Below are 136,983 nucleotides of genomic sequence, written 5' to 3'. Positions count from 1 at the left end.
AGATCAAAGAGGAAGAGAAGACAGAAAGAGGTGGGCAAACCTTCTTATTAGATATCATCACTTGGTTTCTTGGAAGATACATTTCTAATGGGTGAGTGAGTGTGTCCATGAAATTCTCCGTCTGTGTGCGTTTATGAGTGAATGTGTGTTTCAGGCTGCTGCTGCTGCTGTGGAAAGTAACTACAGACATTTATAAAGCGACCACTGGTTTAATACATACAGATTAGTCTATTCATCTCCAGGAGAGGCATGCACAGTGGCTTGGTGGTTCGCACTTTTGCCTTGCAGCTCGAGGATCTCTGGTTTCCATCCCGTCCTGGGCCTTGGATCTTTCTGCATGGAGTTCTCCCTGTACATGTGTGGCTTTTCTCCAGGTACTCCGGCTTCCTCCCACAGTCCAAAAACATGCTGAGGTTAACTGGTGACTCTAAATTGTCCATAAGTGTGAATGTGAGTGTGATTGTTGGTCTGTATATATAGCCCTGTGACCCTGTGTGTCCAGGCCTTCATCCTAAGTCAGCTGGGATAGACTCCAGCCCCCCCCCCCCCCCCCCCCCCCCCCCGTTACCCCAGTCAAGATTAAGTGGTGTATAGATAATGGATAGATTAATGTCCATGAGGATAGCTTCAACTGGTAGAGGGGTCCTTCATGTATGAATGTGGTGGAGCTCAGTCTGAGAGAATAACCCCTGACGATGTCACAAAGAAGTTATCAGGAGTATAATGACTTCCTAATGTAAAGTCTGCACTACAGATTGAGGAAATGAAAGGCATGAAAGAAGATCTAATGATAGAAATCACTGAACTGCATTATGGAACATGAAAGATTGAATGTTTTTGGAGTCTTTCCACTGCTAAGAATTCTGGACGGACAGTCTATCCCTGCTTCTGCTGCACTGCTTTTGACAGCTTTTTTTAAGCCACTTCCGTTGACAAATTTTAACTTCTTGGACTGTGACAAACTCCATATGTCAGATACTGCCATCTAACAGCTGACAGTTTATTGTTACTGGTACAGTTAAGCACGCTGACTGATGTGCCAGAAAAACACGTGCTTAAGTGTTGATTTTCTTTCGAGACTCTCTGAAGATATTCTGTCATCCACACCTTTCTAATTCATCATTTAAAGAGTTGTGATTGAATTTGTCACTGTGTGACTTTGGAGGTGCTTTGACTTGTACATGCTTTCCATCAGTGTGGTTCAAGCACAGTTGGAAGTTTTAATTTCTCAAGAAAGCCTGCACTGTTTCTGGACACACCTCAGAAATAACTACATTGACACAGTGCTGCAAAGTCACAGCTAGCTTGCTGCAAACATCCACAGTAGCCACGTGTGTCTGTCTGTGGGGCAATTAGACAAAGTGCATAGCAGACCAAGGTCTAACTATTGTAGTATAGGTGGAACAACATGTGCATCTGCTCTCTGCTTTTGAAGTCCCCACTGGTCCGAACCAAGGAATCTGCCTTCTTCAGCATATTCACTAGTCTAGTATGGTATCTCAATTCATGAACCTTTTATTTGTGTAACTATTGATTAGTTAATGTTAAATTCCATTAAACTGATACACCGGGAAATCAGTAGTGTTACCTAACAGTTTCGTTTGTATTGATCAGCCACAATATTAGCACCAGCAGGTTTTCAGATTGGATTATATTGGCTTCTGCTGCACCAAGTGACCCTTTTTTTTCCACTGACAAGCCTCAACTGTTTTTGTGCTGCCTTTCCTTTTCTGCCATTTGCTAACTGTGTGTCACCTGCTGGACAAGTGAATAGCATTGAATATATTGTTACAGTGACACCTGCCAAGGGGCAGGATATTTAAGGCAGCAGCTCTTAAATTTGATGTATTTTGCTGACCTCTGCGCAAACTGGGGGGAAGATGAAAGTTAATGATCATATTTCTAATAGAGTCTATCTGTTTCATCTACACTACCATTCAAAAGTTTGGGGTCTCACCCAGACAATTTCATGTTTTCCACGAAAACTCACACTGTTATTCATGTTCTAACACAACTGCACAAAGGTTTCTAATCATCAATGAGTCTTTCAACAAAATTAATTAACACAATGTAGCATTACAACACAGGAGTGATGGTTGCTGGAAATGTTCCTCTGTACCTCTATGTAGATATTCCATTAAAAATCAGCCATTTCCAGTTAAAATAGTCATTTACCACATCAACAGTGTCTGGACTGCATTTCTGATTAATTTAATGTTATCTTCATTAAAAAACACAGATTTCCTTTCAATGATAAGGACATTTCTAAGTGACCCCAAACTTTTGAATAGTAGTGTATCTGTCCTCACAATCAGCAGCTGTTAATTAATTAATAATGAAAATTAAACAATCCGAGAATTAAACAATTCCCAGTTTGTTTAATTTTATCTCCTTACCTCCACAGGTTGATGGTGGATTGATTGCTGCTTTGTGTGAACAAGAGGACAGTTTCAACAAAATCAGAAAACTCTGGCTTTACAGGAGACTGCCGGGCAACAGAAGACAAGAGTATAAATCCTGCATAAATGCAGCTGTGGTTGCACAGATGACAGAAACAATTCAGCAGCAGTACTTGAAAGAATCTTCAGGGCCTTCATCTAGATGATTTACAGAATGTGTAACATCACATTTCAATTGCTCCATTGTAGCTTGAGTACCTGCAGTTAGCTGGCATAGTTCCAGCAACACATACATCCTTCTATGTATACACACATGCAGCCCCACTCTCACGATTGGACACTGCATCTTTATACCACAGAGAATGACTTTTAGTTGATTTAATAATGCTTCAAAGTGGAAAAAATCCATCTGGAACTCATAAGAGTGGAAGATAAGCCTCCTTCATAGTAATGCTATGTAAAAGTCACACCTACTACAAGATGCTGTGTGTGCATGTTGGTTAAATGCCAGTTTACTGTGTCAAAATGATTATTCCCGAGGAGTGCTGAGAACAGTGGGCGGACATTGCACAGGTTTTCTGGGGAAGACGCGACTTCCTACTGTGTTTAGGGTGGAAAAAAATGAAAATATGTCCAGATCAAAGCACTTCCAAAGTCCCTCCATGTCTACTTTAATTAAAACTTTTAAAATGATGAATTTAAAAGATGTGGAGGACATGTCCATTTCCTCGTACAATCTGTGCTCAAAACATTTGTTTTAAGCACCATGTTTTTCTCGGTGCACGTTCATTTCGTACACAGAGAGGTCTGCATGGAACCTTGTGAACTTGTGGATGACGCCATGTGTACCCTTGCAGACAAGTGAAGCAAAAAGTATGAGTTGGCCTAGAAAGTAGAGTTAAATCTTGAATATATATTCCATTGCAGACACACACATCCTCAGCTGCAGACCAGCCGAACATGTTGCCTTTATACAACTCTTCTAGTCCAGTGGAATGCACTTGGAGGACTTAGTTTCATACATGCTCAGTCAGTTGTATCTTAATATTCTGTGTGTGCGTACCACTGTCAAGTAGGCACTTATTGGCTTTGTAATGTAGGTGCTATCGAGATACAAATTTTGACATGAATGCGAATGTCTGTATCGGAGTTCGCATGTCGAAATTTATGTCACATTCAGCAGATACAAAGAACCGTTAACGGATAGTTGGTTTCGGTCAACCTCGTGAAATGAAGCTCATAACCTTTTAGCTCAGTTTTTGTCTTCACCTCGTAAGAGGATCTGCTGAATCGGATGACATCTGTCACTGGGTTTGCGCCCCCTTTGTTTTTTAAAGATCTTTTTTTTTGGGGGGGGGGACATGCAGCAAATGGCCGGGGGACTATAGCTCCTGTTTATGGGTCGCACACTCAACCACTTGGATTGCCGTGTGCCCTTTTTCTTATTTTCTTTCACATTTAAACCCATCATGAAAGTAGGAGATATAGTAGATTAGTACTTCTGTGTGTAAAGATATGACCATTTTCATGGGTGTGGGTAATAATATATTAATATATCCACCTGTGAAGCATGTTGCTCTGTCATCCTACACTATTCTCTTGGAAGAACCAGTCAGCTTTTAGTTCCACAGACTTCTATGGTAGCTGTTTGCCTGGAGGGCAACAAATGGGATATATGCTAATGCAGTGCACAGGGGCTCCAAACATGGGAAAACAAAAACAGTTCTATTAGTTTTAGGTTGTCATAGCTGTGTTTTGCCTCAGTATATGCTCCGATGCACAGAGGTTGCCTTCCAGCCTATCCCTATCTCTCAAGTTCTCCCAAGAAGGCCTCTGTAGACTTACATCCCTCCTCTAAGCACATGAAAGTAATGAACAAAGACCCCAACCTATTTTACCGAGCTCAACCCCATTCTGCTATTTCACAGTGGCTTACTGTCAACACATCCACACCTGAGTTTTAGTCTATGATGTGACAATCTGAGGTACTTTCTCATTCTGCAAAAAAAAAAGACTTTGACATGTCGGTGAGTGACATATCTGAATATTCCCTTTAACTTGTTTTCTCGCACAACCGTTGGCCCCTGCTGCGCTGCTGAATTCCTTTATGCATCGAATCCTTTGTGAGAATTGTGATGCGTGCCAAAGACTAAGTCAGGTAAGTGTGAATATTACTGCGCTCTCTAACTCAAAGCTGCATGCAGGCTTCGGAAGGAGCCAATAGCTGCCAATCTGTGTTGCTCTATGTGCTTGACAGTCCTCCCCCATATCTCCCCTCCCTCCCCCACAGCCCCTTCTTTGTTATTTATAGCTTCCTCTAATGATGACGCAACATGGTACAACTGCAAGGGAGCAAAGAATCATGTGATAGGTTTAACGCAACAATTCAGTGGATTATGAGGCCTAAGAGGCTGCCACCGCAGTATGCAACATCAAGACTGGAACACGACAGCCAGCCTGAAGCCAGCCAGCTCTCCTTCAGCGGAGAAAGAACAGGACAGCTGGGGACGGCATGGTGGGCGAAGGACCAGGGAGCGGGGAGGAGAACTGAGAGGATGAAGAGGGAGGGGTGAAGCCAGTAGATTACGCTAGAGCAGCCGTTTGTTATGGCTGTGTTAAGTCCTACACAGCTGCCAAGAACCAGAGTCAACCTCCACTGCTGTCCTGGAAATGATGGTTGATCCGCTGAACGGGAGAATCAGTTCGCCAAGTTTGCTGAGGGATTTTAGTTACCTGGCATAAAAATACTGTTGCATCCTTGCACCTCTTGAAAGCAAAATCTAAATTTACTAAACCCTGCTCTAAATGAGGAAAATCACAGTACTTAGTGGTAATTTTTTAGCAGGTCAGCACAAGTCAAATTTATGCTATTTATGACGACTCAGTGGAAGCTTTGACATGTAGAGGCCTCAAAGTGTCAAAAGGCTCTTTTCATTATTGTGCCTGAAGTAATTAAAATGCATTTTTTTTAAATACAACTTTATACTTATTTACACTACCAGTCAAAAGTTTGGACTGGAGTTATGACATATGGAATTATGTTGTAACCAAAACAATGTTAATCCTCAGTATTAATCTGCAATGTCGAAAATAATACAAATATATACACTCTACAAAAATATAAACGCAACACTTGTTTTTGTTCCCATTTTTTATGAGATGAACTAAAAGATCTAAAACTTTTTCCACGTACACAATATCACCATTTCTCTCAAATATTGTTGACAAATCTGTCTAAATCTGTGATAGTGAGCACTTCTCCTTTGCTGAGATAATCCATCCCAGCTCACAGGTGTTCCATATCAAGATGCTGATTAGACACCATGATTAGTGCACAGGTGTGCCTTAGACTGCCCACAATAAAAGGCCACTCTGAAAGGTGCAGTTTTGTTTTATTGGTTGGGGTCCACTCTTCTTCAATGGTTGTGCAAAGTTGCTGGATATTGGCGGGAACTGGTACACGCTGTCTTATACGCCGATCCAGAGCATCCCAAACATGCTCAATGGGTGACATGTCCGGTGAGTATGCTGGCCATGCAAGAACTGGGACATTTTCAGCTTCCAAGAATTGTGTACAGATCCTTGCAACATGGGGCCGTGCATTATCCTGCTGCAACATGAGGTGATGTTCTTGGATGTATGGCACAACAATGGGCCTCAGGATCTCGTCACGGTATCTCTGTGCATTCAAAATGCCATCAATAAAATGCACCTGTGTTCTTGGTCCATAACAGACGCCTGCCCGTACCATAACCCCAACGCCACCATGGGCCACTCCATCCACAACATTGACATCAGAAAACCGCTCACCCACATGACGCTACACACACTGTCTGCCATCTGCCCTGAACAGTGTAAACCGGGATTCATCCGTGACGAGAACACCTCTCCAACGTGTCAAACGCCATCGAATGTGAGCATTTGCCCACTCGAGTCGGTTACGACGACCGACTGGAGTCAGGCTGAGACCCCGATGAGGATGACGAGCATGCAGATGAGCTTTCCTGAGACGGTTTCTGAGAGTTTGTGCAGAAATTCTTTGGTTATGCAAACCCATTGTTTCAGCAGCTGTCCGAGTGGCTGGTCTCAGACCATCTTGGAGATGAACATGCTGGATGTGGAGGTCCTGGGCTGGTGTGGTTACACGTGGTCTGTGGTAGTGAGGCTGGTTGGATGTACTGCCAAATTCTCTGAAACGCCTTTGGAGACGACTTATGGTAGAGAAATGAACATTCAATATACCAGCAACAGCTCTGGTTGACATTCCTGCTGTCGGCATGCCAATTGCACGCTCCCTCAAATCTTGCCACATCTGTGGCATTGTGCTGTGTGATAAAACTGCACCTTTCAGAGTGGCCTTTTATTGTGGGCAGTCTAAGGCACACCTGTGCACTAATCATGGTGTCTAATCAGCATCTTGATATGGCACACCTGTGAGGTGGGATGGATTATCTCAGCAAAGGAGAAGTGCTCACTATCACAGATTTAGACAAATTTGTCAACAATATTTGAGAGAAATGGTGATATTGTGTATGTGGAAAAAGTTTTAGATCTTTGAGTTCATCTCATAAAAAATGGGAGCAAAAACAGAAGTGTTGCGTTTACATTTTTGTTGAGTGTAAAAAGCACTGCATGAGAAGATGTGTCTAGACTGTTGACTGGTAGAATGAAGTTGTATCGCCATTTTTAAGAATTACTCATTTTAATTTTAGTATTTTCAACTTTTTTTCTTTTTTTCCACTTAGCAAGAGCTCACATGTTCCTCACTGCATTTCCATTTTCCCTCATCCTTCTATGATAATGAGATGGATGTATCCATGTATATCTACACCAGACTGCTCAGGGGATGTTTATCTTCCAAATGCCACATTCTGCTGCAGGTTAAAGTGCAGCTTAAGCATTTCAGCTGTCGTAATGACTTTTAATTCCTTTTGTCAGTTTCATATATAATAAATTTTTATCCATATAGATATGTGTGTGCGTGTGTGTATCACTTAATATAACAATGGTTTATGGTTTTAATTTCTTCACTTAGTGGTGGGGAATGCACTATGGTGGACATTTCTAAGTCCTTGCTGTCTGGGTAAAGTTTCTCATTTTAGGCTCAACATTCTCTCGCTAGGAATTCATAACACCGACTTCACGCCACAGAAAATCAATCTGTCACCAGTTTCATTTGTCTTCACCACATGATCTCTGGGAATCTCAGGCTGCAAATGTGCACTTAGCTTTGAAAGGCTTTAAGCATATGGCCAAATGTGCAGATGTTCGAAAAATGGAGAAGCATTCAGAAGGCTGCTTTGGGTTTTCCTACCAGTGTGACAGGAATCAGATCCCCGCTAATACAAAACGTTGTGAGTCGGAAAGAGCGATGGAAACAGCTAGTACCGTTCACCTATAATAAGAAAACAGACAGTGATGTTAATGCATGATGTAACATAGCTGGTAGTGGTTTCAAGTGTCAACAACACAAACTGAGACATCTGATTGCCATGCCTGTTCTGGTTTCAGGTTCCTGCTCTTTTTCTGCTCTCTATACAGGAATGCCATCTAGTGGTTAAAATTGGTAACGTGATGTGTTAATAGTCACAAGCTGGTGTTCATGACGAGGCTTTATGTATCTGTGAGCTGGAGAGAGAGGTCATTTGGCAGGTTAATGCATTAGCTGGATTCTTCTTTGTGTTTGAGAAGGTTTTCTACATAATTACTGGAAGAGGGACTTATTATAAACCAATAATCAAACAGGAGGGAAAAAATGGTTGGGGTCAAGGCATTAATTTAAATTTCCACATGTATTAAAGTGTAATTCCACCACTGTCCAGCTCGGCACATAATACTGCCTGAGCAGAGTGCAGCAGGAGGAGTGAGGCATTGATCTGGGCTCTCTAAATCACCCCCTGCTTACACTCAGACAGGCCTGTTTAACAGATTTTTATTAAGTGAAAGATTAGCCAGCTAAAGTAATTAAGTGTTCAGATGGAGGTGAAAAATTGGGGGCCAGGCTGAACGCCAGCCCGCAACCAAATGCAAATGTATGCAGGAATAACTCCTTCCTTTTTCTCTTCCTGTGATGCAATATCATGAGGCGAGTCCATGGGCTGAGGTCATGATTTTGGTGCTGCTGTAACATATCAAGTCGCGCTGCAGCTATTTAACCTGCGCTCATTGCAGAGATTGTGCAAGGACGCTGTTTTGTCTGCGAGGCCTGATGAATATGTATTTTTTTTACCTCCCCGATTTGAATGCCTGAGTGCTTCCTCACCCCCATGCACACACACAAACAGACGCACAGAGACTCATTGCGCACAAGCCCAAATCCACATGCATACAACACTGTTTACACACAGATAAGTTTGCTAAATATTTATTGCAGCTCCATGTTGGACCTGTAAAGTATTCAGTAATCCACTTTATTGGAGATATGCTTTTCATTGCTAGACATTTCTTGTTATGCATTGCTATATTATTGTGGCGGATCTTCTAATTAATTTTGCTCCTTAAGAAATGTTTCTATGATTATGTAAGAGTTTTCTAGATGATGAAAAAACTGCAATTATGACTGTAATATCGCACCCTGTACATCATTAGCATCATGTGTTCAAGCCTGCAGACCAGAAGATGTCATAGATCAACAAGGGAACGCAGAAATGCAGCAATAACAGATTCTCCACAGAAAAGTAGTGATCTGAGGCATAGAGTAGCATGGTAAAGCATGGGGGACATAATGTTACACTAGCAGAAAAGAGGTAGAAAATTAGTCACCATTTTTTGCAGCCTCCCAAAGAAGTATGCTTAACTTTAAAAAAAGATTTCATATTAATATCCGGAACATTAGTTTTTCAGCTCGTTGGGCAGGCTCTGACCAGCGTCAACTCTTACATAATTCAAAAATGAGCAAAGAGAAGGAGCATGAGTGGAGCTGAAGTAAGTCATGTTCTTCCCACCCATCAGTGAAACTATTTTTATTTTGGCCAACGTTAAGCCTAAATACAATTGAAACGGTTCCATTCGTCCATTATCTATACACCACTTAATCCTCATTAGGAGTCTATCCCAGCTGACTTTGGGTGAAGGCAGATGACACCCTTTACAGGTCACCTGCCTATCACAGGGCTACATAACCAGACAAACAATCACACTCGCATTCACTTCTATGGACAATTTAGAGTCACCAATTAACCTCAGCATGTTTATGGACTGTGGGAAGAAGCCAGAGTACCCGGAGAAAACCCATGCATGCACACAGAGAACATGCAAAGTCCATGCAAACTGCTCGTTCAGGCCTTCCCGGCTACCTGCAAGGCGAAAGTGCTAACCACCAATCCACTGTGCAGCTCTACAGTTGAAACAGTTGAATGACGCAAAAATTCACTCCCATCACGACTGTCACGAACAGGGAAATTAGGTAAATAGACCAAAACCTTTTTGTACGATGCTGTAAACATGATTATTGTAGCTGTAAAGTTGGGCATTTAAACTTGAGAGTCCATGGGGATGACTGACCTTTTGTGAAAGCCTCAAGTGGCCATTTGAAGAACTGTAGTGTTTTCCCCCTTTGGCCCCGGAGATTGCTGCTTGGCCTCAAAACACCACAGAACAAAAGACGCAAATCATAAAACACCTCACATGTCATTCACTTTGCCACGTCACATGTGCCACTGTAGGATCCACCAAACATTGACAGTGGTGAAACACAGCAAAAGCAGATCTGTATCCCCCTCCCATAGCTCTGGATTTTTAACACCTTCACAGCCTCAGACTGGAGGGGGGGCTCTGTGTGATTAGTGGAGCAAAAGGACACCAAGACACCATAGCAGATATGGAACACATCTGTCAGGATGGTGTAAAGTTTGAATCAGCAGGAGGAGAGCACGAGAAGGCAAATTTCAAACGATCTGAAGTTTAGCTCACTGAACAACCGCAGTAACTTCATTAGTGGCTGATAATGATAAATTATCCCAATATGAAGGCACTATCTGTCAGGATCCAGCAGCAAGTCACACTGTGTGCTTTCCTTCACATCACACAGGCGATGTGTCACACAGAGTCGCAGTTTATCAGCTGCAGTTAAACCATTTTAACTGCAGCTGCAACCGTCCTCAGGTTGAATACTGAGCTCTAGCACAGGTGTCAGGATATTTTTTATTTTACTGCTAAACCAAAGTAAAATAATATTTCAATTATTGTCACACGCTGAGAGATAATTTGACAAGCTTGTCATTAGTTCAGATTCAGTCTTTTGTTTCTTAGTGCATTATAATGTGTTACAAATCACTTGATGTATTGTCTAATCTCAGCAGTAGCAAAGCCATCAGGAACAAAAACAAAAAAGTGGCCTGCACTTCTACTCAGAGGTGTGGGGTCACTTAGAAGTGTCATTATTAAAAGAAAAGCATTAAATGATTTAAAAATACAGTCTAAAAATCTTTAATGTGGCTAATTTTTAATGGAATATCTACATAAAGGTACAGAGGAACATTTCCAGCAACCATCACTCCTGTGTTCTAATGCTACATTCTGGTAGCTAATGGTGTTGAAAGACTCATTGATGATTAGAAAAACCTTGTCCAATTATCTTAGCACATGAGTAAAATTTTGAGTTGTCATGGAAAACACAAAATTGGCTGGGTGACCCCAAAACTTTTAACAGTAGTGTATACTGGTGAAGCAGCAATGTTACATATCTCATGAATGAAAAGAGCTTCTTCCACCTCTTTCCCTGTGTTTCACTCATCCTTCAGCTCTTCTGTTGTGTTTTGCTTGAACTCTTACACAGTGTTGCTGCATTTGGCCTCATTTTGTGTCTTTAAACTGCATAACGAGTGCTTTTTTAAAAAATCTTTGTGGCTTTCCATGACAGTAAACACAGAAATATACTTGAAGCAAGCGATGATGAGACCTTAAGCCACAAGATCAATCAGACAGTTTAGATCGTGGACGTGGTGATAGTAACAGTGATTTAGTGTTACTGAACCGATTTAGTTTGCATTTGGAAAATAAATTAGTCATTGAGCTGTTACAAAAGTCCATCCATCCATCCATTCTCTATACTCCACTTTATCCTCACTAGGGTCGCGGGGGGTGCTGGAGTCTATCCCAGCTGACTCGGGCAAAGGCAGGGGACACCCTGGACAGGTCGCCAGTCTGTCGCAGGGCTACATATACAGACAATCACACTCACATTCACACCTACGGGCAATTTAGAATAAGCAATTAACCTCAGCATGTTTGTGGACTGTGGGAGGAAGCCGGAGTACCTGGAGAAAACCCACGCATGCACAGGGAGAACATGCAAACTCCATGCAGAAAGATCCCAGGCCCAGGCCGGGATTTGAACCGGGGATCTTCTTGCTGCAAGGCGAAGTGCTAACCACTACTCCACTGTGCAGCCCTACTTCTCTATCAATAAAAGAAATATGTTTTGCAGGGTTTTTTATTGTGAGCACCATGTTATAATGAATTTTTAAGTAATGTTTTAATCTGGAGATCAATCTGTGCTGCTGAGATTACAAGGCTCTAACGATTCAAAGCTATTCTGGCAACAAAAAAACAAACACCCATTCATTTACAGGTTAATACTTAAACTAAGTCACTGTAATCCTGATTTAGTTTTCGCTGAGATAAAATATGTAATTGAGCTGTTGAGTAATTGGACTGCCCTCAGCTCCACCTTCTGTTCCAGCAAGGCGGCAGAAAGAATCTCCTCCACAGGTGTGAGTCTAGCAACTGCAGCAATCAAGATGCTTCCCATTTATTTTCTTCTGATTATGTAATCCTCCTGATATTACTGGAGGTCTACGAGCAGACAGCTTGTCACGCTAAATGAAATTGGAAGAGTTACAAAGTGAGCATAGTTGCTTCGCAGCAAATGTTTGACTGCGTGCTGTTTGGGCTCACAGCGTTTTGTGCGGTTCCCAAACACCGGTCACAGAGGCCACATCTCAACAGATTCCTGAGAAATAAGGTGTCAACTGTTGCTGTTGTTGTTGGGGGGAGGGGCCTTGTGTAGAGAGTCAAGATCACCCAAAGAATTAGGAAAAGTCATGCACTGATGTAAGATTATATACACTACCAGTCAAAGGTTTGGACACACCTTTTCATTCAATGTTTTTTGTTTAATTGCAATTTTTTCTACATTGTAGAATACTGAAGATTAGCATTTTTTTTTGTTTACAACATAATACCATATGCAGTCTTTTATAGTTTGGATGTCTTCAGTATTAACATTATTAAATAAAAACCAGTGAATGAGAAGATGTGTCCAAATGTTTGGCTGGTAGTGTATGTTTTACAGTCCTTTGGAATTGCAAAGTTTTCTGCATCAATCGATGATAAAATGTGATCTGATTGTTTTCTGAGTCATAAGATTAAAATAATATAGTGTCCTTCAGCTAATAACATACAAGCAATTACAATATTTTATATGTTTATTGAATGCACTCATTAAATATTCACTGATCAAACCTTCTTTGGTAGCATTATCAACCAAATATTCATGGGAGCTGCAGACCAGACATACACAATGATCAGGACGACTGTTAGACCATTCTTCCTTGTAGAACTGCTTAAGCTCTGCCATATTCTTGGGATGATGTTGTATGTTATTGCTGTAGTTAACTGTCACATCACAGCAAGAAGGTTCTGAGTTGTAATCTATTTTTTGTGTGGAGTGATGTTCTCCATTTGTCTGCATAGGTTCGTTCTTGGTTTTCCAGCTTCATCCCACAGTCCAAAGACATGCATATTGAGTTCATTGATGATTCTAAATTGGTTCTTGATGAGGGTGTGATCATTATGGTTGTCTGTCTCTTTGTGTTAGTCCTGACGGACTGGAGACCTGTCCAGGATGTACCTTATTTCACCGGAATAGGTTCAAGCTCCTCACAACTCTACAAAATAACGTAGGTAGAGCTAATAAATGGTGGATATTCTTAGGATTCTTCACATGGCCATTCCACAGAATGTTAAGGTCTGGCCTGCTCCCAAAGATGGATTTTACTTGTTTGTCACTGTCCTGCTACATCACCCAACTTCTACTGAGCTTCTGAAAATCAGTCTTGACATTATCATTATCTAATCTTTCTGAAATACATCTTGCAATACCCCAGTGACATATTGTTCATGAACGCTTTGGTCATAAGATGTTTTGGGTCTTTCAATAAATAGGCATCCCAACCCAGGCCATGCAGCTCGTGGGATCAAGACAAATATCAGCTCCAGGTACTGTAGCAATACTGCAAAGGCCCTGGAATTCCTGAGCTGATCAAAACTCAGATAAGCTCTCCCTCTTCAGCACTGACCAACACCCATCTCTATAGGAGGATTGAGACATTTGTATTTCTGTAGGTTTTCATTCACAGAAGGATGGAGCTCCTGTGAACATTTAAACCCCTGGAATAACTTCTTCTTTTTAAAAGACAATGACTTTCAATTATATGCTATGGATGTTTCTTTAATGAATTTTCATGCTAAAATCCCTTTTCAGCTTTAGGAGACCCTCAGCCGGAGACGTCTCTGCCTTCCACAGATCAGATAACAAGTCGTAAAACTTTATGGCTGGAGGCTGGAGTCACCCTCTCACTCTCTTTGACTGAAACAAAGAGACTGGAACTGAACTTACAAAACCTTGCCAAATTAATATTTCTGGAACGTATTTTGTGTTTACAGAATTACCAATGTCAGTGGAAATCATTCATCATTAACATATCCGAAAATCACGATTCTATCTTTCACAGAAGCTGATTTATTAATTTGTGATGTTTAATCTGATTCCTTCTTTATCTCTCTATTTAGGTTGAATGATGACCATTGTATTTACCTGTTACCAAATCTCTGACTTGTTGTTATATTTTCACTGTGATACATATTTTTAATGTCATAAACATAAACATATAGTTATGAATGAAATGATTCACATAATATGAACATATGTATTAATCTACACATTTAGGAACATGCCTGTCTCTTTCACACAACTGAAATATGGTGGAGAGATAGACAGATCGCGTTTAATCGTTTAATATCCCAATGTTTTAATTCCTTCTGGAGTAGTTTTCCATCTCTCCTCTTTGAGACAAAGGAACGGGGTCATGTTACCACCCAGAGATTCACGCCGAAGCTTCCCTCCACCTTGGGGTCCTCCCATGGTCCCTTTGGCCTGATATAAGCCTAAGCAGCCCCCACCTTCACTCTCTTACCCCTCTCTTACTCTCTATTACCTGAGGAATCCATGACAGAGATTCCCATTATTTTCTTACCTAAAGCGCGTTTTCCTATCTTTGAAATTCCCTCACCGTCTACGTTTGTTAACTGTTTATCTCTTAATATTTTTGTAACTTAAGGAGACATTTTGCTCGTTATTCGTTTTAATCTGAAGAACAGATTCAGAACCAGCAGTTATTTTTCTTAATTTTGACCGTTTTTCATCAACACCCGTTTTTCTTGGCTAAAGCCTGAGAACCATCATTTTTAAGCCAAGCAACACTCAGTTGAGAACTCCGGAGACCTGCTAGATCAGGTCCACTTGCATAAGAATCGATCAACCCGCGGCAGGACATCCAAGCGTGGCCATAACGACGACGCACCGCTCCGAACCTGCAAGTCCAGACCGTTGTGTTGCTTCTCTGAAGGCCCGCAAGTCCCAGCCCCATGACGGTTCACTTCAATAACTCCAGCTGAGTTTGCTCTGATTCCATTCTATGGGTGATGCACTAACCGCTTGGTCAATTAATTCATTTAATCAATTTATTCTTTTACAAATCATTAGAATTCTTAATCCAAATTACCAGTTACCTCGTCAGGTTAGCTCTGGCTAATCCTCACCATATTTCCTTTTCTCTCACACCTACTTCCACATCTCTCACACATGCACACACCACACACACACTCCCACATTCCACACATGCACACACACACACACACACACACACATGTAGTCCTGCACGCACACACACACACACACCATATCTACATTGTATATAGTTCACTTGTCATTATTTTCATAGAATAGTTAATAAATATCTCATTTTAGATCAAACTACAGTCTTAAGTGTTTCTTTGTGTAGAATGTGGTCAATTTAACCGAGGATTCAAGACTTTTTGATATGAGATTGATCAAAAAAATTTATGAATATTAATAATTTTATTAATGTTAATTAATAAATGTCCTAGCCATTAGAATGCTAGGTGGTGCCCCAATTACTGATAACGAGAGCTATAAATCATAACGTAGTACCCTTACAGTACTTACCCATAGATTGCCACTCTTGTGTATGGCCAGTCAGACGCCATTCCTACAATGTGGTAACCAACTCCATGGCCCTTTGCTTGCTGTGATGCCTGGCATGTTACAGACCCAAGGAACTGGCCACAAATTCAATCATCTGCATCCCACCTGCCACCTATTGCGACAACATTCCACCGCCAACCAAGCATTCATTGCCCTCTTCTTCTTGTCACTACTGGGATGGTGAGCATCAACAGGATAGCCTACTTTAAGGCATCCTAAAGCAGAGCCACATCTGGCCTCAGCAAGCCTACAGTGTCAGTCTCTTGAAACTTGATTCCCCCATGTTAACACTTTGTTGCCAGGGTTGTTGGATCCTGGAAGCTGGTGTTGGCTTCTCCCAATCCTTGATAAACTTTAGCATATGTTTTCCTCTTGATGATTATGAGCTGCCCAGACCAAAAGTTAGCAAAGCAGCCCAAAATCATTGCACTGCCTCCACTATGCTTCAAGTTTTGGGTGAGGTTATCATGCTGATGCACAATTCTGTCTGCTTGATTCATTGTATATAGTACCTTCATGAACAGAAAAGTTAAACAGTAAGTCTATAGATTAGAATGAAATATTCTTACAATATAACCTGGAATTGTTGGTTTCACTCTCAATTGGGATGAAAACTTACACTAGCAGATTTTATTACCCAATTAAGCTCAGCCTTTAGTTGACTTTTCAAGATTTCCATCTGACTCATTTTCAAATGAGGCTCTTGTAAACTGAGTCCTAAATATGCATAGCTAATAAGATGGCAAAAATGGAGACTGCAACTGTATAAATCAGGAAACAATCACCTCAGCTGATGATCCATGCACTCTTGCAGCGTAGAGCTCCTTAGTTCTAGTATTATAAGTCTGAGCAGTAAAAATTCTAGATTAGAGTCATACTTCATTACATATCAGCAATGTTGTCTTTGGCTTATACACTTTAAATTAAGATTACGCAGTGATTTGTGTGGGAATCCTTCCAAAGGTCTCTTTAACATGGTCCTAATTTTACTACATAACTACATTTTTCACAATTTTCTTGCAATTTGAGTGAACTGACACTTCATGCTCCTAGTTGTGGGGTATCCCAATAGACAACTGTGCATCCGTAATACATATTTTCTCAGCCACTCTTTGGATCTCAGTAGAACCAGTCCAGCTCCAGCTTTTTATGAATTTTCTGCCCCTGACATCTGACATGAAGTAAATAGAAAATCATGGGGATTCAACATTTACATATTCTTTGCTGAAAATCAATATTACATGCTGCTAAGTGTGGTTTCATCTGGTTCCACATATTGCTTTTGCTCATTTAAACACAACGCTTCCCTGCATACCTCAGCACCCTAAAGCCTTTCTGGCTGCTTTGCTCAGTCAGATATTCTCAAAGGAGCCTCCCTACTGAGATACAACCCTGAGCTGCACTTTTAAAAAATCATACTGGTAATGAGGACTCTAGGAACTTTTGACACCTCTGGGGCACATCTGTCAGTATTCACTATTTCCACGAGGGCTGACAACTGTCCACACGCTTGACCCTCCAGCTCCTCAGCTGCTTTTGCTCCGTAACAATGCTGTCCAGACTGCCGGTCAGCCAGCCTAGGGCTCACACAGGATCCCAATTATTATTATTTTTTACCTTCTTTAGTGCATTTTTCATATTTTAGCATTGCAGAGGGAGAACAGCAATTTTACAAGTCAGTTCTTGGTCATTCACAATTGTTTTCATAAGATATTCAAAATGGTTCTTGTAATCTTTTCTGGGAACATGTATTTCATGATTTAGAGTGCAAGCAGGTTTTTGGCCAGTTTTGTTGAATTTAAATCGAAATACTTGGCCAAGTCTCACATAGAATAATAATTTATAATAAGCCAAGCACTCAGGCCACATTTGGTCCAAGTTGTTTTAGCCACAGGAGTGAATTTATCCTTATATCATGCCTCGTTTATACTTTTTTCTTTGACGTGAACAGTGAACTAGCCAGTGTGATGAATAACCAATACCAAGTTTGGCATTCTGTGTGGTCAGAATTTTTTTTATTTTTTTTTTAAAAAGCTGATAGTCTTCTTTTCAAGAAGAAAATTAGACTCAGATGCCCCCTGGACAGTCAGTTAGGTGGTCAGCCTGTTTAAAATCTGGGTCCTGAATGATTTTTTTTTTTTTTTTACATTGTGGACACATTTGTGGTGATCATGTCCATCTTTTAGATTGTCTTATGATCAGTACTTTGATTCCTGACTAATAAGATATAGTAGTATTCTCTAAATGCCAACTAAAGATGCTTCCATGCTTCTTTTATTATCTCAATTAGCCAAGGATACAGTGGAGACAGCGCCATTCCACAACTCCTTGAGGCAGCAACATTTAAAGTGATCCACCATCCATGTCCACATCAGGTACATTTGTTGTCCGGTGATTGTGTACCAGAGTGTAAGTGTAGTCAGATTACCTTAGTACCAAGCTTTCCTGTGTCCTTATGAAATCTCCTTCACGTCTCTCCTTGACCTCATGATGTCTTCCATCAAGTTCAAGGGAAAGGGTGTTGGAAAAGGCAAAAGATGTCATTTCTTTGATTATTCGACCACAGCCTTGGTCCTGTTTGAAGACCTATCCATAAGTTTCTGACTTGCCATGAGAAAATACGTTCTCTGCTTTTAAAAATAGGTAAGAGTGCTCTAAAATTGCAAATGTTACTTTGTATTTGTCAAAAGTCTAAAGTTAAGCAAAGTGATGTGTTCCCTCAGACTCTTTCTTCCTGAATTTCTCTGTCACTTCTCAAGCTGTCAAAAACCTTCCATTCACAATCTTGTGTCACTGTCCTTGTCCAATGATCTTTCTGCCCACATCCCTCTGAGCCAATCAGGGGCTGCCTCCTTCAGGTCTGCTGTTGCTTGACCCTTCTCCTCCCCATCATCTCCTCTTTGTCCATGTCCAGTGAAATTTATATCATCATTTGGGGCCAATTTCTACTAATATCAGCAGCATCAATGTTATTTCTTCTCGTCATTTGTACAGGCTCCCATCACCTGATGTTAGGCTACATACTGAGATTAAAACAAATATTGAGACTTTGGGACTCATCGGGTCATAGCAGGTGAATTTGAGTGAATATGGCTAAAAAGATCATTGTAGTTATTCTTTGTCTCTCATGCAGACAAATACACAAGTAAGGATAGAGGAAGGATGTCTGAAATATAAAAATAGTCACAACTGAGCAGTCATAATACTTTCAGATGACTTCAGATTACAATGTAAAGCTGATTTCTGCCAAGTGCTGCTTCACTGTAAATGATTCAGCTGTTCCCGGCAGCAAGGAGCTCTGCAGCATTTCCACATTAGGAGCTAATCCTTTTGAAGATGAAATACCTTCTGAATGTATCGCTCGCTTGGCAACTGCACAGTGCCAACAAGGATCAAATAGACTGCTTTGTTCTCAAGTAATAAGTCATTAAGGGATATGCCAGAATATGTATGATCACATTAATTGCCTGGCTGCTAAAGTAAAAGTATTCCTCCCCTATTATCTCAACAAGCCAGAGTGCCGAGCAGTCAACAAATCTAATGGTGATTCGCCTGGCCAGAGAGGCCTCTCTATCACTGCTCAGCAGCCACAGGGCACCAGTAGCATAATAGCAATCTCATTCACTGCCACCTTGAGCTCAGCTGGCAGCCAAACAGACTTTCCATCATGACTAGGACACAGCACAAGATGATATTCAAATAGAGTGGGCAATTAAGATGGATCAGTGTGTGTGCAAATAGTACTGAAGCAGAACAAATGTGCAAGAGTGTGACTGCTTTGGTAAGATGAAAGCAGGAAGGGTTGTATGGCTGAGCAGTTTTGAGACGGTTGTGAGGCGATTAACAGAATAGGAAATCAGAGTGAGCACACTGAATTCTATTATTATAGTTTTTCCAAAATCCTTCAACAATCTTTGTTCCTTTGAGTTACAGCATCTTTGTTTTGACAATTTTTTGCTTATTGCTACTATAGAGTATGGGCTGCAAATAAACATTGATCATTTTAAGATTTTCCATGCTTCAGCCATTCTGGTAAAATGGACTAACACCATATGCAGAGCAGTAGCAGCATTGTCCCTTACAGACCAGCTGGTTCTCTCAAAGTAAAGTCTTTATTGCAAAAAAAGTAGGTCACCATGTATCAAAACAGAGGGCTCCACTTGGTCCCTGATAGAAAACAAATGTCATAATGCATCAGTGGCCCTTATTTGTCTCTGTTCTGAGATTTCTACTACAGAACAATGAAGGTTAATGACATTTCATTTGTGTTGGCCGGCAGTTGAGAGCAATTAAAACATCCTTTTAAAAAATCAGTGGTAACATCTCAAATTATACTGGGATACCCACAGAACACTCTGTCAACACTTTTGACAGGGGCTATTTCTCTGCAATTTCTCATGGAGGACTGCAGATTTTGAAAGGCATTCATGCAAATATTGTCTGACAAGCAGAGCAGCAACTAAATCTCCAATTACAAGCTTTTCAGGAGTTTTTAACTCTACCACAGGCTTTCATCGCTGGATGGTGGTTGCTCAGTTGTCAGAAATTGAGCCATTGTGTGAGGCATTGTTTTTAACCCGTAAAGCACTTTGCGTTTCAATTTTCTTGCATGAAAAGTGCTACATAAATATAGTTTGATTTGATTTGATAAAAATAAGTATTTATCTCAAAATATTTTGGAAAGTTGATTCAGACAGACACAATCCCCAAGGAAATGATTCTATTGATCTTGGTACTTCCCTGACTTTTATCTGATGCAACCAGCAGCTCTGTAAATTTCCACTGAGGCACGTCTACATACACGAAATGGGTTGCCACACATCTGTGTACATCCATGGTCCCAAGAGAACAATTCCTATCGACTGAATTGACTCCCAAACCTTTCATGTGGTGCCTTCTATAGGTCACATGTTTCATTTATGTAGTCCTTTTCAAGATGATGGCAGCCTCCCAGCGCCTTGAGTTTGTCTGTATGAGTACAGCTATGCAGGCGATGAGGTAAAAGCCAGCAAAACGTAGAATATTATGAGCATAGTTATGATCAAGTCAAGATTTTTGATAGCAGCATTGTAAGACTGGGCATCCCAGACTACAGGCCCAGAGTTTCCCAGATCTTATAAATAGGAACAATGAAATACAGTAAAGCCCTCCAAAAAGGGATGATACCACTGTTCAAAACGGAAAATCATTTATGTTTTGTGTTTTCATTGTGATACTGAAGCAACAAATCAACTTCACTCTACATGAGTGGCAAGTATTGAGCACAGAAGTTAAGGGGTTTTAATTGCTGGCTTCTACTTTTGTTGTGAACTTTGGTAAGAAGCAGAAACTTTAGCGTTGCCATGGATACACGAGTGTTAAATTCAGTCCATGTTTCCATTATGGGATGCAGTCCAGCAGATGAGTTTGTTTTTACTCACAGCCAGCATTCAGTCTGAGATATTAAGAATAAATAAATGTGCATAATGTGGAAATGAACAGGTTTTATTTTTATTTATTCCTACAGCTGCTGCAGGTAAAGTTTCAGAACGTGGAGGAATTTAGTCTCACAATCACAGACAATAAATATTATGTGAAAGTCGGGTTATTGTTGTTTATCAGCACAATACAAGAAGATTCATGTCAGAAATATTCCAGTTAAGACTCTAGAATATCATGATTTATGTAAATTTATCTCAATAATATGAATGTTCAGGTTAAGATTGTGCAGTGATATTTATTATGTGAGTTTAGCTGATTAAAGTTTATGACTCTGCACTACAATATTATATCTTATTTAAATTGACATAATTATTGTAATATTTAGGGTCAGACTCTACAGTATTGAGATTAACAAATCAAATATTCTCTAAAATGTAAATACACTGAACTAATCTGGATATATTTAAGTGAGACTCTACAATATTATTTGACACAAATCTATCTAAATCCAAATTCTAATCATTCCTACTCCAAACATTTACTGGACTGATTTAAATATTGAATCACTCCTTTCTAACCCTCTTTTGTACGTTCAAACCTGAGGCCTGAAATAGAAACACACAAGTATCTGTTTGAAGGAACTTCTGCAGAGTCCTGGTTCCAGAACATGATGATAGAATTATAGACAAACTTGAACAAAAGCTGCCTGAGAGTTTGCAGGTTTTTATGTTAGATTTCTTCAGCAATTTAATGAGTTATCAGCAAAAATCAAGTGTTCATTTGATGAACTTCATTTCCTCAAACATGCAGAATTGGAGCTCATATCTTTGGCAACTGTAAAGTTTCTGCTCCTTCAAAGTTCACAACACAATGAATGAATTCCTGAAACACTCTCAATGCTGGAGAGCGTTTGTGATGCTGACGCAGTGACCAGTTTTTCTGTTTCTTCTCTGAAGATGCACAATGAGGGACGTCTGCAGCGACTGAGGAAGAGTCTCACCACATCCTGACATGAGGAAAAAGATTTTATTGAAGACTACTATGAGAAAAACTATCAGACAGCAGACGGCATGCATTCAAGATGAGATCTGAACATCTGATCTGGAACAGGAATCAGTAAAAGCAGCATGAGCTTCATTTCAGTCTGTAGCTGCTGAATTCATGGATGAATCATCTGCCACTAGACAGGAAGACCATCAAAGATCCACATCAGCTGATGGAGGTCCAAGAGTCTCACCAAACAATCAACCTACAGAGTGAAGACCTCTAACCTGATTGGATGGCCTCCTATTCAGTCACATGTGTGAACAAATGCCTCTGAGTTGATTTGTTTTCCAAAATAAATCTAGTTTGAGTAGTAATCTATGCCTGTGTGTTTCTTTCCACCGCTGTTAACAGTTGAGGCTGTTAAATTGTTCCAGATAAGACGAGTACAAGATACTTCAGAGCCGTTCTACCATGAGCCTGACAGGAAGAACTCCAGCAGCTGTTGACTGTTCCTTTGGTTCCCTCAAGGCTACAGGAGGAGTCCAGTGAGGACAAGCCGGTTCACCTGATGGCGGCCAGTCGCTGCGGTTCAAAGCCAACACCGACTACGTGGACTTCTACTGGACCACACAGAGGCCTTCAAACCGGACCAGCAAGTTCACTCACTCCCTGATTTGTGGGTCTGTAGCTTGGAAAATCCAAACTGAATCTCCATGTTATCTCCTATCTCCATGTTAGGAGATACAGGAGAATCAGTTTGGCATTGGGCGAATTGAATCGTGTTTTCCTCCAGGGAAAGTTTGGTACGACCAATCATAGCACGGGAGGCGGGAGTTAATGCTGCGTCATCTTCAGCGCCTGGATTACCCATAAAACACCTGCGCACCTCCCGTAACCAAACACAAACATTAACAAAGTTATTCCTAACACCGTTAATCGTTCGGAAGGAGTCTTTTGTTGCGTAGCCTTTTCAAAAATAAGTGAGAGTACCCCATGTATTCGCAGATTTTTGTGACAAAAACGGCAGTAATCATTCACCGCGACGCTTTCTCGGCTGCATGCCATTGTTGTTTGGACTACATGGACTTCAAGGTCGATTTGTTTGTGTGTCACATCCGTGTTACACTGATTGGTTCTTTCTCGTTCAAGCTGCATTCGTTAGCCCCTCCTTTTTGAAATCGTCTCATATCATTGCAATGCCAGACTGCCTTTATTTGTATTTATATTAATACATAAATAAAGTCAGTCTGGATTTTCAAGGCAAGTGGGTCTGAGGACGCCGCCGAGCCTTGACCCAGCCGGCTGCCTGTCTGTGGGTGTTTGAATGCTGAGAGGTTTGTGGATGCATAGGAACATGTCTGTGTTGAAACAGCAGCTTTTTACTCAGCAACGCTGGTAAAAACCAAGAGCTAATATATTTGTGACTTCCATTGAAAAAAACTGATGAAAATAAGTTTGCCAGGGTTCTGACTGATAACAGATTATTAAATAATGAAAATAATCATTTAAATATTCCTTTAAACAATCCTTTTAGGGCTACATTTTCTTTACACTGACTTCTTGGTATATGTACAAGTATGTAGGGTGGAATATACCATTAAGCCCAATGTTCAAGGGTTCTTCTGGGAATATACCATTAAACCAACCTTTTAGGTAAATGTTCCAGGATGTTGGGTAGAATATACCATCAGATACATTTTTTTAGGTCTACATTGTAAGATTTTTAGAGTGGAATATTACAACCATCCTTAAGGTCTACATTTAAGGTGGAATACTCCTTTACACCGAGATTTTTTGGTCTACATTGAAGGATTTTAGGTGAAATACTCCTTTAAACGAACTTTTTAAGTTTATGTTTAAGGATGTTGGGTGGAATATACCATCAGACCAACCTCCAAGGTCTACAGTAGTGAATTTTAGGTGGAATATACCATTAAACTCACCTTTTAGGTGTACATTGGCGGATTTTAGGTGGAAATTTCTTCCAAATCATTTGTAGGTCTACATTTAAAGATGTTTAGGGTGGTATATTCTTCCAAACCAACTTCTCAGGTCTACATTTCAGGTGGTATATTCCTCCATACTAACTTTTTTGGTCTACATTGAAGGGTTTTTTTCTAAACCACCCTTTCGGGTCTATATTTGAGGTTTTAGGTGGAATTTTCCTTTTAACCAGCCCCTCAGGTCTCTTTGAGGATTTTGGATGGAATACTCAGTTATATCAACATTGTAGGTGTATGTCCAAGGAGTTTTGGTGGAATAGTCCTTTAAGGTGGATGTGTGAGGACCTTTTAGGTGGAATACTTCCTGAAATCAACCTTTTAGGTCAACATTCAAAGATTTAAGGTGGAGTATTCCTTTAAACCAAACTAAACTTCATGTTTTGATCATTATCAAGTGAGAAACCTCAATCCAGACTCCTCATAAAGACGTTTGAGATTTATGCTGCTGTTATTTTAGTCCAGACTAAATGACAGAAATCCACAACTGTAATTTTATTACAGGACTCGGTTATTAAATGTCAAAACAATTAATCTGACTCTAAAAACTCAACAGCTTTACAAACTCTAAGATTAAACTCTCCACAAGGATCCAAAAGAAGTTGGACTTCTACATGACAGCTTTAATTATTCTTCATCAACTTCGTGAAAAGTTTGGTCAATAAAAAAGACAAATACTAATATTTTCAGCTGAACTAAAGACAGACTTTGTGATTTTTTTGCTCACATGTTGCGTTGTTGTAAACTTACTCTTTCAAATAAATAGCTGCCTAACCCCCTGGAAACCAGCATTTGTCCTGTTTTTGTGTCACTCCTCGGCGACCATAGACGGCCAGTTGTAATGATTTTGAGCAACACACCATACTATGACATTTTTACGGTGAAGGTTCTACTATGGAACCAGTTTGACATGTTCAGGCGTTCTTTGTGTGAAAACTCAGAGATTTCAGTTATCAGAAGGTGGTTTTCAACTTTCTTTGTTAACTTTCTGCTTCAATTTTAAAGTAAATTTACTTCACTAAGCCAGCCCTCTGGACTTTCAGTAAGCTGTGTTCCTATTGGCTGTCTAGGTGGCTGCTTGGTACGGAGCCCCCTAGGGGACATATTGCATATGTTGGTTTATTTCTCTCTGTTGTATTTTCTCTCCTTCGTGTTGTATTTTCTCTCCTTCGTGTTTGTATTTTCTCTCCTTGGTGTTTGTGTTTTATTCCTCCGTGTTGTATTATTTTCTCTCCTTGGTGTTTGTGTTTTATTTCTCTGTGTTGTATTATTTTCTCTCCTTGGTGTTAGTGTTTTATTCCTCCTCGTTGTATTTTCTCTCCTTGGTGTTTGTGTTTTATTCCTCCACGTTTATTTTTTAAGGAACACTTTTGTCATTTTTGCTGTTGACAAGCTGTTTTTCAAACACGTACTTCGTCTTCAAACACGTACTTCGTGTTTGGCCCGAGCAGTCTTACTCGGTCAGTCTGTTGGGCGTGCAGCAGGGGAGTCAGAGGGCGGATTCCTACGGTACTACTTCCTGTCCAAACTTAGTTTGGAAGTTTGTTTTGCCTGGCAGACCGGCTGACCATCACCCTAGTACATTACACGCCAAACGGTAAATAATTGTTTTAAAGAATACCGTAGTGCTTCATCTATTGCTCTGAACTCTGCTTAGCTCAAGTCACATTAGCCCTTTCTGTATTTATAGCAGTTGGACTGCTTCGGTTTGCACGCTAGCATGAAGCTACCACACATTGCACGGGCTAGCATTACTAAAAGGAGCGCTCGTTTTTGTTCACCGTTTCTACTGACCAAACCGCGACTGTTTCTCTGAATGTATGAAAAGCGCACCACCCCGTGCGCGGTCCCACTGAACAAAAACGAGCGCTCCTTTTAGTACAATTGGCGGCCATCTCTCAATTGTACAAAGTCCTTCAAAAAAATCCTGGATCCAGACAGTGATCCGGATCACCTCCAAAATCTAATCGATTGTTACTTTTGCTCTTCCAGACATCCTGTAAAAATTTGGTGAAAATCAGTCCATGACTTTTTGAGTTATGCTGTTAACAGACAAACAAACAAACAGACAGACAAACAAACTCCGGTGATTACATAACCTCCTGGCGGAGGTAACCAACATCAACAAAACACTCAACAAGATTTTGAACATCATTAAAGGGAAATCCAACTTTTGCATGACAACGTCTAATTAAAGGACATTTATTTCCAACGTAAAAGTGTGATATTCATTGTACTGTTACACCAAGTGTGACTTCTGTCCTATACTGGTATTCACAGCCAGCTAAATTCTCCCCCGTACTGCATCCTCCAAGGAACAGGCCAGTGTGGTAGTTGAATGGATTTTAATACAGAGAAGTGTGAAACTGAAATAAACATACAGAATATGCTGGTCAATAACAGTAAAAATTGCTTAAGACGTCAAACACATCAATATTACAGGTAAGTATGGATTAATTTACATTAGAAAACTGCTGCAGGTGACTGGTAAGCAATAAGGTACGAAAGTTGAATCAAAGCTAAAGTTAAACTACCCTGAAGCTACCCCAAAGCCTGAAATCGTGACTATTATTGTAAACGTAATAACAGACTGACAGTCACAACACTGCAAATACATCATGGCGACTACAAATATACACTCGAACAATATCCTCCTCTCTACTCACTTATTTTGCCACTAGGGTTACGAAAGAACTGGCAGACGGTGAAAAGAGGCTGCAAAAAACGATGCCTAAGACAGTTATGCCCCCTAGAGGCCTGGTGGTTCAAAGAAATAAGTGGCAGTTACAATGCAGTCCCTGCCTGGCAATATTATGAAATGCCACAACAACTTATTCCAGAACACTCTGAGGTGGGTCTGGAGATGGTCTGATTTAATAAATGAATCCTCTTAGGCATCGTTTTTAAATTTTTGTATTTCCACTTTTGATCATGAAAAGAAAAAACGCCTTGTATTTCTATTTTAGTTTTTGTATTTTAAAACGAAAATTGAATAACCACTTGTTTCTTGTTTTTCAATACCTGTTTTAGAACGGAAAATCCAATTACCAAAAATATACACGGACCACTGACCATAATGGCATCATTAGAAAGTTATGTTATAATAACAAACTTGCAGACAACAATGCAATAATTATTCTTTATTCGTGAGGATTAGATATCTGTTAACACTAATTTGCTTGATATTTGATATTGCAAAAAAAAAGGACATTGTGATGTTGTAAAAAAAATAGTGTTCTCAAATTTGTGAAATTGAAGTTGTGATGGAACTGTTTCCTTGCAGAGGACAAAGAGGTGATAGTGTTATTAGAAAGTGCAACACCTTTTATTTTATATTTTAAATTTAATATTTTAATTCTTCTTTTATTTAATTTTTTAAGGTTTGGATATCCTTGAACATTGTTTGTCTGTATATGTAGCCCTGTGACAGACTGGCGACCTGTCCAGGGTGTTTCCTGCCTTCGCCCGAGTCAGCTGGTATAGGCTCCGGCACCCTTCGTGACCCTAGCGAGGATAAAGCGGTGTATAGAGAATGGATGGATGGATGGATATCCTTGAACACTTATTTGAACAGAATATAGATTCTGATATTGTTGTAAAGAATAATGTTGGCGATGTGCACTCATGTTGAAATATATCCTCATTGTGAAGCAACCCTTACTTGTACTGATTTGGAAATATTTTAGAAAAACACACTGAATTACAATACTTTGCAGAACAGTTAAGAATCATAGACTTAACATGCAAGGCTAGAATTATATAATTTTAATAGTAATAGGTTGTGATCTAAAATGGGCTGTCTGAGGCATGAAAGTCCAGGGCTGAAAATGAGTCCCACTCCAGCCCTGCTCACACTTTACAACAATTTTGCACTGCAATATCTTGAAAATGGTGCAATAATCAGGTTAAACTCTGGTTCAAGGTCCCAACAAAGCCTCTAACATTCAGTCTTCCTACTTTAGGTGGATACTGACACTGCAGTGGTCTACTTCTCGTCCCAGGAGTATTAAAGGAATTGTGACCTAAGTTTGTTCAAGGCTCAGCACAGATCCTAATGCAAAATGTCAGCTCTACAGAAGACTATATGGTGGAATAATACAGCTGTAGGCACACAATAGTGGCATGGTGGCAGGAATAAGAGGCTAATAAGTGGTGGATGTGAGTCACTCAGACTGCGCTGTGAACGGAGGCGTGCAGTCAGCTGGAGCTCTGACAGAGAGGGAGGACCAGAGCTGCAGGATCGGCTTCAGCGTGTCGCCTGTGTGGAGGTGTTGTAGTCATGACAGCCTCAGACTCCGGCCAGATCCTCCACTGTCAGTAGCTCCCTGCATACTACGGACCCATCGCCGTTTCGTCAGATTGTTTTTATCCCGCAGCGAGGCTCCGGACCGTGCTCGGTGCGCGGCGCAGGGAGCTCAGGCATGCTCTCTGTCTCGGCTGGATAAGCTGCTGTCTGGGCCGACGATCGCTTCGCTACTTGAGGGAATCAAAGTTGGTGCAATGGAGACTTGTGGGAGCGATGCGACGGTCACATGCTTGGGGAAAGCTGAGGACAGAGACGGATACTATGATCTGGAGCATCTGCCTCCTCTGCTGGAGGATGAGGTGAGCCTGAGGGTTTTAATGGAACAACTTGGAAATGAATTCATCACGATTGTATCACCGATTCCAAATCATATATTAAAGCAGGCAGTCTACATTATCCTTAGACACAAGACATGACACCCCCAACATGCTGCCTTTTTATTCCTTAAAACCTGTCAGTTCCAATTTTACAAACATGCCACTGATGAGGACTTCATAATGCCTCCTCTTCTTAGGATGGAAAGTCAGTTGGAGAGGCTTTCTTAGAGCCTTTTTGGAGTGTTTGATTGTATCTTAGCCAAACCAAAACTTGGAATTGATTTGTTCATTGTGTAAATGTCTGCAAAGATCTCAGATAGCAAAGAAAGCAATGCTGCAGTCTGTGTATACTGCCCAACTGTCAAACAGCTTAGTGATAGAGTTATCACTTAAGTCAAAATGTACTCTAAATAATAAGAAAAAAATCAATTCAATCAAATTACAACTATTCCGTTATGTAGAATAGTCTAGTTGTTGGGCCATTTCACAAGATAGATCTGTGAAGGGGCTGAGATGTTTACTGAGTAAAATATTGTTTGATCTGAGAAGTTTAGAGGATACACTGGACACTCATGACTCCTTGGTCTACAGTCAATTTACAATCACAAATTAATTTACTGTTCATGTCTTTAGACTGCATCTGCAGAAAACCCATACAGACACAGAGAAAACCTGCAAACTCAACACAGAAACCCCCCCAGTTGACCAGAACATTCTTACTGTGAGGAGACAGTACTAACCACTGCAGGACCAGACATCTTTTTTTCCCAGTTAGATAATTCTGTCTGTCTGAAAGGTATTGGAGTGGCACCATAAATTGGAAATACTGTTGTATAGTATTGGGTTGTATTACCCTGTTGGGGTTAAGCTATCCAGCAAGCATAAACCTCTGTGGGTAACTGTTGCTGAATTGTTACTGTATTGTCCCCTTCTGACAAATGCAACTGTTAAATACTAGGACAGATGTTTTCAACAGGAGTTTCTGGATTCAAAGTTGTTCTTAAGGCCGTCATCAAGCCTTGTATGTGCTGTGCATCGAATCAGTTTTTGTTCCATCTATAGGCATTCTACTGGTGATCAGGACATCCCCTCTAACAAGCTTCCAGTGGAAGCGATGGGGGACGAACTCTGCAGTCCTCTTGTTCTATGTAAAACCGTATTCCAAATTTAATCACAAGTTAAGATGCAGCCTCAGCTGTGGATGAGTGTTTCTTTGTTCAACTCATACAATGAAGACATTTGCTAAGAAGACTAAAACTTTGGACAGTATTAACTTCATTTAATGGAATGAGGTTGCCATAGTGTCGTTAAGGGAGCTAAAGATATTTTGCAGGGAACACTGCATGCTGTGGATGTCACAGGATGCACATGAATTTCTAGTATGTAAAGGAGGAAAGATTAGAGCAAGTAAAACCTCTTTTATATGTTCTCATAAGCACCAGACTGTTGTTTAAAGACTTGATTTGATTTGAAAATCACCAACCCATCCTTTAACCTCTGGCCTCTTCGGAGCAGTGATCCTCCCTTTCACTGTTCCCCTCTGTCCCAGAGTGCAAAGACACACAACACACCAGCAGCCTCATCAGAACCTTGGAGCTCTGAGGCAAACTTATATAGGACAGCAGATTTAACTTGAGGGGGGTGAGAGAGACTAGCGTTCCCCTGCACTGTTCTCCAGGGAAACTGTCTATTTATGGGGCTGCTGCTGCTTCTGCTGCTGCTGCTTGAAGTGGTACTTTTCTGCCCTGTAATCGTGCTTCACCCCACTTGATCACATCAGTATGCTTTGTTCACTATCTTCCGCAACCCCCCTGCTCCTACAAGACAGTCATAAATTTAAACAGATAGACACTTCACACCCAGTCGGTGAGAGCACAGCTGTTGAATATCAGAGGATACATGCAATAAAACTTTCACAGTTAGAGTTAAAGCAAGAGAATCTCTGCTGGGGTGTCATACATTTTTCAAAAAGTGTTAAGTTCATGGTAGTTAAAGTGCTGGATATAGTGTTGGACAATCGCTGCTTTGTGCCCCCCACACTGACCTCTTCCACCCCTCCGTCTGAGCTAAGGCCAGCTTCTGTGTTCTCTAACAAACCGGACAGAGGATCCTGTAATTACCAGACCGCAGCATTATGCAGGATGCGGCATGGAATCTCTGAGATCACTGTATCTGCCTGGATAATGGGGGGATTTGGTAATCGTGAATCACAGATGATGTTGTGTTTTTGTGTGGATGTGTAGATTCCCTCCGTGGCATAAAGCATGTGTGTGCTGCATGTATTGCACTTTCTACTGTCAAAAAAAAAAAAAAAGATCTGAATTTTCTACTGCTAGTTTGAAAATGAGGCCATTGTATATGATGAAGGTCAGTATACCTTGGGATGCCCTGAATAATTACTTAAGATAATTCAGATTCTTTTAACAGTGGTCATGGTTGTTTCTACAATGGAGAACATACTTCGACCTCAAATTTGAATTCACTTCAAGAGTCAACCAGTTTCCAAAGCGGAACACAGTTTTGTCGACTTTTAAAGTATTTATTACTTTTAATTACTTTGCAGAGCTTTGTTTCGGTCTGAAGATCAGTTTGTGAAACTTTGGCAATTCATTATAATGAGTTTCAACCTGTCATTATATATTTTGGTCATAGTTGGACACAGTCAGCATGTCTGATATTGGAGTGAGGTCTGGTAGCGATTTCAATCAAACAAGCTGGGCCATAGTGCCTCAGTTTGTATTAAGGTCATTCCACAATTGGAGAACTTTTGGGCTTCAAATTTGAGAAAAATAAACCTTCTCTTTTACATTTTTCTGCTACATATTCATCAATAATAGATCATAAACTATCAAAAGCTTGATTAGCTCAGCTTACACATCAGTGGTACAATTTTTATTCCATATTTAGTTTCTTGTTTGCTAATCCTACTTTAATCACAGTAACAGGGTTGCTAATCCATGCTAATGCTTGCCTTTTCCCCAAGAGGACAAACTTACTGTTGTAAAACAGTAAAGAAAATATGTTTTTCCTGATAATATGCATAACAAGGTTGCATAACGTAGAGTGAGACATTCAATCAAGGCTGACAATGTTATGAAAATATGAAACATAGAAGAGAGGACATGGCTTTGCTCTACCTATTCTTTTGGAAAACTGTTTGATGATGTTCATTCCAGCATATCATGTGACATTGTTTTCTTCTTTTTCTACTAGCTAAAAAGGTTTTGCTAACATGGTTGCCTGCATGTTGTGCAATGCAGAATAATAATTATTTAAAATATTATGTTGATTAAAAAAATGCTCCCACAATTACAAGAGACATCAACGAAAAAAATAATACCAAAAACGAAGATTTAAATTTAATTTTAACAATTTTATCTGAGATTGAGTTTGGTCATCATTGGAGTGGGACAAGAGAAAAATGGCATTTTAGGGGAAATTCCTGACTTATTTGGTATTTTAAAAAATATTTTCAAGCATTCTTTTCTACTAATTTTTTTGAATTTGGTCTCAGGCAGGCATGGACTGGCACACCGGGCACTGTCCCGGTGGACTGGTGTCTAATGGGGGCTGGGCAACAGGTTTCCCAACTATATGGGGGTGAATTTTTAAATAACTTACCCATTTAGATCAGAATCAGAATCAGAATGCGGTTTATTGCCAAGTAGGTTTTTACACTTACAAGGAATTTTCTCTGGTGGTGGTGGTGGTGGTGGTGGGGGGGGGGGGGGGCTGTGTTCCTCCTGAAGTCCACCACCATCTCCACTGTCTTCAGGGCGTTGAGCTCCAGGTAGTTCCTGCTGCACCGGGTCACCAAGTTGTCTACCTCCAGTCTGTAAGCAGACTCATCCCCATCAGAGATGAGTCCGATGAGGGTGGTGTCATCTGCAAACTTCAGGAGTTTGACGGATGATTTAAAGCTTAAAATATTGCATTACTAAGGATGTGTGTGCTTTGAGTGACAGGTTTGTACCGTCATGGTTCATAGCTAGAGACACTGACATTGCCCGCCTTAGCTTCACTTCTGCTCATTTTTAGATTAGCTGGAAGTTAAACCTTGGTTATGCTACCTTGTGGGCATGCACACTGGCAGCTGCGGTCCCAATTTACATGTTATTAGTGTTATTGTACTTGCAGACACACAAAGTACAACACTGGTGATAGGTGGAGTCGGGCATGGCCAAGATAGTGATTGCTGAAGCTATCACACTGGTAAACAGCTCAAAACCACAGTTCAGGAAAGCTATAGGTGATGCCATAGAGGGTTTGCACATCCAGAAAAATGCCCAGTCACATAAGAGAAATCTTGTATCTGGTATTAAACCTTTTAAATGAGCGATGTCAGCATATTTGGTGATTTTGGACTTTATTGAGATACAATAAGCAGATATCAGACTCTAAGTCTTAACATTGTCTGGGTAACAATCTTTAATAGCTCAATACTGATTGTTTGGTTTGTTTTTGTGATTAAACAACCAACACAAAACACCTTACTCCAGATCTGTCTCTTCTCTGCGTCTTTAAATACATTTTTTTGGCACCTGTTTTTAAAAGCTTGTAATAAATATAAAGGAGATCTTCCAAATTTCAGCCTCCACACATTTAGAACATTCAGATCCAAAAGCTTTTTGACTATATCTACTATTGTACTCATTTAAGTCTTCAGACCACTTAAACACTAGTAAGATGTCTGGTGCTTGACCATTTAGATTTCTAAACACCTGATACGCTCCAAATACCAAACCCGCTTAGCTATGCTTATTTATTTTAGTAATTTTGAAGTCCCTGTCTGGTACTGTGATTTAACCCCAAAGCACTCATCTCTGTGAACTGAAGTTTTCTTCCAATTTATATGATCACTTTGTATTTTAAAATGGCTTAGATGTAACTCTACACCGTTCCTTCCTCTAGAATGTGCAGATCTAAGGAGTCCATGTCTCTGTTTCCACTCACCCCTGTCTGCTCACCACGGCTCCAGCACACCAGCTCACCTGTCACTTAGACACTGTAAAACCTATGTCTATTGCATGAATATAAACTATAAAGCAAAATTAAATTTAGACACCAGGATTGTTAATATCATTAAACCTCATGCACCTTCTGCAATGAGCTTCTATTTAGGGGTCTTTCCAGAACTGGAGGACATTTTTTCAAGTAATCCATGTATAAAATACTAAAACATGCAGTTTTTGTGTAAATGTACTTGTCTTGAGACCAAATCTAAAAAGAACAGCTCGGAGAAAAGAATGTTTGAAAATATTTTTTAAGATTCCAGATAAGTCTGGAGTTCCCCCTAAAATGCCATTTTTCTCGTCCCACTCCTCTGATGACCAAATTGAATCTCAAATAAAACAGCTGAAATGAAATTTTAATCTCCTTTTTTCCCATTGATGTCTCTTGTAATTGTGGGAACATTTTTTTGAATCAACATAATATTTTAAATAATTATTATTATGCAATGTTTAGCCCACAACATGCAACCCTATCAGCATAACCTTTTTTTGCTGGTAGAAGAAGAAGAAACCACTGACTCACATGATACACTGGAATTAACATCATCAAACAGTTTCCCAAAAGAATAGGCTGAGCAAAGCTATGTCCTCTGTCCTATTTTTCATGTTTTCATAACATTGTTTGCCTTGATTGAATGTCTCACTCTACCTTACCCTGTTATGCATATTATAAGGAAAAGACCAATTTTTACCTTTTTCTTTACTTTTTTCCATCAGTAAGTTTGTCCTCTTGGTCAGCAGAAACAGCTAGCTAAACATCTAGCTTCTACTCCTGAGAAAAAGCTAACACTAGCATGGATTAGCAACCCTGTTACTGTGATTAGAGTAGGGTTAGCAAACAACTAAAACATGGGGAAAACAATGGTTCCACTGATGTGTAAGCTGAGCCAGTCATGCCTTTGATAGTTTATCTATTATTGATAAATATGTAGCAGAAAATTGTAAAAGAGAAGGTTTATTTTTCAAAAATGTTGAAGCCCAAATGTCCTCCACTTCTGTAATGAGCCCTAAGCTGTCATGCTGCCTCTGCTGCTGTATTGCACATGAATCATCTCTACCTATCACCCACCTGTAAGATCTAGTTTCTCCAGGCTGTCAGCAGAACTTTGTCACTCCGCCATCCCTCCGTGCAGCTTTGGAGTAATGAGGGCAGAGCCTTAACTCCGAACTTTACCTTTGCGAACTCTCTATTTACATTTTAATAAATCCGTTTCGCTTGAGTTGGCTGATTGAAATGCATTTGAAAACAGGAGGTGTTTGCTGGTGTTGTGCCTTCCGCTGTTTCTGTACATTAAATGATATGCTTTCCAAAGAGTCCTGTCCACATTTAAAACTCTGAAGTAGCAGAATCATAAGTTCCAGCTGTATCGAACTTCATTAAAGTTGCCAGTCAGATCTGACTTGGAAGTTTTTGTTTTCTGTCTTCATGCCTGCTTGCGTCCTGTATTCTTTTAAAATAACAAACAGCTCTACTGCTAACTAGCCACAACCTAATGTAGATTTTAACAACAGGCTGGATTGTGCTTAAGGCAGGTAATTATTAAAGAGCGGGGAGCTCCTTGTTAACGTTTGCCCTCAGAGGCGCTGTAATAAACCTGAGCACCGATGCCTCTTAGAAGCTGATGTTGACATTTTTTTTCCTGACCCCAAAGTGACATAATAATTATACACAACGCGTTAACCAGAACATACTTGTATGTGTGTTTTCCACAGGAGAATGTGTCTCTGGCAGACATCCTCTCTCTGCGGGACAGCTGTCTGTCTGAGGAGGAGGTGTGGGCGGTTTGTGCAGAGTGTGTTCTGGCCCTGCAGAGCATCAGACCCTCCCACCTCTTCCACACCCTGTGCATAACACCAGACACTCTGGCCTTCAACGCCCATGGGAATGTTTGCTTCATGGAGCTGCTAAGTGGTGAGTCCACAGCACAGACACACTGCCTGTTATATATTTCTACTGTTATTGTATTACTTTTTGGACATTTTTGCAGCTTGAATATGGACACTGTACTATTTTTTACTGTTTGCATTGGGACAGTGTGGTATTGGAAATAAGGACATTGCATAGTTTGTTTTTCTGTTAAATATATTGTGATATGGCTGCACAGTGCTTTGGTGGTTAACACTTGCGCCTTGCAATTAGAAGATCCCTGGTTCATGTCCGAGCCTTCCTGGGATCTTTCTGCATGGACTTTGCATGTTCTCCCTGTGCATGTGTGGATTTTCTCCGGCTTCCTCCTACACATTCTGAGGTTAATTGATAACTAAATTCTCAATAGGTATGAATGTGATCAAGTCGCCTTCACCGTAAGTCAGCTGGGATAGACTCCAGCCCCCTGCAACCCTAATGAGGAGTAATCGGTCTGTAGATAATGATGGATTGATATATTGTGATATGAAAAAATACAGGATCATTTACCAGATGGATTCTTTCTATTTAGAAACAATTAATCATTCCAGAAATGATTTTATGGAGGATTAGATCTTTATATTAAAAAAAAAAAGATGAAAAAGCTATTTGGTGTACCACTGGAAAAGGCATCCAGTGTGGTTTTTGGATTTGGCTTACATTCACATCTGGATTTGTCGTACAGAGCTTTGTGGTGTTGATTTTAAAAAGTGTAACAGATTAATTGTGTTGCTTCATGTGCTGGCAACATTTGCAAGACACTGACTCTGTTTTTGGTCAACATCATTGTTTGTGTACCTGAAAGATTTCCATGCGACTGACTTTCTTTTTGCAGCCACATCTTCATTTTGAAAAAAATCTCTCCTGTTCCACTCTCATTTCACTGTGCAAAACAAAACTCAGTGCATCTAAGAACCCATAAATCTTAAATCCTAGTAAATTATGTTTTATCTGACATATATTCTTTTAAATTATGAACAGAAAATGGATTTTTTTTGTATAAAACAGCACTAAAAGCTGTAACATTTCGTGTTTAAATTAATTTGCCTCACTTTACACTGCTTTTCCTGTGATATGAATATTTGCAGTGTCGATGCTGAAATCATACATTGTGCGGCCCTGGTTAGCAGGATATTTTGTGTGTTATATTCTGATACTGGATTTAACTTGTACACATAACACAGCCAGTGTCTGGACTGTTAAATCCTACATGCTGCTGATCAGGATGACAGCTGAATCCTCTACAGGCACCCAAGAGAAGTTGGTTTTATAAAATGAAAATATCACTGATTAGATCACAAATGCAGTGCAGAGTTTAAAGGTGAGATCATCTCTTAACTGCAGCTTGAGCTCTGTGTTCGACTCAGAGAGAAGCTCGAGTTTTCTTTTCAGTGATTTGTTGCCCTGATCTGTATCATTTTCAATTTGCAAATTCCTGCCTGAAAATACTGTCAGTGTCTTGCTGCATCTGTGAGGTCTGCCCTGATTTGCACATTTTTCTCCTTCACAGTCCAAGTGACGTTAAATAAAAAGCATCAGTTTAGGAATTATTACCACTTATGCAAGCACTTCAGCATGCGTGGCTGCATGCAATACGACACCTGTTCCATGCTCCGAGGCCAAACATCAGAAACTGATAAGCATTGATTAGATGACCGGCGTTGGAGTTGCCAGGGGGATCGTTGTTGTGGTAACAGCTTAGTTAGCCTATCAGCAGTCGACCTGCACTGCTCACACACTCACACATCACCCAGCTGGCATGTCATCCATTTAAAATGTTGCATTCATTTTTTATCTCCACACAGATCTTCCATAAGGGATACAGACACTTTGAAGCCGTGTTTTGATTACTCTGTCGGCTAAAATTCTTCACAGGCTCATTTGTTGTCATGGTTTATTGCGTTGTGTTCAGTCCGTCTGCTGTGATTCATTCTGTAGAAAGAGAAAGGAAATCGCGGTGCCCTTCGTGTGTTAGTAGCACATGCTGAACAGAGCACATCTATATCATTAATCATAACACTGCAGCTTAGCTTTACTTGCTGCACAGTTTTCTATTGATTCCTTTTTATTGAATTGTTTGTGCAATGAAATTTCAAGCTGACGCACACTTTCATGGTCAGCCCCGCGCTCTCACACAGGCAGGCCTCCCTGTAACGCCGTATTCCACAGTGACCTTGAGGGCTGTGATGATGGATCTTAGTGAGAATAGCAGTTGCCACAGTGACTCATCAATACTGCTCATTTGCGCTGATTAATTACTGCAGTAATACCAGGAAGGTTGCTTGTATGAGACTGTGGGTGTTGTTGCACTGATGGCAGCACTAAAAGCACCCATCCAGAGTGACAAAATGTCCTCTAAATGCTAATTTCCCACGAGGTTCGGCATCACAAGCTGTTCTGTTTGTGATGTACCGGCTGCGCTCTGCAGGAAGTATGATCAGCCTGTTAGAAGAGTGTTTAAATCTCTGATATTGCTCAGCTCATTCTACCTGTTGTACTGAAACGTAGTAGGCATTCATGACTCACCAAGCTCTCACCACCACCCTGAAGACCAACTGTGTCAATAACAACGGCAGCCTTTCTTTCTTTTATTCACTGCCTATTTCACTGGTTCAGTTCTTCCTGACTACAAAGAGTCGAAATGTCCTCTGTTTTTCCTCCTCCTGTCTGTCCTGTTTTCTTTCATATTTGTTTGAACTGTCAACCTCTTTCAGAGGAGATAAACAAAATCCAAAAAGGGAGGAGAGGAAAGAATTCAAAAAGAGGGGAGAGGATGGGAAAGGAATGACAGGATGGGAACGGAAATAGAAGAGGTGAGAAAATGAAAGGATATGAGAGACGGAAGAGCAGGTGTGGAAAGGACAGTAAAGAGGAAAAAAGAGGGAGCTAAAAATGAGGAAAGGAACAGGGGAAAGAGAAATAAAAAGAGAAAGGAGAGCGGAAAAGAGAGAAAAGATGGAGATGAGGAGAGGAAAAGGAAAGGAGATGAGAGGAAAGAAGGAAGGAAAAGAGGAGAAAGAAGGAGATGGAAGTAAGGACAAGACACGAGGAGATAAAATAGCAAAGGTGGAGAGAGAAGAGGAGAAGTGAGGATGAGAAAGAGAAAGTATTAGGAAAGGAAAGGAAAGGAAAAGAAAGTGCAGCATAAAATGAAAGTAGCTAAAGGAAGAGAAGGAGGGGAGTTAGTGAGAAAAAAGTGGTGATGATAGATAAAGAGAAGGTAGTAGGAAAAGAAAGCAAAAAAGGAAAAAATAGGTGAACAACGGAAAAGACAAAAAGACGGATGAGATGGGAATGAAAGGAGGATGGCAGTTTAAGAAAAATTAGGATAAGACAAAAAGTTGAGGAAGAGAGGGAAGAGAAAAGGAAAGACAGGGAACAAAGGAGGAGAGAAAAGAGGTGAGACTCGAAGAAGAGAATCTGAAGACAAGAAAAAATAGAAGAACTAGGTGAAGAACTAAAAGAAAAGAAAGAGGGAAGAAGTGGAGACTGTCCTCTGTACACCCAGGAGGTGAGATCATAACTCCAGTAGACCAACCTAGAACTGTCATGACCCACTTTTCTCTCCTCTGTTCCTCCTTTTCCTCCCTCTTTCTCTTCCCCCTTTCTCTTCCCTCGTGTCCTTGCACAGTGGAGGGAGTGGACAGTGTGTTTGTGGTGGTGTTGTTTTCATGTATCTGCGTGTCCTGCTTGTTGCTGGTCTCAACACTGGCCTATTTCAGGAAGACGAAGAGGAGGAAGCTGCTTCGGCTTCTGATCGGCAGATAGCTCCTGTCTTGTTTGTCAGGGATTATCTCTGACACATGAATTATGGAGATGAAGGGAAGCGGCTGCACTTGCTCACAGGACTGTTTTGGTTTAGCATGCTGGATACATATTCCTTTCATTTGCATCTTGTTTGGATGGATGCTTAGCAAGTAGGTTACAGTGCAGAGGCAGCATGGCCATACATCACAGTGTTCGCATCAGTTCACAAACGCACTGTTTGTTCCTCTTTGATGAAATGATGATGCCGTGTGTGTTTTTCAGTCATGCTAAATGGTGCAGTAAATTGGTATGTTTTTTTGACCTGCAGACGATCCAGAAGGCTCCTTTGTGCCTCCTGAGTTCGACAACACCGGCAGCACTTTTGAGGTGAGCGACGCCGAATTTTCCCTCAGAATCTGTTGCACACGTTCTTTCAGCTCTGGGAGTTTCTCTACACAGCACACAGTCAGGGGCACCTTGGTGGTGTTTGCTGAGGGAGACTGTTTGTCTTTCCTCACCTGAAATTCCCCCACACAAGCCACCAACCAGGCTCATCTGTCACCTCTATCTGATAATGTGAAACAGGGAGGAGGCAATATTCTGACAGCGATCTTGTTTATTAAAAATGTGATTTATTTTCCTAGTTTGGCTATCGGTTCTGTCAACAATAAACTAGATATACGAGCAATCAGACAGGTTGTGTTCTGGGTGTTTTCATTTTTGATTTCACTTCCAAATAAAAGCAGATGAGCTGTACTGATGGCTGTACTTTTTTTGCTCAAATACAACCTGTCCAGGAATAAATTCAAATATTGTAAATGAGAATCAATTATTATTTACTGCTGCATGAGTTGATATTTAATCTTTTATTTTTTTTTACTTTTTTTACACAGTTTCATGAAGGTATACTTTGAGAAAATATGATTCATCTACGTATACACTACCATTTAAAGGTTTGGGGTCACTTTGAAATATCTGTATTGTTGGAAGAAAAGCAACCTTTTTCAATGAAGATAGATATTGTCAATGTGGTAAATGTCTATTCTTGCTGGGAACGGCTGATTTTTAATGGAATATCTACATAGGGGTACAGAGGAACATTTCCAGCAACCATCACTCCTGTGTTCTAATGCTACATTGTGTTAGCTAATGGTGTTGAAAGGCTAATTGATGATTAGAAAACCTTTGTGCAATTATGTTAGCACATGAATAACAGTGTGAGTTTTCATGGAAAACATGAAATTGTCTGGGTGACACCAAACATTCATGCGGTGATGTGTGTGTGTCTTACTTGTAAAGTACCTTCACTGATCATTAAAACTACTTGGATAATAATGTGAATATCCTTGTTAACCCGCCAAACAGCTCTGACCAGTCTTAGTACAGGCTCTGAATGTGTCCAGTACTGAGCACCAAGACATTCTTAAGGATCCTTAAAGTCCTGGGAATTGTGAGGCAAGGATCAGACACAGAATAATTTTGGAGGTAACACCGTAAAGCCTTTGTCATGTTCCTCACACCATTCCTCAACAACCAATGTGGCAGGAATTACTATCTTTCTGAAAGTGGCCACTGTCATCAGGGAATATCTTTGCCAAGTAAGAGTGTACATGGTCTGCAGCAATTTTTCGGGAGGCAGTACATGTCAAGCTAACACCCACATGAATGCCAGAATCCAATGTTTCCCAGCAAAACAGTGCCAAGACCTTCCTCTTGCTTGCGTCCTTCTCACAGTGCATCCTGCTGCCATCTCCTCTCCACGCACCCAGGCATCCACACTGTGTGAAAGGAAACATGATTCATCAGACCAGGCCACCTTCTTGCGTTGCTCCACGATCCAGTTTTGACACTCATATGCCCATTGTAGGCGCCTTTTGGTGGCAGATGGACACTCTCAAGGATCTGCAGCTACACAACTGATGCACTGTGTGTTCTGACACCTTTCTGTCAGAGCTAGCATTCGGATTTTCGATATACAGTAGCGCTTCTGTGGGATCAGACCAAACGGGCCAGCCTTCCTCTCTACGTGCACCAGTGAACCTTGGATTCCCATGAACCTGTTCAGCAATTGTTCTTAAACTACTTTTAGCACTGCATACTAAGAAGGCCCCAGAAGATCAGCTGATTTGAAATTGTTCTGACCTCGCTGTCTAAACACATTCACAGTTCAGTTCTTGTCAAAGTTGCTCAGATCGTAGCCTCGCCCATTTCTCCTGCTTCCAACACATCAACAATAGGAGCTGACTGTTCCCTTACTACCTAATATATCCATAATGTGTGTTATTTACTTTACCTGTCAGTGGTTTTAGTGCTCTTTTAATACCAGCAACTCTGCAACACATAATAGAGGCTCATAATACACTCAACAAAAATATAAACACAGCACTTTTGTTTTTGCTCTCATTTTTTATGAGACGAACTCAAAGATCTAAAACTTTTTCCACATACACAATATCACCATTTCTCTCAAATATTGTTCATAAATCTGTCTAAATCTGTGATAGTGAGCACTTCTCCTTTGCTGAGATAATCCATCCCACCTCACAGGTGTGCCATATCAAGATGCTGATTAGACACCATGATTAGTGCACAGGTGTGCCTTAGACTACTTGTGGTTCTACCTGCTCAGTCCATTGCAGTTCAATCAAACAGCTCTGCCAAACTGACATTATCTTGTTCGAAATGTAATGCAGTTTAGCACAACACCAAGAACTATGGCCTGAATGATGAACACGTATATAAGAATTAACACCTCTATGACAGTGTCAGCCATAACTGAATATTATGCAGAATGTTGCCATATAGGGGCGGCACAGTGGTTAGAAGATCCCCGGTTCGTGTCCCTGCCTTCCCAGGATCTTTCTGCATGGAGTTTGCATGTTCTCCCTGTGCATGCGTGGGTTTTCTCCAGGTACTCCACCTTCTTCCCACAGTCCAAAAATTTGCTCAGGTTAATTGGTAATTCTAAATTGCCCGTAGATGTGAATGCGAGTGTGATTGTTTGTCTGTATATGTGGAACTGCGATAGACTGGGCCGGCAGAATAATAAATGTTGTTTTGCTTCCATTTTCAGCTGTACTCAATCTGAGGTGCGTGACTCAGTCTGATTGTCTCCCTGCTCATGTTTGCTGTATTGTCTGACGTCTTTCAGAAAAGTGGCCTCTTTCCCAGACCTCAGTGATTCACTTGGTCAGTGCTCAGCGGAATTGTAACCAATAGACCACAGCTATGACCACATCTATGAAAATATGATTCCAGTTGAAATCAACCTAAATTACCCTTTAACCATCACAAATTTTATTCTTGTGACAGACTTCCTGTAGTTATTCCTCTGACTGACAAATTTAAACGTGAACCTAGGTATTGGTACTTTCTATACATTGTAAGGTGCTTATAGCTCCAGGTGGGAATTTGTCTGTTTACTCTGTGTAGCACTTTCCTGCTGCAGTTCTTTTGAAACATAACTCTGCATTATTCTCACCGGCTAGTGTGGGTTTAATAAATGTTCACATACATTATTCATGCTCTTTCAGTATGTCTGGGTGGAGCTCTGTAACCGTTCTATTCATCTTTATAGGCTTCTCTATACATCTGCTGTTCAAGAGTTTTTTTTTTTTAAAGTCTTGCTTTGAAATAGAATATCGCCTTTGATGTGACTGGATTCCAAAACTTTTAGCTTCCTCTTTGGAAATCAAGAATCAAAATGTGAAACTCACACGCTGACACTGAGGGGTGTCACAGTTCTCACCACCGCATGAATAAATGTTCCGTGGACTTATGTAACCAAATCTCAAAGCAAACCTTCCTTTTGAATTTTGCTGTGTGTCTAAACAGGCAAACTTCTGACAAAAAAACTACCCTCTTCTACTTTACATTTCTGGTGTTTTCCCCAATCTATGTGCGGCCAAAGTAGTAGCATAAGCAAAACAGGAGTTAAGGCCTTTGGCTCAGTGTTTACTCTTCTATTTTGGTGCCCCACGCTGGGATCCGCCTTGCACATGTGTTTACCACATAAGTATAGGTCCAGTCCACTTCAGTTGTTGGAAGTGATAGTTTTGTGTGGGATGTGAACTCAAAAGCACCTGGTTCAAATCCGCTGCTCCCTTTGAGCTGACCATAATATCCACTATCAGTGCAGTGAAGCAAAACAAAGGTTTTGTCATAAATATGTAGAATGTCTGACAAGTACTGTCCACAATGCCAAGGGGATCCTAGGTTTTTTTTTTAATAAAGCTTTTCGGTAGTCATTCACAGGTTCTGATCGCTGCTGCAAATTCACAGCTGCAACTCCGTCATGATAATGATAGTGTTGTCTCTTTCTCTACCCCTGTCCGCAGGGCCATGTTTATTCACTGGGCTCTACGCTTTCTGCCACACTGAACTTTGTCATCGAGCCAGAGCTGGAAGCAGATATGGGAGAAGAAATCCAGAAGCTGTTGGAGCAGATGCAGGAGGAGAAACCTGAGGACAGGCCGCTCTTGCAGGTACAGAAACCCTGCTGACTATTTGTTATCGCTAGAGTGATTCATTGAAAGCTGTGTGGTTTAAAAGAATGATTAGAGCTCTCACTTTGGAGGTTATGTTGTCCAATAACCCCAGTAAATGCTGTAGTGGTAAATTGTTGACCAGCCATAGCAGAATACATGTAAAGCATCATGAGCCAGAGGCATTATGGCTGAAGGAGATGGATGATGATCGGTCTGCAGCAGTGTGTAAGTAAGTAAGGATAATGTTCCTCCTATACATCGCAGTACTGCACTACATCACCATTGATTTACAGTCATGAGTAGATCATTCAGGAGAATTATATTTACAGTAACTGTGGCTACAGCTGTAATTAATGTCTATTTTTTTCTCTCTTCTGACTGTCAGATGAACTAATGAGCTGCACATATACTGTAGTCAGTCTGTGCTCGTGAGCATCATCAAGTGGAAATGCTGCGTCAGTGCAAATCACAGTGTCACAGTTTGTTGCAGTCAGACAGTCAGAAGCCCTTTCGGTCTTCCAAAAACTAAAGTAAAATATGTTAATAAATGTAATGCTAATAGCATGATTTACATCCATAGCACCGTTTATTCAGACCTTCTACGGTAAACCTTCTGATAGATTGTAATGTGAGGTCAAATTATGTTTGTTTGTTTGTTTGTTTGTTTATTTATGTGACTTGTAAATGTGTGATGATTTTCACAGAACAATCTAACACATCTTTGTTTCATTTTATTTTCTATAAATAAATGTTTAATCATACAGAAATAAAGTGATTTTTGTGCATCGTCACCACACTGATAAATAGAGGAGGAGAAAAACAGGAAATTATGTAGATGTAATCCAGAAATAGAGCATTTTATGTGATTTCTGAATATTGAACATTACAAACCTGGAAGTTTAATACTCCCACAGGATATCCTGTCTCTGGCTGAAGCCCGGCTCTCTCAGACCTCTTCCACAGCTGTGTGCCGGAAACTGTCTTCAATTGGACGACGCGTGCTCTCCATTGAATCGGTTTCAAACTTTCAAGGTTGTCCTTTTTATCATGTCTATTTAAACAGACCGCTGTTTAGTCTCCGCCGTGATTTTCTCCTGCTATTAATTGCTGTCTTTGTACATCCACAGATGGACAGGAAGGCTCCTGGGAAGCAAGATGGCAGCATTCCAAACCCAGATGTCTTCTTAAAAGACTGAGCTCAGATGATAACAGCAAAGACTTGCCTGATAGCTCTGTTAAGACAAACGGTCTCTCCAGGCAGCAGGTATGGGACTGAACTTTGGATGTTGCTGCAAATACTTCTTAAAAGCAGGCACTTTGGAAGAAGACATATTTTAATTGAATTACTCAGCAAGCACGCAATTTCTCTTTGTTAGATCCAGGAAGTTAGCTTTAGCCTTTAGACAACTGAGTGCCTCAGCTGTCACCTTAATACTGTTGGATGCATGCAGAGCACAGGAGTAGTGGGATGTAGAAAATAAACCATGATATCTTGTAAACATACAGCAATTGAAATTAAGTTAGAAAGTTTCTATGTTGCGCTTACCTTTTTTTCTTATCTGTACTCCAGTAAAAGTAATATTAAAAGCAGCTTGTACTGAAGTAACATTGGCATCTGTGAAATTCCTCCTGTTTACCTGAAAAAGTTAACTGCACAGAAGTCCCTCATTTGATAACATTAGTGAAACTAGAAAAGCATTCAGAAAGCACAGTACTCTGCCAAGGGTGTTCATTCCCCGCATGGTATTTTCAGAAATGCAGGTTTTTTCTTTTTTGTTTTAAAGAAATGCAACATTTGTTCATTTATTAGTTACTGATGACCAGAAATCACTGCAACATAAAATGTAGCCATTTAATATAGATGTACCCACACAAAAATGTAACCGTTTACATAGTTTTATTTCAGAATAAATAATGCAAATGGTGCACATATTGTTAAAAGGTGAATCAGTGTCCTCCTTCCGTGTCTTTTACTGATTGGTTGCTAAACAATATATTTGCACCATGTTGTAGTCAGATGGAGTGCCTGCCACGACCTACTGACCTTTTTTGGTATTACTATAGTCTGTAGTCTGAGTTTGTGAAGGCAGATATCTTAATTTCTTATTAGTTAGCTAGATTGTACCCTGACCCCCACCCAAAAGCAAAAAAGTTCACGCTTAGTATTATTTTTCACTTCAAGAAGTGTGGCTGCAACAACAAGCTTGCTGTGCCCGACTAACAATATGTCTGTGGTTCACAATTATTTCCAAGTCCACATATACATGTATCGGTATCAGTTGATATCGGAACTGGAAATTGAGAGTTGGACAATATCTATATATCAGTTATTGGCACAAAAGCCAATACTGGACATCCCTATCAAAAACCAATGTCATATCTATACTGGGTATGCCCTCAAAGTAGTACTCATTAGTAAGGATTTACCAGAGGACCTACCTTTCCACTTCAGTTTGTATAGTTATTTAAACTGTGGTTTCTGTGGTACCACTGAGGTAATTAAGATTGTTTCTGCCTGAAAAACATAATAATGTGCTCCATCTTCAGCTGTGCGGGGGCTGGGACTCCTCTCTCTGGGCTGAGGACATGGAGAGCTGTGAAGGAGACGGCATGATCTTGACAGATGAGATGGACTGCAGATCCCACAACAGCTCCCCGGTGAGGAGGAGAACCCAACAGAGGCAGAGCAGGGTGAGGGGGGCCCTCAACCGCTCCTGCTCAGTCCCAGACTCCAACAACCCCCCCTGTCTTTCCCCTCCAGCACATGGAGATATCAGCATACCTGTTTCTGACCTCACTGAGATCGGAGCAGACGAACACTTGAGCTGCAAGTCTGTGTGGAGTAACAGACTTCAAAGACTCAACCGGGGAAGGTCCTGTGAGTCTTACCCACACTGTAGCGCTGAGGATTGTGAGGAAATGTCGCCCACAAATAAGGAAGCTGCAGAGACATTATGCATCGAAGAAACTAATATGCAAGAGTGCCACGAAAGTCAATCCGAGGACTGCATTCCGGACTTAGCATCGTCTAGTGCTTCCTGTGAAGAACTGGAACTGGAGCAGGAGTCTTCTGGGGAGCAGAGCTCGCTGAACTACAGCCTCTACATTCCAAATAACCACATGACCAAAAGCATGCTGTGCCTGAATGAAGAATCTCAGGATGAGGTTAGCCACTGCCGGGCTGCTTTGAAATCTGTGGCTCTGCAATTGCATCACATATTTTCTTGCAGCTATAGCTGGTAAAATAGAAACAACACAGAGTTGCACTCCAAACATAAAAGGTCTCGTGGTGCAAGCGTCGGTCAGTTCACAAATGGAGACATCTGGATCTTTGTATTTTTTCTAAATGCTAGCTTAAGGGGAATAAGAAGCAAACACCTGCTTTCTATTTTGATAAAATAATCACATCTCTAGGTTCCCTTTTTTCCAGAGCTTTCAGTTGCACATTCTTTGTCAGTTATATTTGCTCACTTGTGAGGTTTCTCACTTGGCATGTCTTAGGTTTCAAACTGGGCCTTGGACAAGCTGTTGTATGGCAGAAAGACAATTTTAAAGGTCTGGAAAAAACTCCTGAATGCACCTCAACTAATGGTTGTTTTTTTCAACTACTTCTACTTAATTCATTGGCTACTCCCTGCTGCTATTTACATGGTCAGAAATTAGCTTTTATTCTTGCAGCTGCTTTATTTAGCTTGTAGCTGCGTAAGTAGAAATTTTTCTATGCATCAAACCAAGCACAAGATTCCCAATGTTATGAAATCTTAAGAAAAGCTAACCTCATTCCAAATGCCTTCTTAAAATTAACTGATTACCATGAGATATACTCATGTGAAAGGTAAGAATATTCTGAGAAACTCTGGCATGTTTGAACAAGTAAACACCTGGTACTCTCTAAAACAGTTCCTTTTATTAAAGGCAACATACTCTAATAAATAACACATAAAATTGACAGTTTGATGTCATTTTCATAATTTGAAAAAGAACGACAACAAAAAAGGATCAGTGACGTATAAAGATAAATACTCCCTAAAATCCATCAAATGAGAATTAATGTTCCAGATTAGGTGCCAATGATTAGAACTTAGAGTTAGTGACAGGTGAAATCTGTTTCTTTAATCCTCTTACTTCTTTACTAATAAAGTGTGAGGCGTCAACATAGCAACACTTGAAGAGCTTTCTATGGTCTTTGGAAAAACAGTTGTGGAAGTCGGGAAAAAAAAGTCCAGCAATGGATTTTAAAGGATCTTCAAATTATCCTCAAATAATCTGACATCAATCATTTTCACTACAAGTGGTGCAGATTTCAAGCAAGTTTCGGTTTTCCCAGCACTTGCCACTTGAGCAATTTCAGGCCCGAGTAGACTCTTAAATTCGAAAGAAAGTTTTCAACAATCCCAGAAGTTCATCCAAGGATCTGCTGGTAGCTCTGCATATGTTGATTTGAAACACTGTCTAAATTTAAAAAGAAACTGCACAAGTTTGCTGTTCAAAAATAACATTAGAGCAAACGTAGAGAATGCCAGTGAAAATACAGACAAAGAGTGGGCCATTTGCAATAATGTGGTCTGGACAGATGGATCAGCAATAGTCATTTGGTCACAGTAACAGTACAAATGTTTGATGCAGAACAAAGAAAGCATTTCAGAAGAAGAACCTCAGACACACTCTAAAGCATGGTGGTAGAAATGTTATGGTTCGGGTTTGCTTTGATGACTCAGGATTAGGCAGCTTTAAGTCACCAATTCAACTTTGAATTCTGCATTAGATCAAAGAGTGCATCAAATTAATATCAAAGTAATGTGAAACAATCTGTCCAAAAGTTACAGTTAAACTGAGAGTGGACTTTTAAACAAGACAGTGATTCTCTGTGCTCTCAAATCCTCCAAGGGATGACAAACGTAAAATCCAGATTTGGATCTCATTGGGGCTTCACAGTGGCCTCGTGGTTAGCACTTTCGCCTTGCAGCAAGAAGATCCCTGGTTCGAGTCCTGGCCTGAGCCTGGAATCTTTCTGCATGGAGTTTGCATGTTCTCTCTGTACATGCGTGGGTTTTCTCTGGTTACTCCGGCTTCCCCCCACAGTCCAAAAATATGCTGAGGTTAATTGATAGCTCTAAATTACCCGTAGGTGTGAATGTGAGAGTGATTGTCTGTATATGTAGCCCTGCGACAGTCTGGTGACCTGTCTGCCTTTGCCCGAGTCAGCTGAGATTGGCTCCAACACCCCCCACGACCCTAGTGAGGATAAAGCAGTGTATAGAGAATGGATGGATCTCATTGAAATGCTGTGGCAGGAACTGAGGCAAGCTGTACGTGCAGCAAAAAAAACTCGAACCTACACTACCGTTCAAAAATTTGGAGTCACCCAGACAATTTCAGTAATCACATAGGTACTCAGAAGCAATCAGTGTCACTAAAGGAACAGCCAAAAACAGATTTAGAAAAAGTGAGATTAGGAATTACTTCAGTTAGGTAATTAGGCCTACTGTGGGCTGAAGCTCTGTAATCAGTAACTCCTTCCTTTTTACAAACTGAGTTTGTTCTTGTCATTTTCTGTCCAGTGGATCTCTCTAAGAGAGTTACTCACTCGTTGTGAACGGCGGCTGACAGTTAATGAACTGTGGGCACTGTGCTACACCTGCCTGTCCTCACTGCAGACCTACATCGATTTTCCAGGTGATTTTACTCACTGCATTTGTGAAACCAGAAAGGAACTGTCCCAGCAAGAACAGTTTTCTGTTCTGTAAATTCCAAAAGAAAGATAGACAAAGAGAAATACAAAAATCATACAAATTCTGTTGCATGGTTTTTGCTCACATTTTCTTCAGTGCAGCTGATTTCTGTCTTTTCCATTAGCCTACTTATGCTTGGATACAGTGTATGTGGGCTGCGAGGGAGAGGTGCTTTTTCTGAAACCTAAAAACACAGGTAGGTTTACTTTAGTCAAATACTCTGTGCTGTTGCTGCTCCATATCTTAACGTTTATTTACTTATAAAACACACTTGAAAAGGCAATCTTCATCAAAGTGTATGAAGCAGCAGAGTCTGAAGACTTTTATTGACTTTAGTAATTGACTTTCTTCATTGCAGGACCCCGAGATGAATTTTATCTCGCTCCTGAATATCAAGAACATGGAATAGTGACTGAGAAGGTCTGACTGCTTGAGCTAATTTCATGGTTTTTTTTAAATTAACTATTCATTGCTTTGACCCTAGTTTTTCTCTTGTGTCTTTTTCCATCAGGTTTGTGTGTATGGGGTTGCTGCTATTCTCTGGGCCACAGCCAAGTTCAGTTTATCACCTAATCAGAAGCTGGCGATGCCTCGCAAACTGAAGAGGCTGCTGTTAGAGATGGCTAAGAGGACGCCCATTGAGAGACCTACCATTGCTATGGCTAAAAAAGTACGATTTATTTTTTTCCACATTTGTTTGCAAAGCATGAAACAGCATGCACTGTTACTTTGACACTTCAAGATGACATTGTTTTCTTGGGCAAATTATCTTCAAGTCTCTCCCCCTGACTTTGGCAGATGAGAAAACTCACGCTTCACGTGTGGCTGCTTTTTACTCAGCTCTCTTCTTTGACCAGACCCAGAGTTTGAGCAATTTTCTCCTGCGTTAGCCTGAAATTTACCATCACAGGTTGTCAACCATGTCACACGCATGAATCTGAGTCCCCCAATGATATTTTTATTTTCAAAGAGTATCTGTGAAAACAAATAATATGAGGGAAGAGTTGGAGGGTTTGCTGGGTAGTTGTGCTTTCTGCGATAGTGGTTTTATCACAAAACAGAAACAGCGTTGCGTTAAAGTAAAACCTCACTGAGAACATACAGTCTGAAATCTTAAACAATATGAAATCTGGGAAACTCTTACGCTACCCTTGAAAAATTTGGGGTCACTTAAAATGTCCTTATTTTTTGGAAGAATAGCAGATTTTTTTCAATGACGATAACATGAAATTAATCAGAAATTCAGTGTAGACGTTAATGTGGTAAATGACTATTCTAGCTTGAAACAGCTGATTTTTAATGGAATATCTACATAGGGATACAGAGGAACATTTCCTGCAACCATCACTCCTGTGTTCTAATGCTACATTGTGTTAGCTAATCATGTTGAAAGGCTAATTGATGATTAACAAACCCTTGTGCAACTGGGTTAGGACGACTAAAAGTGTTAGTTTTCATGGAAAACACAAAATTGTCTGGGTGACCCCAAACTTTTGAATGGTAGTATATATTTAATGACAAACCATATAGGTGTTACTTGGGTTCTTTTAGGTCCACTGTTCATATCTTCCACTTTTTGCAGTTACATTTTGCAGGCCCCTGAACCATCTGCATTGCCAGATTTATTTTACTGGCTGTTGTGCCACAGTACTGAGCTCCTAGATCTGACCATTTAGACTGACAGTAAACAGAAAAGAATAGATTTCATTCTATACCACAAGGTCAAAGCAACACAGTTACCAAAAATGCAAGCTTAGGTGCACCAGGTCTGTACATCTAGCGCACACTTGCACGCTTGGTTTTTTGTACGTCAAAGTTAAACAGATTCCAATAAAGTAATGTCAGTCTATTTAAAAAAAGTGCAATATGTGTTCATGCCCTTCAACTTTGTATTTAGATGCACCTTTACCTGCATTTCTAGCAATGGGCCTGTGTGGATAGGTCTTACTTGGCAATAAAAATCAGAACACTGTAATTTTAGCCCATTTTTCTTTGCAAAACTGCTAAAGCTTTGTCAGACACTTATCAATTGGACTGAGGTCTGGGCTCTCACTTGGCCACTCCAACACATAGACCTTGATGTCTTCAGGCTATTAATTAGAACTGTGTGTAGCTATATGCTTTAGACCATTCGCTAGCTCGAAACCAAATCTTCTCTCAGTTCTCTTTCAGACTGCATTAGGTTGGCCCTCAGTATTTCCCAGTACTTTGCTGCCTTCATTACGCCCTCTACCTTTGCAAGCTTTCCAGGGCCAGCTACCGAAAGCAATCCCCAAATTATGATGCTGCCACCACCATGCTCCGTGGTGTGTTTGTGATCATGTGCACTGTTTGGCATTTGCCTAACTTAGCGTCTAATCTGAAATGCTCATTTTTTGTCTAATCGAAGAGTAATTTATAGAAATTGTTTTTATTTATTTTTTGCTCTGACATGATAAAGTGTTGTTTGGGAATTCTTGTCCACAAAACCACATTAAATTGACCATGAATTAATGTTGAATTGCTGAATATTTTGTATTCAGTGACAGCTAGCAAATGTTAGCTTGCTAAAGTGGTAAACATTGCCTGCTCAGCATCAACATGTCAGCATTGTCATTATGAGCATATGGTATGCTGACATTAATGGTTAGCTCAAAGCACAAGAAGGTCCTGCCTATTAATCATTTCCTACAATTAGGCCTTCTTATTGAAGACTTTTTCAGAAAAATATATGCATACCCCTTGTCATTTCACTTAAAAAATGTTGTTTAATTTCTGGTTTTACATTCTGTTTTATTTTGTAACTCTGCATATCTTTTAATTTGTCTTCTTGTCTTTTATGTATCACTCTGAAGAGCACTTTCAATTGCATTTACTTTTATGAAAAGTTTCCTCTAAATAAAGCCTGGTTTGAGTTTGCATATTAATGGGCAGCTTAAGAAGCACCTTTTCCAATGAGCACATCCTTTTTCGAAGAAAGGCACTTGTAATTTACATATGGAGAATATAATTTATTAAAGCACTTTGACTTGTGGTCAACAAAGTACTCATAAAAAAAGCACTATCATTTACTGTAATTATTACACTGTCAGTCATTTTCTAAAAGTAGATAAGAATTTTCCAACAACTGTGGGTTTTATTTGTAATCAAACACATCAGTTATTTCAGGCCACAATATATTCTGACATTATTAATGTGTGAAGCGTCCTGTATTGTTAACACAATTGTTTTCCTGTGGATCTGTTTCAGTGCTGTCGTGACTACTTATCACATCAGGAGACAAATGCTGAGACCGTATGGAGCAGCCTTATTAACAGAGTTCACCCAGTAAGCTTCCCTTTATTTTTCACCACAGAGAGATTTACGCCATTGCATATTTATCTCTTTATTCATAACGTGCCATTTAAGTTTCAATCTCAGGACCTCTTTGTTTCTGTATGATCACATTCTTACTGCCTGTTCTGTTTTGTTTCATTGAGAAACAGGTTATTTCTCCTTTGTCATAAACCAGTTGTATTTTCTTCCAGCCCGCTTCAAAACCCAGTGATGCAGAAGATTTGAATGCAATGGAAACGCCTCAAATTTCATGTGAAGAGTCTCCACAAAACAACAGTGGTAGGACAGCTTTACTTCAGTATGGATGACCCTCATGCAATATATTTTACCTTGAAATGTCCAATGTAATATTTACTATATTTACTAAATATTAGGAAGATCCTCTAAAATATGCTATCAAAATGTGTAGCCAATTAGTTTTTGCCTCAGGTGTCACTTCTTGTACACCTAACATTAATGACTAATGGATATTCATTCAATCTAATTATTACCTTTAATGGAAATCGAGCCAAAGCAGTAGATGTTCCTAATGTTTCAGAAATGTTGTGTAATTTTACAATGTGTATTGCATGAGACAATATCACTGATATTGTATCTGGCATTGTCGTAACTGTGTGTAGGATTTGTGCCCATGGCCACTGAGAGCCGACTAGCTCCTGTGCCTGGCCCTGTTCCCCACAGCTATCCAGTCAGTAAAGAACTCCACCTCCCAGAAGCCTTCACTTCCACTGCCACACATTTCACCCCCATCATTCTGACCAATGAAGGGGACTTACAGGAGGAGAGCCAAGATCTTGGAGCTGCCAATGAAGGGTAGGAAATTCTGGAAAATAATGTGAATTGTCACGATGCTTTATTTTTGATCACGGTGACGCTCTTTTTAAAGCATTTTTTAAAAAAGAGCATCACTATCAAGTAACAGTGCCAAGCATGGTGGTGGCAGTATTATGCTCTGGGGCTATTTTGGTGCCAGTAGAACTTTTGTTTTACACAAAATAAATGGAAAAAAATAAGTAAAGAGCCACATTGTCAAGGAAAACGTAAAAATCATCAGCGTGAAGGTTGAGTCTTGGATGAAGACAATGACCCCAAACACACATCAAAAGTGGTGACTAAATCAGGGTACAAATTAGGTTTTAGACTGCCCCCTAAAGTCCTGACTTTTACCTTGTCAAGAACCTGTGGACTGTGCTGAAGAAACAAGTATGTCAGAAAGCCCCAAATTCAGTTTAACTGCACCAAATTCTGTTAAGAGGAGTAGTCAACAATACAACCAGAAGCTTATAGATGACAACCAAAAGTGTCAAGTTCAGGTGAAAGTAGTCAAGAGAAATGTAACTAAATATTGGCATTGCTCTATGTATATTTGATTGTTTTTTTTTTGTAACAAGGATGAATAGGTTTAAATAATTTCATCATAGAAAATTCAGAGTAATAGGAGTCATTGGAAACTCAAGACTGACACAATTTACATGGTTTTTGCAAATGTATGGACACTTTTGTTCATGACATGTTGTCCCTTCTTCCATCCTTAATGCTTATTTCATATACGAACGAAATAAGTCAAATTTGTTAGACTTTTTTTTTTTTTTTTTTTACAGGACTGTCAATGGATTTCCAAATAGCAGTGACCACATCACGGAGAGCGGCCTCAGTTTTACTCCAGCCTCTGAGCACCCAACTCATACTGAACCCAGTCTACATACAGAAGAGTTAACTCACTGTCAGGCGATCATAACTTCATCTTCTACAACTTCCAGCAAAATTCTGGTCGACTCTCCTTCTACTCTCTCTGATATTTCCCGCCTTGAAGTCTCTCTTCCTCTGCCATTATCCACTAACTTCAACGGTTGTGGTGTTTTCAACAATTACCTCTTTCGGCAGGATCCTACTACAGGACATCTTTCTTTAGTGCCTGTGCAGGTCAGGGCTCCTGAGTCTCTCCTCGGTTTGGATATAAATCTTGCTCTGGTCCCACAGCCTTTGCAGAAGCTGATCACAGTCCCAGGGACCACTGATGGTCCATTTATTGACTCTCCAAATGTGCCCGGAAGGCCTGGACCCCAGGAATGTGGTCTACCACCATCTTATTTCAGTAATAGCTCAGTCATGTCTGACAGCAGGTTGGGGCACACTGAGCTCAGAGGGTACAATGGACACACAAATCCAAGATCGCAAGATAAGAGTCTGACTCCTTCAGAGTCCACCTCCCCTAAAGTCCACCCAGCCCTACAGGAGGTGATTGACCTGCTCAAGGGAGAGTTTTCACTTGATGGATATTTGGACGATGGGCTTGAGGACGTTGCCATGGGTATGTATCTTTAGATAGGTGTGATGTCTTTTTTATTATTATTATTGCTTAAGTTGCCTTACACAGCAATGGAAGAGTGAATAAGAACTTGGGATAAAATAAACTAATGGGAAAAAAACACAGGTTATTTATATATTGAGGGAGTCTAAATGTTTAAAAATGACGTTCCATTTTATGAAAACTAATTAGCAAGCAAGCAGACAAGCTAGGTGTTAGGTAAAAATAGTGAGCACTTCAAATAGTTTTTAATTAAGTGATGAATTTAATGTTGATATAGTTGGCTGAAGAGTCCAAATAGTGAGGCAAAGCAGTAGAAATAATGTTGAAATAATGACCTTAAAATAGTGAATAAGCAGTTTAAACAGTTAGCCCAAAAAACTGTAGAGTGGTTTAAATATTTAGCTAAAAGTTAAGTAGTTCCAATAGTTAACAACATGGAGGAATTGTTGAAATAATTAAAAGTAAGAATTCCAATAGTCAAAATATAGCTATAAGTAATGATTAAACAGCTTAAATACTTAGCCAAAGTAATAGAATGAAGGTTAAAATAATTACCTAAAATAAAGCAGGTCAAATCATTAGCCAAAGTTATGTAACTATTGCTGAAATAATAAGCTAAAAGTAAGAATTAAAATAGTTTGCCAGTGTGTGAATGTTGAAATAATAAGCTAAAGTAATACATACATGGTTCTTGTAGTTAGCCAGTAAAGGCTGAAACAATTAGCTAAAAGTAAAACAGTTCAAATGGTAAGGTTGTAATATTAAGGTTGAAGTAATTAGGTAAAAGTCATTGTTCAACTAGTTAGCCAAAGGAGTGGAATGTATGTCAGAAAAGTAAGTAAAACAATTCAAAAAGGTAAGGTACAAACAGTTCAGACAGTTATCCAGAAAAAATAAATGACTGTTGACATAGTTAGATAAAGTAATGGTGTAACAGTTCAAATAACCATGAAAATGGAAAGAAGTTTGAAATAAACTGCTAAAAGTAATCGCTTAAAAAGTTAGCCAAAGTGTTTCCAGCCTTCTGCATCCTCAAGTGGGAGATTTGTGGCATGAATGCAAACATGGCTCCAAGAATTGATGTTACCAGTTCACATTTAAAATAATTCAGTTTAATAGCAATTTGACAACATATTTGGACCATGATGGTGTCAAAGACTGTGGGGTTCAACCACGAGTGGGTGAGGGTGTGCTGGACAGAGAAATTGGGACCCCTCCACTATATGCTACACATCTACATCTATTTATTTATTTAAAATGAAGGATATTATGTGATTTGCTGTCCAACAAAAGTATAAATTCTTGAACAATATTCTTATTTAGCGAGAAATCAATACAGAGGACCTACATATATTGAATAAAACTGCCAGAGTGCTTCTTGGTGGAGAGAAAAGGCTGAAGTTCAGTCAGATTATGCCAATAGATGGTACAAACCTGCAGAAATAAACTAGAAACCTGTACAGTTCCAAAGAGACAGACACTCTTAAGTCCAAGTTTGTTGATGTTCCTTTAATACCTGCTAGATGTAGCTCAGGGATTTGGTAAAAACTCTCTTTATCATATTGTCTTGAGCTGTTTAGACATATTCATTTGAAAATCAATCTTTTCTCTTTTTCGAGGGGAGTACATCTTCTCTCTGAAAGACCTTCAGTACCAGGTGTTTGCCGGCGTCGTGAAGGAAAGGTTCAGCGATCTGTACTGGGAGGACGACTTGCTGGCTGTATTACACTGTCTGGTCAACTATAGCCCATCCACGCTGTGAGCAATCCTTTTATTTGTCTGTTTTCTCCTTAAACAAACTAAGAAAAGTCAGCAAACACAGATTTATTTCAAAAAACTGAACTACACAGAGGAAAATAAACTCTTTGTAGCTGGAAGCATAGCTTGTTTGCGTTAGTCTCGTCTTTTCTTCAGTTCTGTTTAGTCAGTGAATAGAACAGGTTGTCATGTGTGATTGTGCCAGATGTGCATCCTGAGAGAGAAACAAGTTAACATGAAATGTTTACATGCTTAAGTAATGCACAACTAATGAATACTTTAGTAATTTATTGCATAAATCAATGAACATGTGTTGCTGTCTTGACATTTGGAATAATTAACAGATTAACTGATTAATAACCGATAATCGATAGTTACACTCCTAATTTACAGTGGAGATATAGCCACCTGTCTAGGGATTACAGAAAACAAGCAAGTAGGATCTGATCATTAGCTTAGTTTTAGATGTGGATTGCCGTCCGCATTTATTTTTCAGGTACAAGCAACAATTAAATGAAAGCAAATGTGCAATTCTGTGTAATTAGTGGGCTACCTGGTAATGAAACTGCCAACACAGTCTTTTCGAACCAGAGCCAGTGATTTGGAAATTATATGTTTGACACCGCGTTTTCATACATGTTGACAAAAGCTCGGTCGCATCACAGTTTGCCTGTGAAGTGACAGTCTTGTTTAGTAGTGAGTTACGTTAAAAAGCTGGAAGGCCTCCTTAAACCATTTTTTGCTCTAGTTACAGAATCATCACTTGCTATATTGCAATATCTATGCAGAAGTTACACATTTCAGCTGTATTGTGTGAACCATGAACACCTGCATATATGGTATATACCATGCATTATCTGTTGCATCTGAATAATAACTGTTGTTACAAGAAAAACTGCAAGTGGAAAACGGTGAGCTGCTCTGCTCTGACTGCTTGTGCTCAGATTCTAATTTTATGTGGGCTCTGAAGAACGGACACACACAATGATCCACTCCTCACTGAACGTGACCTCTCCTCCTCTGCACACTTACATATGCATGTGCACAGCCGTCCCCAGCATCCAAATGAACATAACACAATATGCACTTCATACGTAAACTTTAGCAGGCAGATGAAATGGTCCCTATGGTAACGGCTTTGCAGTATGTTTTTGTTTTAGCGTGAAGGAAAATGTTAGCTACGTCAAAGACACATACATGTAAAGCCAGTTCATCGTATGCTGACAGTTTGCCCTGGGAGGTTGAATCTAGCTCACGTGTGTAAATGGATACATGCGTACATTTATGTGTAAGCCAGACACAAGCTGAGCCTGTCACTCCTGTCAGACATCTTTTCATGCTATCCAGCCGTTGCCACGCTCTTGTGCTCAGGGCAGTAAATTGAGAGACCCTTTAATCTGCTGAGGTGGGGAACATCACAGCTTTGCAGGGAGACCGGCACATTTTTCCTCTGGTTGCGGGCTTCTTCACAGTGCTCAGCTGTGGAGAGCTATTTTCTCCAGTGTACCATTTTCTCTGAGGGGATCTTGGAAGGACTTTGTCCCTCCTAACCCTAACAAAGGACCCGAGTGGGCAGTGTCCTATTTTGGTGTGATGGTCTTTTTATATATTGCTTGATGTGATTTGTAATTGCATTCTGTGGGTGATAAGCTGCAAGATGTTGAAATGGGTGTTGGTGGTTGTTTTGATTGGTTCTTGGTTAGTGTTGCAGTGGCTTTCTGTTGTGTTTTCTTGATTAAAGCAGTACATCCTACGTGGAAGTTGGATGCATGCTGGATCCTTGCACGTCTGTTTTGTGTCGTTGGCTGTTTCGTTTTTACCATCACCATGTGTGTGTTCTCCAAATTGCCTATTTCTTACATAAGTGGAAATTATTGACATTATTATCTTAATAAGCACTAACTGTCAGGGGGCTTTGAGCGTGCTGTGTGTCTTCTGTCCCCTAATGTGCCTCATGCAGCGGCTCTAATGAGCAGCCTCCATCAAAGGATGTGAAAAGGACAGCCCTTACCCCACCACTGATCGCCGCTGTCTGGAGGGGGAAGAGAGAAATTTGCCTGCACAGCTGTCTAGATCTGAATGGAAACATTCACACGTCCAGTCCTGTTGTAGTGGATTCTTGGGAAGGAACCGAGGGACGGCCCTGTCATGAGGAAAATGAGACTTCACTTGAAGATGCCGAATTAAGATCAGAGCCAAGTCAGCATCGTATCTGTCAAGGTAGGAAATTGTTCTTTCCACATTGCTTAGACAAAGATCTTGATCATGGGGAGATGCATTTTTATTACTTCTGAGTTTATAAAATGTGCTTTTCTTATGTTCTGAATCTGATGAATATCTTATCAAATCCCTAATTTTGTGTTTTTCCTGCATAAAAAAACGGCAGCAGGTCCAAGTGAGTTGCTTTATATATTTACTTATTAATATTTAATAATGGAAACTTGAAGATTGCATTATTTGCTTTTTTGTAACAGAAAATTCCAGTAGAAAGATATTCATCTACTAGTCAAATTCTTCACTTCCACCTGGATACATAGCAAAATGACAAAAGCTCACAGTGAGTGGTACTATTATAGTGATATCTAAATACTAAATACCATTTAAAAAAGAAAGAAGAAGAAAAAAACTGCGGTAACATTACTCATAGATTCCAATTTGACATAAAAAAAAGCATATCTCTACTGTATTTGATTGTTTTGATTGGTTGTAACCAAAATGTGATTTAATCTTGTTTTCAGTTAGACTCAGCAACACAATTGGAACGTATATGATTCTTGAAAATATCATTTTAAGGAATAATGTACATTTGAAAAAACTTCAGAAGTTGATCTACAGAAGAATAAATATATAAGTGCCAAATAGCCTTGTTGTCACCAGTTGTCACCAATTTTGTGTTTTTGCTCACAAAAATAATGAAGTTTCCACCGTAAATTGATGCAGAAAATGAAAAAATGGGTGCATAAAAAATGCAGGAATTTCAATGTTTGACACAAAAGCAAATCCTGGAGGACAAGCCCTCACACCCCCGATATAATGTGTCCTCTTCAGATGACACCTGGTTCCGTGATTGCAGTTGGTCAGTGTGGAGCTGCATGTTAGTATTTTTTGTATGGACTTTTAAATTCCTTTTATTGATAATACACAGAAACGGCTATATAACAAGTAAAATGAGTGAAACAACATTAAAGTTAGATAGGAAAATGTATTATTGGAATGTAATATAAATAAACATCCTCCCTCTCAGTCACACACCCACCCACCATCCGTCTGTCTTTTCAGCACAACCCTTAGCAGAGTAGCTGTACATTTTCCGCAAAATTCTTAATATGTTTTAGACTTTTATAAAGGCCCCATCTCTTTGAACCCACAGATTCAGACCCCATAATCAGTATACTTAAACATGCAGGACACGGCAAAGGTGGAGATTTCCATGAGCCATTGAGAGCTTGTGGATCCAGTCTGCAGTAATTTCCTATGAGATATTTTTAAGTTCAATAGCATTACTTGTGTGAAACACAGTTGGAGGGGTCCAGTTATTTTTGGGATCATTTTATTCACCTAAAAATATTACAGGGGGACTGTCCCACATCAGGGATTAGGAGACGCTATCCATCTATCCATCTATCCATCTATCCATTCATCTATCCATCTAATTTATGAGAATACTGGTTTCACACTTATTTGCCAGATGTATTTATCTTGTATGTGACTGCTGACTGAAGTCACGAGGACCATGACTGGCTGTTGGATGCTGTTCTTAAGTTTGAAGCATATTCATCAGAGTCCAAAGACTTTTTCTTCCCTCTGGAACTCATTCCCAGCCAGTAGACACACACACACACACACACACACACACACACACACACACACACACGCATATGTTATTAAAATATGCTAGACATGGTGTGTGATTACAAACAGGCTCTTACAAGACACTGGAGATAAAAAAGATAGTGATAAAGTATGAGCTCCAATTGCCCTCTAAGCTCATGTGTTGAACAGTCAATGCATTGTATTTGCCACAAATACCCCCAGCACCACCCCTGGATCTCTCTCTCGCTGAGTGTTCATCATAGATCGAGTTTGTTTTTGTACTCTCCATGTGACTCAGTCCCGCTCTCTTTCCTCTCCTCTCCCCTCTCCTTTTTCTCTCTCTGCTGTTTGTATTTACTTCTCGAGGTGTGAAAGCTGACAGTTCAGACTCAGGGGTCATGGAGGGAGGAGAGCACTCAGCAGGGCGCAGCGATGAAAGCCCCTCTGAAGCTGAGTTTCTATCGGGCAGAGAGGACGTGCTGACAGGAGCCCACGATGAGCAGATGAGCCCCGACTTCCCGGAGGATATGGAGGACAGCGACTCTCTGGTGTCAGAGCAGCTTCTCTCCCCTGGATCCAGAGCAGAGGGTCCGGGGCTCAGCTTCAGCCCCGACTGGGCCTTAGCCTTTTTTGCAGAAGATTGTTTCAGCCCAGAGGTGATCCAGTATGCGGTAAATCTGGGACAGCACACAGGATCGCCGTGTCTGAATGTGAAAACACAGGTGGGTAAACCTGTGAGTCATCTTTGACCTTAACACTATGAGTTTGAACAAACAGCAGCCACATGATTTACAGGTTCTGTACACCTACTCGATGAAATGTATATCGTAAAGGATGCTTGTTATTAGGTTTTGAGTAATATACCCACAGCAGAAATAAGGACTCTTGAAATATTTCCTTCCAAATATTTTCAAAGTTATTATTGAAATGAATTTTGTTGCATTGCTTTGTGTTCAGAAACTGCAGAATCAAAATTCTAAGCAGCGTTTAATCTCAGTGCTTATTAAATACAGTGGCACCGTCTTGGCTTCATTCAGCACTTCACCTGGTTGAGTTTTTTGATTAAGTGCAGGAATTATTTTGCTGTCTGTAATGAAGTGGCCACGGTTAGACTTTGGGGTAAATAGGACAAGAACATGTGGGGGACGTTAAGATAATTGCCGTATTATTCCCTCCAAACTGGATCTGAATATTAATATGTTGAACTTAGCCCTTGGCAGAGGAAGCCGTTACCATTTGCAAAAGAATATTAATGAATAGTCTTTGTGTTTGCACACTTTGATGGCACCACTGCTCCTTCAGAAGGGTTGTATAAGAGCTAATAACACACCTTAAGAGCCGTGCTGCTGCGACTTCTCACTCATTTCACTTCAAAAGAGCTGTTGCGGTCTGTTGCCACGGTGAAAAGAGGAAAAAATATAATGCTGCCCCATACACACTGTGAAACCCCAACGGCTTCTTTCATTGAAAGGCATGTGGTACAATTTTAGGACCTTTGTATGATTCTGTGTGATTTCCTTTGAACAGGAACTGCAGCAGCAGCTGATAATTGAAACAAGGAATCTAAAGAAAACAAGAAATTTTTATCAAAAGCTGATTCACCAGGAGAGAAAAAACAAAGGTTGGGTGCCGTTTTGAAACAGTGCTACAGTGTGAAAATGATATGTACAGCACAGTTCAATATATGACCTGTAAAGCATTGTGTGTGGACTGTTTCCTAAAGGTTGTGAGAGCAAAGTAATGCTCTCCAAACTCAAGCTGCATCTCGAAGAGCTGAAATCCAAGGTTGTCTTCTTGGATTCTGTGAAGAAATACCTTGAGGTATTGACTTTTTCCCACACTGCTATTTCTCATGCATTTTCTAACCATCTGGATCTTCTAACCTTTGATATCCTTTCTTTCATTTCTGCAGATCCTGAGTGTGGACCAGTGGGGTTTGGAGGTTTCATTACTGCCCTCTTTGGCTGTGTGTGAACCTGACTCTCTGGACCTTCAGTCCTCTGAGGACCCCTCTGTTCTTAGCTTTGGTTCCAGCAAAGGGAAGAGCACTCTGCTGGCTGGGTCTCCTTCGGGCCTCATGGCTTACCTCTACGCCAGGTATTATTGATGAAGGTTGAAATTTGAAATGTGCAAGCCGTTGTTTTTTTCTTCCTGTCAAGGCATGAGGTTGGATGAATTTTGATACTGTCTCAAAGCTTTGGGCACTCCCTGTGATCCGAGTTCTTTGCTAAATTATTTACCCGCCCAGATGCTTTTGATGTGTCCAACAAAGGAATTTTACAAGGACTACGTCAGAAAATTAAAAACTAAAGAAGATCTCAAATGACGTGTCTGTTTGTTCAACAGACACATCTTTCCTAAAATAAGAACTTTTGTTACATATAGTTTTGCCGCAGTACTTCACAGGTCTAAGTAATATGTTTAACATCACTCAGACCTCTCAATAATAATTTCCTGGTAATTAAGTGAATAGTTTATGATTTATGGTCTTCAGTGCTATTTTCATAGCTTCAATACAGCATAATGTTTATTTAGTAAATTAAGCTACCATTGAGAGGAAAATAGATTAAAAATCAGGGTCTGTTGTAGGACTACCTCATGATTGACAGGTTGGAACTGTGCTGGTGTGTGTAGTGGTCTTAGTCACATACACCGCTTGTTTATTATGTCCAGTTTCAATAGACCAAGGTGGCAACATGAAAGCAGTAGTCCACATACTAATTGGGTGTATCACTGTTGAATGTCCATCATTTCATATGATCTATATTATAATAATGCCGTTAAATATCAGTATGTTAGCATTGCTATTTTTAGCCTTCCGATGTTAGCATTTAAATTCAAAGCGTCATGATGCCTAATTATAGCTTGACCTTGCTTCAAACATAGAGTCTACAGACTATTAATGTTGGTAAAGGTCCTTTCAGGTCCTTTTGAGTCATATTTATTCCACCAGGGATCGTGGCGGCGCCAAGTGACGATCTGCGTTGCTTTGTCTTTCTGAGCGCACCATTACTCAAAAACCAATTAACGGATTTAGATGAAATTTTCAGGGAAGGTCAAAAATGACACAAAGACTAAGTGATTAGATTTTAGCAGTGATGTGGCTTATAGTCTGGATCCACGGATTTGCTAAGGATTCCTGCATCATCGCGAGAAAGCGGCATGGCATCATTGTAACCATGAATACAAGTGAACACTACGTCAGCTGCCTGCTGACGGTCACATGATTGCGATCCTACTACAAATCGACTGCTACGGACCACAAATTTTTTAAAGATTTCATCCGTTGGAAATCATGCAACTGAGCAGACTTGGCGGAGTACTCTCTCACCAAAAATAGTCCCTTCCTACATTACTGTGGACTAGATCTACACTCTCACTTCCATCAGAATGCGAGGATCTGTGAAGTCACTGCTTCTCCTTTCACTTAACCTACCCACTCATGGCAGCTTCAGGACACCATCTCACCTGCAGTTCTCTTCAAACACTGGATTGGAGTAATTTTGCTATGCGCATCCAAACTGAAAAAAAATCTGAACAAGAATAATGATACAGAAAGCCACACCTTGCAAGCTGACATGATTGGTTACTTTGGTTTGTTTCAAATGAAATCCTGGAAGTCTTGGGTTATTCTATAGCTTCTGTTGCTCATTAATCTCATCAGAAGACCAAACCAACAATCTGTACTCTCCAGTAATTCCATGCATGCAATAGGGTGCCGTGAAATATGCATATTTACTGTAGTTTAACTCTTAACAATGCCAAAGTCATTCATGTTTTGTTTGTTTTGCTGTTGCACTCACATGGTTGCTCTCCATCTTTTTTAGACTAGTCATACGATTGGTTATGATTAAATATATTTGTTTAAACGTCAGTAGCACTTGAAGTTGGCATTGCTCTTTCTAATGTGACCTGTAAACAGTGACACTATAACTGCTGTTTGAGATCTGGCATTTCTAAGTGTGCTTTGTATTTGTTGCTATGGGAAACGGTATCAACAATGAAAGAAATGGGGTTGCAGCCGTTTTTCTTTCAGCTACCACTGCCTCAAGCTGAAGCTGTTTTTTTTCTACTTCAAGTATTAATAGGGCTTGTTTTCAGTTATATTGTCAAAAGCTGGCATAATAAATCCAGTAGCACTTTAGTGCGGATTGAACTAAACAGAGAGGATCGTCATGAATCCCCATTTGTCAGCTAGTTCTCACGAGACCCACCAGCACGAACACTGTGGTGATTTTGGATAACTCGGTGTGACGTGACTGCTCCCTCACACTGAAAGGAGCTATGAAAGTAACTGAAGTCACCTTGGAAGCATTCCCCTGGAGATTCTTTTTTTTGTGCGAAAGGAAGTGAAAAGAAATACAAATGTAAGACACATGTCGGGACTGCATCTCACACATGGTTTGAAAGTGATTAAAGGGTCCCTAGGAGGAGCTGACTATGTTAGCCATGGCCAGGATAAGGAACTAGAAAAAACTGCTGTCTGGAGCACAGTTCAGTGCTACTGAACTGTGTTGCTTACCGAACTGAATTCTGATACTGTGATCCTTTTCATTGCAGAAATGCTGCTGTTGAGGGCTACATCCAGCAGTTCTTGTATACTTATCGTTTCTTCTGCACTCCTGAGCAGTTACTGCGATTCATAATGGATAAATTCATCTGTGCTGCAAGGTACTGTCTAATGAGAACCTCGTGATAACACAGAGAAGCAAAATCATAATACACACAGTACAAAACATTTTACATAAACCTTATGGTGACAGTGTTTGCTTTCTGTCCCAGGGAAGCTCCAGATATGTCAGAAGACAGTGAAAGAGTCTTCCATCGCAGTTTGGACCTGCTCCAGTTCTGGATAACGGACTGTAAACCAGTAGACTTCACACCAAAGTCCAGCCTTGTGGACATATTAGAAAACTTCCTTAATACTGAGGTAGCCACCTATGTATGCATTTTGTTATAAACTGTACGGAAACTGTTAAATTCAACCACTTGATGACATCAGTGAAGTGTGTTATTGATTTCAAGTATTGGGTTTGTCCATTACGCTTAACATTTCCCACGTCTCTCTATCTGCTCCTGAAAAACGGTCCGATTATAAAATACAGCAATCAGATACACTGAGGAGTTCCATCCATTATCTATACGCTGCTTGATCCTCATTAGGGTCACAGGGTGCTGGAGTTTATCCCAGCTGATTTAGGGTGAAGGCAGGAGACACCCTGAACAGGTCACTAGTCTATCACACATATATGGAGACGATCACACTCACACCTACAGACAATTGAGTTACCAGTTAACCTCAGCATGTTTTTGGAATGTGGGAGGAAGCCGCAGAGAAAACCCACTGATACACAGGGAGAACATGCTAACTCTATGCAGAAAGATCCAGGGAAGGCTGGGCCGTGCACCAGGGATCTTCTATCTACAAGGCATAAGTGCTAACCACCAAGACACTGTGCAGCCCTGCATTCAGGAGTTGCCTCATTTTATTTTTCCACAGGTGATTCCTGTTGACAGCCAAGGCGAGGCTCTTCTTGCTGGTCTTCACGGCCTTCCAAATATGACTACTGCAAGTCAGTTGAGGGGAAGCCTACTCAGCCTTGATGAAGACGATGACTCTGTGTGCTTGCATTCATCTACCGAGGATCTTGGCAGAAAGGTGAATATTTGGTTTGTTAAAGATAAATCCTAGAGTTGGCTTTACCTATGTTGCCTGTGACATCTCCACAAACAATATAGATTCAAGGAGCTTCACGGTGTTTAAAACCAGTCAGTGCAATGATTACCATATTGGGGTTTTTTTGTGTTTTTTTTTTCCAGATTTTATTGATTTTCGCACACTGATGGACTTTTAAGTTTTGTATTGTTTTATGTAGCGTATTTATTGCTCTGTGTGTTGTGTTGCTGTGTTTTCTGTGCCTGCCCAGGGACAACAGATGCAAATTAGCTGCTAGCTAACTCTGGTGAAGTGACTTGTAATTGTGCACTGTCCCTGCAAAATAAATGAATAAACTACAATGAATACCTGTGACCACTTTAAGCATGCAAGTATGTCCTACTTAAATTCATACATGGAGTTACTTGACATTTTCAAAGGGTAACATAACAGAGAAAATCAAATTTGTTCTTATTAGAGAAATTCAGTGTTCTTACCACTGTTAATAAGAGGGTGCACTAAATAGTCGACATTCTCATAGAAGCACTGTGTTTACATAATTCAAAACATTTGTCCCCAAATTGTGTCTTCTCTTCAGTGGAGGATCTCACGAATTATGGAGTCTTCTCCATCCATGTCCAAAGACAAGGCCTTCTCCATTGCTGCAGCCTTGCCCAAGCCTTGCTACAGCTCCCTGATGGATGACGTCTCTAATGTTTGCCTGCATAGTGAAGAGCGACTCCCTTTCAGCCAGAATGAATACAGTGCACAGCATATAGCCCAGCAGCTCACCCTCCTGCAGCAGGTATGCTCATCCTCTGTGCATGTTACACCACTTGCTGTTGTTGTGTTTTTAAACCTCTAGAGGGAGACTTGTCTCTATAAATGCACAGCAAGGCAATGCATGATTTGATTTTGACTTAAATCTCTTGCAATGCAGGAGATATTCCAAGGATGTCATCCAGTTCATTTCCTCAACTCCAGAATACAAGGAGTCAGGGACAAAGTCTTGGCCCTGAACAAGTGAGTACAAAAACTGAAAAGGCTGCATTAGGGAGGTAGTTGTTCCACTGTGAGTCTCCAAAATAGCCTCAGTGCTCCTGGGCATAAATCACAAGGTTGCCGTACTCTGTTGAAAAATGATTTTTGGTGGAGAGCGCTGGATGAAAAGTGGATTCAAAGTTCCCCGCAGTGGTTCAGATATGGTGGCTGTAAGGGCCATAGAATATGATTCACATCACTTTCATACATCATCAAACATTCAGTGACCCCTCAGGAGGTGTACAGAGGCACTGCGAAGCCCCGTCACTTGTTCAGCAGTACCACACCCCCCACCCCCCCACCCCAAAAAAAAGCCTAGTGAGGATAAAGCGGTGTATAGAGAATGGATGGATGGATAATAGAATGTTCTTTTTTTTTTAAGATGTATTTTTAGCTGTGGTTCATTGAGTCTTTTCTTAATAACAACAACAATAATCCTAGTCCTAATCATAATCATAAATTTATTTGTAATGAACTTTTCATTTAGGCAACATTTCAGATACAAAACGGATAAAAACCAACAATCATTTAATAAAAAACAGAGCAATCTCACACACACACACACACACGCACACACACACACACACACACACACATATCAATATATAAGGACACACCTCTACTGAAAACAGACTCAAAAAAAGGATACATATGAAATTATGTTGTAAACAATCAACTGTTAATCTTCAGTATTAATCTGCAATGTAGAAAATAATGCAAATAAATATAAAAAAACATTGAATGAGAAGGTGTGTTCAAACGTTTGCCTGGTAGTATATATATGTTTAATGTATGAACGCAACCTTTATAACTTAAGTGGCAGTTTTCAACATTGACTTTATTCCTCCTCTGTTTTCCCCATCAGGAATGTGTCACCACACATCCCACCAGCAGAGAGCAGCAGTGTGCTGTTACATGAGGAGACACCATCAAACACCCACCTTCAGCAGCTGCTCACATATGCTGACAGTGTCGCTAACTGGATCTCTGCTGAAATAGTCATTTGCGACTCTGTCAAGGTGAGACGAGACATAACTCATGAAAGTAGCAGGGTCAGCTGGGAAAAAAGGCAGCCATTAGTGTCACAGCATGGGCTTTGATTTCTCTTCGGACATAGACTCTCTTGTCAGTCACGGCCTTTCCCCATATGTTCTTTCTGTTTCTTCTCTGGTTTCATGCTTGGGTGGTTTAAAGACTGTTAGGAACAGGAACATATGGGCCTGGAACCCAGCACAACTGTCATTAGGAGTCTTCAAAAGCTGAGAAAGTCAACAAAAAATAAATGATTACTATTATTATTACCATTATTGTAGTTGTCCCACAGGTACTTCCTTGTACTTACACTAGACACACTAGACAAAATGCTCAGATGATTTAGGGACATCTGTGCATCCATTTAAATTTGTAGATTTTTTTTCATACAGAAAAAACAAATACTCTGGAGCCCTGTTTTGGCACAAAACATGTACCATGAGGCTTTCAAAATGATGGCATTCTGTCATTAAGACATGTATCACTTTTATATAAATCCATTATTTATCACACATGCAAGATTGTATAGTACATCAAGTGATGTACAATATATGATAATGCTCTAATGAATACATTTCTAAATCTAAACTAATAGCAGCTTATCAAACTGTCCAAATAACTGACAGTTTGTTTTCCTAAATACTAAAAATAATTATAATATATAATATAATTTGTCTGACTACAGCAATTTAAATTTTCATTGTTCCTCATCTACCTGTTTCCATATTTTAGCTGCTACTTTAATGATTAAGCCACATAAGATATATATACTCGCATGCAAAAGAAACGCAAGTTTCTTTTACCCGATGAAAAATTAAATTTGGTTTCCCAAAACAAAATGCATTTGGTACTTTGTGGTGCATGGTGTGTTCTTAACATTTTCTGTTGCGTTTTGTAAGGTTGGTGTGAAAACGGAAAACGAATCGTCGCAATACACCAATGCATTGATGATGTGGACACGATTCACACTTTGCACGTGCAATTGAATATGCACGATTTATCGACACCTTCAGTGGGTATAAATTTCATTCAAGATCATAGGCATTTCACTTGCTGTTTAACTATGCCACGCTTAAACCAAATTGAGAGGAACCAAGCCATTGGACATCTGCAAGCTGGAGAGTCTGTCCGCTTCGGGGAAGGTCATCGGTGCTCTGTGTGGTGTTGTATCGACGCTGGAGACGGTAAATGGTGGTGATGTTGACATTAAAGTGACGGGCAATGTCTCGGACAGACTCTCCAGCTTGCAGACGTCCGATGGATTAGCATAGTCTGCTGACTGTGAAATGGAAAAATCTTGGGAAGAAAAAAGCACAATTTTCACTTTAGTTATTTATATCAAACTTTTACTAACTACTCAGTCAAATAAAAATATCCCTTGATGACTTTTATTGGGTTCAGGACTCAACCTGAGGACGGTCGATATGCAGTAAATTATTTAATCTTAGCTCATCAACACTGCCTCTGTGTGACAGCTCACCTGTCTGATATGAAGAAAACTACACATTGTGGCTTCCTGTTAAATCCTGAGCAATCCTGTCTCCATGACACGGATCATTTATAAATTAAAGCTCCACGCAACGTTGAATTAAAGCTGCACGCATGTCAAGGTTTGCCGTACATCGGGGTGTGACACAGTGAAGGTGTCGAGATGTTGCTGACCAGTTGCAAGGACTATATCACAAAATTTGTAGAAACGGTACGTTCAGCCATAGAGCATTTTTCAGAGTTACAGTGTGCTTTATAAGGTGACAAAATGACACAAACAAGTCTTATAAAAAATACTAAAGCTCAATCTGGTGTTTTAAAAAGAGGACAAAATATATTGAAACCAGTGTATACAGGCACATACTGTGAGCCAATATAATGAGACTAAAACATACTGAGAGTCAGTTTAAATCGACTGATACATACTGCTAGCCAATCAAAAGAGGATAAAATGTACCAGGAACCAGCTTGTCAAGGTTGAAACACACTGGGAGCCTGTATAAAGAGGCAGAAATAGCTGGGAGCCAATGTAAAGAGGATGAAAGAATAATGAACATGAATATGGACAACCGATGAACAATGGGTACATCACAGTGTAAAACAATTTCCTCTCCAGCAGATGGCGCTATGACTGTTATTGGATATTGGCATATGGATGTGATCAGAGCAGGACTGTGATCAATCATGTGAAGTTTGAGGAAGATTGCAGCATCTACAGGGGATTTACACAGCACTTCCGTGTTTCATCACAAAGCATCAAAATTCTAGGCAACTACCTTAGACTTTCATGATACATTTTGGTAACTTTTTTTCACTAAGTCTGGTTGTATGTACTGTCAAAATCTGAGGTGACTTGGAGTTACCCCCTTTTAAGTTCATAGGTCTTGAAAATGAGAAAAAATCATCAAATTTCCCACAGTTAATGCAAAATGGCGGACTTTCTGTTGGGTTTAGGATTTGTGAACCGCACACTTTTTTTTGTTCAACCTGATGTGCTGCATATGCCTACCAAATTTGGTAGATGTAGGTGAAACGTGCTGCCCGGAGGAGATGTTCCAAATTTTGCAGGGGGCAGTGTGAAGCCATTTTATCACACGCATGTACACTTCCCATGAAATACAGTGCCTTGTGAAAGTATTCGGCCCCCTTGAACTTTTCAACCTTTCGCCACATTTCAGGCTTCAAACATAAAGATATGAAATTTTAATTTTTTGTCAAGAATCAACAACAAGTGGGACACAATCGTGAAGTGGAACAAAATTTATTGGATATTTTAAACTTTTTTAACAAATAAAAACCTGAAAAGTGGGGCGTGCAATATTATTCGGCGCCCTTGCATTAATACTTTGTAGCGCCGCCTTTTGCTGCAATTACAGCTGCAAGTTGCTTGGGGTATGTCTCTATCAGTTTTGCACATCGAGAGACTGAAATTCTTGCCCATTCTTCCTTGCAAAACAGCTCGAGCTCAGTGAGGTTGGATGGAGAGCGTTTGTGAACAGCAGTCTTCAGCTCTGCCCACAGATTCTCGATTGGATTCAGGTCTGGACTTTGACTTGGCCATTCTGTCACCTGGATACGTTTATTTGTGAACCATTCCATTGTAGAGTTGGCTTTATGTTTTGGATCATTGTCCTGTTGGAAGATAAATCTCCGTCCCAGTCTCAGGTCTTTTGCAGACTCCAACAGGTTTTCTTTCAGAATGGTCCTGTATTTGGCTCCATTCATCTTCCCATCCATTTTAACCATCTTCCCTGTCCCTGCTGAAGAAAAGCAGGCCCAAACCATGAGGCTGCCACCACCATGTTTGACAGTGGGGATGGTGTGTTCAGGGTGATGAGCTGTGTTGCTTTTACACCAAACATATCGTTTTGCATTGTGGCCAAAAAGTTCCATTTTGGTTTCATCTGACCAGAGCACCTTCTTCCACATGTTTGGTGTGTCTCCCAGGTGGCTTGTGGCAAACTTTAAACGAGACTTTTTATGGATATCTTTGAGAAATGGCTTTCTTCTTGCCACTCTCCCATAAAGGCCAGATTTGTGCAGTGTACGACTGATTGTTGTCCTATGGACAGACTCTCCCACCTCAGCTGTAGATCTCTGCAGTTCATCCAGAGTGATCATGGGCCTCTTGGCTGCATCTCTGATCAGTCTTCTCCTTGTTCGAGGTGAAAGTTTAGAGGGACGGCCGGGTCTTGGTAGATTTGCAGTGGTCTGATACTCCTTCCATTTCAATATGATTGCTTGCACAGTGCTCCTTGAGATGTTTAAAGCTTGGGAAATGTTTTTGTATCCAAATCCGGCTTTAAACTTCTCCACAACAGTATCTCGGACTTGCCTGGTGTGTTCCTTGGTCTTCATGATGCTCTCTGCACTTTAAACAGAACCCTGAGACTATCACAGAGCAGGTGCATTTATACGGAGACTTGATTACACACAGGTGGATTCTATTTATCATCATCAGTCATTTAGGACAACATTGGATCATTCAGAGATCCTCACTGAACTTCTGGAGTGAGTTTGCTGCACTGAAAGTAAAGGGGCCGAAAAATATTGCACACCCCACTTTTCATTTTTTTTTTTTGTTAAAGTATAAAATATCCAGTAAATTTCATTCCACTTCACGATTGTGTCCCAATTGTTGTTGATTCTTGACAAAAAATTAAAAATTTTATATCTTTATGTTTGAAGCCTGAAATGTGGCGAAAGGTTGAAAAGTTCAAGGGGGCCGAATACTTTCGCAAGGCACTGTATAAAAGTTTTTGCAAGTTCCGATGTGTGTGCATGTTCAGGCCCTCAAAAATGCCCTTGTTGTCACCTGTTATCAGATTAACAGAAAGGACTGCATGTCTGAAAGGGGTTTAACTAACACTAACTCAATCTTTGGTACAATCTCATTTCAAATATCACTTTATTTCATCATTCAACCTGATGTTTTGGGAGTATCTACCTCTTCCTCTCTCCGTGACCTTTTAGTTCTTGCGTAGCTACAAGCTGATAATCCCACTGCTAGAAATTAAAATTCAGAATCCTTTCTGCACTTACACTTGACTATTTCTATTGCTTTCAGGTCTTGAAGTTCAAAGACTTTAATTCAGCTTCCACTCACCATCTCAGATGTACAGCGCCCTCCATAATTATTGGCACCCCTGATTAAGATGTGCTCTTTAGCTTTTAATAAATTCATTTTTTTTCTAAATAATATAGGACCACAATGAAAAAAAGAGGAAAATCCAACCTTTAATTCAAGTGCATTTATTCAGTGGGGGAAAAAAATCACACATTAAGAAATAATTCTTTTACATCAAATCATGTGTGCCACTGTTATTAGTACACCTGATGCTAATACTTTGTACAACCCCCTTTTGCCAACAAAACAGCCCCTAATCTTCACCTATAACACATTTTTGTACAATTTTCAGTGTGAGAGTATGATTCTGCAATAAAAATTGAATTTATTTTAAGGCTTTCAACACATCTTAACCAGGGGTGCCAATAATTATGGAGGGTGCTGTAACTGCAAATGACAATTGTCGAACACAATATGAACTTTGTTGTATGTTGTATTTTTCTTATTTTGCACACGTCTCATTATGCAGTCAACTGTATCATACCCCTGTAAAGTCACTGGATTTTTGCATTTTGCTTTTTTAGCATTTTTTTCTTTTTTTTTCATTGCAAGCTCTCCTCTCTTTTCAGACACAAGTTGCTTTGCTGACGAAGTATCTGTGGATAGGAAAATACTGCTACGAATCACGGAACTTTGCCACGGCCATGCAGGTCCTCGGAGGCCTGGAGAATGTGATTGTCAGGCAATTACCAGTAAGGCTGCATATTGTAAATTCCTCCTCATTCAAGCACAGAGTCGCATGCCCTCAAGTTAAATGTTTTCTTCCGCTGTGATAGAACTTGGACGGTATTCAATTAGTTTCACAAATGAGGAATTAACATTAATGCATTCAAATAAGATGTAGAGAATGTGAACGCGCCGAGGAGGAATGTGGTGGATTAATTAAAAAAAACAACCTCACAATTCAACGACACCAGTGTTGAGAAAGTAGAATAAATTTCCGTATTCACATCTGTGGACAGGTTACATTCATTGATTCGGGTGTTACATTGAAGCCACTGTATAATCTATTTTCATGTTAGTGATTCTAAATAAAACTAGCTACTCTTTTGCCAACAGGCTTGGAAGCATCTGCCTTCTAAGGTGTGTGAGATCCTGGAGGAGCTACGAGCTGTGCAGGTGTGTGTGTTTGAGAAGCCACACATGGATGATGTTTGTAACTGAAGGCGAGGATGGCCACATATTGTGAAACTGGGCTGCAGGGCAAACAAATCAATAGAAAAACAGCTCCAAGCAACTTCCCTGTGTGCTGTGAGCTTACAGCTGGCTCCTTTTGAAAGCTAACCTTAAAAGAACCTGGTGCATCAAACAACACGCACCACTTTCCAATTTTTTCTATTTAGCTGTAATACCTGTACGACAAATTGCTCAGTTAGCTTTCAGATCTAAAAAGGTTACGTTTATGGAAAATACTCAGTCGTTCAGTTATATCACGCTGCTAAATTGGACATGCTTATCGCTGCTTCATGTGCCTTTGTTTGATTGGAAATTTTCTTTCCAGTGAATTGTGAAAAATTGGCTCGCTTTCTCAGGTTTTTCTGAAGAGTGATGACCTGTGTCTTATGGGGGGAGAACACATGAAGAAGAGGCCCACCCTGCCGTCAGCACACATCCTGGCCATGCATGTCCAGCAGCTGGAGATCGGAGCCTTCACACTCACTACTGGAGCTTACAAGTGGACCAAACTCAGGTATGCAGTTAATGGTTCAAGCTGTGATTAGTCCACATAGTTCCTGTGTGTTGGGGACACGTGTCCATATTTATTTATGTGGCCTCACCACCACACATATGGGTGGGGAAAGTACTGAAGTTCGGCTGATTTGACTGCTAACAAGGCAAATGCTTCAACAACTTTAGTTATTTATGTGATTTAACTACTTCTAGATTTACATTTTTTCCTAATATGTCATGAAAAAAAAGATTCATACCCTTCTAAGCAATCAATGACAAGGACTTACTTTGTCACAACAACAATTGCTTACAGCTTTCCTCTGACAATCTCCAGGTCTTTGAGGTTGTAAGTCTTCATTCCATCACTCTGATGTTCAGTTTTCTTCACAGATTCTTAAGGTATTCAGGTGTGACTTCTTGACCACTTTGGCCTGTGTTTCAGATCATTGTCTTGTTGGAAAGTTCAATACCGGCGTAGGCAACAAGTTTTTTTCTGCAGACTGACAGACGTTTTTCTCCAACACTTTATTGTCGTCCATCTTTTCTCATGATATTGCTTACTTCTCCTTTGTTGCACCAAACAAAAATCATGTCGCTGTGCTGAAATAACATTTTCATCTTGGAGAAGCAGGATCCCCCTGTATCAGCACCCATGAAAACCAGCAGTGGGCAGTGGCTTCCAACAAGATCCTCTGAGGATTTTCTCTGTGTGGAACTCTTGGAATTTTTGGTTCTGGTTTGCCCTGTGGCCACTGGCATGTGAAAACACTTGGATAGGACTTTGTAGAATTTCCCATCTTGTGAGCAGCAACAATGTGCAGTTTGTTTGTTTTTTTGTCAGTGATGGCAACTAAAAACAAGCTCACTTAACTCTCTGGTTTAAGCCAATACTAGCAATAGATTAGCATTGTTGTGTTAGATGTGTTGCTCTAGAACATAGCAGAAACAACCCGGAACATTTGGAACATTTGGACTTAGAGGTTTTTGTAGTAATGTAAAGAAAAAAAAAATCATTAACAATTAAAATATGTCACTCTTTTCTCTAACACAACAGCTTACCACCTTTTATCACTGGTTTAATTCATTTCCAGTCAGAAGACAATTATTTGTCAAACAAAAACTGCACTGATATGAATCATTTTGGGCCTAACTATGAATCTACAGTCAAACCCGAACTTATTCATACCCCTAGCAAATTTTGACTTAAAGTTACTTTTAAATGTAGATAAAAGCTGAAAAGTAATTTTCTCCTCTTGTACAGCATCTTAATATCTTTTGAGAAACACCTGTGTCATTTCCAATCAAAAAAAACTTGCTGGTTGAGTAAAAGTACCTTTAAGTCAAATTTTGCTAGGGGTATGAATAATTTCAGGCTTGACTGTATATATTTAAAATAATTCTTACATATACACACATTAGAAAAACACATTTCCCACGACATTCTGACCAGTCATCATGATTATTAACTAATGACTTGCTGATCCCAACTTTGTGCTTTAGCTCATCCAACAGCAAATGATATGTTTGTAAAACCGCTAGCAAAGAAATTATGTGCACTATTGTTCAAAAGTTTGGGGTCACCCAGGCAATTTCATGTTTTCCATGAAAACTCACGCTTCTATTCATGTGCTAATATAATTGCATAAGTGTTTTCTAATCATCAGTTACCCTTTCAACATGATTAGCTAACACAATGTAGCATTAGAACACAGGAGTGATGGTTGCTGGAAATGTTCCTCTGTACCTCTATGTAGATATTCCATTAAAAATCAGCTGTTTCCAGCTACAATAGTCATTTACCACATTAACAATGTCTAGACTGTATTTCTGATTAAGTTAATGTTGTCTTCATTGAAAAAAAAATGCTTTTCTTTCAAAATTAAGGACATTTCTAAGTGACCCCAAACTTTTGAATGAGATGTTTTGAAACTGGTCCAATTTACAAACAGAATGGTAACAAGCAACCAAAGTCCACCCGTACAACATGAAATATTGCTACTTCTGGTGTCAGTAGGAAGATAAAAAGACAGAAGGTCTCTGCAGAACACATTCTAGTTTTTGAGAATCATGGAGTGAACGACTACAATGGGTCTCTTGATTTAGAAATGTTTACAAGGAAAAGTGTTCCCTTCTATCACTGTAATCATGATTTTACTGCATGTTCAAGTTTCATTATGTTAAAGACATGATGCTTGTCGAACATGCATACGGCCTGGGAAATTAGCCTAGTACCTATCCCTGTAGTGACGCAAAATATGATCAGTTATTGTCATTAACTTGAAATTAGCTCACTGCCCACATTCCATGTATCTGTCTATGACAAAGTTGGGCAACTCGATAAGAGGACGCATTTTCCTGTGTCCTTCTCTTTCTCTCCAATATGGCTGACCAGATGCTGAGGTCACAACAAGTGGCGGTTGGATGGTAATGGCACAGCTGTTGAATTTGGGTTGTTGGTAGGAGTGCCCGTGTTGCACCAGATGGTGTCTGTGGGATGGGGTTTGATTGGAAAAGAGGTTTCAGGCCAGATGCTGAGAGGTGACTGGGTGTAGCCAGATGCTGGGGTCAGGAGATCTCACAGAGAAAGGCAGAGACACAGCTGGTTACTGTGGACCCTGGGTTATCCCAGCTCTCTCCAAATCAGGTCACAGACAAAGCTGCTGATGCTGAGAGGAATAACTGATATGATATGCATTGAGATACACAGTATATCCTTCCCATGTTGTCACTGTTCCTTTGTTCTGTGTCCCTATTTCATGCTATGTCCATCCTCATCCATCTGTCATTGTTTCTAGGAGCATAGCAAAGGTTGTGAGTCAGGTCCATGCCTTCCAGGAGGCTGTCTACCCTTACACCCCAGACAGGGAACTGCAGGCGTACCTTCGTCTGCGAATCGCCCGGTTTGCCACAGCTGACATCCACCGCTTGGCCGGCAACAGCGATGCCAACTTTCAGCAGTCGAGCGAGCGACAAACGCGGAGGATCCAGGACAAGCTGAGGAGGGTTAAGGCCACTTTCCAGTGAGACCTGCCTCCGTCACACTTCTGAGCCCAGAGTCAGACACCAGCACCAGGTCAACATCCCATGTCAAAGCCCAGTCTATGGCTCCGAGCCCAGACCACAGCCTTCTGTTGTCCTGGCAGCAGAGCCGAGAGGACCAGAAAACTTTTTCTAATGTTATGTGTTCGCTATTTGTCACTCCCTAACAGAAGTCAGTAATATTAGTTTAGATTTCTGGGCAAACTTCATCCTTAACTTACACCCATTATACACAGGTTTTGGTAGTGATCCCACATCTGGTTGATTCTGACGGAGGCATATTTTCCTACATAATGGCAAAAATAGTGGGTGATGTCTGTAATTGGCAATGATTCTATCTTAACTCATACTGACACTCTTTGTCATTATTTGTGCAGTGAGCCTGTGATTTTCTAGTTAAGGCCTCCATATAATCATATCAAGACTAAACATGGCAGGACTGTAGAATTCAAGTCCAACATCAAAAGTAGGTTACCTAAATGGAAGGTAGGTGAACAACTGCTCCAGATCCTGAGACTCCTGAGAAGTTTCAAATGTAGCAATGTAGTAAAATGGTTAATTGTAACTTTGTATTGAGTTGGAATCTCTAAAGCACAACATCATCCGATATGTTAAAGGGGAACTTCGTTTTTTTTCAACCTGGGGTCTGTTTTCATATGTCATTTCATATGAAAACACAAGTTTTGGCGCGAGCTCTTGCGCGATTTCGGAACGATATTTGCTTTCTGGCATCCTGAGATTTGGATACAGACCACAACAGAGCGATCGCCAGGTAATGTGGAGGTTTTCCTTTACTTCTCATCTCTAGTATGTTGTGGGACACTCGTTGAGACTGTCCGAGCCGGTCAGTGTGGGGAAAAAAGCACGTTAGGGCAGACTTTGACGCGGGGGGGCCAGCTGCCCCATACTTTTCGCTAGCTGAGCTGCTAGCTGAGCTGCTAAGCTGCCTGCCTGGCTAAATACTGGAGCTATGTCGAAAATTCATTTCTCCATCACTCACATGTATGAAATGACATATGAAAACAGACCCCAGGTTGAAAAAAAAAAACAAAGTTCCCCTTTAATTCTTCGATTGGATTTATATGTCGCAGTTTTAGTTCAACAGAGACGTTTTAGTGCAATAGTCTAGTCCTCCTTTTTTCAGCCCTGCTAGGATAGGAAATGACAGTTGGATTCAGCATGTTTGCACTACCATGCGAGTACGTTGGCACGCTGGCATCTACCACATTTACCACAATGCACTGCAGTATTTAAACATAGCCTTATTGAACTGCTAGCATGGCTGTTGTGGATGTGCTTTAAGAACAGGATTCTGCATTCAAACCTGGTGCCAACTGACTTGCACTGAGGATTGCAGGCGCATCAGCAAAAAACATTTCCTAACTTCCACATTTGTGTCCATGTTGTTAACCTGAGACAATATTTTCTGGAAACTTTGGTTGTGGTCTCAATTTTCTCTGAACAAAAGTGACAAAAGTGCTGGAAAAGGACTTCATCGTTGGTCTATTGGTCATAAAACTCTTTTCCAGCTCCATTATGACGATTGTTGGTTACAGTGTTTCTATAGCTACAGGTTTTTAAAGCTGTATTTCTAAAAGACTAGTGTAGTAAATCAATTATCTAAGTTGAAACACTACCCAGCCTACTTCATTGCAAATGCATGTCAGGCATCCTTAACATGTCCTTCATCCCCTGCAATAGTTGAAATGGGGGGGGGGGGAATTCTTTTACAGTGCATATTTTAAACATGTTCTGAAAGGCGTTCATTGCGTTGTTCTACACACATGGTAGCAGAAATTGCTGTGCAGTTGAAGAAATGTAGCTTAAAGGAGAAATTTAAATTCAGGCTATTTTCAAATCAAATCAAAACTTTATTTACATAGCACTTTTTATACAAGAAATTGCAATACAAAGTGCTTTACAGATTAAAAACGATGCCTCACCTTCTACCCGTTCCACCCCCCCAACCCCCCGAACCCACACAGTACAAAGAAGACACAAAGGAACACTCAAACTTCTCCACCACCCACCCCCACCCCCAACCCCAACCCACCCCGCAAACATGCAGAGAAGTGACTGTCATTAAAATAGTTAACATAGGGCTGGGTACAGACGAACCAGGTGAGGAAACACCACCTGAGAAGCCGTCTGCATTTCTCACCTCTGCACAGCTGGCCAGTCACTGTGTGAAGTGGGTACAAAGGTCAAAGTGTTGGACACACTTCATTATTTCAGCTGATACTGTGCTTGCAAGGTGCATATTATTAAATGAAATGATGTTTAGAGGGCCTCTCCACTCATTGATTAAACCCTAAAAGCTCATCCCTGTATATCAGAGTTACGTATTTATGAGGCTTTTTTTTTTACATGAAAATAATCCATTCATGCCTTCAGTGGTGTTTCTTTGAGAATGTGCAGATTTCTAAAGTTCCCACTCACCTCTGACTGTTCAAATGCTTTAAAAATACTTGATATGATACAGAGCACTTTCCAAAATCCTCCTGACAAAGTGATTGACAAGACAGAAAAATGAATAGGCATGTTGTAAATTTGTCAAGTTTTAAAAGACAAATGAAGTTTTGTGTATAATAAAACTTTTTTTGAAAAGGTAAAAATATTTCATTTTTTTAAAAGGCAGTTCAAAGGAAATCTAAGTAAAATCAGAGAAGGTTCTCTGATAAAAGTATGTTTCAGGAAGAGACTTTAAAGAGGTCACTGACTTAACTGACTTGATTTCCTCAGGCAAATCCTTCCAGAGGGGCCCTGACTGCAGTTACTGTCCTCTTTAGCTTTCAGTTGGCCAGTGGAACAGACAAAAGACAGCTGGCCGAGGATCTCAAAGTGCATTTATACTACCGCTCAAAAGTTTGAGTTCACTTAGAAATGTCCTTATTTTTGAAAGAATGGCAGTTTTTTTTTTTTCAGTGAAGATAACATAAAATCAGTCTAGACATTGTTAATGTGGTAAATGACTATTCTAGCTGGAAACGGCTGATTTTTAATGGAATATCTACATAGGGGTACAGAGGAGCATTTCCAGCAACCATCACTCCTGTGTTCTAAATGCTAGTACATTGTGTTAGCTAATGGTGTTGAAAGGTTAATTGATGATTAGAAAACCCTTGTGCAATTATGTTAGCACATGAATAAAAGCGGGAGTTTTCATGGAAAACATGAAATTGTCTAGGTGACCCCAAACTTTTGAACGGTAGTGTATGGGCATACAGTACTACGAGGTCAGAGATATAGCTTGTAGATAGACAGTTAAGGGCCTTTAAACGTAATCAGTAAAATTCTCAAATCTGTCCTGATGCATACTGGGAGCCAGTGCAAAGAGGCCCAAACAGGAATGATGAGACCCCACCTCTTTGTTCTGTATAAAAGCCTTGCAGTTGAGTTCTGCACAGTCCATCAGTAGATTCTTGATTCAGCGAGGTGAAAATGATGTTGGAGTAGTTCAGATATGGTGAGCTAAAAACACGCAAAAGGGTCTCTGTGTCTTCAAAAGTTAACATAGATGATTTTTTGAAAATTAGACGATAAAACATATTTGTGGAAGCTTTGTGATGTGCTGATTAGATTACTGTCAAACCTGACACAAGGTTTATTTACAACAAATTTAATGTGGTCTGAAATGGAGTCAGCTGATATCAGAATCTGTTTCTCCATGTGCTGTGGCCCAGTAATTAGAATCTCTGTTTTATCTGAGTCCAGATACACAATGGCAAGCTGTAATATTAGAGTGAATCAGATATGCATGTTTAAACTGGAAACTAAGTGTGAGGGGGAATAATGGTACGGCAAGTGTCACTCTGTGAGCTGAAAGCTTTGGTTCCTGATGTTTATGTTTGAAACCTTGGAATACTGAATCCATGTTTTTGAGACGGTCGTCAGTATGCTGCAGTTTCAACGTGGAAATGCTCATCCACAATGTTTACTGCCTATTTTAGTAAGTATTTGTCTGCTAGCATTTAAAAAAACACAACTTATGGACTTGATAACACGGTTTTAAAAAAGGAAACACTAAGGATTTTCAGCAGAGGGGTTTTCTTGATTATATCACCACACAGCAATTCTTACCATTAATCATTTCAGTGGAGGAATACTGTGCATAATGATCAGAAGGATTAAAGAATCCTTGGACTTTTGGAGCCCAACTGCTATTTTTTGCATAAGAAACTCCTGGCAGGTAAATTCATCTTTGCCAGTCAATCAAATAAAATCAATTTGATGTTGCTGAATTGTGTTTCACTCATACAAATGACTTCATTTACTGAACCATTTATTGGCTGTATATTTTTGCTTGGCATACAACAACACTTAACCTCCCCTTGTTTACCAATCAAGGAGTTGAAATGGGAATTATATGACCACACTGATAAAGTAATATGTAATATAAATTCCATTTAAACGGTACAATGTGTAATAATTGCAGTTATTATCAATGGGGTGTGATGAAGGGCAGAGGCAAAGCTTACTGTCTTGACAAAATCTTACCGTTACCTTGCCAATGATAGAACATAATGAGATGTCAGTGTGCAAAATGCTATTTGAGGAATGATGTTCAGTCAGCGTCTATTTTTCTATTTTCCTGCCTGCTCTCTCTCCTCTGTGGTCTTCTGCCGTGAAACTCACCGTGGAGATGGAATGTGACGTGCAATGAAGATTTGCTTAATTTACCCAAATAAATGAGATTTTATAAGCCCTTCTCTTGCCAAAGCGTATTATTGTCAGACAATATTCGTGCTAGAGTGGCTGTATGGCAGGTTGCTAGAGCCCTGTTCTGTCAGTCAGGGGATGTGGGACTGGTGGCGATGCTGGAGCTCGAGTTTCCTTCCTCCTACACTGTAGAGCAGGAGTGTCAAATTCATTTTAGCTCAGGAAAATCATAACATACTAACCTATAAATAGCAACAACTCCAACTCTTCCCTTTAAGTACAAAAATTTATGTTCTGAAAAAGTTCACATTTGAGGAATCTATCTTTTTACAAACTATTTTGAAGAACCTGAAATTTCTTAAAAAATGAAAAATGAATTCAATTTCAACAATACTTTGCCTCAGTTAATCATTTTCCCATAACTACTTAGAGATAACAGTGTGTCTACAAAGGCCCCAAACATTTAGTCACAGATATCTGAAACTGAATAATATAGTATTTTACTTTACATTCAAATAACACAAAAAAAAACCAACTCAAATTATTGTAAAAATGAAACACAAAATGACAAAAAAGAGACAAATGACATGAAACAAAAAGGAAAAAATTAGAAAGTTACAAAGCAACAAAAAATTGACAAAAATGGATATATGGCTTATGATATATTGTAAACTATCAAAGGCTTGGTTGACTCAGCTTACACATCAGTGGTACCGTATTTATTCCATGTTTTATTTGCTGTTTGCTAACCCTACTCTAATCACAGTAACCTTGTCAATGGTAGTTTCTTCTCAGGAGTAGAAGCTAGATATTTAGCTAGCTGTTACTGCTGACCAAGAGGACAAACTAACTGATGGAAAACAGGAAAGAAAAAGTAAAAAAGGATTTGTCTTTTCCCAATAATATGCATAACAGGGTTGCATGAGGTGTCTGTAGGTTCTCATTCATTCAGGTCATAGTTATCCAAAGTAGTTTAAATCAATCCACTGGACTTTAAGAAAGTTCCTTGAAGACTTTTCACCTCTCATCCAAGAGGCTTCTTCAGTTCTGGTGGTAGTTGGTGTTGCCTCAGCTTTTAAACCTCTGTGAGGTGTGTCCAGGGCTAATATTCCAACGACCAATGCCAAAACTCATCTGAATACTCAACGATGGTCGTTGTGAGTATTAGTGGAGGTCATTGAAATGCACAGATGTCACTGAGCCCTCGTGTGCTAATGGTGGTCATTAGCATGAGCCTGCTGAGTAGTTCTTTTGGGGAGTTTTGAAAGGACCTGATTGTAAATGGCGAAAGAAGATGTTGCAGGGAAGTTTCCAGGGAACCATGGGATGTGACGGATTGTTTATTCTCCTGCCGGCGCTTCATGGCTAATTCTAGCAACAATGAGAAGAAGCTCGAGTTGGAAGACGCTCCGGCGTCATTAAAATCACCCGTTTGGGATCAGGTTTCCCAGTGAACAAGAAAAAGTAGAAAAACAAGTGGACAAGACGAAAGCCCTGTGCCGACACTGTGAAGCGGTCCTCAACTATGCATCCTGCAGCATGTCAAACTTAGACACACATTAGAAAAAGCACCATCCAAGCGTAACTATCCCCGCTGCTAGGAAAAAACAGCGAACTGTACAAATGATGCTCCCAACATCATTTCATCAAACCCTGCCTAGCAGTTCCGAACGGGCTAAAGCAATAACCAAGTCCATTGGTGTTTTCATGGCAGCAGATCTACGGTCATACTCTGTTGTTTTGAACTGAGGTTTTAAACTTATGATGAAGGCCAGCTTACATTAACTTTATATTATTGCTGTGCTCTTTGCTATCGATAAATGACTATATTGTGTATTTTTTTAGCCTACTAGTATATTTATGCTGGTAAACAAGAGCGTAACTAAATGGTATTGTTTTCTTTAAAAAAGCAATTACATTAAAATATATTTCCTATTTTAGGTAATAGAGCCCCGTTATGAAGTTCCTTCTCATCCACACTTCAGCTAGAAAGTCATACCAGCTCTTATATCAGCAGGGGTTTTTTCCCCCCATTTTTCCCCTTAATTGAGAACCGAACCTAACTGAACCGTGACTTCCGTACCGAAATATGTACCGAATCGTGATTTATGTGCACCGTTATACCCCTAGTAGCATCTCCCTCAGGTGGGTGTCAACAGTGTTCACAGTCAGATCTGTGGTAATCCTGTCAAAAAAAAAAAAAACAGAAAAAAAAATCTCAATTATATGTCAACATGTAGCCAAAGCACTCTGTGTATCATGCCATAGTATAGGATGTAGTTTAGAAAATGTTAAAGTAAGGTATGCTTTTCAAGAATAACATAGTATGGCCTGTAGTTCATAGTATAGCATGTTGGCAAAAAAAAAACCCCATAGATTATTATGTGGTTCAAAAAGCTCAAAATGATAGGATGTTGCCTAAAATTGTCATGTATGATATGTGGTTTAATAAATGTCATAGTGGAGTATATAGTCAAAATAGTATGGCATTCAAGAAAACAGAGTGAAATATGTCATCTAAAAAATGCCGTAGAAATTCAACACAGACACGTTCACATGCATCACAAACCTCTCAGCACTCAAACACCCACAGACAGGCAGCCGGCTGGGTCAAGGCTCGGCGGCGTCCTCAGACCCACGAGTTGGGCAGTCGGTGAACTTGCTGGTCCGGTTTGAAGGCCACTATGTGGTACAGTAGAAGTCCACGTAGTCGATGTTGGCTTTGGACCACAGCGACTGGCCACCATCAGGTGGACCAGATTGTCCTCGTTGGACTCCTCCTGTAGCCTTGAAGGGACCACATTAACAATCAACAGCTGTTGGAGTTCTTCCTGTCAGGCTCATGGTAGAACCTCTGAAGTATCTTGTACTCGTCTTATCTGGAACAATTTAACAGCCTCAGCTGTTAACAGCAGTGGAAAGAAACACACAGGCATAGATTACTACTCAAAGTAGATTTATTTTGGAAAACAAATCAACTCAGAGGCATTTGTTCACACATGTGACTGAATAGGAGGCCATCCAATCAGGTTAGAGGTCTTCACTCTGTAGGTTGATTGTTTGGTGAGACTCTTGGACCTCCATCAGCTGATGTGGATCTTTGATGGTCTTCCTGTCTAGTGGCAGATGATTCATCCATGAATTCAGCAGCTACAGACTGAAATGAAGCTCATGCTGCTTTTACTGATTCCTGTTCCAGATCAGATGTTCAGATCTCATCTTGAATGCATGCCGTCTGCTGTCTGATAGTTTTTCTCATAGTAGTCTTCAATAAAATCTTTTTCCTCATGTCAGGATGTGGTGAGACTCTTCCTCAGTCGCTGCAGACATCCCTCATTGTGCATCTTCAGAGAAGAAACAGAAAAACTGGTCACTGCTTCAGCATCACAAACGCTCTCCAACATTGAGAGTGTTTCAGGAATTCATTCATTGTGTTGTGAACTTTGAAGGAGCAGAAACTTTACAGCTGCCAAAGATATGAGCTCCAATTCTGCATGTTTGAGGAAATGAAGTTCATCAAATGAACACTTGATTTTTGCTGATAACTCATTAAATTGCTGAAGAAATCTAACATAAAAACCTGCAAACTCTCAGGCAGCTTTTGTTAAAGTTTGTCTATAATTCTATCATCATGTTCTGGAACCAGGACTCTGCAGAAGTTCCTCCAAACAGATACTTGTGTGTTTCTATTTCAGGCCTCAGGTTTGAACGTACAAAAGAGGGTTAGAAAGGAGTGATTTAATATTTAAATCAGTCCACTCAATGTTTGGAGTAAAAATGATTAAAATTTGGATTTAGATAGATTTGTGTCAAATAATATTGTAGAGTCTCACTTAAATATATCCAGATTAGTTCAGTGTATTTACATTTTAGAGAATATTTGATTTGTTAATCTCAATACTGTAGAGTCTGACCCTAAATATTACAATAATTATGTCAATTTAAATAAGATATAATATTGTAGTGCAGAGTCATAAACTTTAATCAGCTAAACTCACATAATAAATATCACTGCACAATCTTAACCTGAACATCATATTATTGAGGTAAATCATGATATTCTAGAGTCTTAACTGGAATATGTCTAACATGAATCTTTTTGTATTGTGCTGATAAACAACAATAACCCGACTTTCAGATAATATTTATTGTCTGTGATTGTGAGACTAAATTCCTCCATGTTCTGGAACTTTACCTGCAGCAGCTGTTGGAATAAATAAAAATAAAACCTGTTCATTTCCACATTATGCACATTTATTTATTCTTAATATCTCAGACTGAATGCTGGCTGTGAGTAAAAACAAACTCATCTGCTGGACTGCATCCCATAATGGAAACATGGACTGAATTTAACACTCATGTATCCATGGCAACGCTAAAGTTTCTGCTTCTAACCAAAGTTCATAACAAAAGTAAAGATTTGAATGTGAAACTTCAGGGATGACTGCTGACCATAAGTATTCTGATCAGTACTTCATGATCAATATCAGGACAGATGTTACAGTTCCAGCTGTTCCATTAGACTGCAGTTATTCACAGAGAAATTAAAACATCACATTCCTCATAAAAACTATTAAATAAAGTGTTGGTGAATAAACAGTATAATTAAATGAGGAGATGTGAGACTTCCACAGCACGGATCACAATCAACTGGATCTGCTGTTGATTCAGAGCTGAATGTCAGAATGAACTGAGATAGAAAAGCTGCTTTGAGCTGCAACATTACGGTCTGACAATCCACCATCACATTTTTCATCTGGTTTTGCTCCAACATGCTGTGAAGTTCAGTTTTTACCTGAATCAATACAGAGATTCTATTTCCAACCAAGACTGGAATAAAAATTAGAATGTTATGAGGTTATTAATGCAGCTAAATCCTTTCAGATGGAAGGATTTACTTCTAAGTTCTAATTCAAGTTTCAGTTGGAGCACATTGCATTCACAAAGAAAAACAGTGATACCTTCATAGCAACATTTAATAAACCTAAAGCTTCCCTGTTGGCTCATTGGTGGAGTTTGTTCCTGAGCATCTGAACCTTAAATCCAGTCAGAGGACCATCTTCAGTCAGAGAACTTCAAGACCTTCCATCGGCTGGACCAGATGTGGCATCATCTCCCTCTGAACATCTGGATGACAGGAGAAAAGACAGAAATCAAACACAGATCACAGAAATACAATTTATTCACTTTCATCATTTTATAAAAGTAGCATGAACTTTATTAAAACTGGACAACATCAGTAATGAAAGTAAATGTTTTGATCTCATCCTATTCCCTTTCAATTGTGGGCTTTGTGTATTTACTATCTTTTAATGACAAAAAAAATGTGTCACTGCTATCGTTTGGGCACAGAAAGTATAGGAACTAATGCTTGCTTGTTCACTCTGTTCCAACAGCTCACCTGTTCCTTCCATACTGACAGCAGTAATCCCCTCGTCACTGCTGGCTCTGCTTCTGACACTAAATCTCATTTTTAAAATGGTCAAAATTCTCAGCACAAATCTCCACTTTTTACAAAGCCATCAGGTCAGTTTCATTAATGTAGAGCTGAATCATCTTCTCATATAGAGCAGGTCTACACCAGACTCTTCATTATATTCATTCTAATAATATTCACTCTGGACTTGTGGGCTCTTGGCTGCTGCTTGATGCTGGATATTTATTCTGACTCCGAGGGGCTACAGGACAAAGTTTCCTAGTTATGTGACCGCACCATACTTTTATTTAAATTATACAACGTGATGTTTTACGCCACAATGACACAAATTAATTGATTTGATAATTAACTTGAACTGTGGTTTGCAAAGTTCGACAAAGTCCGTATCCGTTTCCTCGTCCTCAGTTGTCGTTTCAAACAGCGAGCTTTAGTGAAAAAGTTTCCAATTTCTGCACATTCGGCTGCGTCTGTTTCCACAGCTTTCCTCTCTTGAATTCTTACCTTCTCCACACCACCCTTGCTCTTCCTGTTTTCCATCTTTCAAACACCTCTGACCACGTGCACCAGCGTGTTACGTCACGGTGCGTCTGCAAAAAAAAAAAAAAAAGAAAAAAAGAGCTGCCAGTGGAGGCGGCCCAGGAACAGCGGCAGCACCGTAATGATCAACCCAGTGCCATGACTGAACACCAGCCCAAAAAAAGCTAACACCGGCTCTCACGGCCCAAACATCAGACCGGCCCACCGGGAATTGTCCCGGACGGTCCTCCCGATTAGCTACCACAGGCCAACAGGGTTGGACACACATTCTATGCATAACAATTATTTAAAACATTATGTTGATTAAAAAATCCCCCCCCCCCCCACACACACACAATTACAAGAGAATAAGATAAGAGAGACAAGAGAAAAAATGCATTTTAGAGGGAACTCCAGGTTGTGTATTTTTAAAAATATTTTCAAACATTCTTTCTCCTATTTATTTATTATTTTTTTTAGATTTGGTCTCATTTACACAAAAACTGCATGTTTTAGTATTTTGGACATGCTCTAATTGGCCCACATGTGTGCTATTGTTGCTTTTAAAATAGCTTTAAAGTTCTTCCACTAATGACCCAGGATCTCCAAGACTATAAATATGAGTATGAGTGAAGCTCCCACATTACCACTAGAGAGTCCTATAAATATCGCCTTTATTTCCAGTGCGTTAAATGTAAATATGCTGGATTGTTGGTCAACTTCTGGACAGCTCCGTAATAATACCACTGAATGAGCTGTTTTCCTCGTTCTGCTGCTCACGTTTATAAAAGCTAAAAAGAGAAGAGTGACTCTTCCTGCTGACTGAGGAAATAGACTCAGTGTGAAGGCGGCGTCCTGGGCGTTTTTCATTGTTATCTAACAGGATCAGGGCGCATCTTCAAAGCAGATAAAGAGCTGAATGGACTCCTGCCTCCACAGCGACAGATCACCGATAAAGGAGACAACTATGGCCAACCTCTTATCTGCTGTGTAGCATAACTAAACCATCAGTTTAGTGACATTGTCTCGGAGCTGCTGCATGCGGAGACCTCACAGTGGAGGGCTGATCCCACAGGTTCAGCTCTGTCTGCTGGAGCCAGCTCGGGTTAATTTGGCGTCTAATATATATGGTGTTACTCCTCAACTTCCACATCCTGACACATTAAAGCCTACTCTAAGGAGAAGTGTCCCTCTGATCCGTTCTGTTCATAACCTAACTTAATAGCAGACTTTGCCCAGTGAAAACCGTCCATACAAAGTCTTTTCTGTGGGTTTGTTTGGGCCCACAGGCCTCTTCTTCCTCACGGCTTGTTTTGGCAAATTTGCATGTGAACGGGCCGACAATCAGCCGTAATTGTGTTGCTACTGTAACATCTTTGATCTCTGATGTTTGAAGCGGCTGTGCCGTTCTTGGGTAGCTGGCGCCAGCGCTCACCGGGGCACCAAACACATGTCAATACGAAACCAGTGGAGAACAGTTTCCATCTGATTTCACAAGCAGAACTCCGAGCTGAAACCAAACACGGAGAATTACAGTGCGTAAAATGAGAGGTTTGCACTTACAAATAGCAATAAAGTTGGGATTTACGTACAAAATCAGCATCCTTCATTCACTCCTGGCTGATAGATGTCTCTGACGTAGATAATTAGTGTTTGTGCTTCTGTCATGACAAATAATTAACAAAGTCTGGAGCTCAAAGTTCAAATCATTAACTTAAAGATAAACTACTGATCTCAAGAGACGACCAAATTTTGATAGTTTCATATAATTTGTGACAAATCATCTACTTAATTTTGTGTGGGAAAAGAAGTAACTGAAATGTAGTCATTAAATAAAACAATGCCTCCATATATTGCTTAACTAAAAGTACTGAGTGCCTTTCTACAACTGAATAATTCGACATTATTTTCATGCTCAATCAGAAAAATACGTTATGCCCTATAAGAACACTAGTCAAAAATATGGAAACGCCTTCTTATTGCTTCATTTGTGTTATTTTGTACATTGTAGATTGATACTGAAGATTCACTTTTTTTGTTGACAACATAATTCCATATGTAATCTTTGATAGCTTTGATCTCTTCAGTATTAATCTACAATGTAGAAAATAATTACATTTAAAAAAAAAACATTAAATGAGAAAGTGTGCCTAAACTGTTGACTGGTAGTGTATACAACAGGGCTTTAATAATAATATCTATTCCAAATCTAACTTAAATTACTATCAGCATCAATATATTCTTAGAACATCAACTGTAAATGTTGTCATCATGCAGGACATTTAGAATTTAAGCATAGTACCAAATTAAATTAAGCTGTAATCTCTTAAATAAAATCTGTCTTCCTCTGGTTCTACTGTATGCAGCAGTAATATTAAAGTATTTGCCCCCACCTCTGCAGGAGCTGCAGCTGTTCCAGGGCCCACAATTTCAGTTGGGACGGACAAATGTAAGAGCTCAGGAAGATTCTCACAGACTCGGTGGCGCCAGGTCTTCACACACTCAAGGATATGTAAAGACTTCAATAATGAGCCATTATCACCTAATCATCGGGATCGATCAGGTGTTAACAAGGTTCTCTACATGTGCAAATTGAGGCGAGGGTCAGGGCCCTATAAGATCTGACCCCGTGTGTGGGCTGCCACAACACTCCCTCTGACATTTGGCGGATTTACAGGTCACTGAGCAGCGCTGCGAACATGGTGAAGTACTTTTCTGTGGACTGGCTGGCCCAGAGCCACCACAGCGGCACCACGGAGGAGGAGCACAGAGCTGGCATGGATACCCCGGTAACCTCCAGACCTCATATTCCCTGCATGGTGCAGCCGAGCCCTCCGACTTTGGGCAAAAGTTACCTGCAGCCAAAACCCAAATCATCAAAGCCCACAGAAAACATGGAGCCTGTGGAGAAGAAAGGAGACCAGGACTCCAGGCTGTGCTCACCTTTACATCTAACAAATTGCTCGTCACCAAGTAAGTGCATCTCCAAACTTTAAATCATCAGCATTTACGCAAGACGACCTGTTTCTAATCAGGGCTTTTCAACCTCCAGTTTTAGAAACCAGTGGTTATTCCTCCGGGTACGAGAGCGAAGCAGCCTCCTCCGAGTGTCTGTCTTTGGATGAGGGCATGGAGGCGGAGAAAGACGGACCACGGCGCCGTGTGCGCACAAAGTTCACTCCCGAGCAGATCAGCAAACTGGAAAAGATCTTCAACAAGCACAGATACCTGGATGCTGGCGAGAGAGTGAAGACAGCGCAGAAGCTCAGCCTCACAGAAACCCAGGTTAGAGGAGACTGTCAGTGCAAACAAACATTTTTTTAGTCAAATTTGAGGAATATGTCTCCAGTTACCACTTTACTGTTCATTCTTTCAGGTGAGGACCTGGTTCCAGAACAGGAGGATGAAGCGGAAACGCGAGTTGCAGGACTATCCCTCCCCGCAAGTGATCTTCCAGCATCTCCCCCTGGTTCAGTGCCAAGGCATGGCCGGACAGCGACCTCTCTATGCCGCCACGGACCGGGCCTTCTACCCACTCCCCGTCCCGCAGCTGCTCCTCCGGCAGCAGATGCCTCTTCAGCACCCGCCTCATCTCATGATCCACCCACGTTTTTACTGAGCAGCTGTCACAACATAAAGACCTTTCCTACTGAAACACTTAATTTAAAGTTGCTTTACTTGATGTTTGTTTGTTTGTTTGTTTTTTATTAATGTTGATATAAATGTAAATAACGACAGAACAAGCTATTTATCATTGAATAAAGTGTATCCTCTTTGCCTGTTGTAAAGATTAAGTTTGATGAAATGATTTGCAGTGCAGGATTATTTCCACATGAATAGATCATCCTGTCTTTTATCTTAAGGCTGGAAGAAAGAGCTGATAAAGGTGGTCAGAGGTTCTTATCACAACTTATTGTATGGATCCACTGAATTGATTCTCTCATAACATGAGCTGAGGCCAAAGCCGGGTCGAACCAATCCATAGAAATTAATTAAATTACTCAAATGTGACGTAAAATGGGAACAGCTCGTATCTGTCTTTGAAGGTTCTCAGTCGTCCAGGTCATCAGCTTGTATATATTATACAAACAACAGATTCATGAAGGTTTATTGCACACTTTGTGACAACCTCCACCTCTCCTCGACAGAACGCCTGACCATACCCCCTGCTTTTATAGCCTTGTTTGTCCACATCTCTGCACTTCAAACGGCAGCTAACAGGGAGCTCATGATCAACAATTAGTCCTAATTAACCCTCTCATTAAAGAGTTTACACTTACCACAGGCGCTGGCTCCGGAGAGTCTGGGGTTTTGTGTGGACAGCGGATCTGATCTCTGATGTGAAGCCGGAGGTTAAACTCTGACCATGTGATAAGATCTGGCGATAGTAAACTGGATTTGAACAACCCTGAGATAATTAAAAGGTCATAGATGGAGAGTTGTGGGTCCCATAATTGCATTGTCTTTTTAGATCTGACTTAGGGCACGAATATGATTTGCAGGAAAAAAAAAAACGCAGGCTCATAATAGGCTTAGATACGTTGTTTTTTGGATGGAGTTTGGTTTGAAAACGACAATCTATTTGGGTTTCAGTGTGGCCTGAGGCAAACGTGTCATTCAAATCGGTCAACAGAGATCAAACGCAGCTTTCTCGCTTTCTGTTAGTGTTTTCTGACTGCGGTCACACCCACCAGCTCCCACCATAACAAAGGCTTCAGTAACAGGCTGCTTGATGCGCAGACAACCGGCCGCTTTTGTCTGGAAACATCTCCAACTCCAACTACAGCGGTCAGAGTCCGAATACTCCAGACTTTTAAAGTAAGAAGTTTCACTTCAGTGCAAAACCAAGTGACAAGTTAGACAGTATTTCTTTTACGACTTAAAGCTTTACCTGTGTTGCATGTCTGACTTTGCACTTCAGTATTGTTTCCAGTGGCGGAAATGGCCTTGAATCACTTTATGTGGATATCCTTTAGTCTGAGCTGCCAGTCAACTGACACTCAGACTCGGTGGCGCCGCAGCATCTCAGGCCGCCATGAACGTGAGAAAATCTACAACTCTGCCTCTACTTAATTACAACCACCGTCAAGTTTCTATCGTTCCGCTGAGATTTCTTTGCATATGCAAATAAAGAAGTGTGCCCCTATATAGCGATAAGGAGTCACTCACCTAAAGGTCACTGCTTGGACGCGCCATGGCAAACTTCTCTGTGGAGTGGCTTTCCAAGAGTTATTATGAGGATTTGACAGCAAGAAGATGCTCATTCAAAAGTCCAAAGTGGAGGAATTTGCAAAGAAACCAACAAGTCGATATTCTTCGACTTCGCCAAGCAGTAAGTTCTCTGATGGACTTAAATGCTGAGATTGAAGGGCGCCTGTGTTTGTATTGAATCTGACTACATTAATTAAACTGAACCGTTTTGGTTTTTTTTTTTTTTTTTTTTTTTTGCTTTTACACAGCTGTGGAGACACTTCTGGGTCTGAGAGCAAGGTTGGAGATGACAGCGAGGTGGAGGCCGCCCAGCAGAGGAGGCTGAGGACTAAGTCCACCTCCGAGCAAATCGGCAAACTGGAGAATACGTTCAGGAAGCACAGATACCTGGGAGCCACACAGAGGAGGAGGATAGCAGAGAAGATGAACTTCTCCGAGATTCATTTATGTCCTTTGGCCTTGTGGAGGACTCAGAAAGCTCAGAAGTGACAGACAATTTGGGCAAATAAATCCACGTCCGAGTATCCTTTCTGGCTTCTGTCAGATACACTAGAATCACTCTAATACACGTTTGCGTTTCTAAGAAGTGTTGCGTCTCACAGGTGAAAACGTGGTTCCAGAATAGGAGGATGAAGCTGAAACGGGAGGTCCAGGACATTCGTCCAGACTTTCTGGTCCCCGCCGCTCTGCTGCCGCCGCCGCTCTTGTTTCAGCACCCCCTCCTGGGCGGACAGCTCCCCTCCAGCAGCGGCTTCTAACGGCAGCTGCAGCCGCTCCACAGGACGGCTTTCCCGGCTGCTCTATACCAACAGCACCGCTCCCTCCCCTCCAGCCGACCACTCCCACGCCTCTACTGAACTTGTAACCGGAAAACTCCTGTCTAGAATCTAGATATATTTGTGTTTCTCTCTGTAAAAGAGAGGTCAAGAAGTTGCAAATATAATTGTTTTTAAAATGTCTTAAGCACTGACTGTATTTTAATGAAAATTAAATGTTGTGTGTACAGTTATAATAATGTGAATGTATTTGCGTTTCTATGATTTATGTCATGAAACAGAATTAAAACAGTTAAGAATCTTTTTCTTCTTGTTTCTTTCGACCACATCATTTTGGACAATTTACTATATTTTTTTCAGGCTGCTGAACAGATTATAATGTAAAGCCTGCTTTCTAGGTAGTATTATATGCTTCTCACTGAAACACACCTAAACACCTAAAATTCAACTGTGGACATTCATTTGAGTTTTAATTCTTACATTTTAAAAGAATAAGAAGCTATGGCCACGGATTCACGAAAGAAGACAGAGAGCTACCTAAACTGGTGGATAAATAAGCCCGTCATATATCTGCTGCGATGTTCATTTTTGATCACCAAGTCGCATTGCTCCTGAGAATTAGCTCACAGTAAGGTCACATAATCACAGCCGTTCCTGAATCAGATCCAGTGTGCTGCCATCTGTTGCAACATCGACACTGTTACAAAAGAAACAAATGGTGCAGCCTCCTTGTCTCACCACACTGCTGCGGTTTATTCCTCCTCTTTCTATCTCCTTCACTCTTTTGATTTAGGGAAAAAATACCCCACAGTGGACAAGAAGGATCACAGACAAACAAGTGACCCCAGGTTGCCCCAGATTCAAGGGCAACCTGAGGTCTAGGGCCTAGAACATCTATCTAAAGACAGACATCACACACAGAGAACAGTAAGTTTGATCAACAAGACACTTTAAAGACTGCTTGAGGCGAATATTTTCAGCTTACGTCCAGCGGCATTGCAGCAAGTTTCGCTCTGCCTCAGCTACTTGTAGATTTGTATCTTCAAAGGGACATCAAAGCGGAGATCATTGAGATCCACTGAGCTCGATTGTGTGGCTCCTTCGTCCGTTCGCACCTACTTGGAAGACGCAGAGAGACGGCGCCCTCTCTGCCCAAGGTGTACATTGCCTCACGTTAAAGTCATTAGGTGTCACCGGCTAAATATGTGACTGATTGAGTGAGTCCGTCATAAAGTTTCTATGGCTTCTCGCTCATGATTTTCCCTTCAGAATACACAGATAAATACCTGCTGGTGACTGATTATATTCACTGCAGGGTATCAGAGTGTCAGATGAAGCCTGCTGTTTGCCATATTTGGCTCCTGTGGAAGGGTTTTATGTTCAGCAGACATATACCTGATGATTCAGAATCTGTTCGGGGGCCTCCCTGCTTTTTACTATTAATTTGAAAAGAACATTTATATTCTGGCACCTCCCACCAGGAGGCACAGTTATCAAAAGAGGTGATTAGACTTAAATGCATCAGTAAGTGCGATAATAAGAGAAACATGATTCATTTAAAGGCTTACAGGACCATATATCCATTCATGCAGGGCCTCTAAGAATTGGTGTGTTAAGCAACAATGAGTGTCTGACTGATTCTCTTTGGATCAGGTGAGCGGGCGGGTGAAGAGGTGGTAACAGGCTCAGTTAAGCTACGTAGAGTTGGATGGCTGCAGACAGACAGACAGGTTTTGTTTTCTCCCAAAACCAGTAAAAGACATGACAGAACAAAATCTAAACATTATTAAGACATCATAAAAGAACCAAACCTTTCTGTATATTTTTAAGCTCCTTTTTACAACAGGGGGCCCTGAACAACAGTTTTAGTCTGTATTTACAAGTTGTTTGGTTTTTGTTTTGCTCCCTCACTATACCTTAGTGACTGAGCAAGGTATGTAAGGTACAGTGAGTGAATAAAACTAAAAAGCAATGTGTAAATACAGATTAAAGCTGTTGTTCAAGGCTCCCTGTTGTAAAAAAAAAAAAAAAGGAGCTTAAAATATACATATAGAAAGGTCTAAGCTATATACTATTCAAGTCATCATAAAAACAGACATCACTGCATGTAAAATAGTGAATGATCGTTAAAAAAAATCAAGCTGTTGTGAACAGAAGCTAAAAAAGACAGAGAAAGAACAGCTGTATACTATAAAAGCATATTCACTCAAGTGCATTATATGGTTCTTTATTTTTCTTCTCCACTACATGTGAGAAAATATCTTTCACTTTTAACTGAACTGACTATTTAAGAGATGTTGTGACTCTGTAGATTAAACATAAATTTATATGAAACAGTGCATTAACAAAGATTCAATTAGTGGTTCCCTGACCTTTATGGCTTCTGAGGTTTTTCAGTTTAATCAGGCAGAGTCACCTAAATAAATGTTAGAGACCAAAGTAGATAGAATCTATAATTACCAAAGTATTAAAAAACACACACAAAGAGAATAGCATATTTTTCTTCTTTCAGAACTTGTTTACAATCTCTTGGAACCCAGAATTAGACCAGTTGTGGTGGCGCTGATCCTAAAAGCTTTACTAGCGTTCAAAGGTTTGGGGTCACCCAGGCAACCACAATAGGATTCATTAACACTACAGGAAAGAAAAAATGGATTGCTGTTTAACAAGATTTTTTACAAACTGATTGTGTCATGTGGTTGGAGAAGAAATTACATCTTCTGCTTCTCACAAGGCTCTGACACATCTTACCAGTGTTTGGTTTGCACAGACATAAGAGAGGTGAATGAAGACAAAAAAATGTCATTTAGTGAAGTATTCCCATAATAGAAAGATGTGGATATTATAGTGGAAATAGCATTACAAGCCTCTTTTGCACACTACTGCTCAAAAGTTTGGAGTCACCCAGACAATTTCATGTTTTCCATGAAAACTCACACTTTTATTCATGTGCTAACATAACTGCACAAGGGTTTTCTAATCATCAATTAGCCTTTCAACACCATTAGCTAACACAATGTAGCATTAGAACACAGGAGTGATGGTTGCTGGAAATGTTCCTCTGTACCCCTATGTAGATATTCCATTAAAAATCAGCTGTTTCCAGCTAGAATAGTCATTTACCACATTAACACTGTCTAGACTGTATTTCTGATTCATTCAATGTTACCTTCATTGAAAAAAAAAAGCTCTTCTTCCAAATAAAAGGACATTTCTAAGTGACCCCAAACTTTTGAACAGTAGTGTATGTAACATCAAATTTCAGTGAGAAGCATTTTCTCATTTTTAGTCCTCTACATTTATTAGTGACTTCAGAGAGGAAAGAATACACCATTTTATTTGGACCTTTTTGTCTCGTGATCTCATGTCATATTTCAGATTTTTATGAGAGTGACCCCCCCCCATGAACCTTAAGTTTGCAACTGTTAACTGTATGAGGACTAAGGAGGTCAAATTGTTCAAGATTTCAAAAGAGGGCTATCTCCACCAGCTGGAACACTGATTTCCTACTCTGGTCCTGTTATATTAAAAACCTAAATAAGGTCCTAAATGATAATTTATTAACTGTTGAACTTCAGTAAGCTTTTAAATTACTAATAATTTTTTTATTGTTATATTAAAAGTTTTTCTCTTTCCTAGGATCTGGAGACTTTTTCCACCACTTCCTTTTGTGACTTGTTCATGTGAAAATGTTACTTGTTAATAACAATGAGGATGAGAACACTGTAGAATCTGTTATTTTTTAAAAAATGACAGAAAATCCTAATTTATGAGTTTAAAGCAGCAATACTGAGGCAATGTCCTGGGCACTGCTTTCAATCAGAGTTGCCCAACAAATTGCCTAGTGCATCACCACCCTAAGTCAATAATGTGAACTTTTGTATAATTCAACCTCTTCAACTTAAATAACTTGAAACTTAGCATTTAAAACCCCAGAATGCATTCATGTCCAATCCGGTATTTAATAGCACAACGTCTTTATTAAAAACAAAAACAGCACCAAAACAGAAGAAAACAGATAATTTCAATGAACAGTAATGCAACGAAAATGCAACATCACATCACTCCACAGATTCACCATGTAATCACGAATGAATGTGATGAAATTGGAATTATGATATCACACAAAAACAAATCACAGACACATAATAATCTCCTGCGGCTATTCTGTCAGAATCTATTCTTCGCGGTCTTCCTCTGGAAGTCCACGGCAGACTGGAGCCAGGTTTATGTGTGTTTGTGTGTGCGCTCTTTGAGGTCAGCTGTCATGCAGAGAGGATGATGAAATAGCCGTCTGCCTGGTGGAATACCTCTGCAGCCCCATTTTCCCATGCCTTATGCCTCTTTAAAGTTACATCTCAAAGAAGTATATGCATAGGAAAAAGGAACAGCGAGTGCAACGAGCCCTGCCGCCCTGCCGCTGAACGCTGGAACCTGGAGGGCAGACACGACAAAAGGCAGAGTTGCAGGACTGCATGTACACCAGAGGAAGATATTCTTTGACTGTGCGACACCTAGAAACAGCCCGCTTTGGTTGGTGAAAATGAAAAGGAAAAGAAATGCTGTATGTATTCCATCCTTATAAAACAATGCCTAAGAAATCCATAAATCAATCAAATTAAAGCTTTCAATACAAGCTTCGCAAACTTCAAATGTTTTGCTCTAATTAAAAATTCATAAAATGCCCAAGAAGTGAAGAGGACTTACCCTCTAAAGGTCCAGATGAGTCTCTCCTGAGAAAGCACCTCCTGTTGGCCATTTATCCCTCCACAGGGACCTTGAAGATGTTTAACAAAGACAGAGTAGCTGTTGTCTGTGCTCACTCAGCACTTATCCTCCCTCCTTGGTTTCAAGCCATGGCGACACACCTGTGAAGAAGCCTCCGGAGAGAAAAAACAGTTTGGTCCGCTACACTGATACACATAGCTCAGATTCCTTTGTGCAGTTTATTGTCTGTTATGCCCCCAAATCCCTCTAGTTAGCAGTGATCTCACTACAGTTACTATCTCCTGACAAATGCTGCAGACGTCAGAAGCAGAGCGCGGAAGAAGGGAAACATCCAGGACGGCTTGTTCCTGCCGCTGGAAAAGTTTCTTATCTGTTCAGGGTTTTTCTCCCAGAAGAGGGGCCCACATGCTTTTTAGCACTCAAGGTCTCAAGGCAAGGACTCTCAGGGTGTGCTGAAGTGAGACACACACACACACTAGTTGTGTAGTGTGCAGCAGAGGGAGTGTTATGGCATGTCAAGGCCAGTGTAGCCGGCCGAAGATGAAACTGTGCTCTTTTCTCTGCACCTCTGTGTTTTCACCGTCGAGAGCAGCAGCTGTATACTGCAGGGTTTGGGAAAGGAAGATGTATAGCTGCTGGCCCAGCTGAGGTCACCTCACCTCAGTATATATTTCTGACATAAAGCTGCTAATGACGAGTACTGAAAAATATCATCAAGCCCTATACACACATCTGAAGTTGAGTTTTGGCCATGTTGTTCGTGTTATGTTTCACTTTGAGAAAGCATAACTGTGTGTTGGCCCAACTCAGTTATTAGGGAAGCTGCTCTTTATCTGCTGGTATAATTTATGTTATTATGGTAATTCATAGCAAGGTTTCATTCATGTGTGACGGAAAAAAGGTGTAAAATATCTTGTCAAAATCACATTCAAGGACAAACACTACCATTCAAAAGTATGGGTCACTTAGAAATGTCCTTATTTTTGAATAAAAAAGCTTTTTTTTTTCAATGAAGATAACTGTAAAGGATCATAAATACAGTCTAGATATTGTTAATGTGGTAAATGACTATTCTAGCTGAAAACGGCTGATTTTTAATGGAATATCTACATAGAGGTACAGAGGAACATTTCCAGCAACCATCACTCCTGTGTTCTAATGCTACATTGTGTTAGCTTATGGTGTTGAAAGGCTAAGTGATGATTAGAAAACTCTTGTGCAACTATGTTAACACATGAATAAAAGTGTGAGTTTTCATGGAAAATATGAAATTGCCCGGGTGACCCCAAACTTTTGAACAACAAGATATACAGCCATGTATCATTGTCTATCATATTCTGCTGTAAGGAGGATAAAAATGGGAGAGCATTGAAAAGAAGCCAAGATAAGTCACCTCTGGGGTTGTTAGGGATTTATGCTGTGTGCTAAAAACGTGAACTTCAGAAAATATTTGAATGGTTTTCTTTTTGTCTTCTATGTAGCTGTAAAATACATATCTAGCATGCTAGATTTGTGCTTTATTCTTTTTTTAAGGGTCTTGTAAACTCAAGTGCATTGTTAATAATAAAAATACATTCATTCTTTCAGTCATTCAGTTATCGCCCGTGTTTACAACGATAATAACATATTTTATTTTCAGAGAGCAAAGACTGCGGCTTCTCCTGCAGAATACCGACAAAATAACTAGAATATGTTTTGCTACATGCGAGCCTTGAAACGTCTTCCAGCCGGGCAGCCATAAGTTCTGTAGTATACCACTTGGTGGCAGCAGTCTCAAACCCTGTCTGGCAGCACACTGAGGTCAAATTCTATTTGTATATGTAGTGCAGTAGTAGATATATGTTTAAATGCACTCAGAGTAACATTTAAGTGAGGTTTATAGTGCATGGCAACACAAGGAATGGGACTCAAGTAAAGCCAAACACCAGGCTGGGAGCTGGATGCTTTTGGTGAGATAAACAGAAAACTATTTGATCAAGGTCTGATGAACAGTGGCATATCTGTGCTCAGACTGTGGAATATGCAGTAGTCACAGAGAGTCAGCACACTCTCTTATCTATATGTGCTTTACTTTTACAGTACATTCGAAGTCCAGTACCCTTTTCTTCTTTAATCCTTTGGACATGTACACACCCCTTCAAAAGTACTGGAACAGTGAGGCCAATTCCTTCATTTTTGCTGTAGACTAAAAACATTTGGGTTTGACATCAAACGATGAATATGAGACAAGAGATCAACATTTCATCTTTTATTTCCAAGTATTTACATCTGGATTTGATAAACAACTTAGAAGATAGCACCTTTTGTTTGAACCCACCCATTTTTCATGTGAGCAAAAGTATTGGAACATGAGACTGACAGGTGTGCTTTGTTTTGTTGCCCTGGTGTGTCCTATCACATTGACTATTCAAACAATTAATAGCGCTCAGTTGCTATGTTCAGTTTCAGATTTGGGTTTTGCCTGTGCAGACTGCATCTGTAGTTAGAGGTGTAACCAATATAAAAACCAGAGAGTTGTCTATGGGTGAAAAACAAGCAATTATGAGGCTGACAGAAGATGGAAAATCAATCAGAGCCATTGCACAAACACTGGCCGTAGTCAGTAAAACCATTTGGAATGTCCTGAAGAAGAGACAAACCAATGGTGGACTATGTAACAGACGTCAAACGGGTAGGTCAAAGAAAACATCAGCAGTTGTCAACAGAAACATTGTGAGAGCTGTAAAAAAGTACCTAAAACAGCTGCTAGTGACATCAGCAACAACCTCCAGAGGACAAGAGTGAAGCTACTGATCTCAGAAGACTGCATGAACAAAAGTACAGAGGTTACACTAGAAGATGCAAACTACTTATTAGCAAGAAGAACAGGGAGGCCAGATTGGAATTTGCCAAGAAGTACAGAGTGAGCCTTCAAAAGTTTCATGTGCTGATGAGACAAAGATGAACCTTTACCAAAATGATGGAAAGACTAAAGTTTGGAGAAAGATAGGATCTGCTCATGATCCCAAACATACAAGCTCATCTGTGAAACACAGTGGAGGTAATGTCATGGATTGGGCTTACATGGCTTCTTCTGGGACGGGCCTATTAATCTTCACTGATTATGTAACACATGAACTCAGACGTCTACAGAAACATTTTGTCTGCCAGTTTAAAGAAAGATGCAACCAAAGTGATTGGGAAATAAAGATAGTCACCCAAAACACACAGCCAAAGCAACAAAAGAGTTCATCACGGTCAAGAAGTGGAAGGTTTTAGATCTCCAGACTTCAACCCTATAGAGCTGCATTTTACCTGCTAAAGAGGAGACTGAAGGGAGTAACCCCCCAAAGACAAACAACAACTGAAAGAGGCTGCAGTGAAAGCCTGGAAAAGCATCACAAAAGAAGAATGCAAAAGTTTGGTGATGTCAGTGGGTCACAGGCTTGATGCAGTTATTGCCAGCAACAGATCTGCTGCTAAATATTAAGTCTTATTCACTTCAACCAATTTTAAGTTAATTTGTTCCAATACGTTTGGTCACCTAAAAATTTGGTGTTCTGTTACAACTAATGCTATCTTCTAAGCTATGTGTCAGATCCAGATGTAAATATCTGGAAATAAAAGCTGAAATGTTGAGCTCTTGTCTCATTTTCATCTTTTAATGTCAAACTCAAATGCTTTTTAATTTTTTTAAGCTACAGCAAAAAGAAATTGTCCTCATTGTTCCAATATTTTTGGAGGTAGAGTATGTGCAAAAAGAAAAAAATAAATAAAAAAATAAAAAAAGGCAAACAAGTGTACTCTGCAGCAGCAGCAGTTCCCCTTACATCAACATGTTGGACTCATTTCCAGCGCGTCTCATGAGGGCCTGCTTTTAATTGGGCACACTTTAACATGCAGCTCTTAAAATCCACTCTTGTGTTTTTTCGCAGAGCGTTTCATTTGAGCGGGACAAATTTGCAGAGTTAAGCAGAAATGTCTCACTTCACTGAAAAAAAAAGGCAACAAAAGCTGCTTGTTCATCTAAACACATCTGCCACGGAGCAGCAGCGAGCTCACTCAGCGCAGCATAGATGGAGCGTAGTTTGAGAATTTGACACTTTGACAGGATGCCGGTATGATATTTCCTGAATCCCAACACAACAAACACCTGTAGTTGTCTTTAAGCTTAAATTGGCAATTTGGGGGATCTGTTGAGTTCATTGGAAGCAAACGGAGGTTGGGTTCATGCTGTAAACAGTGCATTTGACTCAAGAAAATACCTGCTGTGAGGGTTTGTTTATTTCTGGGAGAGAATACAAAGGATTTTGTTGGTACAGTATATACAAACCAGGATGTGAGAATGTTTCATTTTAGTCATGCTTTGGCCAAATGCCCCCAGTTATGTTTGTCAATTAGCTCTATTATCTGACAATTGGGCACATTACCATAAGATGGTGCAGTGACATTCCTGGTCCCCTGAGGTTGCAGCCTTTGACCTTCAAGCTGAGCCTCATTACTAGATCATCACATTCTGCCACTTTGTCAGAACCCCTTTGCATCACATTCGAAGGCACTGGGAAACATTTAGCATCATTTTTCAGAGTGTCACGTAGTTTGACAGACTTATAAAAATCTGTGAGAAACATGAATCCACAATCAAATGTTCTCCACTAGTGTCGTCACTGCAGCTCCATTTCAAGTAAGATTTTTTTTCCCTTGTAACATGTAGGTGATGCTGTGAAAGTGTGTATTTTAACCCAAATCACAGTCAGTGCTTCAGCATTAACTGGGCCGTTTTTGCGCACAAACTTGACAAAAGTGAAAACAAGACTTCAGTCACAAAATGAAAAGAATCGAAGTGAAAAACATTAATCTGACCCAAGAATACAACCTTAGTGTTTTAGGCAAAAGTCTTAAAAGATCAATGTCATAAAACAAGTTTAAGTGTGATACTAGGATCGTGATGCCAAAAGGCAGTTGTTGAAGTAAAAGAATTTTTGTTTTTTATTTTTTGGAGTATGTCAAGTGCAAAGGTATTCGTTGAAGAGCTAATTTTCAGTCTTTTCTTAAATACTGAGAGAGACTCTGCAGATCAAACATCATTTGATAACTCCTTCCACCATTGGGAAACCACAGAGGAGAAGAGTCTAGCTATTGACAGGCCCTGCTGTGGTGCTTGGATCAGGAATCCTTTGTTGGAGGGAATGTAGATCTGAATGATAGAGTTCAGGCAGGAGGGAGCTGTTTTCATTCTAGTTGTGAATTTAAGCGTTTAAAAAAAAATATGTGGGCAGCAATCATGACACACGAATTTCTGTCAGATTTTGTGGGTTTGAGTTGGGTGGAAGGTGGCATTTTTTCCATCAATGCCGAGATATCTGCAAGGCATGATGAGATCTGGGCAGAGGCAGTGTGGTCGTCCAGCAGGAATGACAGGAAGAGCTGGATATCATCAGTATACAGTGATATGAGAACCATGGAAGTGGATTATTGCACCAAGTGAGGTTGTATATATTGAGAAGAGGAGGGGATTGAGCACTGACCCTTGAGGAACCCCTGTGGATAGGCTGTGAAGTTCAGACACTTCTCCCTTCCAAGATATGCTGAAGGATCTCCGTGAGAGGTAGGACATGAACCAGAGGAGGGCTGGTCCTGAGATGCCAAGCAAGTGAGTGTGGAGAGGAGGATTTGTTGGTTATCCATGTCAAAAGCAGCTGACAGACGTAACAGCAAAAGAGCTGAACACTGTCCAGCAGCTCCAACAGAAAGCAGTGATTCTGTTAGTTCAGTCTCAGTAGAGGGACCCTGTTTAAAACCATGAGTCCCCTCATGAGACTCTTTTTAACTACATAAACTCACATACACTACTGTTCAAAAGTTTGGGGTTGCGTACAAATGTCATTATTTTTGAAAGAAAATACTTTTTTTTTATTAATCCGAAATACGGTCTATACATTACATTCTTAATGTGATAAATGACTACTCTAGCTATTCTAGCAGATTTTTCACTAAATATCTATATGGGGTACAGAGGGACATTTCCAGCAACTATTACTCCTGTGTTCTAATGCTACACTGTGTTAGCTAATGGTGTTGAAAGGGTAACTGATGACTATAAAGCCCTTGTGCAATTATATTAGCACATGAACAAAAATGTGAGTTTTCATGGAAATTGTTGGAGTGAATTCAAATTTTTTGAACCTTTGTGTATGTCTAGTAATGTTGAATATTGACACAGGTGCCACCAAAGTCAAAAGACATCTTGACATAAAAACAGCTTTGATAAAACAAACAGTATTTGACATCCTTGGAATGAAGGTCGGGCCTTCGTTGATTCCCTGGTTTTTCTCCAATGTCGCCTTAAGGTTGACATTTTTGGTTTTTAATAGGGTTGTCAAAATTAACATGTTAACGTAAATTAATCTATCATCATGATCCGTCTGATTAAAAATTTTAAGGCAATTAATGCATTTGTGATGCAGAATCACTCGAAATCCCTGAAACGTCACTGGCAAAGCATTTTGTCCAAGAAGACTTGCCATCGTGCATGTCGTTGCTCATGCACAAAGGGGCAGTTGATCCAGTAGTGGCAGAATCAAGCAACTCCACAGGGAAGATGGTAAACAGTTGGACCCCACTGACTTATCGGCCGATTAAATCAGCCGATTATAGCCCCTTTCAACATAATCATCCTCGGCATCTGCTTCATTCCACGTTTTTGTACTTGAACATTCCTCTCTGTTGTAAAGTTAAACAAATACTAAAGGACAAAGTATTGTAAAACAGTAAAATGTTCTACCTGTAATTCATATCTTTGTTGTTATAAGCATTAAGGGACAAAAATTTGCTATTTTATTCATTATACATTTTTTTTAATATAATCGACTAATTAATCAGTTATTGGATTTGTTTTTCTGCCAAATATTGTAATGGACCTCAAAAAAATCCATATCAGTCGGGCCCTACTAAACAGCACGTTGGCCCTCTCAGTGGGAAATTTGAATTAAAAAAACCCCAAGACAGAACAGTTGACTGACATACAGTTAAATGCACACTCTGCAGGAAAGACTTTTCTTTTCACTGAAGCACTTCCAGCTTAAAGTATCACAATAACACAAAGCATGTGTTAGTCAGATAGTCTAACATGAACCTTTAAAGGTGTTTAATAAACACCATATGTTTTTAGTATATTTTCTTCTTTCTTGAGTCTGTTTGCTCATGCAAAATGAAACATGATTAATAGATTAAAAAGAATGGCATTTAATCGTGATTAATCGAAATTAATCCACAGCAACCCTGTAATTAATCTGATTAAAATTTTTATCATTTAACAGCACTAGCTATTAATAAACTGTCTCACCTACTGGAAGGATCAACAGTAAACCTATTTGGGTCCTCAGATGCTGAATCTGGTTCCTGATGTCTCACCTAGTGACGATAGTAGATCAAACACTAACCTAATCTCCATCAATCAGTTTCCTAAAGACAGACTTTGAATGGCACTTGGATAAAAGAGAAGCTGTGTAGTTCTTGACTAAGTGGAACTAATTTGCTATAAATTCTGAGCACATTAAAGCTTTTTTTCTAAATCTTAGACACATGGCTAACTGAGTGCTTCAGCAGATGTTTGCCTTCTGGAAGAATTCAACAGTTACGGAGGCATTTTACTGAGAAACGCAACAAAGACTATAAGAACACACAAAAAGGCCATTAGCATAAATATCTCAGTGCCGTGTGGACCTGTATCAGAGCTGAGAGGCTTCTTACAGTGGCTCAGTAATTTTACTCGCTCGTTAGTCAGACTCACGATCTTCGAACAAATAAAAATGGCAGTGTGCTCCGTTCTGTCTATTTCCAACAGGTTAATGCACTGTTCTCTTGTCATGACTCACTCCACAACGTTGTTATAAAATTGTTGTTTTAGAGACGTCCTTTTTGTGTATTGGGATGTATGGTCAGGATTAGTTCTGAGTTCACATCAGTGTACCCTTTCAGGTTAAAAACATGTCAGTCTTTACATTTGCTCTGTAATTCATCACCATTCATTCACTGAATCTCTCCTTTTTGAATTAATATGACATTTTTTCTTTTGGCAAAGCATTAACTTCGTTGTGAGCATTTTTCTCGGCAATCCAAGGAACACTCTCAGTTAAATATCAAAATCAGATCACAGTCTCAGCTATCATTTATCTCATATTTGGTTGTCTTTATAATGAAAGCTACAGTCTCACAGCAGTTAGCATGGACGTCTTGTTTGTGACTAAAGCTGCTCCAGGAGTTATGGAATCAAATGTTACAAAAACTGAATTTTCAACATTTTGAAACTAGAAAAAAACACAAAGTGTTGCATTCGCTACAGTGTAGCCAACTGCACAACAAAAGATTCAGCCTTTAGAGAATATGTGAACTGCGCTGGTTCAAGGTCATGTAGATACAAAGCACGCCTTCAAAAGCTAAGCTCATGCTGGCGCTGCTATTAGTGCAACATTCTTTTCAGGCTGAAAATGTTGTTTCATCGCTATCAGCCTGGATCTCTGTGTGTCCCTTCTCTCTTCCTTTGCCTCTCCCTGCAGTTAGTGAACAGTAACTTGCCCTCCCTCCGTTTCCCTTGTTGCGCTGTGCTTCAGTGCAGGATGCTGGAGATGCAGTTCAACAGATGGAGACGGGGAGGGGGTTCCCTGGGCCCCTCCAGTAGGGGCCAATCTGCATCAGGCACAGGGGCTGACAGAATAAGGCCATGAGGTGGTGAGACAAGCACCTCAACCAGCTCCTAAGGGGAGTCGGGCCACGATGCCACCTGGCTCTCAACAGGAGGCTTGTGAGTTCAAGCATCAACTAGCTAAAAAGTTCTGCTCAGTTACTTGATTAAGGTTGTTTTCATCTTTTCTGCATAGCTGTGTCTGAGAGGAGGAGGAGGAGAAAGATCAAGGATAATAAGATGAATAAAACAATCATCACAGGAGGGTCAAATGTATGTGAACCCTTGTTCCCGGATGCAGGCTAATAGACGCCTGAATTGCGTTATTATTTCTGTCTGGTATAAACCTTTTAAATGAATGCATGCAATTTAAATTAAGTGCTTGCAAGGTTCTAGATCATTTTCTATTCTCTCTGCGAGGCACAGGAATCTATTCATAGATGACGGCGGTGCCAGTGGAGACCAGGCTGTGTTTGACCTCAAGCTTTCTTATGTGCTCATGTAATTCAAGGCCGCTGACCACACTGCCGGTAACCATCTCTTCTTCTTCTCTCCTCCCCCTGTGTGGATCTGACACAGACTTACGGAAGAAGAGAGCAGCAGCAGCAGGAGCCTTGGTTCCATGATTGCAGGCTCCATCTTCTTTTTCAATAGCAGTAGATAAGCTGTTCATTCCCATTTGTCCTGGAGACATCACTATTTAAGGTTGGACATTTTACACATGTGGAAGTCATACCATTATCAGACTAGATAATGGGAAAATCCAAGGCATAAGGAACGGACAGCTGATAAGGGTTCATGACACCATCGTGGTAACCCTGGGCTCACTGCCATAAGTACAATGAAATTAAAACATCCAGTGAAATGACTGCCTTCTTTTATCCTTGTGACTCACACTTTCTCTGTCTGTGTCCCGGTCTCCTCCCGCCTGTCTGCCTCTCTTTCTCTCTCCCTGAAGGTGGCTCAATCAGACGACAACGGTGGCTGTCTGTCGTTGTCAAAAGACATTTCAATTTGGCGGCACTCCCACGGGTCCGGGCAAATTACCACTTCAAAAGGCTGTGAGTCCCCTGGTCGCTCCCCGTGGGGTCGGCCTAGCACGCTCTCCCCCTCTCTCCCCTTCTGTCCCTCTTTCCCTCTCTCTTCTTCCTCTCCCCCCCTCTGTCTTTCACACTGCTGCTCAGCATTGCTGATGAGGGCCTGGTCCCCCTCGAGTATGCTTCTCCCTCCATACTAAACAAAACTCAGAGCAGAAGAAAAGGAGGATGCTTCATTATTCTTCTGAACTATGTAATGTCTTTAATTTGTGTTAATTGAAATGTGACTGTAGGTTCTGAACCACTGTAAATGTTACATTTACTTCCTAGAAGATTTGAAAAAAATGAAAATGTTAACTTTAAGACTGAATTTGATGGCTTTCCAAAGCAATCAATCACAGAAATTTTTGATTTGTTGCATAAATCCGATTCGATTTTCATAAAGTAGCATAGCTGTGCCACCAATACAAATTACGTGGGGACTAAAAGGACTACAGGGTAATTATGAGCTTAACCTTCTGTGTCCATTGATAGATATGTGATGAATGCCTAAAGGATAATTGTGGATTACCTCAACCAGCTGTAATGTGGTGTTATGACTTTGTGACTTTGTACTCATTATAGAGATTATGAGAAATAAGCTGTTGTCTTTTAGTCTGACTGATTCAACTCTTCTTTGTGAATTGCTTCAGCCTGACCTAATCACCCTGAATATTCATCCTCCTCATCTAATAGCAGAGCACTACCTGCAGGAACAGAACCACTTACCTATCGTTCATTGTCTTTCAGAATGGTTCTGTTATTCTGTCTTTGCCTTCTTCATCCCAGTCTGCGGACTTCAGCTCCAAATGATCAGCAATTGTCCCTTTAATAGACTATGTTTTAATCTGCCATCACTGTTAGCTGCCCAGAGGGTGCCGATGAACATACAGATGATGAGGTCAGATAACAAGCATGTCCAGGTGGAAATCATGAAGTTAGCTAAGTTTTGTGTTTGCGTTTGACCCACAGAGACACACTCGCCACATCACTAGCAAATATGCAAGATAGTCATTCCAGAATTGGAGGACATTTTACATCCCGCTCATTGAATTTCAAATAATCCATGTACAAAATACTAAAACATGCAGCTGCTGCATCAATTTATTTGTGATGGGGAAAAATTAAAAAAAAAAATCTATTTTGCAGTTCCTTTAACTAATGATCAGGATTTTCTAATGTATCCTTACAAGGTCACCTACCAAATGTCTTTAATAGCTGACCATAGCTATTATAAGGCATTCAGTCTAACAGCACCCATAATGGATCAGGTTCATGCTTGCTTTTCATTATATGCAGGCATCCATTTACACTTTGGAGCGAAAGCATTTTCTCATGAGCTTTTTATTTTGTGAAACACATTTAAAGGCCAACAAACATGAACAGACTGCAAACAGAGTCAGCTTTTGGGTTAAAGACCACTTCCACTGCTTTTCTTTCTGCTTATGTCTTCATACTTTTCTTCATTGTGAGTCACTCGGAATCACAATTCATTGATACATTAAACTGGAGGGAAAAAAAAAGCTTTCGGACACCCTTGAAATTTTACACTATCTCAAACATTATCATGAAATAATTGTGGCAAAATGTTTTTGTGTGTTTCAAAAGGTGTGGCGGCATTGGACTGACACAAATACAAATTATACAAATTCAATATATATTTTGTTCGTTGTTTACAAGGAAAACTAACAAAATTAAATTCTTGGCAGTTTCGGTATGTCAGTTCTCAACATTGTCGGTAACAAAGTCAACACATAACAGAGAATGTGTCCAAAATTGAACAAAATATAAATAAACCATCACATCATCATATTAATATTTAGTAGTCCTGCCATTAGCATGCAGCAGAGCTCTAATCCTTTTTGGCATGCTCCCCATGAGCCTCTCACACTGTTGACTGCTAATCTTGTCCCATTCATCTCAAACTATTGCTTTAACTCTTCTAAATTATTTGGTTTACACTTTGAAACAGACCTTTTGATAATCCACAGCCTCGTAGGACCTAAAGCCATGACCTAAAAGCCATGTACAGTGTGGGTGGATCACTGGACACCATTTTGGTTTGACCACTGCTGTCATTTCTTGTCGAAGAAACCCTTGGACGCTCAGATCTTGGCTTGTCTTCCAAGCTGCCGGTTCTTCTGTAATTCTGCAGAGTGAATCAAACTGCTGAAGGACTACATCTGCACTTGCTGGTTATCTGCCATCAGCTGTACCCTTTCTGGCTGAGAATCTGTATCTTTAGGCGTGTTTCCTGAATTAGGTTCCTTGTTTTAGCCATTTTTGTCTCTGAAGAACTTTCAAATGTGCTGGCTTTATATAGACACAAAGCACGGCAACAAAAATTGCATCTTTTTTATAAAAAGCACAACCTTCATTAGTGAATCACTGCAACCACAAAGACCCAGTATTCAAAATATCTTATATCTTTCTAGGGAATCAGTCAATTTTAAGCTTCTAATGGCTTTTTAGAGTTGGTTTACTGTTTTGGCTGTGACTCTTCTACAATAAATTGCACTTGAAGATCTAAGAGTGACTCTTAATGCAATATTTCACAAATGTATAGGGTGCCTGAAAACTTTTTTTGTACCACTGTATGAGACTTCATGTCAGCTGTGTCCCTCGAAGGTAAACCTGGAGGCCATTTCACTCCGAGCTCTAATACCTCACTAGCTCGCTCATTGCAAGCTGAGACCCTAAATTGTGATCTAAAACAGAAATGAGTGCAGGTATTAATTGCAGCACAAAGACATGAACTGAAGAAATCGATTCCTAGACGCAGTGAGAAGATTTATTTGTGTTAACACAGATTTGAGTAATGCCTCCGCTGTTCCACTCTGTAGTTTTATTTTGTCGGGTAAATGAATAATGACAATCCCTCTTTCAGCACATGTGCAGCTCCTCTTGTATTAATAAGACTTGCTGTGAGTAAAGCAGACATTACAGAGCTTGGCAGGGAGCTGTCAGACAGTGAAGGCACACTATTGTCTGAGCTGACTGACACCCTATGAATCGCCATGCATCACCGGCACTTTAATGTGACGTGCTGCTGCTGAATGACTCTGTTTGGTTTGATTGGGGTTAATGGGGCACTAATATGGCAATTAAAGATCAAATGCTGCTGAATGAAATAGTTAGTGTTCACACATCGTTCAGCAGTGCTCCTCTGGGCCTTTTGACGATGCTGCCACCGAGAGGTTTACAGGTCTTTTATTGTGAAAATAGCACTTGCATTGTGACTTTTCTATTGGGAGTGCACGTGCTACCAACTTTCTCAGTTGCTTGAACCAGCACAGGATTTAGTTGCATCCCAATCACCCCTTTCTTTTGGTACAGTATAGTATCAAACAACCTTGCACGCTGATGAATATGTATCTTTGCACACCCTAATTTTGCACTGATCTCAAGACTGACAATCACTGACAGTACAAAATATTTAACTGTCTGACATCACCCCTTTAGACTGACCACAGCCGAAACTTAGCCATAGACACCAGTTTACCAATGTCCTCTAAACACCTGAAATGCAGCCGAGACAGCTGGTAGAGGGTAGACATCTGCAGCACCGTGCACAGAGAAGCCTCTAGTCTCGGTTACAGAAGTGCAGCGATTCAGACCAAGCATTACTTTGAAAATGGTAAAATACTGTGTTATACTGTCAGCTTTATCCAAGCTGAACAACTTGGTTTCATTTGCACTACTGTTCAAAAAATTTGGGGTCACTTCGAAATGTCCTTATTTTTTGAAAGAAAAGCAGTTGCTTCAATGACAATAACATTAAATGAATCAGGAATATAGTCTAGACATTGTTAATGTGATGAATGACCATTCTAGCTGGAAACAGCTGATTTTTAATGAAATATCTAAACAAGGGTACAGAGGAACATTTCCAGCAACCATCACTCCTGTGCTCTAATGCTACATTGTGTTAGCTTATGGTGTCAAAATTCTAATTGATGATTAGAAAACCCCTGTGCAATTATGTTAACACATGAGCAAAAGTGTGAGTTTTCCTGCAAAACGTGAAATTGTCTGCGTGACCTCAAGCTTTTGAACGGTAGTGTATGTGGGCTGTTGAGTCTGAGTCGGAAGCTCTGTCTCTCCACCAGCCTCCTCCTCTCTCTCATTTTGTCTCATCTCTGGAACACATGAACAGCTAAATAGATATTTTCATTTGTCAGGTGTGTAGAGATTGATTGAGCCAGTTATTAAGAAAAAGTACTGCTTCCAACCTTCATGCCCACTGCAGTATCTACCTGTGCCGGTCAAAAGAACAGTCTGATTTTCATCACGGACTCACGTGAAGTAAAAACTTCAACTCATGCACTTGCATATGCATCCGCTGTGACAGCAGTTAGCTTGATATAACACCGATAACACAGAATATAATGTCTACAATTTTGAGAATAATTTAGTTCTTATATAGACTGAGATATAGACTTTAATATAGATTTCTAAAACCACATGTTGACAAAACAACTATATAAAATGTGCTTCCAACTAGGAATGGATTTTCCTGTTAGGATGCCTTGGGGTAGAAATGTGTCCTGTGACCATTTTGACTAACAGCACAGCCTTTGCAGGAAATTTCCAGTTAATATAATTCCCACAAGTAGTTTCTAGAACTTGGGGCTCTTGGGGATCTCTCAAGCTTGTGGCCCCTGGGAAGCTGTCTATTTTGTAATCCAGCTTTGCTTTAAGGCAATGTGCTCTTTTTGCTAAAAAAACAACAACAAAAAAAACCACATCTACCGAGTAACCCAAGTGCTTTCCTTCATATATAATGTAATAAAACAGTCTTGCAGTCGTATTTATAATGTGTTGGACATGCTGACAGCTTTTATCTCGACCGTACAACTTACATTACCAGTTAAAAGTTTGGACACACTTTCTTATTCAATATTTTTTTATTTATTTGCATTATTTCCTACATTGTAGGTTAATATTGAAGATTAACACTTTCTGTTTCCAACATAATTCCAAATGTATTCTTTTATAGCTTTGATGTCTGTATAAAATAATTAAATAAAAACCATTTCATAACGATGTGTGTGAAACGTTTGACTGCTAGTGTACATTTATGTTGCTGAATGCTGACACCAAAATATGATTGATGCATTGTATATTTTCTGTACTTCATTGTGTATTTTTTCCTTTTTGTGTTGCCCACAATTGTGATTCAGGTCTGTGTTAATACTATTTAAAATGTTATTTTGTTGTGGAGTATTTTCCTTCATTGGAAGCTTTTTGCAGTGAGCTGCTTTGTTTTTACATTCTGACCTAACAAAGACATGATCATTCATATTTGCTGTATTTAAATACTCCATCTGGAGTCAGCCAGTGTTCTCAGACATGAAAACATGCAGCTTATGTGTTTTTTTAATGCTTTTTTATTCTCAGGATATTCATTTCAACTGTAGGCTCACCTGATTCAACTGCATTCAATTTGACTCCAACACTTTCTACACAGAGGAAAGTCACTGGAATGCAACTTGACTGGGTTTGAAAAAATCTTGAAAGTAGAAGAAGAGGGCTTGAGTGCAGAGAAATTCATGATGACTTCATTTAAACAAAGGCTTTAAACTGGGTTCTTTTGTGATGGCTTAAAGAAACAAATAACATTAAACTGGGACTTTTTTTGGTAACACTTTATAATAACTATACACTATTAAGCATTGGTTCAGCATAATTTAAGCATTAGTTAATCCTTAAATCCTCATGAACTCATCATGAATTCACCATTAGTAATGCATTACAAAGCATTAGTAAAGACAGTTTTAAATGTTCAACTAACACATTATTAAGCATTAGTTAAACATTAGTAAAGTGCTTAATTCATCGTTATTATCAGATAGAATTCATCTGCAAATATACCGTTTTCAAATATTGCAAGATAACACCAGATAATTTCTGCAACCTGTTTGCCTCTACGATCAGCTGTCATCTCTCCAGCGTGACTTCTGCATTTTGGAGCATGCGCACTAGCGTTTTTGACGGTAAGAGCATGCGCAGTAGCGTCTTACACGTCCCAGAGTCCTACAAGTCCCAGCCTCCTCCGCGGTTCTGGAGAGCGAGACCGCGCGTTTTTTTTATTTTTCTCAAATGCGGAAGTCGGAGAGAGAACCATATGGAGAGATGACAGCTGATCGTAGAGGCAAACAGGTTGCAGAAATTATCTAGTGTTATCTTGCAATATTTGAAAACGGTATATTTGTTTTACTGTAAAGCACTTTGTGCACTTCAAGGGCACACCATTGAAATGCACTGGCGGAATCCCAGAATCAGGCGGCCACTTACCTCTGGTGTGTGTGTGCCCTAAAGAGATAGTTCACCAGTTTACTTGAAATGTTAAGGATTGCAAAGTGTGTATTTAAAAGAGCTTGTATTTTATTTTTCTATTTTATACGATCACAGACTGTTGTTATTTGAAGATGTTTGTCAAGTTTACTTGAAATTTTATAGATTGTATTTGTTTAAAGTGAGTATTTAAAAGAGCTTGTATTGTTTGGGACCAATAAAACTGACACTTTGTATGTCTTTGCTTCTGTGTCATTTATAAATGCTTTATAAAGCATAGATAGTCCTCACTTTAGATGGGCTCACGGAATATACTTAACTAATGAGTAGTAACCGCATTAATAAGTTATTCATTGAGTATGAATACATGTTTGTAAATCATACATTAACACAGTTGCTAACCCTTTATAAAGTATTAACAACTGAGATTATCAATGAGCAACAAAACATTTTAACCGGATTTATTAAGCGCTTAGTAATGCATAATAAATGCCATACAGATCATGAATTCATGATTAATTAAGCACGTATAACTAATTAGTTACAAATGATGAGTTAACGATGAATTAAGCACTTTACTAATGTTTAACTAATGCTTAATAATGTGTTAGTTGAACATTTAAAACTGTCTTTACTATTGCTTTGTAATGCATTACTAATGGTGAATTCATGATGAGTTCATGAGGATTTAAGGATTAACTAATGCTTAAATTATGCTGAACCAATGCTTAACTAATGCTTAATAGTGTATAGTTATTATAAAGTGTTACCCTTTTTTTCTATATTTTACTTAAAGTTTGACTTCTTAAGTTAACTTTAATACTACAACAGCATTAATATTTTCTTCATAACTATAAACTTCGACTTCGATGTTTGTAGTTTGACACACTTTTGCAATGCAAACATGCTTAAGTGTCTCCTTGTTTCTGTGTTCCTGAAACAATTCATCCAGTAGATCGTCACAGCTTCACATCCTGCAGCGGCCTCCATCTCCCTCCTACAAAAGCTATGCAAGCATCACTTTCCTTGTGCTTAATGGGTGAATTTACAAATTACAATTGGTTTTCCAATTCTAGAGTGATTCTAAATTCGTCACCTTCCTACCAACTGCTTCCAGTGACGATCACAGTTCATTAGTTTATCTGCATTTACTCATTGATTTATTCACTGGTTGTTTGTAGTATTAGTTAATAAATGTTTGCGTATAATTATCATCGGTTTCAGTTAAATCAGAAAGGAGGAAAATTATGTTCTCTTTTAAATGGTAATCCATAAAGATGTCCATACTTGACGGACATGTACACAATGAAAAGTGGGACAGTCAAAGGAAAGTCATTTCGTCTATTAACTTATGACAGAAATTTCGATTTTTATTTACTGGGGTGTCACTAAATACCCAAAGTTCAACAGTATTTCTTTTGTGAGGTATTATTCTGAATTCTTGTCTCTATTCACATCTCTTACATCCTGACACTTTCAGTACACACACACACACACACACACACACACACACACACACACACACACACACACACACACACACACACACACACACACAACAGTATTCCATCTAGTGCTGCTGAAATAACAGCATCTAAATGTGCTCACAGGCGCATGGAAAGGTACGAGTCGACCCAGACACAAATAGTAGCACATGAGAGCTGTCGATAGAAATGGAAATGTGGAACTCTGGCTCTGCCTCTCTATATCTAACCTCATGTGGTGCCCGTGTGGTGCTGGGGTTGCAGAGGGGAGATGTGAGGGTCGTCGGGCTGTTTCTAGTTTCTGACATTTTCTCCTGTTTCGTCTCTCTCTCTTCCTCTCTGCAAATGTCTCACCAAGAGTGGGGTGAGCTCTCTCTCTCTCTCTCTCTCTCTATCTTGCACCCTGGCAGGGCTGACGATCAGACGTGGGCATGGGAAAGCGGGGCCGTGGCCTTGCACGGCGAGGTCTCTCACCTCCTATTGCCCCCCTCCTCCCCGCCACCCTCCTCCTCTCCCCATCTAGACTAGTGATAACAGTCATATGAAAGACCTTCCTTTCCGCCGGTGGTGGGAACTCAGAGATAAGGTGGGCGGTGTGGCAGCTGCTGGGCCTTCTCCAGGGAACAGGGAGTTCTTACACTCCTCTGATACTGTTCTACAGAGGGGAGGGAGGTTGCAGGGTACGTATTTATATGTGTTCAAATGGTATTTTTGTGCTCGTCTTAGCTTGCACCCCTGAATGCATGTGGCAATTTTCTCATGCAACTTTGTCGCAGCTTGTCAAGAAAGAAAGAAAAAAAAAAAGCACCTTCACTCAAACAAACGCTAGCTCCCAAAATACGAGGATGAGCCTCCGACTATCTGCTGCATCCTTGAGTATCTTGCAGAGACGGAACAACACCTACTATCTGATGAAGGCTCACCAAAACACAGGTCAGGATGAACCTTCTCAGAGCAAACCACCTTGACTTCCTGTCTTACAGTGGCTCTCAGTCACTTTGGGAAGAGCACCGAAATGTGGAAGAAAAAGAACTTCGCATACATTTTTCTCAAGTCATAGGAACATTCAAAGTAATTACTCGAGTCAGAGTGAGTGATAAATCACTTTTAAAAAACAGTCACCCTCAGAGGTTTGCCCTTGAACAACTGAGCGGTTGATAAGCCAAAAAGTTGGCATTGATTCCTTTCATGGTCTTATTAACAAAAATATAGAATCTGCCATGGGAGGATACTCATTATGTCTCATGTCTTATCTTAAGAAAATTAAAGTTACAGAGGATAAAAGATGCCACAATAACTGCAGAAGTGAAAGCAGATATTTTCCACCTCTGTGCCCACGTCCCCTCTTGTCTCAGCCCAGCTTGAATATCAAATTCAGCTTTATTCCACCAGCTTTGCCTCTATTTTCCAAGGTTGTTGTTTGCGTTAAGGGGAGGGTAATGAGCTGTCAATCAAATGACCGTGGTTTGATTCATGGGTAGCTTCCAGGGAGGACAGAATAATTTCTCTAGTGAAACCTGATCTGTGATGACAGCTGATGCTTGCAGAAAAAGAAACAAACAGGCACATTTGCATCGCCGTAGTATTTTTTTTCCCTCTTTTTTTTCTCCACGAACTGCCATCACCTATTCAGTTTGACAGAAAATGTGATTATCTCTACCGCTCACGGTTTGATATGGGAGAAGGGAGGAGAAGTGTGTGCGTGTTTGGGTAGTGACTTGAGTCCGTGGTTGTCTTTATACACCACTCTCTGCTGGATGTACATTGTCTGTCCCTGACACTTTCCCTCATTATTAGATACACTGCTTCCTGCTGGGGAGGCCAGGTGTTGCTGGGGCTGTCATGCATACACCTTCAATCAAGGTACCTCGTGCACGCAGATATGCTTGCGTGGGCACACACACACGCATGCATAAAGGTGGTTTAAGGAGAGGACAGATGTGTTATATTTATCAGCTCATCACTACTACACAGAGGAGGTGTTAGATTATGGTCTGAAGAGGTGAAACTCAAACTTCAAGAAGTACATTTCAGCTAACAGCTGTCCAGTCTGTGTGAAACATCACGGTGGTGGAGACAGGTGCGAAAAGGCTGTTCGCTTTTTCTACTTCAGCACTGCTTCGTTACTCAGAAATGTGTATTTTTACCCCCAGAAATAAGAGAAATCAATAGATGGAAATGAAAGTTATGTCATAAAAAATGTATTTTTAGCTGTCAAAGTCTCAAAATGTCAAAGATTTTAACATGATTTGCAAACCTACAATACATAACCAACCCTAACATGCTAACATGGGAGCACTTCTTTCCAAGGTCATACGTAAAGCTGAAAGATAAAATCGGAAAAAAAATAAACCTGAAACAAATAATCACATTAATACACACAAATAACACAAACATAGATTAGCAGTCGCTTTCTTGCAATATCTTTGTAATGAAAAGTTTTTATCATTTCACGTTCCAGCTACTCCTCAAAAGACATGTCTTTGATATCATTCCATTTCAATTTTTAAGTTACCCTTTATACTTGTAAAGAAATTATAATATTTGTATTACTACCCCAAGCTCTTAATCACTAATAATATTGTGCAAGAGGAGATGCAGTACACAAGCTTTGATGGACAGAGAGTAGCAACAGATAGAGTAAAAGACTAAAAAAAAGTCAACAAAATGGATGTTGACATTCTTCTATTGCTGTTCTGTGTAATATTCTTCTTTTTCAATTATCAAAATGTTCAAAATCTGTTATACCATGATAAATGGACATGTTTCAAACATGAAATCATTTTTGTGTGGACCAAAATATAATTCAAACACTAATGCAAATGATTATTCTTCATCAAAATGATAAGGCAATGTGCTTTTTTACTAAAAACACACTGATTCTTATACAGGTAATTTTTGACCCACTTATGAAAGAGTGTAGGGTCCAATCACTAAAGCATCTAAGGGTTAAAGGGAGCCTCTGGCTACATTATTCACTCAAGGGGCCTTGATGATGGTTGGTATCACACTGACAGCATACCATTTTTATCTGTGAGCAAAACTTCTCAGGGTCAAATGATATTGTGCTAATGACGTAGCTTCTGCTGTTCTTCTTGAGGCCGTACAGGAATCCATACAACATTTCTGAATCCATCAGTTTGTTTCAGGAGATGCATTCAGTACACGCCAGGTTTAGCTACTTGAGAATGCAGTTAGTTTTTAACAGGCATAATCAAAACAGTGGTGTCATGTTCACCAATGGTTCGCTCATGGGGAGCGATTTGCTCACTGAAACTACTCACTTCCCTGCACAATTGAGTTCTTTTCATTCTTCAGCTTGTCTCGTCAAGCAAGAGGCTGTGGCCAGGCAGCAGGAGCCAGAGAGGCATGGAAGGGCAAGCTGTAATCAGACTATATGATTGGCTGGAAACTAAACCCAGAACTGAATGGAGAGCCTACAACAGAGCAGGACGGGGAGCAGAGTGAAGGCCTGACAAAGCTGTTGAGCAAATGGATGCACTCAGTGGGACTCCGATAGGCTACCTCTTGGTCTGACTGAATGAGAGACCCACACTTCCATTGTGAATGAAATATACCATCTGATGTACTATAGCCCACATGTGTAGAAAGTGCCACTGGTGAATGAATCAGAATGAATATTTTATGTGACCTGAATCAAAAGAAAGTGTCTCATGAAAGATTCATTGTGTTTGTCATTAAATCAAAATGACTACTATTTAATTAGCAGGAATACGAAAATGTCTTTTCCTGTAAAATTGCAGCTTTAAGGCTCAATATGCAACAATGAAAATCACTGGATGTCGCTAGAGCACCAGACCAAAACAAATGGGCACAGTGGGCAGCTCCTCCTTAACTTTCAGTTTCATGTGCAATCACAAAGGTTGGGTACATGTGATCGATGGATTTTGATCAAGAAGCTGGTGGTTTCATAAAGAAGCAATGGAGACACTGAAAATTCATCTATAAATGAAATGTCATGTTTAAAAAAAAAACATAAAAAGCAGTATATTATGATCTTGTAAAAGAGGCTAAAATGCTTGTTTAAAAAGGGCTGAAAAGACTTCAAAAACTGTTTTAAAAAAATCTTTGATCCACTTATTCAGACATTGATTGCTCATGTCTGCCGCGGCCAGAGGTGGAAGCTCAGAGGAAGTGTTGCGTGTCCTGAGCATTCTTTGTCGTATCCCTTTCTTCAGGTATGAATTCAATGAAATGTGATTGTCAAGATGTTTATGTATTTTCTTAATGTTCTGAGTGAACTGTGAATGTTTTGGAGAGTTAGAAATAAGATCTAAAATGTTTCAATGAGTTTTCTGCTTAACAGCTAGCCAAACGTTCGTCCTCGCCGTGACCAACATGTGTGCACTGCGTGGACAGCAGCAGTATGTTTCTAGTATTGATAAAGGAGACAAACATGCAGTCTGAGATTGTGTTTGTTATGTGTTTTGAAAATTCATGTGCTATTACAGGGCTATGTTATATACACTGCTGTGATTACTTTCAAATCCTTGTTTGCTGGCATTTGTTTGATTGTTTCTAATACCAATAGAATATATTTTGATTTAATTATCGAGTTGCTAGAAATATAATCCATACTTGTTGTTGGAACACTTATGTGAGGAAAATTGTTGTTTGTCCATATGTCTTATTACTTGGTGGATTAACGCGGTGGAATTATGTGATAATTGTTGTTGGTTTGTCTGTCCATTCGCAACATTACTGAAAAACAAACTAACAGACTTAAATGTAATTTTCAGGGAAGGTCAAAAATGAGTTATTAGATTTTGGCAGTGATGTGGCTTATACTCTGGATCCACAGATTTGTTAATGATTATGCGAACCACAAATTTTCTAAAGATTTCATCCATCAGAAATCATACAGCAACTGAGCAGCCTTAACAGAGTACTGCACTCTCTGAGTGCTTTTCTTATTTGTAAATAAATTTGGACTGAAGCCGCCAGAGGAAGCGTTGTGTGTCCTAAACATTCTTCCTTGCATTCCCTTCCTCAAGCCATAACATGCACAGGATCCAGTTTAGCCACAACCATTAGCCTACACAAAGCAATGCAGAATACACTGAATGGACATAGCAATTTGTTGGAAACTCAAGCATCAACTCAGAGACCCTCAAAACAGAAGCAGACTCTCACACCGAGTTGAAATTAACTGTTATTACTTCACCAACATGTAGAATGGTGGGGAGTGTGACTCTATTCTCTGCTAAGAATGCCATTACTTCACCATTTCCTTGCACAGCAGATAGTTATTTGGTGCTTTATTTATGTTCAGAATCTTGCATATCCTTTTGGCATTTCAAGGTAATATTCTTGCAGCAACAAAATCACAGGAAAGTTATTAGAAAGTTATTGGTCAGATAGTCTCCCTAAACCTTCTGCTTCTGCTTCACAAAATGATAAAACCTAGTGCAATATGTTTCTGGCCCCACGCATCACTGTGGACACACCCTACATGCTGTTGTTGCACTTGGCCTGACTTTAACCTCATACACATGACAGTCTTAGTCTCTGAATATAAATGTGTAATTCTGACATGGCTCAACAGTCGGGTGTACTTCTTAAACACTAGCCACATACGCTCGCATCTTTAATGAGCACTTAGCAAACAGGTTTTTAGAGCAATCTTTCAGCTATCTCTGTGATGTCCAAGATAATTCCTACAATTTCCAAAAATCAATAACTATTAATCGGTTTAATGGGTTCTTCTCTTTGCTTTTCATACTATGGCTCCGAGTAATCCAGCTCTACATCTGTAGCCAACCCTTGGACAGATGATTCAGCAGAGGAGAATATAGAAAGACTGAGTGGGGAAAAACAAACCTCCATGTTAACTGTCTTACATGAAGAAGCTTTTACACACACTCAGTGAGCTCATCAAAGATGTGATAGCAGCATACACCGACAGGCACAACATTAAAACCACCTGCCTAACATCGTATCGGGCCTCGACACCAAAACAGCTTTAAGCCATCGGGCCATGAACACCTGACCTCTGGGGGAGTCCTGCGGTGTTTGGCACTGTAATGTTCACAGTGGATCCTTCCTCCCTCTGCTCTTCAACTATTATCTCTTATCATTGCCATTCCAGTGATAGGGACAATGTGGCTGTATGACAGTGCAGCGTTGCTCATTGGTTCAACCCAATAACCTCAATAACCTTAATAGCCTTCATGGCTGTCTAGCATCTGCTGCAAAATGGATGTCTCAGACTTTCTTCCATCTCAGTCCTGACAGACATGAGCTCCTTGTTATCAGCCCTAATAGTTACACTCACAAGGTCAGTCACGAGAGTATATTGGCCTCCTCACTAGCAGCATCAAGAAAATCTTAAGAATCTTGGTATTCTTTTTAGTGGACATTTGAACTTTGAACCTCATACTGGTTGACCTCATTCAATCTTCTTTCTTTCAGTTGAGAAATAATGCAAAAAAGCAGCTTACATTTCACAGCAGCTGCCATTTATGCTTCTAAGAATTAAAAGAGACCTCAATATGGACCCTTTGAGCTCCTCATCCGCCTGGGGCTGTGACTCAAAGACTTGACATCTCCCTGTGACATAAGAGGTAAACCATTTTGCAACATTATCACCGAAGCCCATATGCTTAACAACAGGGGCGTCAAACTCAATTACACCGGGGGCCAAAACTCAAAGCACACTTTAGGTTGTGGGCCGAACAGCATAAACATTTATCGTACTTACACTAAAAGTAAATGTTTCTGGAACATGAATAGGAATAAAAACAGACAGGAATATTATTCCACAATAAATAAACGTAAACTTTATATAACTTGAAATACTTTGTTCTCTATCAAAATGTCTCCTGTCAAAATTATAAAAGTTACAACTACGAACATGCTGCAAAAAAAAAAACAGGAAAAAATGAAATAAGAATTATGCATTTCCACAAAAGTAAAAATAACATTCAGTTTTCTTTGCTCTTGGCCCATTTTATAAAAATAAACTTAAACTTTAAATATTTCCTTAAATTTATTTTTAAGGACCTTCAGCAAGGGCCATGAGCTGGATATGAACCCCTGACCACTACCTATTGCTAATGTTTATAAGTTTATAAATTGTCCGTTTAACCTGCTGAGCTTCAGGGGATGGTAACTGTTGTAGGACAAGGGAAAGTAAGCATGAGGACTTGCCGCTGCTGTGTATTCTGGGAAACCTTGTGGTTTTTTCCAACTTTGTTGTACCAACAACAAATTGCATTTTTAGCTTATTCACAATTACATATTTAGACATATTGAGGTACACACGATTGGTCTGATGTGTATTTTCATGTCAAGTAGTACAGCTATTTTAATGTTCATGTTCAAACAAATCAAAATACCAACTCTGCTGAACAGACTGTAGTTATCTTTCTTTACAGTGCACGAACTCACAAAATTCCTTGTGTAGCTCAAGAACTCTATTGAGAATCTTTCCTCGACTCAGCCAACACACCTCTGTATGATAAGGAATGTCAGCAAATTCTGAATCTATTTCTCACAAAAAAAAACCAACTGAAATTGCCGGTGGTTCAAACCTTTAGCTCGGATAAAGTTTACGGTTTGCATTACAGTGCTCATTAAATGTTCCATTTTTAACACTTTAGCACACGGCGTTTCCTGATGGATGATGCAGTGATATGCTGTCTACTCACGAGTACACTTCTCCTCCGGCATCTTTACTCGCATCCTCCCCACTTTTTCACCGCACATCGCCAGTGCACCATCTGTTGTAAGTCCAACAAGTTTGTCCCAGAGCAGTTTCATGTCGGTTACACTTGGACATACATTTTCAATGTCCAATATTTCCTCTGTAATGCTCAAATCGGAGTCCACTCCACGGATGAAGACGGCTGTGCAGTGTCCGTCATGTCAGTACTTTCATCAACAGCAAGAGAGCATGCAATAAACTATTTGCTTCTTTCAGTCAACCGTGTTCTTAAATCGGTGGCCATCTGACAAACCCGATCAGCCACTGTATTTCTACTCAGGCTTACATTTGCCAACATCTGCTTTTTGTCTGGACACCTTCAGCATACAGTTCTTCATAAACTCTCCCTCGGTAAATGGCCTGATTTGGCTCTCTCTTCTGCCACAATAAAGCTTGCGTTCACAGCAGCTTCACTTTGTGTTTTCGCTCTGGTGAAAAACGTCTGCTGAGATGTCAAATTCTTCTTTAACTCTTCTGCTTTCTGTAGCTTCTGGTCTGCATGCAGGTTTTTCAGCTTGTTCTCTTTAGCGCAAATGTTTTGTCTCAAAGTGCCATCTTAGATTAAATTCCTTAATTACAGCCACATTAGCTCCACAAATAAGACATGGCTTTACTGGCAATGTCAACATACATAAACTCAGCCTCCCATCGCTTTGAAAGGCTCTGTTTTCAGAATCAACTTTTCTTTTCATCATTGTTAAGGGCTAGCTTTGACGTTACAATAGGGTTGCAGACAATAACAAACGCTTGACTTAAATGACGCGGAAATGTTCCCAGCTAACCTATCATTCTCAAGGCAGCTGTTGCGCTGCATTATGGGATCGGTAGTTTGTGTGTTATCAGCGCTTCATATCGTCGGGCCATTAATAACAACAATAATAAATCAATGTAAAATTATCTCATGGGCCGAATATGGCCCGCGGGCCTTGAGTTTGACACATTTGCTTTACAATATAGCAGAATGATCATTTGTGTGATAATGCTTGTTGGCACAACATATTATTGTCTTGACGTGTTAGCCAAAATCATGTTCTAACTGCAAGAAACTAAAATAAATTAACATGTAGGCCTAAAGATTTTATGCAAACTAAGCCAATATTTGTTTGACTAATGGCTGTTTCTTTCTTGTTTTTGTTTTTAGTGCATACATTTAGCATTTAGCGCTAATAGTTTTGTCAGCAAATACAGTCATTCATTCCCAAACTGAATACCTACCTAGGTTGAGGGGTTCACAAGACACTAAACTTGAATGTAATCAAATAGTGATTTCACTGCTGACCTTCTAACACCATACACGAATTGTACGAAAAAATTTATTTCAGTTTTGCAAGGGAGTAAAGTCCAGTTCATGACTTCTGTGTTAATGCCCACATACTACAACTGCGAACTGCAATTTTCATGCACTTGCTGTACATAATACAATCAGGTGTTTTTCCTACATAGACACGTTCCACAAATGTGCACTGAAAAGCGTGATGGAAACTTTATCAAGAAGAAGAGATGATTGTGTTTAGCTAGACAACATGACAGAAACTAAAAGAGCAAATAGTAAGTGTAACCAGTGAAAAGGGCAAAGGTTGTGGAATGCAGTACAGACATCTTGGCTTACATACAGTACATGTGACCAGCTTACTTTTTGGCATCCGCTAAAAATGGAAAAAAAAAAAGAATACACACAGTACTGCATATGTGTTGCATCTCTGACAGAACAGCTGCTCAGTCAGTGTTAGATTTAGTTTTGAACCACATTTGCAACATTAATCATGAGTGTGGGTAAATCAACCAGGGCTGAAGTCTTAAAACAAATAGAACCACAATTATAACTGAAGTAACAAATGTGCAGTTAGGCCATGCAAATATATTTTAATTTATACATGTTCCATCTTTGCCATTTGAGTTGAAAGAGGGTAAGAAGTTCTTTTATAGCCTCGTGGACTCATATTCAGTAAAACTGAGGAAGAATGTGCAGTGTGTTGCATAACCCTGACCCTCTGGGATGCTCTTCACTGTGGAAACACTGTGGATGAATTTGCATGATTTATAAATAGTGTAACGACACTGGAAAAAACCGGATCATAATAGCCTTCTTGAAAAAGTAGAGGTTCGCGTGCCATCCAGCCATTTATCTAAACCCCTTTATGAGATGAGTTCAAACATCTTCAGTGGTCCCAGAGGAGAGTAAACAGCTTAAACCAGAAGAGGCAATGACATTTTTCTTCCCATTGAAGTAGCTCTGTGTGACATTATCAGTATTTCACTTAAAATGTGCATATTCTCATCTTCAGATCAGATTCTCTCCGCTTCTTCATTAACTTTCTTTTCAAGTCTTTTTCCACCAAGGTTGGGGTTAATACTTAATCTATTCAATTAATTCAAATTGAGGGCCAAAATCTCAGTTTGTAATTATAGGGCATTAATTATCTCATATTCATTAATAGATTGAAAAGTACAGCTCCCCCATGCCAAAAAGCCTTTCCGATATTAACATTTTGGAGAAAATCCGCTTCACGGCCCACCTCTAATTGAGAACAGCAAAAGATCTGAAATACTTTCAGCCAAGGTGATCTTTGCTGGGAACATTCAAGAAAAAAAGAAGCACAAATTATCCCTAAAAGAAATAGCTCTTGTGTTAATTACGGTACATGATGGATTTTTTTTAAAAGCATGCAAATGTAAAAAGCACTTTGGGCATTTTGTCTGACAAAAAAAAAAAAAAAGGACAACAAATGACCTTATTTGTGTTCAACAGGCAGATACCCTTTGTGCTTTAAAGATTATGCTTAAAACTTTCCTTTTTGATAAAGCTTATAGTTGATGCTGGCTCAGATAACCCTGAAGCATCCCTTAGCTATGTTGCCATAGGCCTATAATTAATTTGAAGTCCCAGATTTTTTAGAATTCTTGCCAAGTGCTTCCAAACACCTGATTATGAAATAGACACCATCACAGGTTGTGTAAGTGATTGTTACAAAGTCCGACCACCTGTGTCCTGTCTCATGAAGCTGATCCAGTCCATCTGGGTAACTTTGAAAAGTATTTTACAGCTTTTAATTTAGCAAAGTTGTTCAGATAACTCCACTATTGTTGGACAAATGCTGAATGGTTAAATTACAGCAAATGAAATGTAGTTGTAGTTTTTGTTCACTCTGAGTGGTTGAACATTGAATCTTGCTGCAGAGATGTGCAAATGTACTCCAGGGTGTGTCAGTACATGCCGACATCACTGTTGGATTAAGGTGCAACAAATGTAAACATTTTTCTTTAACATGGTAGGATTCAGTATAATTTTAGCCAGCTATTCAACACCAGTGCCAGATGGTCAAGTCATCACTTCATTCCAGATTGAAATATTGAAATAAAACCAGTTGAATGGATTTCTATGGAATTCTGTACTGACATTCTTGATGAATTTTACAGACTTTGAAGATTACCCTACTTTTCCTCTCGCACCACAATGAGGATGGAACTCAACAGCTAATGAATTGATTGCCATAAAATCTGGAAGAAACAGTTATACCATCCTCAGGATACGTTGTAATAACTTTAGCGATCAGCGCCTCCAAATCTGAGGTCATGGCTGTCTTTGTGTTGCCAGTGGAATGCTTCCATTGGGTTGGGGTGATTTGTTTCCCTAAATGAAGGAGTTAAAGTATCACGAGGTCTTGTTACAAGTGAAAGAAACCAAGCATAAGATGGACAACAGATTAGAGCAGTCTCACCATTAATGCCAGTGTCTAACCATACTGTAGTGGTAAAGAGGGAGCGAAGCTGGAAGACAAAACTCTCAACTTACCATATGATCTGCTTTCCAACCCTCACCAATGCCCGTGAGCTCTAGATCATGGATACAGCTTACTCCATGGGGTGGCTGAGCTCAGCCTTAGAGATAGAGTAAGGAGCTCAAACACTGAATGTCCTGATGTCCTCAGATTACCTTCATCCTTGACATTAAAACTTCAGAGTTGCTGCTTCTTCAGCGAAGGAACCAGCTGAGATGGTTTGAGCATCTGATTAAGATGCCTCCAGGGCCTGCTTTTGGAGGTTTTTCTTGGTATGTCCAAAAGGGAGGAGACTGCTTATTGGGTACAACAAAATGGCAAATGTTAGGATGCCAACACGCTTACAGTACCTCAGACATTAGCTAAACATCAACATTTTTGCTTTGTCAATGCAGCTATGCTAGCATGCTTGCGCAAGAATTGATCTCAGAGCAAATCACCAGCAAGGACAGCTTCAAGGGGCTGCTAGCATAGCGGTAGCCTGTTAAAAAGAGAAGCTTGCAACAATCCTCAAGTGAAAATGACCAATGAACATAGTGACACAAGTTTAAAAACACTATAATACTTTACCACCATGCTACAAGAAACTCCTTGTACCAAGGTGCCATTTCAGAGCAAAAGAGGTCAAAACAGGAAATTGAAGTCTATAATGATTAGGCTCTATTTAAACAACCTTGACATAGGCAAGAATGATGAGACCTTCAAGACCTTGACATCAAAAGCTCAGATCAAGAAATAAACTTGGTTGTATGTTTGCTTGCAACCTTGAAAACAATCGTTTTTTATCTCCTGCCAAATTAAAATTGGGTTACAATTAGATCAGAAGATTTAGACTGTCCCATCTAGTCACAACATCAAAGCAGAATAACTCAGAGCTCTAAATGAGGACAGGGCACTGAGCAGTGGCATCCTGATAAACAAAAGTGCCTTGCCAGTGCCCTCTGTGCTCATAAAGAGGAGCAGCCTCCCCGTGCACATCCACAGGCCAGCAATTACAGCTGACTATCTGCTTCTCTTTTTCTGCTCCATCAACATTTCAGCTCTGAACTCTGAGAAGACCGCGGATGAAAGAAGAGGCAGTGGGCACCTAGCAGAAGGAAACAGCCAAAAGTTCAGATTAATTCACTTTTGTTTAAGCCCCACGGGATGTGGGTTTTCTGCACAGTTCAATTATTGATTTTTTTTTTTAGACTGAAATGGCTATTCTATCCAAGATATTGGTAAATAATAGAGAATTATTGCTGCATAGTTAGAGAGATATGTTCAAAAGATTACTCATGGGGCATAAACACCTTTTCCTCCCACAGATTACTTGTATCTACTGACTGAGGGAAATATTTGACAGATTTATAGCTGCTCTGTCCAAGTTGCCCTTTCTGCTACACTCCCTTTCCCTGAAAGTGTCTTCGGGTGCCTCTGGTGATTGAATTTAAAGTGCAGCAAACACAGCTTCATCATCTAAAGTGTATGTTTGTCTTAGATTATCTCCACAGCCATACATTGTTAAAACCTGCCACAGCTTAGCAATTTTGAGACACTTATAAACTCTTTTCTCAGGAGGACTGGAGAAGATTGGAGAGCAAGTGTAAAATTGTACTTTGCAACAACTGGGTTTGATGTTGAATTCCACAGAAAAGAAAGTCATAATCGTGGACTCAGACTTCTTTCCCTTCACAGAGCCAGGCTCTGCCTATAAATAATCCTTGCACTCATTCGCTAAGGCTGCTAGCTGCCTTGCAAGCGAAAACAGCTGCGAGGAGAAACAATTCTTTGCCCCCGCTCCTTCTTTGTTTCTCTTTAATTGACTTTTTAACAAGGCTGTGTTCAAGTTGACCAGCTACACGCCTCCATTCCCATCCACCACTCACACACATATACACTGCTCTTATTGGCTGAGGTGGAAACTCATTAAAATTGCGTGTGTATGTGTGTGCAAAATGCTCCTAATTTCTGAATCAATGAGCTATGTGCAAGGGAGCGTAAATGGACAACATGTTTATATGCATGATAATGTCGACCCCTCGGATTCTGTCAGGGGAGGTCAAACTGAATAAGGCATACTGACTGAAATGAACACCCGCTCTTGGGTGAATTTGGAGCAAACAATTTCCAGCTATTGGCATAAACTCCTAGTAAGGACATGCACTAGGAGCATAATTTATAACAGTAATCAACCAAAACAGTGGGTGGTTAGAAGAGTAGATGTGAAGCTTTTCACCTACTGAGTCCAGACTGAGTCACTACTTCATTATACGACAGAGGAAATAGAACGTACCAAAACAAACAATGACATTTTAGATGTAAACAGAGTCACCTGCTCATCTGAACATCCACCATGTTGATCTATAGCAAACACCGAAAAACCCACACTGAGGGCTGCACTGCAAATATCTCCTATCCAGTCATTATTGTCTGTAATGACTTAATTTTATTCAAAGAGGTTGGTGTATTTCTAAAGCAGTTCAATAAAGCATTTTTGTGGTCTTGGATTTGAAAGGGAATTCCCACTTAATAATATTATATTGTAATAGTGGTAATTTTTTTCAGATAAGGTTTAGACTTCAACTATTTTATAAACAGAAAGGACCTCAAATTTTTATTAGATTTAGCAATAAAACTGTAACTATACAGACATACACTTTTCTTAACTCAAGGCTTTAAAGATGAAGTCAACAATTCTAATCAAATATACTTTTGTCGTATTCGGTGAATTTTTCTTCATGGTTCAATTGATATCCATTCTGTGTGTGTGACAGGTTAGAATACGCATTATTAGAATCTGCAATAAACAGTTATTTATATACATATATATATATATATATATATATATATATATATATATATATACATATATAAATGCAGTTGTTTTTATATCGCTTGAATTAAAATAGTTTTATGGTGTCAATGTAAAATGTGAGTATTGCGAAAGTGTCTGCAAGAAGGTTAGAATTTGTGTGTATAATTTCATTACAGTAAAGTGCATGTTGAGGAAACTGCACACTGAATCACTGCTGTGATTACTTCTCCCCTTTCTCAGGGGCGTAACAAGTGTGTGCCGAAAGAAAAAATCCAGATCTGGTACACAAACCTGGGAACAAACAGCATGGCTGTTCCACATTTTTCTGCTTATGTGCAGGACAGAGGAAGTATATGTGGGGGAGCTGGTGGTGAAGGGGCAGTGGGAGTGAGATGTTAAAGGCCAAATCATATGCCACACATCACCACATACACAAGGGTGCATGCAACGCAAATGTCATCATCTGTCAAATCTGTGAGGGTCCACGCAAAATGGAGACATGACTGTGCGACGAGATTTGTAGAACTGTGATTGAAGTGATCAGACATTAGGAGGCGCTTTGATTTGTACATGCTCTCCATTGACACAGAAGATCTAAATTCTCCAGATATCCTGTGCTATGCCCACCCACTTTGTTTGGTACACTTCAGAAAAAAAAAAAACATTAACAAAGTGCTAAAGTCTGTAACTAACTAATATCCTGTAAAAAGTGCAAGAAAAATCTCTCTTTTAACGGGAAGAAACCTTGAGCAGAACCCGGCTCATATGAGTGGACCCATCTGCCGCCGGCCACCAGTTGAAAGGGCTAGAAGGTCTATTGTTCCTTGTATCATTTCCAACAGATAAATCCTATAAGTCCACAGTGGTCGATTTGTAGAAGGATCGCAATCATGTGATCGTCAGCAGGAAGGTAGTGTTCACTTGTAGTCATAGTTACAGTGATCGTAGTGTCTTTCCATTTGCCAGACAGATACGGACCTGTACGCGAGTCTCGCGAGTCAAGAAGCTGCTAACCACTGCAAACTGTTGAAAGGTAAGCAAAGGTTAAGGTTAGGGTTAGTGTTAGGGTCAGATTTAGAGTCCGTACCTGTAGTACTGATGCTACGGGTCCGTACAGCTAGCGTCTACCGGGAGTCACGTGACCAGATCTCGCGTATCTGATTGGCAAATGGCAAGTGCCGTATCCGTAGTCCACAGGCTACGGGTACGGGTCCGTACCTCTAGCAACAACCTACAGTGATACAGAAATCTTTTACAAATCCGTGGATCCAGACTATATGCCACATCACTGCTAAAATCTAATCACTTGATTCTTGTGTCATTTCTGACCTTCTGTGAAAATTTCATTCAAATCCATCGGTCTGTTTTTGAGTAATGTTGCGAACAGACAGACAGAAAGACGGAGGGACAAATGCACGCCGATTGCCACTTAACTCCACCGTGTTTGTTGGCGGAGTAAGTAGCTATATATCACTTATCTTTCTGTGGAATTTCAGGCTTCACCTTTAATATCTAATTCTCTCTGTGTCTTAATCTAAAATTGCCAGTGCCTTTAGTAAAGTGACCATATAACTGCTGAAATTGTAATTCTAAACTTTGAAACTCTAGATGAGTAACTTTCATCATAAGCTGGTCAAACCAAATGAAGCAAGGCTGCAGCAGTAAAACATCTAACTATAACAGTAACATGGCATTTATTTTCTGATGAATTCATCTTTCATTTCAGGCATTTTAAAGAAAAAAACATACATCATTTTGCTTAAAACTAATATGCAATGCTAAAAATGTGCACAACAAAAGCTAGAATCTGAAGCTTTACACATTAGTAGCTGCAAATGGCATCAGCAGATAAAAGTATAAAGTGTATGAATTTAAATATCCTCAAAAACAAGAAAAAAACTACCAACATCAGCAGACTATGCACAGCAGAACCTGGCTGCTCTGATGCCAAATGATGCCAAAGGGAAAGGGAGGCAAAATGACTAACTTTAGTGAGTTCAGCTTTTTGCAGATCACATGCTGACTGCTGTTAACGAAACAGTTTTATATGTCAGTGCAGGAAAAGAAGATTTCACACCAGTCACACCTGACAGCAGAATTGAATTTTTGGCAAATATTGTAAATGTGCACCACCCACAGAGGAATGATGAGAGTCTCTTCTCTGCGTAGCTCTTTGTGGTGTCGTCTAAATGACAAGACTAAGAATCCTGCCTTCTGCAGGTTTCGGTACGCTGCAAATACGACATCTGAACAATTGCTAGATTTTATGAAGTGCAATTTGCATGTCATTTTGGATTCCTTGGATATTATTATCTATGTTATTGCATCCTGATTAAACAATGAAACATTTCCAAAAGTATCTGCACCTCTGTCTGCCCTAAATGTTTGGCAGGAGGCTGAATGAGAGTATTATATAGTACTGTTTTAAATAAGTCTAATGTCAGTGTTGTGCATAAATAATAATAATAATTTTGGGTTCATTTTTCAAGAAATGATGCTCAAGGGTTGTTTGTTTCCCAGCTTCTCTTCCTCTTCTTCCGTTTGGCTTATTTACCTGTTTGAGCTGCCACAAGGCTGGTGGATTAGCAACCACCCTGAGGGGTATGTTGTTCACTTTATAGAGGACTTCAGGGGGACTGAGCTGATGTTATCATTTCCTCTCAAGTCTGTGCTATCCCTTTGAACACACTTTATCCTCACATCTCTGTACTCGCCTGCAAATGGGGCAACACACAGGGGCTGCTTTAAAATGCATTAGCAATAGGAAGGTGCCCGAGTCACTTGTGAAGCATGCTTAATTTGCGTAACATAAATTAATGTTCTAAAAATAAGAACCTCGTGCACCCTTTCTGTGGGCTCTCACAGAGAGCTTGAAACAATGAAATCCAGACACTGATGAGGGTCGACATTGAAAAATTAGCAGAGTCAAAATGTCACCTTCTCCCCTGAAGTGCTGCAGTCAAGCAGTCGTGAAAAAAGTACAGAAAAAGAAGATGAATGAATGAAAGAGGCGCTAAGCATCCAACGCTTGCCGGAGTCCCAGCTGACAGAGAAACCGAAACAAAAAAAATGACTGACAGACTTCAAGGGAACGCAGAGAGTCCTTCTCGCTTTGGTCGGGTCCCTCTTGCCCCTCGCTGCTACTGCTGGAAATAGCAATTGTGTGACACTTAGCTCCTGTGGGCCTCGGCTGCTGGATGCCAGCAGTGAAATGCGATGCATGCTGCCACAGTTGTGCACTCTGACTGTTGTTATTGTTTGGATGTGAAGGAATCAGAGCGAGGACTCGGGGTTCTACTGTACACCCAAAGGAGAGTAGATTTCATATTCCAGAGTGAAATGCCTTCTGGCACTGTTCTGCCAGCCCTTGATTTGAATAGACAAGAGCTGCTGGGGAGGATTCAGGGATAAAAGAGACTGAGGGAGAAAAGTGACTGGAGCCTCAAAAGCAGACATAAAGTCTATATGCTGCATCAGCACTCAGACATATGGAGAGATGGAGCGCTGAGTGTGAAGTGACACTAAAAAGGAAGATCCACGTCTTCTTAGGTTACCACAAATAGAATGGTTGTGGAGTTTGTTTACATCGTTAGGTGCAAGTTCAGCCTTTGAAGCGAGTGACCTTATATGAAGTTTAAAAGTGGGAGGACCTGCTACTTCTACTGTGTTATCCAGTTCTGTAGACAATTCTTACTGCTCCTGGGTATTGTAACAACACTTTAGGTTTACATTATGGCCCTACCAGTTTGACGAACTTCTATATTTTTTGTGTCAGTCGTGTTCAGCTGTCAATTGTCATAGCTTGTCCATTTTTGGTACTGTTGGTGCAAGCTAGAAAGTTTTTTGTTAATCAAAATCATAGTAATCCACATCCAAAACACTGCTCTCTGTGTTTCAAAGATACACATTCAGAAGTTTTTTCTTGTTTTTGTTACGTGTAGAAAATTCTATCCAGGTTGACTCTACTCGAACACTCTGCTATGGTACACAATGGCAAGTTGTAATGAATGAGTAATTCAGCCATACATGTTCAAACTGGAAACCGATTGTGACGAAGAATAATGATACAGAAAGTTCCACATTGCAAGTTAACAGCATTGATTTCTTAGGTGTGTTATACACTGCCATTTAAAAGTTGGAGTCGCTTAGAAATGTCCATGTTTTTGAAAGAAAATCATTGTTTTTCAATGAAGACAAAATTAAATGAATCATAAATACAGTCACGACATTGTTAATGTGGTAAATGACTATTCTAGCTGGAAACAGCTGATTTGTAATGGAATATCTATGTGGGGGTACAGAGGCCCATTTCCAGCAACCATCACTCCTGTGTTCTAATGCTACATTGTGTTAGCTAATCATGTTGAAAGACTAACTGATGAGTAGAAAACTCTTCTGCAGTTATGTTAGCACATAAATAAAAGTGTGAGTTTTCATGCCAAACATGAAATTGTCTGGGTGACTCCAGACTTTTGAACGGCAGTGTATATGAAAGACTAAGTCTGAATCCATGCTTTTGAGACTCATCAATACATTTTCGCTTCAAGGAGGAAACACAAAGCCAGGTGTTGACTGCTTATTTTACTAATGCTGTGTCTTCCAGCATATAAAAAACACCATATGAACATGTTAACAAGGTGACAAACTTGATTTTGACCTGAGGGGGTTCTTTAATATTCAGAATCTATTTCCTCGTTGGTCTTTTAGCTTCCAGCTGTTATTGCTCACTATAGGAAATACAAATGAACCTGCGTGCTCAGAATGGTAACTTTCTTCATTGAGCTGAGCAATGTTGGCAAGCTAACCTGCCATCACCCTGAGTAAAAAGCCCTTTCACCAACATTTTCTTGTTCAGTATTGCTATTAAAAGTATTGTGAACATGAATAATTAAAGTGTTAATAAGATATGTGGTAGCTTTTAGGCTTTTCTCTCACATCCAGGTCAATAATAGATTTTTTTTCCTACTACTGGAGAATGAATGAACAGATTTTTCTGGAGATCAGATCTACACTTCATAGTCAGTTTATTAGATACATTTAACTAAAACGAATGCAGTCTAATACAACCAGTCCCACAATTCATCCTACCTTTGTTGGAGGTGACAGCTTTATGGGCATTTGCAAAATGTAGTGGTGTTGTTGAAATGTACTGGGGGAGGGGTGTGTTTCTATCACTTAGCTTAGGTGGACAGAATAGTTGTGGCCCTGTATCAGTATCTGTAGCTCAGTTCCAAAATGGCCATAAATCTGAACAAACACCTCTCAGAAACAGTCTCAGCAAAAATTGTACATGAAAATGTTTCTAAACTTCAAATTTGTATTACATTGTATTCCTTTCAATTAGAAGAGTGTGTTTCAGGTAAATCTGCATGATTCATTCAGACTTTCAATAGAAATGTGAACATGTGCACTCTTGAAAACTGAATGCACAATGACCCTGGCTCGCCCTAATATTCTAAAGTGCTTCAGTAGAGGGCAAGAGGACTCCCTTTTACTTCATGAAGTTGCCTTACTTCTCTTTCCAGGAGACTTCATCTATATGTATATGCAGTCGATGGCTCTAATTCATATTTACAACCAGAATATAGAATCCCAGAACATGCCTAATTACGCTGAGTGTGCAGAGGAGCGTTCACTTGCACAGGAAGTGTGTTTTTTTCCATTAAATGTGAAGATTGGAGTAAGAAAGCTGGTGGTAAAAGGTGCTGGTTTAGAGGAGTGAAGAAACACTACACCAATGACCCTATTGACATTCTGTCCCCTGCAAGAACGGCAAGAGGTCAACTGGAGGGAACATCAGCATGTAGAAGTTGTGCTTCTTGTTACCACCTCTCACACGTGCCTGCCCTGAGTTTTTACAATCAGCTTTGCATCCGTAGCCCTGATCTCACCTTAGGTTCATTTTTTTTTTTTTTTTTTTAACATCCTTTTCTTTTCAGTACCTCAAAGGATTAATCAGAGGCTTTTACAATGCGGCTACGA

The 136,983-nt window shown here is 40.0% G+C and overlaps 2 protein-coding genes and 1 long non-coding RNA gene across 5 annotated transcripts; 2 read left to right on the top strand and 1 right to left on the bottom strand.

Annotated features, from left to right (window-relative positions):
- The first annotated feature begins 28,112 nt into the window (after positions 1-28,112).
- LOC110967811 (kinase non-catalytic C-lobe domain-containing protein 1) lies at positions 28,113-90,975 on the top strand. Of its 3 annotated transcripts, none has more exons than XM_051960096.1 (31): positions 28,113-28,700; positions 35,444-35,642; positions 39,712-39,770; positions 43,721-43,867; positions 44,785-44,902; positions 44,998-45,134; positions 46,418-47,035; positions 49,432-49,546; positions 49,727-49,798; positions 49,961-50,022; positions 50,114-50,272; positions 52,831-52,908; positions 53,109-53,196; positions 53,538-53,730; positions 54,519-55,228; positions 56,848-56,986; positions 58,947-59,206; positions 61,166-61,521; positions 62,327-62,420; positions 62,523-62,620; positions 62,712-62,896; positions 65,360-65,470; positions 65,582-65,729; positions 66,300-66,458; positions 67,054-67,260; positions 67,396-67,478; positions 68,362-68,515; positions 73,713-73,835; positions 74,203-74,262; positions 74,676-74,833; positions 90,867-90,975. In XM_051960096.1, exons 1-31 carry the CDS (start codon positions 28,596-28,598, stop codon positions 90,916-90,918), a joined length of 5,247 nt encoding a protein of 1,748 aa, XP_051816056.1. In that variant the 5' UTR covers positions 28,113-28,595; the 3' UTR covers positions 90,919-90,975. The 3 variants fall into 3 exon arrangements, with proteins under 3 accessions (XP_051816056.1, XP_051816055.1, XP_022073225.2); XM_051960095.1 differs by lacking the exon at positions 90,867-90,975 and adding an exon at positions 75,257-76,362; XM_022217533.2 differs by lacking the exon at positions 90,867-90,975 and adding an exon at positions 77,610-82,558 and having other exon boundaries at positions 28,116-28,700.
- LOC127537535 (uncharacterized) lies at positions 85,452-90,843 on the bottom strand. The gene is made up of 3 exons (XR_007947263.1): positions 88,451-90,843; positions 87,474-87,639; positions 85,452-85,856 (listed from the first exon to the last, which is right to left on the bottom strand). It is a non-coding gene; the product is annotated as an uncharacterized LOC127537535 (long non-coding RNA).
- Positions 90,976-91,157: 182 nt separating the features above from the next.
- Positions 91,158-92,253, top strand: LOC110967580 (homeobox protein vent1-like). The gene is made up of 3 exons (XM_022217243.2): positions 91,158-91,438; positions 91,518-91,750; positions 91,842-92,253. Exons 1-3 carry the CDS (start codon positions 91,165-91,167, stop codon positions 92,082-92,084), a joined length of 750 nt encoding a protein of 249 aa, XP_022072935.1. The 5' UTR covers positions 91,158-91,164; the 3' UTR covers positions 92,085-92,253.
- The last annotated feature ends 44,730 nt before the right edge of the window (positions 92,254-136,983 follow it).

This window comes from Acanthochromis polyacanthus, chromosome 15 (assembly GCF_021347895.1).
Source record: "Acanthochromis polyacanthus isolate Apoly-LR-REF ecotype Palm Island chromosome 15, KAUST_Apoly_ChrSc, whole genome shotgun sequence".
Lineage (NCBI taxonomy): Eukaryota > Metazoa > Chordata > Actinopteri > Pomacentridae > Acanthochromis > Acanthochromis polyacanthus.
The sequence above is the reverse complement of the archived record's forward strand: the minus strand, read 5'-3'. Positions and strand labels throughout refer to the sequence as shown.

Excerpts from the sequence above, each read along its gene's own strand:
- LOC110967580 (XM_022217243.2), top strand. The coding sequence starts at position 91,165 with ATGGTGAAGTACTTTTCTGTGGACTGGCTGGCCCAGAGCCACCACAGC. Across the intron at positions 91,439-91,517 it reads AACAAATTGCTCGTCACCAA|TTTTAGAAACCAGTGGTTAT; the intron begins GTAAGTGCATCT and ends TTCAACCTCCAG. Across the intron at positions 91,751-91,841 it reads TCAGCCTCACAGAAACCCAG|GTGAGGACCTGGTTCCAGAA; the intron begins GTTAGAGGAGAC and ends TCATTCTTTCAG.
- LOC110967811 (XM_022217533.2), top strand. The coding sequence starts at position 28,596 with ATGGAGACTTGTGGGAGCGATGCGACGGTCACATGCTTGGGGAAAGCT. Across the intron at positions 73,836-74,202 it reads TGATTGTCAGGCAATTACCA|GCTTGGAAGCATCTGCCTTC; the intron begins GTAAGGCTGCAT and ends TTTTGCCAACAG. Across the intron at positions 74,263-74,675 it reads AGGAGCTACGAGCTGTGCAG|GTTTTTCTGAAGAGTGATGA; the intron begins GTGTGTGTGTTT and ends TCGCTTTCTCAG.